Raw genomic sequence first — 114352 nt, forward strand, 5'->3', positions numbered from 1 at the left:
CTTTCGTGTGGCGTGCCTGAGTTTTTGATCTACCTTATTTTTCGGCCCATATCCTAAAATGATATGGCAAAACGGATATACGGAGTGGATTCTACACAAACATCAAGGTGGGCCCCACCTAGCTTCCTGTCACAAAAAGTTAGCATCCAGGGTCCCATGACAAATCCACTCCGTCCATCAGTTTCTAAGATGAGAGTTGTACCTCCAAAAATCAGCTACCACCCTAGAATTGTACTCGCCCCATCCTAGTTCTATGATTTTAAGACTCGGACGGGTCGACTCAAATTCTTTTCGGTTCAACTGAACGAGTTGCACACCGAGTGAGCCTGACTCGGGCGAGTCGATCCGAGTCGTCGACTGCCTACTCGGCTACTCCACTAAGGTGGCCACACTCGTAATTTAAGCAACCATGGCCATTATAAACAATTAACCAACTCAGGTATATCGAAGTTAGGTACAACCGCAGCACATTTAAGCACGACAAGTCAGTCAGACGTCATCATCTCGAATTCCGAAAAGGAAGCGGATTGCGTACTGAGTAAACTCTGTACGCCCCACTGTCATTTATGCATTATATCCACTCCGTCCATCTGTTTTACCACATAATTTTAGAGCTTTATAATAAAAAATGGATATATAAAAATCTCAATTGGACCACACTATCGGAAACAGTGTGAATTGAAGATCTACCGTTGAAAAATTCTTGGGGGCAACTGAAGTTTTAGATCTAGTTGATATTTGTTTTTTCCCTTCATCCATGTCTGCCTGATCTTAAGAACATGTTGGATGACAAAATAACATCACTGGGGGCCTTAGAAAGTTTTCGACGGTGGAAATCAATACTTTCACTTTTTTCCTGTGGTATGATCCACTTGAGCTTTGTATATGCATAAATTTTGGTTTGAATCACTAAAATGATCTGGAAAAACGAATGGACGGCGTGGATAAACTACATGCATCCTCGGAGGGCCCAACAGAGTTTACTCAGTACGATATGAGCGTACTGAGTGACTCAGTACGCAATCCAATTTCACTCCCGAAAAGGGCAGACACTGAATTGCAGGGGTCACGTGGCTCCAGCGAGGCAGGTAAAAAGGGCAGGGGAGGTATTTAATACTCATGCTGCTTGTGACGCTTGATATGCAGGCACTTTAAAATGGTAAACGTGGCATATATTAACGAAAATTAAACGATTAAATATTAGATCCTACAGTATTTCAATTACATTATGAAATTCATATTTTCTGAAGAGTTCTATCCACTGATTCCTTGACATGTTTATTTAGAACCGTTGAATAAATGCCCATAAATGTAACACTTAGATAATCGAATAATAGTAATTTTTGGTTAATAATACATCTAAACCGATCCACGTAACAATGGCGGTTTATTTTAATTTATTTTTATGTAATATTAGCAATTTTTTAGTGAATAATAATAATAATTGCCTGCGTATCATCAATCACAATATGCCCGAGTATAAAGTATTCATCAAACCAATACATTCGTCCCATACACTTCACAAGTACACTATCCTCTCTCGCGGAAAAAGGGGTGCACGTGTGTGATATCGCAACCTTTAATCAGGCGGTCCGCAATGCGTGGATTCCATTGGTAAAAAAAAAAAAGACTAATTCAGTTTACATATGGGCCCCAAGCACTCAAAAGATCTAACGGTTGGGAAATTGACCAACAGTCCATAATTTGAAATCCATTCATCTAACTCTTATGATCAGGTCGATCAACGTACAAAAATGGAAATCGCCAGACGAAAGGATCAGATTTCAAACACGGGTGCCTATTTTCCACGTGTGTAAGGTAAGTGCACTTTCGCGCTTCTCATTGCGAGTTTCTAGGGCGATGTTACTGACGAAGCTTTTAGTACACTTCAAAATGCGCAACTTTTTGCCGACTACGGATTAGGTCCGTCCGGGGTGACAGATTAGTGGATGAGTCGCTGACCGTGGGGCCCACTTAGATGTATGTTTTATATATCCACGCCGTTCATCCGTTTTTTCCGGATCATTTTAGGTCATGGATCAAAAAAGAAGATCCAAATCTCAGGTGGAGCACACCACAGGAAACAGTAGTAATTGACCGTTAAAATTGTTTCCTTTATTGTGGTCCACCTGAGATCTTGATGTGCTTCATTTTAAGAAAATTTCCTAAAATTATATGTAAAAACGGATGGACGGAGTGGATATACAACACATACATCGAAGTGAACCCCACGGTCAGGGACTCACCCAATAAGCCGTTACCCTGGACACCTAATTCGCTTTGCCTGACTTAGATCAAAGCCGCTCATCAACACAAGCCCCAGTGTGGATGCCTTGTCTCTAAAGACAGGCCAACATGATCATCAGCTGTCCCACGTGTGTCCAAAGGAAATGGACGGTTACGACAAACTGAAACCAGTCCAAAACATCATACACGTGTGGCCCACTATCTAAGTATTCCTTTGATTTTGGCGTGGAAAATCTACACGTTGAGTCTCCCCAGGTGATACTCTCGGATCATTCACACGTGTTCCAAGAGTGCCACGTGGGAGGAGCGAGTGCCAAAACGCCGCTCTGCTCAATATCCATACGATTTCTAATGCGCTGCCCGCATAAGCCACCGAGACTACGTACGTGTCGCACGGAACAATGATCCCTCGTGGGGCCGCACCATTGGCGGATATCTGCAATCTGATTGCGAATATAAAAAAATCTCAGATGCTCTGAAAGAGTGCGATGGATGGTACGCCGGACTTAGGAAGAACCTAGGAATTGTGTACGTGGCACTCATGTAATTCAAATTATACCGTCCAGATTAGGTGTCCCAATTTAGATTTATCAATAGACTAAGATTACGGTTACTGCATTATAAATTACACTTATTTGATTATCCGACTAACAGACGGTGGACATTCATTGGACGGTTTAAAAAAAATCCAATTGTCCTATTCCACCAGAAACCGTCCATGAATCTAAAAAGCAAGGATTGGTCAGCCAGACGCAGATTACGCACTGACCAAACCCTGTGGGGTCACATGTGATGTGTGTTTTATCCAAGCCGTCCATCGATTTTGTCACGACCATAGAATTGAAACATATTCAATGCTCAAGTGGATCGCAATGGAAGCTGGCCGTCGCTGAACAATAATCTGTCCAGGCATGGCTCTGTGGGGCCTACCGTATTGTATGAGTTTTATCTACACCATTTATTCAATTTTCTAAATCATTATAGGACACGAAGCAAAAAAAAAAAAAAAAAAGCAGATCAAATGGCTCAAGTGGACCACATAGTAGGGATTGAACTTCCACCATTAAAAATTTCTTGTGAGCAGCAGAAGGTTTTTTTATCAATCTGATATTTGTGTTTTCCTTTTATCCATGTCTTTGTAACCTTGTGAACAGGTTGGTACCGTGCAGTCCACTTGAGTGCTGGATATACCTAATTTTTAGACTCATACCTTAAAATGATCTGAAAAATTGAATATACAGGGTGGATAAAACCCATTATGAGGGGGCCATAGAGGTCCTGCCTAGACAGCCATACATAATGAAGATTACAGCACAAGAAACAGTGGGACGGTGCCTATGGTTGAAACTTTCCCGAGGCTCAAAGTAATATTTATTTGTTATCTAACATGTTTACAAGGATATGGATAGAGAAAAAACACAAATATGAGATTGATCTAAGACTCTTGTGGGCTCAAAAAGTTTTTAACTATATATGCTCGATTCTAATTATTTCCCATAGTGGGGGTTTACTTGAGGTTTGCATATGTTTCAATTTTGGGCTCATGCCCTAAAATGATATGAAAAGATAGATTTAAGACTTGGATGAAACATGAGCTTTCTGTATGTTTCAATTTGACCTCATGCCCTAAAATGTTATGAAAAAAACATATTGAAGACGCAGACGAGACACATACATCACGATAGCCCCTCACAAATTTACAAAGACTGTTCCCGGTTGACAATGGTTCCCACAGAATTTCACGCATGCAATTTTTGAGTGCCTGCGTATCAACATCATGCCATGTTATAGTATCAAATAACTCTCTTTTGTGAATAAACTAACATGCTTTTACAAGATCTTAAAGTGCCATTAGTTTAGTAATTATCTGCCAGCTAAGATCCGTATTCATTTCAAATATTCTTTTTAATGTGGATTAGAAACAGGGTTGTCGAACGGTCAGGATCGGACCAGCCAAGGTCAATCGCACATAATAGAACTAAAGCCCAAGCTTAAGTCCAAGCCTACTTGTAAATTAATATCAGCTCATTTTAGGGCATAAGTCCAAAATTGAAATTTATCTAAAGCTCAAGTAGACCACATCAGAGGAAATAGTGGGGTAATGATGTCCACCGTCGAAACCTTCCTAGGGCCACACAGACATGGATGAAAGCGAACGTAATATTTGATTGATCCAAAATTGCTGTGACCCCAATAAATTTTCAACTGTAGGGGTTCAATTCCCACTATTTCATGTAGTGGGTCCACATGAACTTGATCTCATACCCTAAAATGAGCTGATAAATTGGATGGCCGGTGTGGATCAGATGCATGCATCAATGTGGGCCTACAGAGCTTACTTATGACTGTGCATATATTAAAAAAAAAAAAAAACAAAAAAAAATCTCCGATACTCGGGCAGAGTGTGATAGATGGTACGCTGGACTTAGGAAGTACCTCAGAATTTCGTACGTGGCACACATGTGATTCAAATTCATAGTTTCACATTTTAGTTAGTTTAACTTGAGTGAGCGAATTCCAGGTATGCAATTTTTGAGTGCCTGCGTATCAACATCATGCGATGTCACAGTATCAAATAACTCTTCTCGGGAATAAAATAATGTGCGCTGAAAAGTTTGGTATCTTAAAGTGCGATTTGTTTAAGAATCATCTGCCACCTAAAATAAATATCCATTCCAAATATCTTTTATAACCTGGGTTAGAGGTAGGCCTGTCAAAGGGCCGGGTTCTAACTAGCCAAGGTCTGTCCGGCCTTTGGGTCTGGTTCCATAACTCAGTGGTAGACAATCTTTGTTTAGATAAATTTTGTTTCAACACTGAGATTATGAGATCAGGTGTATATATAGCGTGAGCGTGTGTAAAAAAAAAATAAAAAATCACTCCAGCCCACAACAAACTAAAATGGTAGCTAATCTAATCTAGGCCCAATCCATGTTAATTACTATTAATATTCTTCCATTTTCCTACTGATGTGGGCTACTAGACGGTGCACCATGGGTCTTTCAGTGATGTATGTATTTTATCTATCATGTTTATCCATTTTTTCTAAATCATTTTAGGGTATGATTCCAAAAATGTGGTAGATCCAAATCTCATATAGACCACATTAGAGGAAATAGTAGTGATTGAACGCCCGCCATTGAAAACTTTTTAAGGGCTATAAAGGTTTTGGATGAAGCTGATATTTGTGTTTTCCCTTCACCCAAGTTTATATGACCTAAGAAGTTTTTAATGGAACCATTTAATCACCACTGTTTTCTTGTAATATGGTCCGCTTGAGATTTGGATCTGCCTAATTTTTGAGCTCATGCACTAAAATGATAAGAAAAATTAAATGGAGAACATGGATAAAACACATACATTGGTGACATGGCTACTAGCAGCTTCAGTAGGCAATCCACATCCAAATTGGAATGGTCATCTACTAAAATATTAATTAATATTAATAAATTGTCTACTTTAAATTAGAGATTAAATATTTTAAACAATACATTGAAAATAAATGAATAAATAGAACTTTTAAAATATTCCCTTAGAAACCATAAATGGGTAGACTAGGTTGAACTAGGGTGAGGCAGCGGACCTTATATACGCAGCATGCTCAGCCCTATTAAATAAATGGGCTTGACTTTTAGGTCAAAAGGCCCGGCCCTCGGGCTACGTATGCCAGCCCAAATCTAGCCAGAAGCAGGCTAAGCCCACTAACGTGCATGTGGGACCTTATTCTTGGTGATCCACGTTGTCAAGAGATGCCCTAAAAATCTCCTAAATTGCAGGCCCTTAACTTTCTGTATATCTCCCGTCGTAGTTAGAGCTAGGCGCAGGATGACTCAACTCGTCCGACTCATTCAGACCTAACTCAACCTGAACCGAGTGGACTTTCGTGCAATCCAAACTCAAACCAAGTTGAGTTCGGGTTGCCCAATAATTTGACTTGACTCGGCCCCAAATCCAACTTGGTACTGACTCGGCCCGATCCGAAACCCGACTCATGTGTGTGTATAGACTCCAGATTTATGCCATATAACTTATGGAGAGGCTGCAATTCCAGCAAGTGCACCTAGGTTTTGAGTTGTGATTTTAGCCTGTGGATACCCTTTCCACCCAACTCAGTATATCTGATCGGGTCGGACTCAGTGCAGATCAGTCCAGGCCAAACTCAGACTTGGATCGGGTTCGGGTTTAAGCATGCTAGAGTGGGTACCAAGTCAGGTGGAGTTTGGGTCAGGTCAATTTCCAAACGGAATCGAGTCTAACTCGGTCCGACTCCACTCGATGCCCAGCTTTAACCGCAATGATTGAGAATAAAATAAAGCAACTGTCTACATTAAACACAAGGACCAAATATTGGATGGCTAGGATTATCTCATATAGAGATGTTTGTCCATCCCATCGTCAAAGCAAGTTTCATAAAAGAGAAAAGTTTAATACTCTGGCCGAGTGTAAATGATGATACACAAGCTCTGATATGGAGCATCATACCTTCATCATTCCTCAAGCATATGTACAAGGTTTGATACACGTAGTTAACTTAAATGCATGGACCACATGTAAGGATGGTTGATAATGACACCACAAAATACCCCATCTGATAGGTTATCCTAACCATTCAATTGGCATCTAGTGAAATGTGGGCCACTGGTTGCAATCATCCATCTTTTCATGGAAGCTAAGGGCGGCAATGGATCCTGTATATCCTGCCCAAACCGACGAGCCTGAACTGAATTTGGGTGGGCCTTGCACCTCATGTGCATGGCCCATTCAATTTTTGAATTGGACTTTAAATCAATTGATTTTGATTAATTAGGCCTGTCTAACTTCAAATGTACTGTATATTATGCAAATATCATTCTGATTCTGAGTTGGTAACCGTCCATCTTGAATGTAGACCGTTACCTTCCTTTCTTTAAAATATCTATTTCCTTGTGCATGTGTGGCCCACCTTATTAATAACATACAAGTGGGTAATAGAGACTAGGATAGACCGACCTCCGTAGTGTGTTGACATGGCAAAGTTCTGTGGGGCCCACCATGATTTATGTGTTATATCTACACCATCCATCCATTTTGAGAGATCATTTTAGGGTGTGAGGCCAAAAATGAGGCAGATCCAAAGCTCATGTGGCCCACCATTTTGAAAGATCATTTTAGAGTGTTCCACAATTTAGTTTGTTTAACCAGAGTTAGAGAATTCCACGTATGCAATTTTAAGAGCCTGTGTATCAACATCATGAGCTGTTGCAGTAGGACTAAAATTAACAAGCTTGACCCGGACCCTCATGTTAGTAACTGTCCTAACCCTACAACAATTGGGACTTTTACTGGCACTCGAAAGCCCGGCCCAAGCTTGGAATAGTCATCTACGATAATATTAATTACTAATAATAATCATTTCAAAAATATTAATTGCTAATTGAAATTGGAATAGTAGTCACGAAAATATTAATTAGTACTTATTAATAAATTATCTAATTTAAATTAATAATTAAATATTAAAAAAATACATTGAAAAAGGAGAGATGGAACTTGTGAATATATCCGATAGAAATCATAAAGGAGCTAGGCTAAGCTGGTCTCGTGTTGGGTTGGTGCAGTTACATGTGCAGGACCCCATTTTTGGTGATCCACATTGTCAATCCAGTGGGGCCATCATGGATGAGGGATGCTGCGAAAACTCCCAACCGTTCACGTCCAACATAAGCAGCAAATATTGGATGGTTAGGATTATCTAGTATAGAGATTTTCATCCATACCACAGTCACAACGGATTTCATAAAAAAGAAACGTTTGATATTCTGGGGGGAGTGTAATTAATGATATATGTTATGGGTGGAAATGGATTGGCCTGAGAAGAAGTCAGCTCAGACATATATGCACAACACAGAGAGGTTGGTCAACACCAATTATGACCAAGGAGCTCCTCAACTGTCAGAGAAGGACATTCTGTTGTACCTCATTGAACGATCCCGAGCTCCCCCGTAGTCCCATCAATTTTCGAGCCATTGCTTGGAACATCTCTTAGCAAAAGCCCCCGAAGTACTGCCCCACGTCGTATGACAAAATGAAGAGGATAGTCATCCTCGATGTCTCGTCCATATCCTATTAAGGAAATGAGCTCAGTCTCGGCCCTCTGACGTGGCTTTCAAGGACAGGTAGGCAGGTTGGTAATCTGCTCAATGACAAAAGAAACTCGATCACAACTCACTAGAGAATCCAGGTCGGTGAAAGCCCTTTTCGAAACGACCGTTCACCTCGGACTCCTACCATGCGTTTCTACTGGTTCTAACCTAGTGTCGACTATACCTACCCGGGATTCCAGCCGAGGATCTCAGAAAACGATTGCAACACAGATATGCTCGAGATCTCAGCTGAGGATCTCGGGATATACTCGTGACATGCCCGGGATACGAGTGCCTCTACAATACCACCCTACTAAACAAGAAAAGTACATTCTATTTCACCACCCTTTCTTACCTATAAATATGAGTATCTTTAATGGTGAAAGGTACACACAAATCACACTCCAAAATCTTATGTTCGACTAGGCCTAGCTTGCTTGAGTTTGGCATCGAAGGGTCCCCTGCTGCAGCCCAGATCTATATCAATGTCTTCTCTTGCAGGTATCAAGTGATCTAAGGAGGACGTTCATAAACTACATCAACAATACGAAAGCTCTAATCTTATCCATTGCATTATGATATGTATAGGGTTTGATACAACCAGCAAACTTACATGCACCTGCGAAGCTTACTTTTCTATGTCAAAATCATGCATGGCCCACATTAGGGGTGCACATGAACCGAGCTAGCTCGGTTAGCTCACTCAACTCGACTCGAAAAAGCTCGATTCGACTAGGTTCGAAGCTGAGTTCGAGCCGAGTCGAGCTGATTTTTTGAGTTCAAAAATGAGTTCGAGCTGAGTTCGAGCAGGCCCCTGCTCGACTCGACTCGAATCGAATCCAGCTCGAATCGAACTTGGATCGAACCAGTTCGGTGACTCGGTTACTTTGCCATTATTGTTGCTCACCAACTGTTTGATAAAATGACTCAACGAAAGGTGGCTGGTGGCAAGGAAGGTATGTACATATTGATAAGTTGGCATTCTACCTCCCAAACAAAAGGCTGAACCCCAGCAGCCAAAGCACTTCTTACATACTGATGGTTGTTGAGCCTCCTTTTCCAATGATTATGCCGCTATACACAATAAATGAGGGTGGATATTTAGTCTCTCCGGGAACATTGGGTCCTAGAAAATTGCTGGCCTGTCCTTACAATTGCGATGACAGGTTTCTCAAGATCACACTTAGAAAGCCCAAATCTGCATAATTGCAGACTTTGAAGAAGATTCAAACACTGACTATATGGGAGGGACGATTGAAGATGACACTAGCAAATAGAACAGATTCTGGACTTCAAGTATGGTGTTCCTTAGTTTACAAGGATTCTTAAGTTAGTAGGGTCTTAAGTTAGCAAATACCCTTTTTCTCTTTGTTTTTCTTGGCTTTTATGTTGCTTAGAAGGTGTTTGATAAAACATTTTATAGGTGTGTAAAACAGTAGGATTTTGAAGTTGAAGCTCAAGTGTTTGTGGAAATGCCTCAATGGCGAACTCGGCTCGATCTTGGCTTGAACTCGGCCGAGCTGCTGACCGAACCGAGCTGAGCTGGCCAGCCAGGTTCAAGGACTAAGCCGAGTCGAGTTCGAGCTGAGGTCAGCCAGTGGCCGAGCCAAGTCGAGCTGAGGCCAGCTCTACTCGGTTTGACCCGAGTACACCCCTAGCCCACATGGAGAATACGTGATAATGATAAAACAAGATGCCCCCATTAGGTAGGTTATCCCAACCGTTCAATTGGCATCTATCTTCACTGGAAGTGAGGCCCCATCAGATCGACAGATTCAGTTATAAGAGAGGTGGGCCCGGTTTCACTTAAGTTAATACAGTAGTACTTGTATTGATTAATGGTTCAACTTGCAGGACCTAAGTAGATGGTAGACCTTTGAGTGATCCAAACCATTCATTTGGCTGGATCCATGATTTTGAGAAACCCCACCAGTCAAACTAACAATCCGATCAATAGCCTATAAAATTGACTGCCATGATCATTCATATAAAAATTTGCCCGACTGACAATCTGTGCCATCTATTTGTTGGGATCCATCACGGATCAGTACTTATCGTTTGGAAGGATAGCTTGATCTACGGCTTGGAAAAGGTATAGTAATAGAAAGGCTAAGGGTGACAATGGACCAGGTAGCTCAGGAAATAAGTTGGGCTTGGGTCTTACATTCATGGCCCAATTAAATTTTGAATTGGGCTTGGGATAAAGAGACTTCACCATATTCAAACCCAACCTTCTATATCATACATGTAAAAATGAGTTATGACTAACATATACAATACAAATAGTAAATTATAGCCAGCATCACAGGAAGATTCATGAGTGGAATCATATAAATTCTTAACATTTGGTCATGTGTCCAATGAATAATTATAAAATTAATTTTAAGAACAACAACAAAAATAAATCATTTAGCTAGTTGGTAGAAACACTCTTGGTTAAGAGAGATATCAAGGAATTAACTCATGCTACTGTGACTCTCACGGGTGAGGCTAGAGGATCAATTTTTGTGGCAGTGATAATAATTTTTTTGCCAAATTCCATAGAAAACCCCGGAAGAGAACGAGAGGGTTCTGCGAACTTGAATCCGGTTAGTCTCTTATCCTTTTTCTTTATTTACGTTTTAGCTATTGGTGCATTTTCGCTGGTCTACGCATCAACAAAAACTACGGACTATGAATTTTCTGCGACGGATATAAACTGTAACTATATTAGTACGGTTTTAATTCGTAGCTAAAAGGCTGTTAACCACCCGACATTGATGCTTGTGTAAGGGGCTCTATGGGGCCCACCACAATATTGTGTTCTATCTAATCCGTCCATCTGTTTGACATATCATTTTAGGGCATGAAATCAAAAAATCAGGTAGATTGAAGGTTCAAGGAGACCACATGGTAGGAAAAAATGGAGATTAAATCACATGCGATTTCTATGGTGTGGTCCACTTGGACCTTCAATATATCTTATTTTTGGAATCATATCCTAAAATTAATTATCAAAATGAATGGACGGAATGGATAAACCACATACATCATGATGGCCCCACGGAACCCCTAATAGGACGGTCCTGGTGGGAACCCAATCCACGCCCGAAAGGGCGCGCCCTCAAAATAGAGCCGCGCCCAAAAAAGCCTTTTCCTCTCTCTCTCTCTCTCTCTTCGTCCCGATCTCCTTTCCCTCTCTCTCACACCTGCTCCATCTCTCTCATTCGCCTCCCTCTCTCTCTCCGATGCATCTCCGCCATCTCTTCTATCTCCCTCACGTCATCTTCTTGCTTGGACCTCCATTGCAGCAGCCATGAAGCTCCTACCTGAAGAAAACACACACCATTCGAAAGTCCCTTTTCATATTTATGGCATCTTTTAAAATCGAAGGAATCAGAGGCTCTTCGCCATAGGTTTTGATCTCTTCCTCTCTCTGTATCTCTTATTATCTCTTTCAGATTTCATGCACGCTAACTGTTCGATGAAATGGCTCAACAAGGAAGGTTTTGGTGGTGGAACTTTGTTTTTATTTATTTATAAACAAAGACTCCGAATATGCATATATTATATAAAAAGTATATACACAGCTACTAAGTCCTATCACAATGGCCGGACTGTGAAACAAAAGAGTATTTCATGGATTTAGTATGATGAGTTATGAGTCATGTCTCCCTATCATAAACATAATAACTACAACAACAACATGGTTAGTGTAGGACGTGATCTTTTTCGGTTAGATTAAGTAGACAGAAGAGCCAATGGCAGTGATCTTGCAACCCTTTTCCCTGCTAGACCAACCCCAATAAAAACAAGCACTACCGGGAAATGTTAGGACCGAGTGGAATGCAATTTTGAGTATAGATAGCAGTTTACCCATTGTAGCAAAAGAACCTTCATTTCTAAAGTTTGACAAATTTGTCATGGCTCGCAGAAGCCACCAACCCCGTCATGTTTGACACAGCCAAGGCAACAATCAGCCCCTCATGCACAGACAGCATCATGGTCTTGTTCTCAGCCATGTTCCAGAGTTATAGATACTGGTAACAACCAATGACCAGCAATGAATGATAAGTTGGGTGGAAAACGCAGGAGTGAAAAAAATGGTAAGCCCACCAATTTAAGTCCAATCTAAGTAGTAAGTACTTCTAGTGCTCCAATACCAATTCACAAATTTCTGAGAAATGGGTAGAGATCCCAAAACCACCTATGAACAGATATCAATCAGCTTGTTACTCTGGAGAAGAGAGAGCAGATACAAATGGAAGATGGGCTTCACATATTAAAACTGTGGTAAAAAAAGAAGGGAATCAAACAAGTTAAATTAAGGACCCTTTTTTTCAAAGCACCCTCATTCCCTTCACTTAGATGATATCAAAGGGGACAAAAACATTATATCTCAGCTAAGGCCAACAAATGAATTTGTACAGTATGGATGGACAACAATATGGTTTTGCCTTCAACAATTTGCCAAAAATGCAGGACTTCTCCTTTTTTCCCACATTATAACTTAAAGAGAACGCTGCATTCAAAGCTTCAGTTATCCTTTTGTAAGCATTACCAAATTTCTCCTTTTTCCCACATTACAACTTAAAGCATTACCACTTTCGCAAACAGATCATCACGATGTCAGTTCTATAGTATTAGGTACCAGTATGAGCAATAAAAGGACTCACAGTACTACAAGAACTTAGAATAACCATCCTGCCCTGGGAAGCCATTGCAATAAGGTCAACCATACCATGACTGAGTCTCCACTAACAGATGCTACATAATCGCCCGTGGGATCCCAACACACAGAATGGACAGGCTTTGTGTGTCCCTGTAATGAATGCCGACAAGCTTCGGTCTCAACATCCAGTATTGATACAACATTTTCGGCACCAGCCGCGAGGTATCTACCAAGACGGGGCTGGAATCTCATCTAGGTTGTCCCACCCTTGAAGACTCTAGCACAGCTACCATTATTAATACTCCAGTACCATATTTCACTATCCCCATCACAAGAGCAGATTGAGATCCTCTTTACTTGAACTTGCTCGGATTTTGTGATTACTGTTGATGCTGTTGTGATTTTGTTCATTTGATTCTGTGGTGATATTCTTCAGGCCTCACTGCAGGAAAATTGCTGTGTAGCTATATTTTCATATCAAATCCAAGGATTGTCAGTATTTTCTTTACTTTTAGTTGACTCTTTATTTCATTTGTTTGATGTAAATGTGAAAGGGCATTTCTAAGTCAATATCTCCAAGGCTATGTTCTACTAATTTTGGTTTTGCAGATTTTTTTTGGGTATTTAAAGCAGGAAACAATTACAAAATCCGTCACTCAGATTGTGCAAGAACAACATGGAAAGTGAGTGTCCTTTCTTCATTTTTTTGTGGCTATTCTCGGCAGCTGTCATTGCATGTTCTTCTATTTCATTCTGATTATTTTGTTAAAGAAGTTGCCTACATTGAATGGAAAATGTAATCCTCAGTGACTTTGTATCTCTTGTTTGGAACTCCCTTTTGCTACTTAAAAGTAAACAGATTCATCCATGGGCGTCAATGTACAATCTTCTATGCTGGTTTTTCTACCTATTTGTTCCCTTTAATGTTGACAAACCCTTTACTTTGGGTCAGGTTTGGGCACGAATTCTTGGTTCATTTAGTAAATGGGATCATAATACACCACCACACTCCTCAGCCGATGTCCATGGTGGCTCACCATGACAGAACTCACTCTAGCTTATGTCCTGGTAGCCCTTCCACCTTGTGGTGGCTCTCACTTTTCCAAAGCATTAATCATTATTAGTAGGGTGATTTGAGTGATCTCTTGTTTTGATAGTTGGCCTTGGGTGCTTGGCCTGAGTTCTTTTCTTTTATTTTGTTTGGTTTTCGTTGCTGAATTTGATTCATGGTGAATGGACTTGTAAACTAGAGAAACATGGATAGTATATTCTGGTAGACTGGTTGTGAGTTGCAGAAAATAGGTTTGCAGAGGCGAACTTTTCATCCCAGATATTGATAAGTACTTGCTATTTCCAATTTGGAGTAATACCTGTTATATTGAATGCTTACACAGATGCATTGAGGTTGGAAAGTTTTGAGCTTGTGCAACCCAGCTCCCTTGCAAGCCAACACAGGCCTGGATGGAAAACGTGTGACATCCAAGCTGTCCATCAGGTGGGTCCCCACTTCTCGATGCCATATCCCAAAAATCAGGCGAGTCCACTCCATGGAAGGATCACCAAAAGGGCCCCAGACCCTAGGAATTCTATGCAGCAAGACCTCATGTGTGTGTTCACTTGGCATATGTCAACTTTCTGCCTAGAAAGTAGAAACTGCAGAATGTAATCGGTAGAAAGCAATCAATATAAGTAAACTATCTAGTTGATGCCTGTCTTTACTGGAGATGCTTTTATTGAGTACTAGCTATGTTGTTCTTTTTCCATTCAAATGATATCTAGGCCTTAATGTGATGTTGCTTCTCGAACTGTTTGTGGAAGGATAGTTGGCTTAACAACAACAGCTTGATGGGTAACATACCCATCTCTTTGACAAATGTCATGGCACTGCAAGTTCTGTATCTGTCTGTTCCATGCGGAAATTTGGGTTCTCTTCTGTTTTTTATTTTGAATATGCCTTTGCTAGTTTCCCCTCCATGAACTGTTATGAATGGGGAATGCAGGGATCTATCCAACAACAAGCTAACAGGGGGAGTTCCAGATAATGGGACATTTTCACTATTCACTCCCATCAGGTATCTTGCTGCTTTATTCTATGAGACTAAGCTTTGCAAACACCTATAGGATTGCTGCTAACTGCAACTTTTATAAAAGAATAGATTGGAATCGAAGATGATGAGATCATGTTGTTGTTTTGAAGTTTTGAAAGTTCTGAAATCTGTGGAAATCATTTTTGGTGTGCATGGAGTGAAGTGTATATATATATATATATATATATATATATATATATATATATATATATATATATATATATATATATATATAGTAATAGTGAAGAGATGACACAAAAAATCCGCTTTTTACAAAATGTCTTGGTTGATTTGAGGTCTGATTTGTCAGTTCTGAGATATAATACTTGGACTTTAGGACTTCTTGCTTTTGCAGTCCGATGGGTTTCCTACGCTTCTTTTCTTCCTTGCAGGAAATAAGAACTTTGATCCGGTGAGTAGTTCCTTTACATGTGTTATTAAATGCCACACCTTCTCACTGACTGTGTCAAAATGTTTCTGCTCTTTACATGTTCTGAGTGCACTTTGTCTCAGCTGCAAAGACAGAGGACGGGCCAGGAGCAGTAGCAATGACGACATGAAGGATGAGTTGTGAGGGTTTTTTTCCCTAAGGTAATGTAAGATGTATCTGCCTTTTATTTAACAAATAGGAAGAGCTATTTTCGGCATATAGACGAGAATCAAGGGTATGAAAATAGAGAGGGGTCTGAAAGCGGAGGTGGTGGTGTTTACAATTTCATCCCCACTTAGCTACACTAGTATATCTTGTCCTGATTTTATTATTATTCAATTTCTATAGGCTGAGACTCAACAACATGGGGCTGAAGAGCTACAAAGCACTAAACAAATACGGGTTTGTGAGTGGTGCTCTATTTAATGTAGTTGTCCACATTCAGGGACTGTTGGTAGACACCTAAATTGAGTTCATCTCATATTCATCAATCTTTATCATGTATCAGAGATCACATTTCAGGATTAAAAAGAATCTTGATAACCAACCTTCATCATCTCTAATACATATTATGAGTAACTAAAATGAGATGAACTCATTTTTAAGTGTCTGGCAAACGGCCCTGTATATGATGCATGAAAATGTTTCTTTGTTATTGTTTCTATACATTTTTTTTTTTTTTTTTTCTGATTGTTGAATCTTAAATTTTGTTATATTGATGCATGTTTTTAACTTTTGTTTTTTTGATGTTTCCTTCATTTCAGTTTGCCTACTTGTGAAGATAATCTAGCTTTGCACTCCATCTATGCTGCTGGAAATTGCTGCTGCCCCTACTGTTTGATCAGATATGGTATCTCACTATCACAGCCAAATGGTCCAACTTTTTACTGCGAATAGTTTGTCATGCTTTCATTTCTTCTTGATGCAAAAGTACCAGATATCTGGGTCTCCAACTCGAGATCGTCCTGCCATGTTTTCTTTACTCATGCCCTAATGTCCACAAAGTGAATGATGGTATTGTTATGTTTTTGGGTCTGCTGGGCATTAACAGGTGGCAGGGTTGACGAACAACTCTTGTTTAGCAGAATCACACAAAGTGCGTCACTGTGTGAGGAAGCATCCTGTACTTGGCCAACATGTGCTTGATGTTGCAAAGGTATTAAAAATAGGACTTTGAAATGATGAATTTGCTGTGCCATGCTCCAGCCTTTTATTTTACTTGAGATTTATGGCCGTCAGCTATTGTAAACCCTGCAGAAGAGATTGGACAACATGTTATATGTTGGGCTTACTGAGTAACACAAGGAGTCCACGGCGATGTTTGCAAATGTGGTTGGTGTGCAGGTGCTTTCCTTGTTGGAAGCCTTGAATTCTCGTACCAATCAAGCAGTTAACAACAGAACAGGTAAAGTTGGTGAAAATTCATTCTGTTGTTTTCACTTTGAACCTTGAAAGTCCAAAAATATAATGGTGAGAACTTAGTCTGTGACGTACATACGTGCATGCATCCATGAATGCCAAATGACCTACTATTGTTCAAAAACTCACCGACTCCCACCCACTGTTTTTTCCTTTTATGAAATTGACCTTTTTTCCCCACTTCCTACACTTGTCTTACTCTAAACTCAAAACTTAGGAGACTGAGTTTCTGAGTCAAGTATGAGTTTCTGAATCTTGACATATACAATGTGAATCTGTGGAGCCAATTTTCGGTTCTGAATAGAAACTGGGATTGATGGTGTTATTAAATGGTTGACAACACACATGCACAGTTGTAATAATGACCAGATGTATGAACATGGCACCTTTGTTGATGATCCCGTATGTAATCAGATGGGCCATTCTGTGTAGATGGCCTGGCCTAAAAATTAAGTCAGTCAACTCATTAGGTGGGCCACACATGCATAGAATCAATTGATTGTTTACAAAAGTTGCCAATGGTCTGCATTCGATCGATGCCTCTGGCTCTGCCTGATGAATAAACCTGCCTGAATTTTGTGCCTGGTCATTTACACTGTGAGACCTTCCTGGTGCACAGCTTGGATGTCTCACACACTTATCATGTTGGCACGTGGGGTTCTTTGTAGTGCACATGGGTCCAGCAAATCACCTAATATATACAGTCATTCCTGGTTGCAAAACAAAATTCCCTAAACATCTCTGCTTCTTTCACAGAGCTGACCTCTTCTTTTCCAGAGTCTGAGCACGATAGTTCAAATCAGCTGCGGGTAAGCTGAGATGGATTCGGATTTTCTCAATTCAGGAACATATTTTGCAGTGCTTTGATATCTTGAATATTGCAATCACATTTCCCAATATGTTTTTCATGATAGGACAGCATCGATGGACAAAAGTTGAGAGAAACTCCTTCAGTCAAAAAAATTGAAATTGCTGATGAAAATGTAAGACCATTTTAATATTATTAGGAGTTCATTAAAACTTTTGATTTTTATAATCAGATTTTGAGAATAGCTTCTGGTCATTTATTTTGTGTCTTCCATAGAAGAAGGTTTTTTTTCCCCCCATTTTTCTTTTGCTGATCTGAAATCTTCTCACATGGTAGACAACAGTTGTAAAACTGATGGTAGCTTATGAAGCCTGTATTTCTAGTTTACGAAAATCTCAAGCGTCCCGATGGGTCTCTTCTTTGAAGAGAATTTCTCCTGCAAACTCTAGTAAGGAGGTAAGTATACAAAAGCTTCCCTAAAGAAGTTACTTGTTGATGTACACCCCTTTTTCATGTCTTTTGCTTTTATGGAGCCACCAATTACACCCGTGCTTGTGATGCACACACCCCTTTTATGGAGCCTGGTTTGTCTAATATCACAAGTGGAGGCCATCCCTTTAGTGGATTGTGTTTCTCCCGAGTCAAGAAAACCATTTCTATTGATATATGCCAGCTGCTATCCCAATTTTAGTATCGAATGCTGATATGTTGATCTCATCATAAGCTTGAGCTTTTGGTACTCTCTACATAGAAGCATTGCGGTGTATTCTTTGTTGTGCATGTTTCTTTTATTGTTGAATCTGGAATTTTTAGATGAGTTGATCTATCAGGGCATGCACTAGCAATGGTAAGCCATTAAATTTTTTTTTTTTTTTTAACAAAGAGGAATTAGCTACGGCTAATATTCGTAGCTTTATATCAAAAACCGTAGCCATTTACTTCGGCTAATAGCTACGGATATAGTCATATTTTTAGCACAAATATTATCCGTAGCTGTTTGTTGCTACAGAAGTATAGCTTTTTGAATCTGGTTCTGTACGTATGACGACAGCCTTGCTACGGACGATAACCATAGGTACCTACTTAGCTACAGTTTTTATCCGTAGTATTTTCCCCGTAGCTACGGTGTATATCAATCACGTAATCATTGCATTAATTTGTAGAGAAATCTCATGAAGAGATGATTTGGAGTTCAAATATGGGTTGCAGTTTTTCCTTGTAGAAATCAGTATGTTCTTACTGAAGGCCTTAGATCTGATATGTATGGATCATTTGATCATAAGGGGCAAATGATACCGGGACCCTAATTTTCATATTAATTTGACCATAGGTTTGGATTCCATCAATCAAATCTAACTATAAATATCGTTTTACACTTTAGATTTGAAGATGGTGATTGGATGAATCCGATCTAATTCCACCATTAATGTATATTTTGGAATTGATCTAACTTAATATCCAGAAAGTTTGAGGTGGATCTGACCGTTTGATGGATCATAGAGATGAAGAGGAAAAATCATGCATAACATGCTTAGATCTAACAGTTAAGAACATAGATAGTCTGGATCTAAGCGATCTATTAACTCATTCTCAATTTGAGATTTTGCGAGTCAACGTATGGTTCAAATCTGTCCAACATGATCAGAGAATCTTTCAAAATAAGAAATTGGGAAAATAAAAAAGTTATAAAAATTTCAGATCGTTTGGACTTAATGCAACAGCATCAGATCAATCAATCGATCAATTGATTGCGGCAAAAACAATCTAAAAACTTAAACAGGAAATTTCAATTTTGTTTGATCGATCGAGAGAATTGTTCAATCAATTGAAAGCAACACAAAGTGTCCAACAACCAAAGACTATAATTCGAATTTAGTCTGATCGATCGAATCTCAATTGATCTCGATTAACCAACAATCTACTAGAATGTTTTGTTCAATTAGAACTTCAATGTTTTAATTGATGTAAATTAGTAGTAATCTTTGATTATCTTAGAATACTTGAATGGTCAGAACACCATGGTTAATTAAGTGGGCCCCACATTAAAAAGAAACCACCCCAAAACTGTGTAGAGGACAAAAGCAAGATCAATGGTTCAATTCCTATATGAATTTCAAATTTGGGGAAACTAATTGCTAACCATGGGTGGGTTGATTGCATAGTCGTACACTAATAGAAATATAATTTGAATTATGATTATTTAAGTTATTGCAAACTGATTGAACTTGGGATAACATCTCATAATCTATATCACCAGATCTCAGGTGAGTAATCCCAATATGTTTCATCTCCATTGTGATTATGGTAGTTATGTGATTGTTATGCTAATTGTGATTTATTGTATTGAATTTTCATGCTTCCATGCCATGCATAGTGTACATGCGTTGTTTCCATAGGAGCTCTCCCTGAAAGACCCGTAGGTACTTACAATATTGGGTGACCTAGGGGACCATCCATGGATGCCCACAACATGTGGCTCATTATCTCTTCCCCTTGTAAACAGTGCATCAGAAGATGACCCCAAGCTACCATTCATCTTTCTCATGACCTTCCCTTGAAGGGCTGAGATAGCGGTGTCCGCACTTAAGGATTTATTTCTGGTACACAATGAGTCCCTGAATGACTCATATGATGGCAATAGAATATTCAACAATATACATGCCTGATCTTCATCTTTGATCACTTCCTCTATGTCCAACAATTTGCAAATCAGTTTATTAAAATTACTGATGTGGGCCTCCACATCTCCACCCTCTGCCAATCTGAAGGTAAACAACTGTTGCTTCAAGTGTAGGCAATTCTCAGTGGATTTTTTAGCATAAATATCCTCTAACTTCGCCCATAAACCAGCTACATTTTTCTCCCTCAACACATTGTAGAGAACCTCATCCGTGAGACACAAACAGATCAAGGATAAGGCCTCTTTATCAAGAGTATTCTAATCATCATCAGTCATAGTAGACTTTCTTTCCTCAAGACAACTATCCTCACCTTGCTTGGTTAAGAAACTAATCATCTTAATCTTCCATAACTCAAAGTTATTTTTCCCTAAGTACTTTTCAATATCATACCTAGTGCTTCTCATTGATGTTAATCCTATATATTCAAAGTTGAGTCCCAACGATTTCTCTGATACCACTTGTTAAGGATTGTTACGTGAAATCACACAAAGATGAATTTAGGATAACAATCTAAGAGCACCAAGCAAATATAAGAGAACATAAAGATTTAACGTGAAAAACCCTTTCAGGAAAAAAAACTACAGCACAAATCGACAGATCTTCACTATGAAATAAAAAATTACAAAGAGAGAAGGCTTACTCGATTCGAAAAACCTCGAATCTCACCCTTGCTACACCCCTTAGAAACCCTAGAACCCCTTCTAGAAACCCTTTGAAATACTTTAAGAAGCCTTAGAATGTTTTAGAATGACTCTAGGAACTCTTATTTATATATTAGGAAATCCTTCTTTCGCACCGACTTGGAATAGTCCGGAAACCGCTTCAAATTTACGCAATCCGCATATAATCTGCGTAACCTCTGACTAGTCAAACCAGATCTCGGGCTAGTCGAAGCTTCAACTAGTCGAACCAGAGCTTGGGCTAGTTGAAGGGAACTTCAACTAGTCGAACCTATCCTTCGACTGATCGAATTTTTTGGAAGTTCCAAAATACATTGTTGTTGAGTTTTCACTCAAACTTTCTCGAACTAGTTGAATTTCCTCAGATTTAAAACATTTGTTAACAATAGTTTCCTGCATCATAGTGCAGTTTGTTTGGATCTGCCCATGCCCTAAAATAAGATGGCAAAATGGATGGACTACATGGATAAAACACATACATCATGGTAGGGCAAATGAGCCCGTGCCCTAAAATAAGCTGGCAAAATGGATGGATTGCATGAATAAAACACATACATCATGATAAGGCCAATAAACTTTTGACATCAGCTAGTTAGCCGGTGTTTAGGTCACCAGCCAAACCGACCCCACACTAATTCATCTGTGGGTAAAAGTTGTGCAAGTGCACAGAAACTTGTTCGTGTCATCACCTAATCACCAACCAAATTGTATCCTTGTGATACACACCATGTGGGGTCCATCTCTGCAATACTTATTTACTCTCACATAGAAGTTATTCACGTGCACGGAAACTTGTTCACATCACCGTGGGGTCACCTAGTCAAACCACGTCCCCCCGTGATGGACGCGGATTAGATATTGACAAGGTCATTAACCAAATCGCTACTGAAGTGACGTCACCAAGCTATGTGGATCCCACCATGATGCGTGTATTGTATCCATACCGTCCATTAATTTGGAGATATCATTTTATGTCATGAAAAAAAGAATGAAATAGATCTAAAGTTCAAGTGGACCCCACCATAGAAAACAGTGGGTACAGTGACATCCACCGTTCAAAACTTCTTTGGGGCGACAAAAGTTTCCGATTAAGCTGATATTTTTGATTTTACTTCATTTATCTCTATATTAACTTATGAATAGGTTGGATCTGAAAAATACATCATGGTGGACTCTAAACATGTTTCAACAGTGAGTGTGACTGCTCCCACTATTTTCTGTGGTGGGTCTACTTTAACTTTAGATCTATCTACTATTTCTCATGCCATAAAACGATCTCTCCAAATGGTTGGACAGTATGGACACAACACATGCATCATGGTGGGGTCCATAGAGCTTGGTGGTGTCACTTCAGTAGCGATTTAGCTACTGACCTTGTCAGTATCTAATCCGCGTCCCCCCGTGATACACACCGTCTGGGGCCCATTTATGCACCACTTATTCACCCACGTGGAGAAGTTATTTGTTGCAAAAAATATTGATTTTATAAATATATATTTTAAAATAAAAGTAATATAATATATAAAAAAGTGTTCGAAAAATGCCTTTTGTGGGTTTTGGGAATAGTCCCACATTGGAAAAAGAGGAGGAATTTTTGTGGTTTATATGAGGAGTGTGGAGTATTATAATCCTTACCCTCATGGTCCAAAGGAGAATGGAACGCACTAGAACACCCGCGCGCGCGCTCGCACTCGAGCTCGGTGCAAGGGCGTGGGCATGTGAGGCAGTGTGACTTTAGAGGCGCTAGTGGCACACTTTACACCTAAATCGGATGACTGACTGAAGGGGAGACTAGAGGACTGAATGCGAGTCCTCCAGTATATATAGAGAGCTGAAAAAGATCTGTTACAGCATATCTGTAACAACTGTGCCATTAGTGCAGGGTCCAGTTGTAACTGCTGCATGGCTAGCCCAACAGCTAGAAAACAGCTAGCTGTTGTTTCACAACAGTCAGCATGTAGCAGCTTAATGGCCCATGCACAACAGTCAGAAAACGGCCATAAAACGACTAATTTTCTCCAACAATTAGAAAATAGTCATGGGATTTATTTCCCTGGACCATAACCCCCAGCCACCACAGCCTATATAAACAAGCCCTGGATGGGTTTTTAAACCATCTCACCACACTCCAGCAATACCAAGACGAATCAAAGCATCTCCTCTCATACAGACCAAAATATCAGCAGTATAGTAAGGTTAATCAGATCCATTGCTTGAAGAACAGACCAACGGTGTGGTCTAATACGGTTCAACTAAACCAGTGGCTGAAGAACTGACCAGTGCAGTGATCTAAATCACATATTCTCTTCTCTTTTCTCTTTTGGGATTTTTCTTTATTGTCTGCCAGATAGTGAGTAACAGAGTTTCATTTGGTGGGCCTTCGTGTTTGTTGAACACAGACCCACACCAGACTCATCATATCCTAGAAGTGGTTTGCCTGTAACCTATCAGCATACTCAGTTCATTTGAGTAGAGGCAAATAACGTTTTAAGGATAACATGACGTGCTTCAGCCTGTCTTTATTTCAGATTAATTTACATTTTTTGGATTCCATATTTTACAGAAAAAATATTATTCAGTAAATTTTCCAACAATCTTAAAGCGTTATTTATAATAGAAGCCGACAGTGTTTCATCCATTAAGTTGATGAATCAGGACTTAATACGTCTTGATCGGTTCGATGGAACCAATTTTACGAGATGACAAGACAAGCTGAAATTTCTTCTGGCGGCGTTGAAGATCTACTACATATTAGATCCAAATCTACAAGCATTACCTGGAGCATTCGACAAAGACACACTTGAACAAGTACCTGCCCGCACCAAACGAGTTGAAGACGAACTCTTGTGTTGAGGACACATACTGAACGCGCTCTCCGACCGCCTGTACGATCTGTCCTAACAGACGTCATCATCAAAGGAGATCTGGGCCGCTCTGGAGTTCAAATACAAGGCTGAAGAAGAAGATACCGACAAATTTCTCATCGTCAAGTATTTTGACTTCAACATGGTAGATAACAAACTGCTGCTGCCCCAAATCCAAGAACTGTAGCTAATAGTAAACAAAATCAAAGCCATCAAAATTGATCTTCCTGAATCATCCAAGTCGAGGCTATAATCGCTAAATTGCCACCAATGTGGAAATACTATAGAAAGAAGTTACTGCATAAAACTAAGGACTACACATTGGAACAAATCCAGAAACACCTCAGAATTAAGGAAGAGTCCTGTAACTGCGACAGAAAGAATGATAACGAGAATGTCTCGTCTAAGGTACATGCAGTAGAGAACACTAATAACAAGAATCCCAAGAAGGACGATTCCCTGAAACTCAATAAAGAAAAATTTAAGAAAAATGCCTAAAAGAAGAATGAAAAGTTCAAAGGCCCATGCCATGTCTGTAGGGAAACCGGGCACTATGCTCGATTATGCCGATATCGCATATCTAAAAAAGAGGCAAGTGCAGTAAAAGAAGGCGACATTGTGACTATGATCACTGAGGTGAATACCATCCAAGGCAAAGTTCCAGGTTGGTGGCATGATATTACCGCTACAGTACATGTATACTACGACAAATCAGCCTTCAAAATCTATGAGGAATTGACCGATGGTCAAGAAGTCCAAATGGGTAATGAAGTCCAATCGAAGGTCATCGGTAAAGGAACTGTCGAACTGATATTCACCTCTGGGAAGAAAGTGTATCTAACTAATGTACTGCACGTCCCATACATGAGGTGAAACTTAGTTTCTGGGGATCTTCTGGGTAAACTATGTATAAGGGTGGTGTACGAGCCAGGAAAACTGATTCTGTCCAAGAATGAGAATTTTGTCGGAAAGGGATATGCTTGTAACGGGATGGTTAAGTTTTATCTGAATGAAAGTAGCACTTCTGCGTATATGGTTAAATCCGTTGGACTGTGGCATGATAGACTAGCCCATATAGGGTATAGTACCTTAAAGTTCATGGCTAAGAATGGTTTAATCTCATACACAGATAATGAAACCGATAAATGTGAAGTATGCATACGATCCAAAATGACGAAGAAACATTTTCCAAGTATTGAAAGATCATCTCAAATATTGGATCTTGTGCACAGTGATATCTGTGAGTTAAACAACATTCTTACTCATGGAGGTAAACGGTACTTCATAACCTTTATAGATGATTGCTCTAGATATGTATATGTTTATCTGTTAAAGAACAAATATGAATCATTAAACATGTTTAAAATATATAAAGCAGAAGTAGAGAATCAACTATATAAGAAGATAAATTCTTCGTAGCGATAGAGGAGGAGAATACTTCTTCAATGAATTCGATAACTTCTATGAAGAATATGAACTAATACATCAATGTACTACACTATACACACCTCAACAAAGCGGAATAGCAGAAAGGAAGAATAGAACATTAGTAGAGATGTTCAACTCAATGCTGATAAGAGTAAAATTGCCACTAAGTCTATCGGGTGAGGCGTTGCTTGCGGCGTGTCATATTCTCAACAGAATTCTGGCTAAAAAATATAAAATATTTCCATATGAAACATGGAGAGATAGAAAACCTAACCTAGGATATCTTAAAGTGTGGGGATGTCTTGCATATTGCAGAACCCCTGATTCAAAAAGAACTAAGTTAGGACCACAAGCTATTAAGTGCGCCTTCGTAGGGTATGCACAAAATAGTAAAACTTATAGACTTCTAGATATAGAGTCTAATATTATACAATAATAGAATCAAGAGACGTTGAGTTCTTTGAGAACTCACTATACTTGCAGTCAAAGGATAATGAAATCCAAACTTCAAATGGAGAACCAATAGCACAGCTCCACAGATAGTGGAAACTCCTGTTGAACCTCGTAGGAGTCAAAGAACAAAAATAGAGAAGAGTTTAGGTGATAACTACATAAATTCACAACGCGTCATTTTCCATTTTGTAGAAGGAGATAGAAAAAATATTATAAGAAAAATGCCTATAGTAATGACTATAGAAGATGATCCTAAAACATATAAAGAGGTTGTATTCTCTAGAGACTCAGCTTTCTGGAAAGAAGCTATAAATGATGAAATGGAATCCATAATGTCAAATCAAACATGGGAACTATTTAACTTACCTCTAGGTTCTAGATCCATAGGTTGTAAGTGGGTATTTAGAAAGAAATATCACACTGATGGGACTATCCAAACCTTTAAAGCTCGACTAGTAGATAAGGGTTTTAGACAAAAAGAAGGGATAAATTATTTTGACACATACTCTCCTGTAGCTAGGATAACATCCATTAGGATATTATTTGCGCTAACTTCTATACATCATCTTCACATCCACCAAATGGATGTAAAGACCGCATTCCTAAATGGTGACCTCAATGTGGAGGTATACATAGAATAACTTGAAGGTTTCGTTCTACTAAGAAATGAAAACAAAGTATGCAGATTAGTCAAATCTTTGTATGGATTAAAACAAGCACCAAAACAATGGCATGAGAAGTTTGACTCCAAAATACTATCTCATGGTTTCATGCGTAATGTAGCTGACAAATGCATATATTCTAAAGTAAATGGTAGTTGTATCGTTATTATTTGTCTGTATGTTGATGACTTGTTAATAATAAGTAATAAAATGGAAGGTGTGACTGAAACAAAGAGGTTTCTATTTTCCGTATTCCAAATGAAGGATCGTGGACAAATTGATATCATCCTAGGTATCAAAGTTAAAAAGCATTGCGGGGGTTATACTTTGTGTCAATCTCATTATATTGAGAAGATACTACACAAGTTTAACTATCTAAATATAAAAGAAGTAAAGACCTCATTTGATCCAAGTATCAAGCTAAAAGAAAATAACGGAAGAACAGTTACACAATTGGAATATGTGAGTACTATAGAGAGTCTTATGTATGTCATGCAATGCATTAGACCTGATATCGTATATGCTGTGAGTAAACTTAGTAGGTTTACTGGTAACCCCAGTACTGAACATTGGAATGCAATAAGTAAAGTCCTTGGTTACTTAAAAGCAACCAAAGACTTAAGACTATTTTATTGAGAATTTTCTGCCGTATTGGAAGGAAATACCGATGCGAGCTAGATATCGAGTGCAGAGGACAACAAGTCTACTATAGGGTAGGTATTCACCCTAGGAGGTGCAGCTGTATCTTGGGGATCCAAGAAACAGACTTGCATAACGCACTCGACTATGGAGTCTGAATTCATAGCCCTGACTGCAACAGACAAATAAGCTGAGTGACTAAGGGATCTTCTATTAGAAATTTCTTTCTGTGTAAAGCCTATATCGGCTGTGTCACTACATTGTGATAGTGAAGCCATATTAGCTAGATCCTATAGCGGTACATATAATGGTAAGTCTAGACATATCAGTCTTCAACATGATTATGTCAGACAATTGATTCGAGATGGAATCATTACTATTTCCTATGTGAAATCAAGCAATAACCTGACAGTCCCTTTTATTAAACCTCTACCGAGAGAGGTAGTAAAAGCTACATCTAGAGGGATGGGGTTGAAACTTTTCAACCGAAGTTCCACTAGTGATGGTAACCCAATCTAAAGTTAAAAAATATTTAATTTTGAGTTTAATGAGTAAGAACAAATCACTGATATGTGGAAAGTTTTCAGCACTAAATTATAAAACCTCATCCATAATAGATAAGTACTGAGCGCTATGAAAGAGGGTTGAGTCTTAGAATTCTTAATGAATTGCAATCTAAAGGACAAGTATCTTATAGTAATGAAGATACTAGAAGGATTTCACCTATATAAACGTAGAGATGGTGTCGTCTCTCATGAAAGTTAGGAGTTTTCTCTCGGGATCATTTACGAATTAGGATAAACACATGACCATTAATTGTGCTGAACAAGATTGTGAGAACTCTAACAAATGCAACAAATATATATGTGATTTCTCTGACTCTGTTATCTAGGAATAACTGGTTCAATGCTACGGCTACTAGTCATTTCGATAGAGTTTTGAGATACTTACACTATGGGAAGATTAAAATCGAAAGATATCTTTCTTTATGCATATAAACTGATTATTCTGGCAGAAATGTTTTATCGAGAAAATATATTTTTAAAAAATCAAGTGGAGGATTGTTGCAAAAAATATTGATTTTATAAATATATATTTTAAAATAAAAATAATATAATATATAAAAAGTGTTTGAAAAATACATTTTATGGGTTCTAAGAATAGTCCCCCATTGGAAAAAGAGGAGGAATTTTTGTGGTTTATATGAAGAGTATGGAGTATTATAATACTTACCCTTATGGTTTAAAGGAGAATGAAATACGCACTGGAACACCCGCGTGCGCGGGTTCGGGCTCGGGCTTAGTCTCGGTCACAGGCTCGGTGCGAGGGCATGAGCATGTGAAGCAGTATGGCTGTAGAGGTACTAGTGGCGCACTTTGCACTACACTCCAGCAATACTAATACGAATCAAAGCATCTCCTTTCCTATAGACCAAAATATCAGTGGTATAGCAAGGTTAATCAGATCCATTGCTTGAAGAACAGACCAACGGTGTGGTCTAGAACGGTTCAACTGAACCAGTGGCTGAAGAACTGACCGGTGCAGTGGTCTAAATCACATATTCTCTTCTCTTTTCTCTTTTGAGATTTTTCTTTATTGTAATTCTACCGGATAGTGAGTAACAGAGTTCCATTTGGTGAGCCTTCGTGTTTGCTGAACGCAGACCCATATTAGGCTTGTCGTATCCTAAAAACAGTTTACTTGTAACCTATAAGCATACTCAATTCATTTGAGTAGGGGCAATTAACGCTTTACAGACAGCGTTTCAGACATGCTTCAGCCTGTCATTATTTTAGATTAATTTGCAATTTTCGGATTCCATATTTTACAGAAAAAATATTATTCCGTAAATTTTCCAACATTATTCATATCCGGAAACTTGTTCACATCATTACCGTGGAAAATGCTTTCACCTACTGAAAGTTACTCATCTTGCTGTATGTATGGGGTGACTGTGTTATTTGTATACCATCTCACAAGCACATTTAGTGAGCCCTGCCATGACTATCAGCTCGAACCACAAGCCAAGTCAGTTCCAATTGTCAGGTGGACTACAAGTTAAGGTTTTTTGTAGTGTATTATAGTTTTCTAAGGTGGTCCACCTGATGGTTGGACCAGTTAGTTTTATGGGTCATCTGGTCAAGTTGGTCGCGGTGCAACTATTGTTAGGGTTGGATCTCATAATTACTGCCTAGGCCTAACAATACCTGACTGCACACTGTGTTTAAAAAAATGATACAAGATGCATACAATAGATTCTTCTTTGGTGATTTAGGGCTATTTGGATCTACTTTCTTAATGGGTCTCGGAAAAGGGTTCTAAACTTGCTTTTTCAGTTGTGTTGGTAACCTGCATAGATGATTTTGGAAGATTTTCTCTATTCCTCAAATGGAGATTTTTATTTATTTATTTATTTATTTTTTTTTTCCAGTTTGGTGTTTTATTGCATCTATTTTGTTAAGCCGAAGGGGATCTTGCAAAGTCACACCCTGTAGGAGGGAAGCGGATTGGCTGGTGTATCTCACACCAGCTATATAGTTACAGTATTGACATTAGCAAGTTTTGTGGGTCTGATCATGAGGTAAATGTTATATCCAAACCGTCCATCCATTTGGCGAGATCGTCTGTAGGCTTCAGATGAAAAATAAGACATATCTAATTATCAAGTGGACCACACTGAAAAACTTAGTAGGAGATTGAACGTCTACCACTAAAACCCTTTTTGCGGTGCCAAAACTTTTGGATAATATGAAATTTACTTTTACTCTTCATTCAGGTCTTTTTGACCTTATGAATAGATTAGATGTAAAATAAATGCTATGGTGGGCCCATGTAACTTTGATCTCCTTTGAACCGTTGGTACAACTCGAGCTCGAGGAGCGTCAGTGCTCGTCTTCGCACGACACTTACCCACAGCAGCTATATAGCTGGTGTGTGGTACACCAGCCAATCCGCTTACCCTTGGGAGGGTGCATCCAAAGTGGCGCTTGGAATAGGAGCAGATTAGGTGAGACCGTAGATCCACCGAGATGGGCGGGACCCCCGTCTGGCAACTGTGCCGTTCGTGCATCGGTATCGAAAGCTCATTTTAAAGCATGATTAAAAAAATGAAGCAAATCTCAGGTGAACGATAATACAAGAAATGGTGGTAATTGACCAATAAAAACTTGTCGTGGGCCAAAAAAGTTTTGGATCAAGCTGATATTTGTGTGGTCTTTTTATCTAGATCTTTGTGACCTCATCAACAGGTTGAATGGAAAATAAACATTCCTGTGGGACAAATGAAGTTTTTAGTGGTGGGGATTCAATCACTACTGTTTCATGTGGTATGGTCTACATAAGATCCTAATCTACTTCCTTTTTGGGATAATGCTCTAAAATGATCTTTCAAATCGGTTGGATGGTGTGGATTTAAGGCGCATACATCATTATCAGCCCGACAGTCAGGGTCCCAGTACCCACATTGGTAGACCCTGGTCTCATCTAATCCTCTCCCCCTGGAACCGGGCGCGGATTGCGTCCTACCCCGGTAACCACGGTAATCCGGGCGGGCAGGGATCTGTGGGGCCCATCATGATATAAGTATTTTAATTTTCTCAGACTATTTTAAAATATAAACATAAAAATTAAGCAGGTCTACAGCTCCAGACCACACCAAAGGAAGCTGCAGTGATAATGACATCCACCGTTGAAAACTTTTTAAGGGCCGCCGTGGTGTTTTTCTTTTACCATCCACCTATTCATAAGGTCATGTGGACGTGGATGAAGTGAAAACACAAATATCAGCTTGATCCGAAACTTCTCTAGCTCCCAAGAAAATTTTAATGGTGGACGCTTGAGTCGCCACTTTGTGTTCCACATAAGACCTGTACGTGCCTCATTTTTTGTCTCACATCGTAAAATGATCCGAGAAAAATGATTAAGGAATGGATAAAACACTTACATCACGGTGGGCCCCACAGATCCTGCCAGGACGGATTACCAGCGGTAGGACGCAGTCCGGAAATCCAGTAGCTCCCTAAAAAAGGGAGACGTGACTCAAATGTCAGGGCAGACTTGTCTCTTACGGTAGAATCCGGCCAAAGCCCATCCAATCATGGGTCCAACTCCTTGAAATCCGCTGGAACCACCGAAAGAAATAAAATAATAAATAAATAAATAAAAGACTTTCTCACCAGCCTTGAGAAGTAGAATCGGGGCCCAATCCATCCCGTAATAATTAATTAAATAAAAGGCTTTCCCTTTAGAAGGAGGGAAGACCTTATTTCAAAAGTAGAATGGGGCCAAATCATCCAGTCCCACCCAAAACGCATTCCTTGGAATATCGTTGATGCGGATCGCCTTCAACCCAGGGCCACGAGAATCACATGTATGTGACTTTAAGCTCTATAAGGGCAGTTGTAACGTCTGTGTTACTCCTTTATCTATACCAATCCATGCTAGGAGGTAATGTTAAAAATCAAGAAGATTCAGCAACTAAAGTGAGCTATTGAGATTTGAATATGCCTTATTTTGGAAATGACGTCCAAAAAATGGACAAGCGCAATGGATAAAACACGAACATCAATTTCACCGGATCACCTTTGGAGATGAGCCCAATTACGAGTCAGATCCGAAACTCAAATGGGTCACACGATAGGAAATAGTCCTGACATGATCACACATAGATAGAAAACAAGAATGCTCTGTTAGATGTTTCCTCTGTACAAGTGCACATAGTCATAATCCAAATCGTTAAAATAATGTTAGAAACTGTGGATGGTCCATATGACTTATGATCCAAATGCAGCCTTAAAGCCTAAGACAGTAGTCTTCATACTTGAAAGATACAGACTTATGGTTGGCATCCCTTCCATTATTCCATAGGGGTGGTCACTTGAGTTGTGGAGCACTACTCCGATTTTTTATTTTTATTTTGGCCTCACAACCAAGACTCATGAATGGAGTGGATTTTATATATAGAACTAGTGGGCCCCACAGCTCTTAGGTGTTTTATGGATTGTGTAGAACCGGTGATGAGGGTCCCATGTAAACAAAAAGCTGTGGGGCCATGTAAAAACAGAGTTGTATGGAGCCCATTCCTACAATTGCAGTTACACGGAGCCCGTGTAAGCAAAAAGCTGTGGGGTCCACCGTGATGTGCATGTGATACTTTGGCCAGCTCACCCAAAAATTAATACGACAGATCCTATACTGAAGTAGGCCATGCCACAGGAAAAAAGTGATGATTGAACGTTTATCATTGAAAGCTTTGGTAGGGTCACTGAAGTTTTGTATCAATCTAATATTTGTGTTTTCTGTTCATCCTTACAGGTATAATTGAAACTGTATGAACAGTTTGGATGTCATATAAATATCATGGTGGGCCCGAGGAAGTGTCAATGGTGAGTGTTTCCATCTGCACTGTTTTGTGGCACATTAGAGTTTTGGATGCATTCAATCCCCACTGTTTCCTGTGGTGTGGCCTACTTCATTTTTAGGCCATGCCCTAAAATAAGCTGGCAAATTTGATGGACTGCCTAGATAAAACACATAAATTATGGTAGGGTCCATGGAGCTTTGACACCAGCTAGCTGGCTGGTGATCGGGCCACTAACCAAGCCGCATCTCCATGATACACACCATATGGGGGTCATCTCTGCAACCCTGTATGCAGATGTTATTCATGTGGACAAAGCTTGTTCACGTCATCGCCCGTGGAAAATGTTTTCACCTACTAAAAGTTTCTCATCTTACCTTGTGGGACCGACTGCGATTGGACTTTTTTTTTTTTTTTGTTAGGTGTATTATAGTTTTATAAGATGGCCTACCTGATGGTTGGATGAGCTGGATTGGATTTTTGGGTGATCTAGTCAAGTTGGTCTTGGCGCAACTATTGCAGGGGTTGGATCTCATAATCACTGTCTGGGCTTTACAATACTACTTGACTGCATCACTTCAAAGAAAAAAATGATACAGGAAAGCATAAAACAGATTCTTCTCTGGTGATTTAGGGCCCGTTTGGATGCACTTCCACAATAGGGGGTTTTGGAAAAGATGGTCCAAACCTGCTTTTTCCGATGAGTTGGCACTTGACAGCCTACTTCTTTGATGATTTTGAGGTCCATTTTCATACATTTCCACAAATTAGTTTTTTTTTTGCCAGTATGTTTTAAAGTGTCTATTTTGTCAAGCAGAAGAAGGGGATTTTGCAAAGTCACATCATCAATTGCTGTTTAGAACAAAACTGCTCTTAGGGCTCAAACACCCCTTGGGAGGGTGCATCCAAACAGGCCCTTGGAATCTAGTAGCTCCCTAAAAAGGTGGGGATGTGACTCAAAAGTAGTAGGATACTTGACTCTTAAAGTAGAATTTGGCCCAAAACCATCCAGTCTTGGGCCCAAAACTTTCAAAATCTGTTAGTACCCAACTAAAAGTGACAAAGACTTGACTCAAAAAGTAGAATTAAGGCTTAAACCTATCCAGTTCGGGTTCCACTAGGAATCTTGAAAACTAGAATCAGGGCCCAAACCCATCCATCGGAGCCATGGCCACTCCCAAAAATCTCACAGCACCCAATAATAAAATGGGCCACTTGAGTTTTTATCAGGCTGATTTTTGTACAATCACTTTATCCTTGTTAGTTACACTTGAGCAATGGGTCCGACGGATGATACACACCATGGTTGCACCACAGAAACCTATGGTTGGCATCCAAACCATTATTCCTTATGGGTGGCCAGCCTGAGTTGTGGATTTGGCTGATTTCTTTTGCCTCACAGCCTAGACTCAGGGATAGAACCTGATGGATGGAGTGATTTTACATATAGAAATGGTGGGACCAACTGCTCTTGGGTGTTTAATGCATTGTGTAGAACTGGTCCTGAGGATCCCATGTAACCAGAAGCTGTGGGACCATGTCAAGCCGGACTTGGAGGGATCCTATCTAAACCAAAGCTTTGTAGGACCCTGTAAAACTGGTATTGTAGAGAGTCCTTACCTAATTCATCTGTGGGTAGAAGTTGTGCAAGTGCAAGGAAACTTGTTTGCATCATCACCTGATCACCAGCCAAACCGTATCCCTGTGATACACACCATGTAGGGTCCATGTCTGCAATACTTATTCACTCTCACATAGTAGTTATTCACGTGCACGGAAACTTGTTCACATCACCATGGGATCACCCAGTCGAACCATGTCCCTCCGTCATACACACCGTTTGGGGCCCATTTCTGCAACACTTATTCACCCATGCGGAGAAGGACACGGATTTCCTGCGAAAGAAGTTCCTGCGCTGGGAACCTAGGTAGGGCCACTGTGATGATTTTGAGAAATCCTCTCCGTCCATCTGTTTTTTGAGTTCCTTTTAGGACATGAGGACAAAAACGAACCCTACCTAATTCCCTGTGATACACCCATCTTTGTCAATCCCACAGTTCCTCATTTCCATACCTCCTGCCCGCCCTCTCAACACCCCTCTAAAACACATTCCCGCTACCTTTCTCAATTATGGTGAACTCAATCCATTTCAAAACCCATCTCTGCCAGCAACCATCCGAAAACAAAAAACACAAAGAGACAAGAATGGGAAAGGATTTTTTATTTTTTATTTTTTATTTTTAAAAAAGCGATCTCTAACACTCCACATCTTTCGCGCATCTCAAATGGAAATGCCGATGTTGAAACTTTCTAGAGGCCCACCTCATGTGTATATGCCATCCAACCAAATATATAACTCTTGTGACCCATAGGAAGTTTTCAATGGTGGTTGTTAAATCACCACTGTTTGTGGTGTGGTCCATTTGAGATTTGAATATGCCTTATTTTTAAAATGACGTCCTAAAATGGGCAAGCCCAATGGATAAACGGACTGGATATAACACAAACATCAATTCGCATAGGATTCCACTTAATTCCTTGTTCCCCACATGATTTATTTATTTCATTTTTTACTGGTTTTGTTCTGAGGTGGTGGAGATTGAATGGTTACAATTGCTGCGGTTTGAGGCTTTTTAATGGTGCAATAGGGAAAGAAAAATTAAGACGGGAATGGTGAGGTTGAAGGTATTCACGCTAGTGTTAGGTTTCGATTTGAGGATTTTTTATTTTTATTTTTGGCTAGCAAGTACTTTGACTAGTTAACAAATATCAGTAGAAATCGAGATCAGTCACTGAAGGCATCACTAGCTTGCTGAAGCAAAATGACTTGTGTTCCAAATGACGTCTTAAAGTCTATTAAAGTAGTTTTCGTGGTCAAAATCACGCCTATGCCCCATCTAAAAAATTAATATTTTCCCACAAAATAGAGCCCAGTAGTTGAATAGACAGGACCAGTGACATGAATTGATTGTATAACAAGTTGGTGATAAACACAGGTGCGACCTTTAATTGGAAATAAAAGTGCATTAGTGCGCTAAGTAGCACCATGCACCATGCACTTTATTCTTTTTAATAGAATATTCATTGCTTTGTGTTGAGAAATTTGCGACTGTACGACCCATTTATGGCCCATTTAGGAAACTACGCCCACCTCATTTTCCTTTGCGAGAATACGCCCGAGCTGTACGGAAGGCTTGCCAAAGGTCGAAAATGCCCCTGCTTGTTCCTTCAAGCGGATATGTGGCGCTCGAAGAGAAGCGCTGACACTCCTCGAACTCCGAGTTGTACGAACGGTTCAAAAGATATCAGAGTTACATGGGCCCCACAGTTACGTATTTATTATATCCACAACGTTCATCCATAGTTCGAGATCATTTCGGAGCATTATCAAAAAAAAAAATCCTATCCAAAGATCAACTGGACCACACCACAAAGAGCAACGGAAAAATTGATTTTAACCGTTAAAAATTTTGTAGGGCCCACCATAACATTTATTTTCCATCCAATATATTCATAATGTCACAAAGACCTGGATGAAGAGGAAAAACAAATTTTGTAATGGTCCAAAACTTCTGGACCCTAAAAGGGTTTCAATGGTAGACGTTCAATCTTCCACTGCCTTTTACAGTGTGGTCCACTTGATAGCTAAATCTGTCTTATTTTTCTTCCCAAGCGTTAGTACGAGTTCGCCAAATAGATGGACGGTTTGGATATAACACATACCTCATAAAAGGACCCACAAAGGCGGTGGGGATTACAACAGGGAAAAAAAAGAGCTGGTATCTATGGCTACGGATTATAACCGTAGCGATAACCGCAACCAATGCTTTTTCAATATGTCCTCTACTATACATCGAAGGTCTTTCGATATATACTTCGATATATCGAATGTCTTTCGATTAATCGGAAAAGGTCCAAAACTGTCCAGCAACTTTGCATAAAAAATCCTGCAATTTTCGATTAATCGAAGTGTATTCGATATGTATCGAAGATATAGCTACAGATTATAGCTGTAGCCATAACTGTAGTCCGTAAAAGTCTATGCAAATTTTTTTATTTTTTTATTTTTTATTTTTTAGTTTTTATTTTTTACATGGAGAACTTTATTCTACCTACAATTTTCTCTAATACATATTTATATAAATATGTATATATAAGCATATAAAAAAAAATTCTCTCTTTTTTCATTTATTTCTCTATTCATTCAACAAGAATATCTTATAAACCAAAATTAGTTACTTGATGTACCCTATATGATTTTGGGGTAGGAGAAGATACTTTAGCCAACTAACCTAGTTATTTTCTAAGATTCCATCAGGTCGATGGTCGAAAATCCATTCAATTTTAGATTCACGTCATTTCCATGCATTTCCAATCTCATCCCAATTCCTCATTTCGGCTCCACTGATTCGTAGTGATTCGCAGTGCAATTCTTCACTTCCGACAATTCTGCATTTCCGCAATGCTAAACCATGATCATTCCCATGCTCACGGTCATCCCAAACATTCTGTGTTGATTCAGGACATTTCCATTGGTCAATTCCCTTCACTTCTGGGTCATATCGCTGATCATGAATTGATGCGATTTGACGCGAAATGCATGCAAATGACCATGAAGTGAAGAATTGACTGAAATGCCTCAAACGACCGTGAATCAACACGAAATTGTTTGGGATCACACGTGAAATGCATGGGAATGATCATGGTAAGAAGCTGAAATGCATGGAATTATCCGTGAAGTGAAGGGAATTGCAAATGCCTCGAAATGACTGAATCAACACGAATTGTTTGGGACGGTCAGTTGCATGGAATTATCATGGTTTGAAGTGATTTGACCGTAAAATGTATGCAAATGATCGTCAAGTGAAGGGAATTAACCGCGAAATGCCTCGAAACGACCGTGAATCAACACGGAATTGTTTGGGACGACCGTGAAATGCATGGGAATGATCATGGTTTGAAGCGATTTGACCGCGAAATGCATGCAACTGACCGTGCAGTGAAGGGAATTCATGAAATGCCTCAAACGACCGTGAATCAACACGGAATTGTTTGGGATCACACCGTGAAATGCATGGGAATAATCATGGTTTGAAGCGAATTGATCCGCGAAATGCATGCAATCGACCGTGAAGTGAAGGGAATTGCCGCGAAATGCCTCAAACGCCGTGAATCAACACGGAATTGTTCTGGATGACCGCTGAAATGCATGGGAATGATCATGGTTTGAGATAATTGACCGCGAAATGCATGCAAATGACCGTGGAAGTGAAGGGAATTGACCGGAAATGCCTCAAACGACCGTGAATCAACACGGAATTGTTTGGGATGACCGGAAATGCATGGGAATGATCATGGTTTGAGCGAAATGTGCATCACGTGAGTGAAGGAATGCAATGCCTCGAAAGACGTGAATCAACACGGAATTGTTTGAAACGAGATGCATGGGAATGATCATGGTTTGAAGTGATTTGACGAAATGCATGCAAATGACCGTGAAGTGAAGGGAATTGACCGCGAAATGCCTCGAAACGACGTGAATCAACACGGAATTGTTTGGGACGACCGTGAAATGCATGGGAATGATCATGGTTTGAAGATCGCGAATTGCATGCAAATGACCGTGGAGTGAAGGGAATTGACCATGAAATGCCTCGAAACGACCGTGAATCAACACGGAATTGTTTGGGATGACAGGAAATGCATGGGAATATCATGGTTTGAAGCGATGAAATGCAGGAAATGACCGTGAGTGAAGGGAATTGCCGAAATTGACCAAATGCGTGAATCAACACGGAATTGTTTGGAATGACCGAAATGCATGGGAATGATCATGGTTTGAAGGAATTGACCGCGAAATGCATGAAATGACCGTGAGTGAAGCGAATTGACATGAAATGCGTGGAAAGCGACTGTGAATCAACACGAATTGTTTGGGATGACGTCAAATGCATGAAAATGACCGTGAGTGAAGGGAATTGACCATGAAATGCCTCGAAACGACCGTGAATCAACACGAATTGTTTGGGATGACCGTGAATGCATGGGAATGATCATGGTTTGAAACGAATTGATCGCGAAATGCATGCAAATGACCGTGAAGTGAAGGGAATTGACCACGAAATGCCTCGAAACGACCGTGAATCAACACGGAATGTTTTGGACCACGAAATGCATGAGAATGATCATGGTTTGAAGCGAATTGATCGCGAAATGCATGCAAATGACCGTGAGTGAAGGGAATTGACGCGAAATGCCTCAAACGACCGTGAATCAACACGGAATTGTTTGGGATGACCGGAATGCATGGGAATGATCATGGTTTGAAGCGATGCGAAATGCATTTAAATGACTGTGTAGTGAAGGGAATTGACCGCGAAATGCCTCAAAACGACCGTGAATCAACACGGAATTGTTTGGGATGACCGTGAAATGCATGAGAATGATCATGGTTTGAAGCGAATTGATCGCGAAATGCATGCAAATGACCGTGAAGTGAAGGGAATTGACCGCGAAATGCCTCGAAACGACCGTGAATCAACACGGAATTGTTAGGGATGACATCGAAATGCATGGAAATGATCATGGTTTGAAGCGTTGACGAAATGCATGCAAATGACCGTGAAGTGAAGGGAATTGACGCGAAATGCCTCAAAACACCGTGAATCAACACGAATTGTTTGGGATGACCGAAATGCATGAGAATGATCATGGTTTGAAGCTTCGAAATGCATGCAATGCCGTGGAGTGAAGGAATGCAAATGCCTCAAACGCGAATAACAATTGTGGACACGAATGCATGGGAATGATCATGGTTTGAAGCGAATGAAATGCATCGAAATGACCGTGAGTGAAGGGAATTCGACCGAAATGATCGTGAATCAACACCGAATTGTTTGGAATGACCGCGAAATGCATGGGAATGATCATGGTTTGAAGCGAATTGACGAAATGCATGTAAATGACCGTGAGTGAAGCGAATTGCCGTGAAATGCCTGGAAACGAACGTGAATCAACACGAAATTGTTTGGGATGATCGCGAAATGCATGGAAATGATCATGGTTTGAAGCGAATGAGAAATGCATGCAATGACCGAAGTGAAGGAATGCGCGAAATGCCTCGACGTGAATCAACACGAATTGTTTGGGATGATCCGAAATGCATGGGAATGATCATGGTTTGAAGCGATTTGACCGCGAAATGCATGCAAATGACCGTGAAGTGAAGGGTATTGACCGCGAAATGCCTCGAAATGACCGTGAATCAACACGGAATTGTTTGGGATGACTGTGAAATGCATGGGAATGATCATGGTTTGAAGCGATTTGACCGCAAAATGCATGCAAATGACCATGCAACTTAAGAGACTAGAAGAAGCACACTATGAACACAACTTGGAAAACATGGAGTGTGTACCGACATGGGTGTGTACTAACAAGCTAACCTAAAAAAGTAAAACAAAAAAAATATATAAAAAAATAAAAACACATTAGAAAAAAAACAGAAAAATTACACTTCGATATATCGAAACTCTTCGATATAATCGAAACCTAATCGATTAATGGTAGAGTAAGTTGTCGATTATATCGAAATCTAGTCGATATAATATTAGTAAGTCATCCTTACAACCGACCGATATATCGACTATTATTCGATTGATCGAAAATAGTCACACACTGTCCAGCGACAAAATACTTTTTAAATTGTATTATCGATATAATCGAGTAGATGTCGATATATCGAAAATTGTCAGAAAATGTCCAGCGTCGAACTGCTTTTTTAGTGCAATTTTTCTATTTTTTTCTAATGTGTTTTTTTTTAATTTTTTTTATATTTTTTTTTGTTTTACTTTTTTAACTTAGCTTGTTAGTACACGCCCATGTCGGTACACACTCCATGTTTTCCAAGTTGTGTTCATAGTGTGCTTGTTCTAATCTCTTAAGTTGTATGGTCATTTGCATGCATTTTGTTGTCAAATCGCTTCAAACCATGATCATTCCCATGCATTTCACGGTCGTCCCAAACAATTCCGTGTTGATTCACGGTCGTTTTGAGGCATTTCGCACAATTCCCTTCACTCCACTGTCATTTACATGCATTTCGTGGTCAATTCGCTTCAAACCATGATCATTCTCATGCATTTCGCGATCATTCCAAACAATTTCGTGTTGATTCATGGTCATTTCGAGGCATTTCGTCAATTCCCTTCACTCCACGGTCATTTGCATGCATTTCGCGCAAATCGCTTCAAACCATGATCATTCCCATGCATTTCACGTCATCCCAAACAATTCCGTGTTGATTCACTTTCGTTTCGAGGCATTTCGCGTCAATTCGCTTCACTTCCTGGTCATTTACATGCATTTCGCAATTCGCTTCAAACCATGATCATTCCCATGCATTTCATCATTCCAAACAATTTCGTGTTGATTCACGGTCATTTCAAGGCATTTGCGGTCAATTCCCTTCACTCCACGTCATTTGCATGCATTTCGACAATTCGCTTCAAACCATGATCATTTCCATGCATTTCGCGTCATTCCAAACAATTCCGTGTTGATTCACTTTCATTTCGAGCATTTCGCGGCCAATTCCCTTCACTCCACTGGCCATTTGCATGCATTTTGCCAATTCGCTTCAAACCATGATCATTCCCATGCATTTCAGCGGTCATCCCAAACAATTCCGTGTTGATTCACTATCGTTTCGAGCATTTCGCGGCCAATACCCTTCACTTCACGGTCATTCGCATGCATTTCGCGGCAATTCGCTTCAAACCATGATCATTCTCATGCATTTTGCGGTCATCCCAAACAATTTCGTGTTGATTCACGGCCGTTTCGAGGCATTTCAGGTCAATTCCCTTCACTTCACAATCATTTTGCATGCATTTCGCGATCAATTCGCTTCAAACCATGATCATTCCCATGCGTTCACCGTCGTCCCAAACAATTCCGTGTTGATTCACTATCGTTTCGAGCATTTCGCGGGCAATTCCCTTCACTCCACGGTCATTTGCATGCATTTCAGCACAAATCGCTTCAAACCATGATCATTCTCATGCATTTCGCGTCATCCCAAACAATTCCGTGTTGATTCACGGCGTTTGAGGCATTTCGCGGTTAATTCGCTTCACTCACGGCCATTTACATGCATTTCGCATAATTCGCTTCAAACCATGATCATTCCCATGCATTTCGCTGTCATCCCAAACAATTCCGTGTTGATTCACGCGTTTGAGGCATTTCGCGGTCAATTCCCTTCACTCCACGGCCATTTGCATGCATTTCGCCAATTCGCTTCAAACCATGATCATTCCCATGCATTTCCTGTCATCCCAAACAATTCCGTGTTGATTCACTGTCGTTTGAGGCATTTCCGCAATTCGCTTCACTCCACTCCATTGCATGCATTTCGGCAATTCGCTTCAAACCATGATCATTCCCATGCATTTCCCTGTCATCCCAAACAATTCCGTGTTGATTCACGGTCGTTTCGAGGCATTTCGCGGTCAATACCCTTCACTTCACGGTCATTTGCATGCATTTCGCAGTCAATTCGCTTCAAACCATGATCATTCCCATGCATTTCGCGGTCATCCCAAACAATTCCGTGTTGATTCACGGTCGTTTCGAGGCATTTCGCGGTCAATACCCTTCACTTCACGGTCATTTGCATGCATTTCGCGATCAATTCGCTTCAAACCATGATCATTCCCATGCACTTCACGGTCGTCCCAAACAATTCCGTGTTGATTCACGGTCGTTTCGAGGCATTTCGCGGTCAATTCGCTTCACTCCACGGTCATTTACATGCATTTCGCGGTCAATTCGCTTCAAACCATGATCATTCCCATGCATTTCGCGGTCATTCCAAACAATTCCGTGTTGATTCACGGTCGTTTCGAGGCATTTCGCGGTCAATTCCCTTCACTCCACGGTCATTTGCATGCATTTCGCGCTCAATTCGCTTCAAACCATGATCATTCCCATGCACTTCACTGTCGTCCCAAACAATTCCGTGTTGATTCACGGTCGTTTCGAGGCATTTCGCAGTCAATTCGCTTCACTTCACGGTCATTTGCATGCATTTCGCGATCAATTCGCTTCAAACCATGATCATTCCCATGCATTTCACGGTCGTCCCAAACAATTCCGTGTTGATTCACGGTCATTTCGAGGCATTTCGCGGTTAATTCCCTTCACTTGACGATCATTTGCATGCATTTTACAGTCAAATCACTTCAAACCATGATCATTCCCAGCAAATCACGGTTGTCACAAACAATTCGTGTTGATTCACGGTCATTACAGTAAATTTCGGTCAATACCCTTCACTTCACTGTTTGGATGCATTTCGCGCTTAAATCGCTTCAAACCATGATCATTCCCATGCATTTCACGTCGTCCCAAACAATTTTGTGTTGATTCACGGTCGTTTGAGGCATTTCGCATCAATTCCCTTCACTTCACGGTCATTTGCATGCATTTCGCACTCAAATCGCATCAATTCATGATCAGCGGTCAGTTGCATGCAACTGACCGTGAAGTGAAGGGAATTGACCGCGAAATGCCTCGAAACGACCGTGAATCAACACGGAATTGTTTGGGATGACCGTGAAGTGCATGGGAATGATCATGGTTTGAAGCGATTTGAGCGCGAAATGCATGCAAATGATCGTGAAGTGAAGGGAATTGACCGCGAAATGCCTCGAAACGACCGTGAATCAACACGAAATAGTTTGGGATGACCGTGAAATGCATGGAATTGTCCGTGAAGTGGAGGGAATTGACGGTGAAATGCATGGAAATGACCACGAACTGATTGAAATTGACCGCAAAGTGAATGAAATGGATTTTCGACCATCGACCTGATGGAATCTTAGAAAATAACTAGGTTAGTTGGCTAAAGTATCTTCTCCTACCCCAAAATCATATAGGGTACATCAAGTAACTAATTTTGGTTTATAAGATATTCTTGTTGAATGAATAGAGAAATAAATGAAAAAAAGAGAGAATTTTTTTTATATGCTTATATATACATATTTATATAAATATGTATTAGAGAAAATTGTAGGTAGAATAAAGTTCTCCATCTAAAAATAAAAATAAAAATAAAAAATAAAAAAATAAAAAATTTGCATAGACTTTTACGGACTACGTTATGGCTACGGCTATAATCAGAGCTATATCTTCGATACATATCGAATACACTTCGATTAATCGAAAATTACAAGATTTTTTATGCAAAGTTAGACAGTTTTGGACCTTTTCCGATTAATCGAAAGACATTCGATATATCGAAGTATATATCGAAAGACCTTCGATGTATAGTAGAGGACATATTGAAAAAGCATTGGCTGCGGTTATCGCTACGGTTATAATCCGTAGCCAAAGATACCAGCTCTTTTTTTTCCTGTTGTAATCCCCACCGCCTTTGTGGGTCCTTTTATGAGGTATATGTTATATCCAAACCGTCCATCTATTTGGCGAACTCGCACTAACGCTTGGGAAGAAAAATAAGACAGATTTAGCTATCAAGTGGACCACACTGTAAAAGGCAGTGGAAGATTGAACGTCTACCATTGAAACCCTTTTAGGGGTCCCAGAAGTTTTGGACCATTACAAAATTTGTTTTTCCTCTTCATCCAGGTCTTTGTGACATTATGAATATATTGGATGGAAAATAAATGTTACGGTGGGCCCTACAAAATTTTTAACGGTTAAAATCAATTTTCCCGTTGCTCTTTGTGGTGTGGTCCAGTTGATCTTTGGATAGGATTTTTTTTTTTTGATAATGCTCCGAAATGATCTCGAACTATGGATGAACGTTGTGGATATAATAAATACGTAACTGTGGGGCCCATGTAACTCTGATATCTTTTGAACCGTTCGTACAACTCGGAGTTCGAGGAGTGTCAGCGCTTGTCTTCGAGCGCCACATATCCGCTTGAAGGAACAAGCAGGGGGCATTTTCGACCTTTGGCAAGCCTTCCGTACAGCTCGGGCGTATTCTCGCAAAGGAAAATGAGGTGGGCGTAGTTTCCTAAATGGGCCATAAATGGGTCGTACAGTCGCAAATTTCTCATAACTTTGTGTTATTATATTCACCATAAGTAGGTGATAGGAAGCATTGGTCGGTGCTCAATGGACCCCATCATATTGTCTATATTTTATTAAAGTAGTCCATTTATTTTGCTGAATCATTTTCAAACATAATCCCAAAAATGAGCTACATCCAAATATTAAGTAGACCACACGAAAGAAAACATTAATGGTGATTAAATGCCTATCATTAAAAACTTCCTAAGTCCTACATTAATGTTTATTTTCCATCAAACCTATTGAATAGGCCACATGGACCTGGATGAAGAGAAAACATACACAAAGACCAGATTTATCCAAAACATTTGTGGGCAAGAATTTTTTAATGGTGAGCGTTCAATTTTTGGGCTCATGACCTAAACTGATTTGGAAAAATCAATGGATAGAATAGATAAAAAATCGACGGATGACATGGATAAAATACATACATTATGGTGGATATAGAACTTTTACGGTAACACCTTAATAGTTGTTACATTGACCGTGGGACCCATCTTGATATATATTGTATATCCATGCGGCTTATCAGTTTTCCCAGCTTATTTTAGGACATGGTCCAAAAATTGAAGCATATCCAAATATTGAGTGGACCATATCACACGAAACGGTGGTCATCAAGAAGTTTTTAATGGTGGCATTCAATCCCCACTGTGTGGTCCACTAGAGAATAGTATATGCTTCATTTTCGGGATGATTATCTTAAAATGAGCTAGGAAACCTGATGAACAGCATGGATATACAACAAATACATCGAGGTGAGTGCCATGGTTAGGGTAACACTTGCTGACAAGTTAGCCTAGTAACACCTAGTTGGCTGGCTTTCAAAGGGAGGCAGATTTTTGTCAAAGGGGTGTTACCTGTCCATTCATTTTATGTGCTCATTTTAGTACATGCGACTAAGAATGAGGCGGATCCAAAACTCAGGTGGGCCACATAAGAGGAAACAATGAGGATTCAATGACCACCATTGAAACATTTGTATGGCCACAAAAGTTTTACATTCCATGCTAATATTTTTGTGTTTTCACTTCATCCTGTGTAAACAGTTTGTATGGCATACAAACATCAAGGTGGAGCCCCCCCGTAGGCATTTCTTTTCCTAATTTTTCCTTTCATGCTGCTCACTTGAGTTTTAGATCCGCTTCATTTTTGGTAGAATGTCGGAAAATGAGCTTACAAAATAGATGAATGGTGGTGGGTATCTCACAATCATCACAGTGGGCTCCACTTAGCATCTCAGACTTCTTGGGAAAGGCTTTGGGAGGAAATCCACATCCCTTTCAAAGCCTAAAACATGGCTGAGACTGTAAATGAGCTGGGCCTAAGTTGCCCTCAGCTCAGATTTTGAACTGTTTTGAGTCGGGCGGTTGGGCCGGCCCTATTCAAAATTTAGATTATGGTAGGCCTGAGCCCAACCCATTGATAGCACACCTAGGTACTATGTTGATTTGTGATGAGGGTCAAATATTACATATCAGACCCCAATTATTACCTGATTTTATGTATGTGATAATGCTTAACGGAGTATTTTAATTATATTTTTGTTGCAGGATGAAATCAGGAGCGTTGATGGAAAAAGAGTACTACAAGCATGGATTTGACACTCCGAAGTCACCAGAGCAAGAGACACACTCCAGAGAGCTAAGACTGAAGAATTTACATGCCAGGGATCCGAGGAAATCAAGCCGTTTACATTAAAAAGGCCCAAAAATGGTCCAGAATGCAAGATCACATGGTTTCCGCCATCCGATTGACTCGAAACTTCATACATGAGATGGGGGGCATAAATAAACCATACACATAAAATTTCAACCATTTCATATCTCGGGAAGTGGCCCAATGGCCAAATCAGCCATTTAATTCCTTAAGTGGGGCCCACCTGGTCTCTGGATATGCATAAAATTAATCTCAACCCATTATATGAGGAGACAAAACAGATGGTCAGATTAGATTTTGAAAGAAACATTGTAGGGGACCCCACCTTGTGTGACATGTGCATAGTGCACATGTGCACTGCCCGTGCACCGAATGAACCAAGTCGGTCAGCAACGCTGACCTGACTTCCTTCCTAAGACGGCAGTTGCCATTTCTGGCGCTGCGTAATGGACGGAAAGTCTATTTTTACGGACCTCTGTGGGCCCCATCCATGACACGTACGTCTAATCCAAACCATTCATCGTGTGGAAGGATTCGATAACTACAAAATCATGTTTACATTTTGTGCCCATACGTGCACACGTGTGAGATACAGAGGCCACAAGTGGACTGCCCTTTGACGTTCAAAATTGATTTTATTGTAATTTCTTCTATGGGTCGTGTCAATGGATGTTCAAAACCATCCATATCTGACCGAAATTTCGTCGTGCATCCAATGGACGGCTTGGATTTTCCTAAAAACGCTTATGTGGGGCCCACCGAGCATCACAGCGCTGGACGTGCGAAGGCTTACGCACGTCCACGAAAAGTGGACTTTCGGGCAGTTGTGGCCCACTATCTTTGATCAGATGGAAGATCTGATCCGTCCATCATATAGACCAGCCAAAAACGTCCCAGGAGACGTTGATTTTACAAATAAAGTACAAAGAACAAGGGACTTATGAAGGTACAAAAGTTTGCTGCGAAAAGGCTTTCGCTGCGCATACAACAACTTTCCAAATCCGATTTTCTCCACTCTGGCCACTCCAGCAGCTATAAAAAGGAAGGCAAAATGGGGGATCGAGAGTTTGGGGAGAGCCAGGGAGGAAAAAAGCTCGTTTTGGAAAAGGAGAAGAAAGAAGAGAAGAAAGCAACAGAGAGAGGAGGGAATTCAAGAGCGATTCTAGGGAGCCGGATCATCCAAGTTTTGGAGATTTTTCAGCTTGGAGAAGCAAGAGATAGAGAGGAAGAAAGAAGGGAGAGATTGGAAGGATGTTTTTCTTTTATCATCTATATTTTTCCTTCTTTCCAATTGATTCCATGAGTTGCTAATCTTTTAGCTAGGGCTGAGATGAAGCCCCTAATTTGAATGACTCTTGTATGTGTTGATTTCATCTGAATTTGATTGGTTTGTTTCTTTCTCTACTGTGCTTAACTGAAATTTCTGTACTTCTCCATTCTAAGAGCTCAACCAAAGTCTAGTTATGGATGTTGTTTGGAATATTATTCTAGGTGCTTGTGTCTGACCATAAACAGGTTCCTATAGAGGAAGAAACAGGAATCTACATCTCTCCATGCCTGACCATGGATGGAAAGAAATTATCCATATGCTTTAAGGAATTATACATTCTGTGTGCCCGACCAAGGACATAGAGTGCGCTTTATTTATTTTGATATCAATCTGAATTAGGGTGAATCAACAGGTAGAACAAGGTTTATGATAATTAGGGGTGGATTCGAAAGTCCTAGTCTTCTCCTTGATTGAATTTTTCTTATTGCTCTCGGTTATTTTTTCATTAATTTTTGTTTAGTTTACTCAATTACTAGCTCAAATATTTGTTGGATTAGTTAAGAAGAGTCTTTAATTTTGAATTGTGACAACCAGTCCTCGTGGGAACGATCTCGTAATACGTACCATATCTACATCTGATTCGTATACTTGCGAGTTTAAAATCATTTAAATCAGGTTGGTTTAAATAAAACAACAAGTTTTTGGCGCCGTTGCCGGGGACTGTTTCGGTCCAATTGGATTTAGGATTCTCTCTTATCATAATTCATAGTCTTAGGTTTTTACTAACTTTAGGTTAATTTTTTTTTTTTAGAAACTAACTTATTTCCTGTTTTGTAGGGTCCTGACATAAACTACTAATTTGTTAATCTCTTTCTAAATTCTCTACTTTTTTTTTTTTAATTTCTATTTTTAGAATCAGGGTTTTATTTTTTAGAAATTTTCTATTTTTAGATTTTGATTCTTCTTTTAAGTAACTTTCTATTTTCTAGTTTTAGAAATTTTTTCTTTTTTTAGAAACTAACTTAGCTTTTTATTTTTTAAGATTAGAAACTTTCTTTTTTAGAAATTAACCGTTGCTTAGGATTTTTTTTCTAGCATTATTTTTTTTTATTTTTATTTTTAATGTTTACAGGAATTGAGGAAGGAAGCTGCTAAATAAGATTGTCTTCAAAAGGAGGAGCTCTCAAATCTTCAGACATTCATCATCGCCTTTTCCGGGTTCTTCCTTCCAATTCTCGTTTACATAGCTTTCTCTCATTTTTTAGGAATTCATAACTTTTATTTTTAGTTTTATTCATCTTAGGTTGCATCTTAGTTTAGTTTTCTTTCTTATATTGATAACATAGTTTATGCTAGGACGTAGATCTCTGAACATAGAACTAGCACTTTTCGATCCTGAAATAGAAAGAACCTTTCGTAGAAGATTTAGAAACATCCTATTTGAAATGGCGGAAGAGAATGGAACTAAAGCTCTTAGAGATTATTCAGCTCCTGTCCAATTCAATGCGCCTTCATGTATAGTGTTGCTTGCCACCACGGTAGCACACTTTGAACTTAAACCTGGGGTCATACAATTATTGCCCTCCTTTTATGGTTCAGATAAGGAAGATTCATATCATCATGTGAAAGAATTCTTAGACATTTGCTCCACCTTTAAGTTCCAAAACTTTTTAGACGATTCGATCCGTTTGCGCCTTTTTCCTTTTTCTTTGAAGGATAAGGCGAAAGCATGGTTGAATTCTCTAGGAGTTGGGTCTATCACTACATGGGACCAACTGTCTAAGAAGTTCTTAAACAAGTTCTTCCCGGTTCACAAAACTAATGCTCTCCGTAGAGAAATTACGAATTTCACACAAAAAGAGGGTGAGCACTTTCATGAATGTTGGGAAAGATGGAAGGATTTACTTCTTAAATGTCCACACCATGGTTTTGAAAAGTGGCAACAGGTTCAATACTTTTATGACGGTCTGACACCCCAAAACCGTCGCATGATTGACGCCACCAGTGGAGGGTCATTCATGACCAAAAGTGATGTCGAAGCTTGGAATTTCTTTGAAACCTTGTGTGAAAACTCCCAGCAATGGGACTATTCAAATAGAGGCGAAAGAAACTCTCAACCACTGAAGAAAGGGGGTATATACGAGGTAGGAGTCACGCCAGATCTTTATGCCAAAATTGATAGCCTGACAAAGAAAGTGGATGCTTTAATGTTAAATAATGGACCTCCACAAACAACTCAAGTCGAGTCATGTGCCATATGTTCTAGTCTCGCCCATCCTACGCAGTCTTGTCTATCTAGTTCAGCATTTCCAGAATTTCTCTCTGAACAAGTACATGCTATGAACACCTTTCGGAGAACTGAGAATGATCCTTACTCAAACACCTACAATCCAGGATGGGCTAGACATCCAAATTTCTCTTGGGCAAAAGGACCACAACAAGGAGGACCATCTGGAAATCCTCCTATGCAACCTTACTCCCAAGTTGGCAGTCAACAACCTCAGCAGTTCTCACAGTATCAACAAGTACCTCCACAATCTAGGAAACCATCTCTTGAGGAATCTTTTTATGCAGAGTTCACTTCAATTTCAAAAAGACAACCAACATACTTTACTAGCTAACCAGCAGAGTTTACATACAAATGCGCAATCCATTGCTAAGCTGGAAGTACAGTTGGGTCAACTTGCTGCCACATTGAGTGAGAGAGAGAAGGGCAAGTTCCCTAGTCAACCTGTGGTAAATCCAAAAGGACAGTATGAGATTGGCTCTAATTCAAACCAAAAACAATATCATGAGCAAGCCAAATCAATCATTACCCTTAGGTCCGGTAAACAGATCGAAAACAAAGTAGAGATGCCTAGGGAAGAATCAAATTCCAAATCCGAAGATCAAAATGAAGCGGAGAGACATACTAATGCATCAAAAGTCCAAAAGCACTCTGACTCTCCACAAACTACTTATGTGCCATCTTGTGTGCCTAAAGCACATTTTCCTCAACGTCTGGCACCGGTTAAGAAAGGAAACAACTTTAATGAGATATTGGACATGTTTAAGCAAGTCCAAATCAACATTCTGTTGCTTGATGCTATCAAGCAAATCCCTACTTACGCTAAGTTTCTTAAAGATTTATGCACTCAAAAGCGTAAGCTGAATGTTCATAAGAAGGTCTTCCTTGCAGAGCAACTCAGCTCCATGATTCAAAACAACACTCCTCCTAAATTTAGGGATCCAGGAGCTCCTACCATTTCTTGTGTCATAGGAGAGCATAAGGTTCAGAAAGCGTTGCTTGATTTAGGGGCCAATGTTAATTTGTTACCATATTCGGTCTATGAGCAGCTAGGACTTGGTGAGCTGAAACCAACTAAAATAACATTACAACTAGCTGATAGATCTATCAAGGTGCCCCGTGGTATTATTGAAGATGTGCTAATCTAGGTTGATAAGTTTTATTTTCCAGTGGATTTCATCGTTCTAAATACTCAACCTGTCCAGAATCCTACAAGTCAAATCCCGATTATCTTAGGACGTCCATTCTTGGCCACATCCAATGCTATCAAAAATTGCAGGAATGGAGTTATGAAGTTGTCCTTTAGTAACATGAAGATCAAGCTCAACGTTTTCAATGCTGCACAACAACCAGCAGACTCGGAGGATATATGTGAAGTGGACATGATTGAGAGTCTAGTGCATGAATCTTTCCTTCAATCTTCCGAAGACACACTTGAGACTTGCTTAGCACATTTTGGCATGGATTTTGACATAGAGAATTCCATCCAAGAAGTCAATGCATTGCTCGATTCTACTCCTATAATGGAGACTGTCAAATGGAAAGCGAAAGTGGAACCACTTCCACCCTCTGAGTCTAAACGGGTCCCATCTATTGAGAAACCACCTGAACTTGACCTTAACCAATTGCCTGAAAACCTCAAGTATGCATTTTTAGGTCCGTCTGAGACCCTACCTGTCATCAGAATGTCTAACCTTGAGAAGGAACAGAAGAACAAGTTGCTTAAAGTGCTGAGAGAATATAAGGCGGCTATTGGGTGGACGATAGAGGACATGAAGGGAGTAAGCCCCACTTTGTGTATGCATCGTACTGATCTTGAAGAAAATGCAGAAACATTGCGTGAAATGCAAAGGGGGCTTAACCCTAACATAAAAAAGGATGTTCGAGCGAAGGTGCTTAGATTGTTAGACGTTGGTATCATTCCAACGGAGGTGCTTAGGTTGTTAGACGTGAAAGAAGTCATTCGAGCAGAGGTGCTTAAATTGTTGAATGTCTACCCCATTTCAAATAGCACAGTTCAAGTTGTTCCCAAAAAGTCTGGGATTGGTTAATCAAGATGTTGAGGAAATTTAGTTGGCGGACCCAGGTTATCAAGATTGATTAGTTCATGGTCCATTCTTGTCTGGCTGAAGACGTTAAACTTAGCGCTCCTGGGAGGCAACCCATCATTTCATTTCATTTTATTTTTCTAGTTAGTTAGTTCAATGTTTGTGGGTAACATTACTGCAAATCCTCACGAGACTACAACTCGTCCACTAGGGGCAACCTAGGGGTTTGAAGGCTTGTTGCATACGCTAAATGCAATCAAGAGCACCTGCGAAAGTGGTATAGGTAGGATCTTCTTTTTGTGATGTTATTTTTGTTATTTTGTTTTTGTTGATTTCTCTCTTGTGCTGACCCGCTCTTACGCTGATATCTTTCCATCACTCCTCTTTTATTTTCGTTGTGCCATGTGCATTGCATGTTTATTTCTTTTATATTGAGGACAATGTAAATTTTAGGTTGGGGGTGGGCGATTAGGTTGCCTCATCAGTATTTTCTTGGTCTTGAGCACAAATTGTGAAAAATTTTAAATTTTTCTGAAATTTCTTGTGCATTTGAAGTGATTGTGAAGGATAAGGGTGATTTTAACATTGCAAGGTACAAAATGTCGATAATTTATAACTCTTGGATTCAGCCATCCGTTAGATTTCACAGTTAAGTTTGAATTGTTAACCCATGATTAAAACTTTTAAACTTTGATTGAGTCATGATCTCACATATCACATCTCGGTTGCACATTAAGGTTCTGTTTCAACATTGAATGATTAACTTGGTAATCACTAAGCATGAAAGGAACCAGCCTGAAATTTTTAGATTTGGTCTATAACTAAGAATTGAAAGAAAGCGTAAGTCATATAATCTTCACCATAGGTTTGCTCCCTATAGATGAAGATTCGATTCCCCATAATTGACATGAGAAAAGGGTTAGGTGTACAATCTTTACCATAGGTTTGCTCCCTATAGGTGAGGATTTGATTCCCTTCCTTGGCGTTACTGTTCATGAAAAAATCAAAGGCTGATAGAATGAAAAGTTAATCTGTACGGCAAGTGTTGGTTTCAATTGTCATGCATTCTGTTGTTAATTACTAATGATATCATGAAATTGACAATTGGATCTCTTAATGATAGTAAGCCGAGATTACACTATACACTCATGGAACTCAATGTTTAGAATATTCTAATTAATGGATTAATATTTTGAAATTGATTATGAAGTTTATCGTGAGCTTGATTCCAGAAAGAAAAAAATTTTGTGCACCATTCATGAATCTTAGAATTCTCGCGCCTCGATGATTTGTTCACAAGTCACTCAGGTTTACAGAAATTGTTGTGTATTTCTAAAATTATTTTTCGCATGTTTTGCTCGGGACTAGCAAAATGCTGGTTGGGGGTTGTGATGAGGGTCAAATATTACATATCAGACCCCAATTATTACCTAATTTTACGTATGTGATAATGCTTAACGGAGTATTTTAATTATATTTTTGTTGCATGATGAAATCATGAGCGTTGATGGAAAAAGAGTACTACAAGCATGAATTTGACACTCCGAAGTCACCAGAGCAAGAGACGCACTCCAGAGAATTAAGACTGAAGAATTTACATGCCAGGGATCCGAGGAAATCAAGCCGTTTACATTAAAAAGGCCCAAAAATGGTCCAGAATGCAAGATCACATGGTTTTCGCCATCCGATTGACTCGAAACTTCATACATGAGATGGAGGGCATAAATAAACCGTACACATAAAATTTCAACCATTTCATATCTCGGGAAGTGGCCCAATGGCCAAATCAGCCCTTTAATTCCTTAAGTGGGGCCCACCTGGTCTGTGGATATGCATCAAATTTAGTCTCAACCCATTATATGAGGAGAAAAAACAGATGGTCGGATTAGATTTTGAAAGAAACATTGTAGTGGACCCCACCTTGTGTGACATGTGCATAGTGCACATGTACACTGCCCGTGCACCGAATGAACCAAGTCGGTCAGCAGCGCTGACCCGACTTCCTTCCTAAGACAGCAGTTGCCGTTTCTGGCGCTACGTAATGGACAGAAAGTACATTTTTACGGACCTCTATGGGCCCCATCCATGGCACGTACGTCTAATCCAAACCATTCATCGTGTGGAAGGATTCGATAACTACAAAACCATGTTTACATTTTGTGCCCATACGTGCACACGTGTGAGATACAGAGGCCATAAGTGGACTGTCATGTGACGTTCAAAATTGATTTTATTGTAATTTCTTCTATGGGTCGTGTCAATGGATGTTCAAAACCATCCATATCTGACCGAAATTTTGTCGTGCATCCAATGGACGGCTTGGATTTCTCCGAAAATGCTTATGTGGGGTCCACCGAGCATCACAGCGCTGGACGTACGAAGGCTTACGCACGTTCGCGAAAAGTGGATTCCGGGCGGTTGTGGCCCACCATCTTTGATCAGATGGAAGATCTGATCCGTCCATTATATAGACCAGCCAAAAACGTCCCCGGAGACGTTGATTTTACGAATAAAGTACAAAGAACAAGGGATTTATGAAGGTACAGAAGTTTGCTGCGAAAAGGCTTTCGCTGCGCATACAACAGCTTTCCAAATTCGATTTTCTCCACTCCAGCCACTCCAGCAGCTATAAAAAGGAAGGCAAAACGGGGGATCGAGAGTTTGGGGAGAGCCAGGGAGGAAAAAAGCTCGTTTTGGAAAAGGAGAAGAAAGAAGAGAAGAAAGCAACAGAGAGAGAGGAGGGAATTCAAGAGCAATTCCAGGGAGCCGGATCATCCAAGTTTTGGAGATTTTTCAGCTTGGAGAAGCAAGAGATAGAGAGGAAGAAAGAAGGGAGAGATTGGAAGGATGTTTTTCTTTTATCATCTATATTTTTCCTTATTTCCAGTTGATTCCATAAATTGCTAATCTTTTAGCTAGGGTTGAGATGAAGCCCCTAATTTGAATGACTTTTGTATGTGTTGATTTCATCTGAATTTGATTGGTTTGTTTATTTCTCTACTGTGCTTAACTGAAATTTCTGTACTTCTCCATTCTAAGAGCTTAACCAAAGTCTAGTTATGGATGTTGTTTGGAATATTATTCTAGGTGCTTGTGTCTGACCATGAACAGGTTCCTATAGAGGAAGAAACAAGAATCTACATCTCTTCATGCCTGACCATGGATGAAAAGATATGATCCATATGCTTTAAGGAATTATACATTCTGTTTGCCCGACCAAGGACATAGAGTGCGCTTTATTTATTTTAATATCAATCTGAATTAGGGTGAATCAACAGGTAGAACAAGGTTTATGATAATTAGGGGTGGATTCGAAAGTCCTAGTCTTCTCCTTGATTGAATTTTTCTTATTGCTCTCGGTTATTTTTTCATTGATTTTTGTTTAGTTTACTCAATTACTAGCTCAAATATTTGTTGGATTAGTTAAGAAGAGTCTTTAATTTTGAATTGTGACAACCAGTCCTCATGGGAACGATCTCGTAATACGTACCATATCTACATCTGATTCGTATACTTGCGAGTTTAAAATCATTTAAATCAGGTTGGTTTAAATAAAACAACAATTTAGCAAAGTCATGCAACGACTATAGGTTGCCATAGATCGGATGATGGAGGCATTAGGGCTGCTCCGTGTTTGTGGCAGTGATCCGCCCCTGGTAGGAGTTGAAATTCGTAATCGCATCGATTGTAGGGTGATGCTGGTAGTGAACTGTATGATCACACCTGAGGAGGTGAGATTTAGCGACGGTGAGATCAACGACATAATCCTTCAATATCCCGAGAGGGCGGCGATCAGGTAGAACAGACGGATTGAGAATTCAGGATGAAAGTCAATCTTCCTATCATCAATGGTCAATTTTACATTGAGGATTTCCTCATTTGGCTTTTTGAAGTTGAGCGAATTTTCGACTATATGGGTTTTTTTAAAGAAAATAAGATTAAACTTGTGGCTTACAAGTTGAAGAGCGGAGCTTCAGGTTGGTGAGAGCAACTTCAACTTGAGTAGATGAGACAAATGAAAGCACCAATCTATACGTGGCCACGAATAAATCAATTGTTTCACGCATAGTTCCTCCCTCACGATTATGATAAGGAATTGCTCTAATAATTCCAAAATTGTTGGATGGATAGCCGATTGGTGAGGGATTATTCAAAGAAGTCCTATTGTTTGTCGCTGAGAGGCGACCTGGTTGAGAATGAGTCGTGATAGGCCGTTGGATTCGTCATTGTTGTACATGTGGCCCCTGTGGAAGTGGAAAACCAATCCAATACTTATAAAGTGGACAAGCAACATCTCATAAATGAACGAGATTTCATCAAACACTTTGAGGAGACGGGAGTGATGGTAGCACTTGTATAAAAGAAAGCGGATGTGGAGTCTGTGACCATTCCAGAAGATGCAAAACCCATGTTGCAGGAGTTCAAGGCGATTGTCCTCTCCAAACTTTCCAACGAATTATCCCTTATACAGGAAATTGGTATTTTTTAGGTTGAGTTTTTCTTCAACAATACGATGAATCAATCTACCAAGCAGGTCCAATTTGAGGTTATGTATGACCAAGTTCCTAAACATGCACTTAACTTGTTTCCATTGCCTAAACTACCTGGAATAAGTGTTGGGGTGAAGAATATAGCAGTTCAACTAGCAACTATTCATGTTGATGTCTAGGAGATATTATAAAAGCCTATTGCAGAGTACAAGGAAGATGTTAATAAACATCAGCATCCGAAGTTGAATATCCATTGTGAACCAAGTCCATTGAAGAACTCGAGAAAGTTGAACACGTATCATGAACCAAACTCAAGGATAAGTTTTTTTTTTTTTTTTTTTTTCAAGTGGAGTAGTCTGATATAGAACAAGGATCAAACACATTCCTAACGCAGAGTTCGATCGGTCAACCTTTGTGGTTGACAAGTCAAAATTCCGCCAAAAAATTTAGATTACTTGCTAACTGATTTCTGTCAATTTAGACATGTTGAAATACTGTTTGACAGGTCCAAATACTATTCCAGATTACTTGTTGGCTGATTTTCGCTAGTATAGATAGGTCGAAATACTATTTGACGAATCAAAATACTATTTGACAGGTCGAAATACTTTCGACAGGTTGACAGATGAGGTCGACAAGTCAAAAATCACAGAAATTTTGGTTTAAATCTCTGGACAGTTTTTAGTTGTTTCGACCTATCGACTAGACAGCTTGACGACAAGTCAATTGACAGTGGAAATTTACATATTTTTCGAAGTTTATTTCCTTATTTGAGTAGAATTATTTGATTACATTTTAACTATTTGTTTAGGGTTATTTAGAGGGTGTTAAACTCATTTTTTTTTTTTAATATCATTCATTTAATCAATAAACTTCTTAAAAATTTTCTTATTTTCTCTCATGGATTTGAGAAACTTCTTATGGATTCAAGAATGCCTTGTGGATTCAAGATATTTATCGATTGAGGAAGACTGATTGACCTCATCACGTCCTTCCCTCTGTCATGTTGGATACCTTAACATAACTTATACGCTTAAGCAAAAAATGATTGCTTTTCTATTAGAGTGGAGTGTAATTGAAGGTGTTCGCAATAATCCTCAACAGAAGCCCATAGTTAAAGGGAAGACCTCCACTATTGTGATCCAACTGTACCCTCCTCCATAACTTCTCTCTTTCCTCCCTCTGTATCTTCATCCCCTCTTCATTTTGTTTCTTTTTTTCTTTTTTCTTTTTCTTCTTCATTTTGTTTCTTTTCTTTTTTTCTTTTTTTTTTTTTTTGTTGTGGTTTTCTTCAAAGAAAGTGGATGATTGAATGATTACAATTGCAGTTTTTGGGGGTTTTTTAATGGTGGAAGAGGGGAAAGAAATTTTAAGATTGAAATGGTGAGATTGAAGAAGAAACTTCTCTTTTTTATGCTAGGGTTAGGTTTTGATTGAGATTTTTTTTTTTTGGCAGGCAAGTTTGTTTATGAAATATACTTATCTATTAAATTAGTAGAAACCAAATGAGCTACTCGAGGCATAATTAGCTGAAGCAAAACTATTAAAAAAAAGTAGTTTTCATAATCAAAATCATGAAAAAAAAAAAAACACTATTTGTTTTAGCCCCAGTCAAAACAATGTAAATTCTCCTAAAACCTCTAAAGTACACACAACATGGGCCACCTGAGTTTTTTATCAGGCTGATTTTTGTACATTCACTTTATCCTTGTTAGTTACACTTGAGCAAGGGGTCTGACGGAAGATACACACCATGGTTGCTCCACACAAACCTATGGTTGTCATCCAAACCATTATTCCTTGTGGGTGGCCAGCCTGAGTTGTGGATTTGGTTGATTTCTTTTGCCTCACAGCCTAGACTCAGGTATAGAACCTGATGGATGGAATGAATTTTACATATAGAACTGGTGGGACCCACTGCTCTTGGGTATTTAATGCATTGTGTAGAACTGGTCTCGAGGATCCCACGTAACCAGAAGCTGTGGGACCATGTAAAGCCGGACTTGGAGGGATCCCATCTAAACCAAAGCTTTGTAGGACCATATAAAACTGGTATTGTAGAGAGTCCCTACCTAATTCATCTGTGGGCAGAAGTTGTGCAAGTGCACGGAAACTTGTTCTGATCACCAGCCAAACCGTATCCCTGTGATACACACCATGTGGGGTCCATGTCTGCTGTACTTATTCACTCTCACATAGAAGTTCTTCACGTGCACGGAAATTTGTTCACATCACCGTGGGGGTTACCTAGTCAAACCACACCCCCCGTGATGAACGCGGATTAGATACTGACAAGGTCAGTAGCCAAATCACTATTGAAGTGATGTCACCAAGCTATGTGGACCCCACCATGATGTGTGTATTGTATCCATACCATCCATTAATTTGAAGAGATCGTTTTATGTCATGAAGTTATTCACGTGCACCGAAACTTATTCACATCCCCATGGGGTCTCCCAGTCAAACCACGTCCCCTCATGATACACACCGTTTGGGGCCATTTTTGTAACACTTATTCACCTAGGCGGAGAAGGACGCGGATTTCCTACTAAAGAAGTTCCAATGCTGGAACCCAGGTGGGGCCACCGTGAGGATTTTGAGAAATCCTCTCCGTCCATCTATTTTTTGAGTTCCTTTTAAGACATGAGGATAAAAATGAACTGTACCTAATTCTCAAGTGGGCCGAAAATGTGAGAATTGAATTTCGACAGTTGAAATATTCTCGGGCCACAGAAGTCTTGAATCATTCTAATATAAATTTTTTTTTCAGTTCATCCCACTATGAATGACATTATTAACGGTATAGATGGCATGTAAACCTCATTGTCGAACCCAGGGAGGTTTCAACGGTATGAATTTCCCTAATCACCTTTTACAGCCCACTTGAGTCGTGGATCCTGCTCAATTTTACTCTCATGGCTTAAAATGAGCCCACAAAACCGATGGACAGAGTGGATTCCATAAAAACATCACGGTGGGCCCCACCTTGGTTCCCAGCGCATGAACTTCACGCGAAAGGGCTTTCCAGTAAATCCGCGGGATTGCGTCCTACCCCTGCCTCGACGGAGGCAGGGCTCTGTGGGGCCCACAGTGATGTAAGTGTTTTATCCACGCCGTTAATCCCTTTTATCAGACTATTTTATTATGCAATTCTAAAAATGAGGTAGGTCCACAGCTCCAGTGGACCACACCAAAGGAAGCTGCAGTGATAATGACAACCACCGTTGAAACCTTTCTAAGGGCCACTGTGATATTTTTTAGCCATCTAACCTAATAATAAGGTCATGTAGACGTGGATGAAGTGAAAACACAAATATAAGCTTGATACGAAACTTCTCCATCTCCCAGGAAGTTTTTAACGGTGGAAGTTGAATCCCCTCTTTGTGGTCCACTTAAGCCCTGCACCTGTCTAATTATTTGTCTCGTACATTAAAATGATCTGAGAAAAATGATGAACGCACATGGATAAACACTTACATCATAGTAGGCCCCACAAAGCCCTGCCCAGACGGATTACGGTCCAGGCCGGGTAGGACGCAATCCGCGCTCCCTTGGAATCTAGTAGCTCCGTAAAAAGGGGGGACGTGACAAAAAGTCAGGGCAGACTTGACTCTTATGGTAGAATCCGGGCCCAAATCCATCCAGTCATGGGTCCAACTCCTTGAAATCTGCTGGCACCAAAAAAAAAAAATTGACTTTCCCTGTAAAAGAAGGGAAGACCTGACTTGAAAAGTAGAATCAGGTCCCACTATATATTCTGAATCTTGATGCTCTTTGCAAAATAATAGATCAAGTCCAAAACCATCCAGTCCCACCCAAATCACAATCCTTAGAATATCATTGATGCGAATCGCCGCTAATCCAGGGTTACGAGAATCACATGTATGTAACTTAAGTTCTACGACGGCAGTTGCAACGTCTGTGTTACTCCATTCTCTGTGCCAGCCCATGCTAGAGGTAATGTTAAAAATCCAAAAGATTCAGCGACTAAAGTGAGCTATTGAGATTTGAATATGCCTTATTTTTTAAATGAAGTCCAAAAAATGGACAGGCGCAATGGATAAAACACAAACATCAATTTCACCAGATCAGCGGAGATGAGCCCAATTACGAATCAGATCCGAAACTCAAATGGGTCACACAATAGGAAATAGTCCTGACATGATCACACAGATCAGAAAACAAGAATGCTCTGTTAGATGTTAATCCTCTATGCAAGTGCACATAGTCATAATCCAAATCGTTAAAATAATGTTAGAAACTGTGGATGGTCCATATGACTTATGATCCAAATGCAGCCTTAAAGCCTAAAACAGTAGTCTTCATAATTGAAATCACAAAAGAACATTATTTCATTTTAGCCCCAATTGAAGCAATGTTAAGCTCCTACTAAAACTTGAAAGTACATAGAGCATGAACCACTTGAGCTTTTTTTATCAGGCTGTCTCTGTACGTTCACTTTATATGCCTGTTGGTTACACTTGGATAATGGCTTTGACGAAAGATACAGACTTATGTTTGGCATCCCTTCCATTATTCCATAGGGATGGCCACTTGAGTTGTGGATCACTACTCTGATTTTTTATTTTGGCCTCACAACCAAGACTCATGGATGGAGCCTCATGAATGGAGTGGATTTTATATATAGAACTGGTGGGCCCCACAGCTTTTAGGTGTTTTATGGATTGTGTAGAACTAGTGTTGAGTGTCCCATGTAAACGAAAAGCTGTGGGCCATGTAAAAACAGAGTTGTAGGGAGCACATTCCTACAATTGCAGTTACGTGGAGCCTTGTAAGCAAAAAGCTATGGGGTCCACCGTGATGTGCATGTGATACTTTTGCCAGCTCACCCAAAAATGTGACAGACCCTAGACTGAAGTGGGCCATGCCACAGGAAAAAGTGATGATTGAACGCTTATCATTGAAACCTTCCCTAGGGTCACTGAAGTTTTGTATCAGTCTAATATTTGTGTTTTCTGTTCATCCTTACTGGTATAATTGAAACTGTATGAACAGTTTGGATGTCATATAAATATCATGGTGGGCCTGAGGAAGTGTCAATGGTGAGTGTTTCCATCCCCACTGTTTTGTGGCGCATTAGAGTTTAGCATGCATTCAATCCCCACTGTTTCCTGTGGTGTGGCCCACTTCATTTTTAGGCTCATGCCCTAAAATAAGCTGGCAAAATTGATGGACTGCCTGGATAAAACACATAAATTATGGTAGGGTCCATGGAGCTTTGACACCAGCTAGCTGGCTGGTGATCGGGTCACTAACCAAGCCGCATCTCCATGATACTCACCATATGGGGGCCATCTCTGCAACACTGTATGCAGACACTGTATGCAGAAGTTATTCACGTGGATGAAGCTTGTTCACATCACCACCCATGGAAAACATTTTCACCTATTGAAAGTTTCTCATCTTACCGTGTGGGACTGACAGCGATTGGATTTTTTTTTTTTTTATGGGTGTATTATAGTTTTAGAAGATGGCCTACCTGATGCTTGGATGAGCTGGATTGGATTTTTGGGTGATCTGGTCAAGTTGGTCGTGGTGCAACTATTGCAGGGGTTGGATCTCTAATCATTCTGGGCTTTACAATACTTGACTGCATCACTTCAAAAAATAAAAATAAAAATGATACAGGAATACATAAAACAGATTCTTCTCTGGCGATTTAGGGCCCGTTTGGATGCACTTCCATGATAAGGGGTTTTGGAAAAGGTGGTCCAAACCTCCTATTTCCGATGCGTTGGCACTTGGCAGCCTACTTCTTTGATGATTTTGAGGTCCATTTTCATACATTTCCCCAAATTAGTTTTTTTTTTTTTTTTTGCCAGTATGTTTTATAGTGTCTATTTTGTCAAGCAGAAGAAGGGGATTTTGCAGAGTCACATAATCAATTGCTGTTTAGAACAAAACTGCTCTTACGGCTCAAACACCCCTTGGGAGGGTGCATCCAAACAAGCCCTTGGAATCTAGTAGCTCCCTAAAAAGGTGGGGACGTGACTCAAAAGTAGGAGGATTCTTTACTGTTAAAGTTGAAACTGGGCCTGAAGCTTTCAAAATCTGTCAGCACCCAACTGAAAGAGATAAAGACTTCACTGGAAAAGTAGAATTAAGGCCTAAACCTATCCAGTCCAGGTTCCACTAGGAATCTTGAAAAGTAAAACCAGGGCCCAAGCCTATCCATCAGAGCCATGGCCACTCCCAGAAATCTCACAGCACCCAATTAAAAAAATAATAATAATAATAACAGAAAACAAAACAAAAGAACGAAAGAGACTATTTTACACGCAGAAGACAAGTCCAAAACCATCCGGTCCCTCCCTAATCTCGCGGCTCGCTTCTAACCTAGGATCACCAGAATCACATGTGACTTTAAGCTCTATGAGGGCAGCTGTGACGTCAGTTTTACTCCATTCCTTGTGCCAGCCCATGCTCGGAGGTGATGTTAAAATTGATGAAGATTCAGAGCCACAGCACGGTAGGAATAGAAATGCCCACCTGGAAACTTTCCAATGACCCGCCTTATGTTTATATGCCATCTAAAACCATTAATATGTTGATTCCTATGCAGATGAAGGGAAACACTAATACCAGACTGATCTGAAACTTCTGTGGCCCACAAGAAGTTTTCGATGGTGGTTGTTCAATCACCACTGCTTCTTTTTTGAAATGACGTCCTAAAATGATCAAATGTAATAGATAAATGAAGTAGATAAAACACAGACATCACAGCAGGCCTCATAAAGCTTAGGATAAGAGTAGATTCCTGTGATTAGACTAATTATAGGCAATTTGCATTTGAAACCACTTTCCTGTGCCCCAATATACAGGGAGCGGCAGAAGCTCTGTCCATCAATTTCACTGGGATCGCGTTAGGACATGATCCCAATCATGATGAGGCAGATCCAAAACTCAAGTGGGCCACATAGTAGGAAATCTGATGGACGGAATGGATGTCACACATAGATTGTGGCAGAACACATATAACTACCACCTACTGGAACATCTTCTATGAAGGGGCACAGCCAATTCACATCCACTCAACTCCCAAGTTCAGAGCAGCCAAGAACTACAAGGAATTGAATACCACCGTTGCAAACTAGGCTGGTATTCATATTTTCCATTCATGCATGCAAGGTATCAATGATCGGAGCTTCCATCTTCCACTCTTTCTTGTGATGTGGCCCACTTGCATTTTGGATTTTTAAAAAGGATGGACAGAGTGAATATAAGAAAAACATCACAGGTTCACCCATTCCGTTAAGGTAGGTCGCTTCCCCAGTGTAGCGCTGGCATTCCCCACTCTGTTTTACTGATAGAAACCATATATCAGCGTTAGGAAGATATGTGACATCAGCACTGATGTGAAAATAGAAAATCAGAAAACCAGAATGCTCTGTTAGACATTAATTCTCTGTGCAAGTGCACAGTTGTCATCCAAACCGTTAAAATAATTTATACAACAAGTCAATATCTTTTTTCTTTTTTCTTTTCAGTCGCAAAAATAAGATGGGCAGCGCAATCGAAGCCATCTGTATCAACCTTTGCCTATAAATACCCATATCCAACGTAAGTTTGTAACAGACCATAAGAAACAACAGCCATGGCCATACATAAATCTCTCTCCCTCGCTTTTATCCTCTTTTTCCTACCCTTTCTTTCCTCTTCCCTTGCAACAATATCATCTGCAACAGCAGGACTGCCAGAAACAGAGGCTCTCCTGAAATGGAAAGCCAGCCTCTCACCAGCACAAGCTCTCCACTCATGGTCACTTCCTGCTACTAATGCCAGCACCAACACCGTATCTCCATGCAAATGGACTGGGATCTCATGCAACAGCCTTGGAAGTGTAACAGAGATAAGCCTACCGAGTGCAGGCTTGCAAGGTAAGCTCGACAACTTGAGCTTCCCCTCATTTCCAAACCTTGTTCATCTCAATCTCAGTGGCAACACTCTCACTGGTACCATCCCAGCTCATATTGGTGCTCTATATAAACTCACATCACTTAATCTGTCTGCAAATAGTATAAGTGGATCAATACCCCTAGATATAGGGAATCTTGTGAATTTGAATGAGCTAGACTTGTCCATTAACCACCTAGTTGCTTCTATCCCTACCACTTTAGGGAACTTGTCAAAGCTTTACATCTTGTACCTGCACCAAAATCGAATCTCTGGCTCCATTCCTCCACAAATTGGGAATCTAAAAGATCTGGTTCAGTTGTCATTGTTCCAGAACAATCTGACCGGTCCAATTCCTCCTTCTTTGGGTAATTTGAGAAACCTTACACTGTTGTTCCTCTACAGCAATCAAATTTCTGGTTCAATTCCTCCACAATTTGGGAATTTAATGAATCTCAGTAATCTTGATCTGTCCGTTAACATTCTAACAGGTTCTATCCCTTCCACTTTAGGGAACTTGTCAAAGCTTTCCATCTTGTACCTGAACCAAAATCGAATCTCTGGCTCCATTCCTCCACAAATTGGGAATCTAAAAGATCTGGTTCAGTTGTCATTGTTCCAGAACGATCTGATAGGTCCAATTCCTCCTTCTCTGGGTAATTTGACCATGCTCACAATTTTGTATTTGTCTATGAATCAGTTTTCAGGCACAATTCCTGGAGAATTAGGGAATCTCAAGAATTTGGTTGAGCTGACGTTGCAACGAAACAATATGACTGGTCCAATTCCTCCTACTTTGGGTAATTTGAGAAACCTTACACGGTTGTTACTCTACAGCAATCAAATTTCCGGTTCAATTCCTCCACAATTTGGGAATTTAATGAATCTCGATAAACTTGATCTGGCCGATAACATTCTAACAGGTTCTATCCCTTCCACTTTAGGGAACTTGACAAAGCTGACACTCCTCTCCCTCTTTCAAAATCAAATTTCTAGTTCTATTCCTCCAGAACTTGGGAATTTAATTAGTCTCGATAAGTTAGCATTGAACCGTAACAATCTGACTGGTCCCATCCCTCCTGCTTTGGGTAATTTGAGAAACCTTACACTGTTGTTCCTCTTCAGCAATCAAATTTCTGGTTCAATTCCTCCACAATTTGGGAATTTAATGAATCTCGATAATCTTGATCTGTCCAATAACATTCTAACAGGTTCTATCCCTTCCACTTTAGGAAAGTTAACCAAGCTTACTGGATTGTCCCTTATTGACTGTCAATTATCTGGCTCTTTGCCTCAAGAAATGACAAACATGACAAATCTTTTTAAACTCTACTTGGATGGCAACAGCCTCTCTGGCTATTTACCTCAGTTATGCCAGGGCAGATCTCTTCACGTCTTCAATGCTGTTGGCAACCATTTCACTGGTGAGATCCCAAAAAGCATCAGAAATTGCACTAGCTTAACAAGAGTGCGACTTAATGGAAACCGACTTGCTGCAAATGTATCAGAAGCCTTTGGTGTATACCCGCATCTCATATTCATGGACGTCAGTGACAACATGTTGTTTGGTGAACTCTCACCAAATTGGGGAGAATGCCGAAATTTGACAAAGCTACAATTATCCGGGAACATGATCACCGGTAGAATTCCTCCTGAGATAGGGCACTTGAAGCAGCTAAGTGTGCTTGGTCTTTCTTCAAACCAGCTGGTAGGCGAGATTCCAAAGGAATTTGGGAGGCTGACTTCTTTGTTCAACTTAACTTTAAATGAAAACCAGCTTTCTGGTCAGATACCTCAAGAGATTGGAAAACTATCCAATTTGGAGGTTCTTGACTTGTCAATGAATTACCTAAGTGGTCCAATACCACCTCAATTAGGTGATTGCTTCAAACTACAATATCTGAAATTGAGCGAAAATGTTTTAAATGGAAGCGTTCCTCTTCAGATCGGTAACCTAGTATACCTACAGGGTTTACTAGATCTAAGTCATAACTCCCTCAATGGACAGATATCACCACAACTCACGAAATTGATTCGGCTGGAAAAGTTAAACCTCTCCCACAACATGTTGTCAGGCTCTATTCCACCTTCTTTTGAAGGGATGTTCAGCTTGCAATCCATTGATTTTTCATTCAATGCTTTGGAAGGTCCTCTTCCCAACAGTAAAAGCTTTCAGAAGGCTCCTGCAGAGGCATTCATAAATAATAAAGGCTTATGTGGTGAAGTGCAAGGTTTGCAACCTTGCAATGCCTCTTCAATCAGTCATGGTGATGCAATGAAAGGTTACAAAGTTGTGATTCTCATTATTCTTCCCGTCTCAGAGGCCTTGTTTCTTTTATTTGTAATCATTGGCATTTCTTGCATTTATTACCAAAGAAGAAGAAATATAAAGAAAGAGGTTCTTAAGAGGAACAGCAAAAATCCATTTTCAATATGGAATTATGATGGGATTGATGTGTTCGAAGACATTATGGAGGCGACAGAGGGTTTTGACGACAAATACTGCATTGGAATTGGAGGGTATGGAAAAGTTTACAAAGCAAATCTACCAGTGGGTCAGGTAGTAGCTGTGAAGAAACTTCACCCACTCGAAGGAGGGGATCAATCTGATCAAAGAAGTTTTAGAAATGAGATACAAGCATTAACCGAAATCCGCCATCGCAACATAGTGAAGCTTTATGGCTTTTGCTGCCATGCTCAATGCTCATTTCTCGTCTATGAGTACATAGAAAGGGGAAGCTTGGCAAGTATCCTAAGCAATGATGAAGGAGCTGCACAATTAGACTGGACTCTAAGGCTGAAGATTATTAAAGGTGTGGCCCATGCTTTATCTTACATGCACCATGATTGCACCCTGCCAATTGTCCATCGAGACCTATCAAGCAACAATGTTCTACTGAATTCAAAACTTGAGGCTAGTGTTTCTGATTTTGGCACGGCACGATTGCTGATACCTGATTCGTCCAATTGGACTATGCTTGCAGGCACTTATGGATACATCGCTCCTGGTTAGTCACTAATATATTCTCAACACTGAATAGTTTTATCATAAATTAGCCTTTATTTTTCTCAATATTTTCTATTTTTTGTTGAAATTATTTACTATAAAATTTGTGCATTTGTTACCAAAACTATTGTCAAATGGGGCAATATTCTAAGGCAATTGGAATATGAGAAAGTTCATATTTGAAAATCTTAAGAAACTTTCACCACATTTTATTAGCTATTAAATTTCTGGCATTAACCATTTTTAACTGTACATTTGTTGGCCACCAATTGGTTGGATAGAATCCTTCCATAAGTGTTATTTCTGGGATCTTCTCTATCCATAACATGAGTCATGTTTCCAGATGGTCTGGATTGATTTGCATGCATACCAAGTTTAGATGGATGAGCAACGGGTAGTTAATAAATAAATGATTGAAAAAGCTAATGCCTTTTACCCCATGCTAGTAAATCTGAGAATGATAATACATGGGAAATGGAAATCGGATTGCGTACTGAGTAAGTATGCTTTTATCGTACTGAGTAAACTTAGTTAAGCCCATTGTGAATATATGTGGTTTATCCACACCATCCATCCGTTTTACTGGCTAAATTTAGGGGTTAAGCACAAAATTGAAGTATATCCAAAGCTCAAGTGGATCATACCATAGGAAACAATGTGGAATAATGATTTCCACTGTTGAAACCATCCTAGGGTCCACACTGATTTTTATTTGTCATCCAACCTATTCATAATATCACAAAGACATGGATGAAGAGAAAACACAAACATCATCTTGATAATATAAAAAAACTTCTGTGGCCTCCAAGAAATTTTCAATGGTAGAGGTTCAATCACACTTTTTACTGTGGTGTGGCCCAGTTGATATTTTGATATGCTTATATTTTGGGCTCAAGCCCTAAAATTATCTTTTAAAATGGATGAACGGAGTAGATAGATTAAATAAATAATAGTGGACCCCACAGAGTTTACTCAGTGCGTTACCCAGTTTAGTTTGATATATGGATAAGATTTTATCTATTGGTGATTAGCAAAGAATAAAGAATATGATTGAACAATCTTCTATCATGTAGAGCTTGCCTATACAATGAGGGTGACTGAGAAATGTGACGTCTATAGCTTCGGTGTTGTGGCACTTGAAGTGATGATTGGAAGGCATCCGGGGCAACTCATCTCCTCCTTGTCATCACCAAATAGAGATGATACACTGCTAAAGGATATGTTGGACCAACGTCTCTCCAATCCGACGGCGGAGGTTGTACACGAAGTCATATTTGCAGTGTCCATGGCCCTTGCATGCATTCGGCTGGATCCTGACTCTCGGCCAACCATGCAACATGTGGCTCAGGAGCTATCTGTTGGTGGGCCTTCTTTCTCTCTAGAGTCATTTCATGCACTTACATTTTGTCAACTGATGGATCTCAAGGTATAATTGGGTGTATGAAAATCAGTGAGGTTGTGGGCATGTAGTGGCAAGAACATTATTGCTGTGTGGCTATTGTATGAAAATAATCAACCACAGAGTTCAGTGTGTGGAATTGATGTTTATATAGAAAATATATTTCTAGAATTTGTGATAAAAACCAAAATGTAATAAAAGTAGGATGAAAGAATACAGATGTTTTTTGGTTTGATGGTTATCTTCTAACCCAAGGTTTTTATGCCCAAGAAGTTAACTCCTAGGGATTGTAATCCTTTTCTGAGATCTTTAATATGGATGGTTGAGATTGTTTTCAAAAAATAGGTCCATTCAACCATTTGATATTTCAGTGGATTGCTTTTATATATATATATATATATATATATATATATATATGTTCTCTTGCAAACCATATCCCACAGGCTACCTTGGTGCGGTCCAATTCCGAGTGCAAAGAGGAAATCAGATTGCATTATGAGTAAACTTTGTTGGGCCCACTATGAATGGATATGGTCTATCCACGCCGTCCATCTGTGTCCATCTGTTTTTCAAGCGCATTTTAATGGTCGAGACCAAAATTGAATCATTTCCAATGCTCAAGTGGACCATAGAATAGGAAACATTGGGAATAATAATTTCCACCAATGAAACCTTTCTAGGGTCTACAGTGATGTTTATTAGGCATCCAACCTGTTCATAAGATCACACAGACATGGATTGAAGGAAAACACAAATATCAGATTGATCCAAAACTTGTCGACCCCAAGAAAATTTTCAATGGTTGACATTCAATTCACACTGTTTCTTGTGGTGTGGCCCACTTGAGATTTGGATATACTTCATGTTTGGGCTTAAGCCTTAAAATTATTTGTTAAAATGGATGTAAAGAGTGGATGGAATACATAAATCATGGCGGCCCCACAGAGTTTACTCAGTACGCAATCTGCTTCCTCGCAAGAGACCAAGGCACGGATTGGCTATTGACAGGTTGAGAAGTGACGTCTCCAAATTTTGTGGCCCCCACTGTGATATATGTTTTGTATCCACACCACCATCGATATGGAGAGATCATTTCAGGGTAATATGCAAAGAATGAGTCACATCCAAACCTTCAGTGGTCCCCACCACAAAAAGCAGTGGGGAGAGTGATGCCACCATTAAGGAGGGATTAGATACTGACAAAAGATAAAGGGTATGCGGATTAGATAGTACTGGCAGGTTGAGTCGGGAGACTGGCAACTGAAGTGACATCACTAAGTTCTATGGACCCCATTATAATGTATGTGTTATATGTACAACGTCCATCCATTTGGAGATATTATTTTAAGCCATGAGCTAGATAATGAGGCAGATCCAAAGCTTTAGTGGACCCCACCACAGAAAACTGCGGGAAGATTGATGCCAACTGTTGAAACCTTGTTAGGGCCCACCATAATGTTTTTTTGAAATCCAACCTATTCAAAAGTTAACAAAGACATTAAAGAGAAGGGAAAATACAAATATAAGCTTGATCGAAAACTTTCGTGGCCTTTAGAAGTTTTAACGGTCGCATCGCTCTCCCCACTGAGGTTCACTGGAGCTTTGGATGTGACTCATTCTTTGGATATTACCCTAAAATGATCTCTCCAGATGGATGGATGGCATGGATACAAAACATATATCATGGTGTGGGGCCACAAAATTTGGTGACATCACTTCTCAACCTGTCAATAGTCAATCTGCACCCAGGTCTCTTGCGGGGAAGCACTAGGTAAACACTGTGGGGCCTGTCATGATTTATGTATTCCATCCACTCCTTACATCCATTTTAACAAATAATTTTCAAGCATAAGCCCAAAAATGAAGTATATCCAAAGCTAAACGGGGCCACACCACATGAAACAATGTGAATTGAATGTCAACCATTGAAAATTTTCTTTGGGTCCACAAGTTTTGGATCAATGTGATATTTGTGTTTCCCTTTCATCCATATCTGTGTGATCTTATGAACAGGTCCGATGACAAATAAATATTATTGTAGACCCTAGAAAGGTTTCAACGGTGGAAATTATTATTCCCAATGTTTCCTGTTCTATGGTCCACTTGAGCATTGGAAATGATTCAATTTTGGTCTCAACCATTAAAATGCACTTGAAAAACAGAGTTTACTGAGTATGCAATCCGATTTCCCCTCTTGGGAATTGGACTCCACTAAAGTAGCGTGCAGGATAGTTACCAGGAGACAATTGCTCTCTCTCTCTCTATGGGAAACACTGTGAATTTGATGGGTCCCCTTTAAATGATGAGACATCCCAAAAATCAGCCATATAAGGAACTCAGGTGGGCCATACCATCTAAAATAATGTGAAGACTTGCTTAAAACATATGAAAGCACTTGGTGGGGCCCACCTAAAATTTGGATGCGTCTGAAGCTTGGTCTGACCCCTCGTACAAGTGGGACACACATAATGGATGGGCTGGATTCCACACCTCGGTGGGCCCAACAAATGATTATGAACGTTTTAATGGGAGGATAACCCCTCTCAACTTTTGTATGTGGTGTGGCCCACAAAAGTCATGGATTGACTTGATTTTTAAGCACGAGTCCCACCATGGAATTTTGTATCTGAGTGATGAGGTAGATGTTCTGCACGCATCACGGTGGGGCCCACACAGCTTGACCTCATGGGAAGTTCACATGAGCTCGACCACAGCCATTTCATCCCATCCCATCCATGGCCTAGAAAAGGGATGGATAGAGAAAAATCAGTACTATTTTTGCATTGTAGTCTATGAAATGTTTTGGAGTTAATAAACGGTTTAGATTAATTGATTGGACTGTCCAAGTTAACATATGCAAGAACATTATACTTTAGTGCTTTGAGAGCACCAAAGCATTTCTGTTTACTATGGATTTTATGTATAAGCCTCTCCCTCGGTTTTGTTTTTTTGTTTTTTTTTTTTATCTTCATGGTATCAGGATCTAATCAACACCAAAACCTATCTGACAAATCCAATCAGCACCAAAACCCATCTTTGTCAATCCCACAATTCCTCATTTCCATACCTCCTGCCCGCCCTTTCAACACCCCTCTAAAATACATTCCTGCGACCTTTCTCAGTTATGGTGAGCTCAATCCGTTTCAAAACCCATCTCTGCCAGCAACCATCCAAAAACAAAAAACACAAATAGACAAGAATGGAAAAGGAAAAAAAAAAAAAAAACGACCTCTAACACTCCACATCTTTGGGGCATCTCAAATGGAAATGCCGACGTTGAAAATTTCTAGAGGCCCACCTCATGTTTATATGCCATCCAATACCCAATATATTACTCTTGTGGCCCACAAGAAGTTTTCAATGGTGGTTGTTAAATCACCACTGTTTCTGAGCCATGCTAAAGCCACCAAGGCCTTCATATGCTAAGCTAGTCTCACAACTCCAAAGTCTTGATCAGCGACGCAGTTGGTTCTCTAATCATACAAATGTCCCAAACTCGTTCACTCCTCAAATGGCATTTTATGGGCAACAACAACAACGCTTTCAGTAATCCTCCTCAGGATATCATAGCAACAAACAAAAATTCATATCAACTGGAAGAGGATTTCAGGCATAACACCCAAAAGAATGAAACCATGCTTATTCTGTTAGCCCCACTTCGGGCTCTCAACAAAGACGTCCTCCACCACCTGGAGAACGCCGTATGACCCCTGCAGAACGAGAGCTTTACTGTGAAGAAAAATGCCAGTACTGTTGCACGATGGGACATATCACAAAAATATGTTGGTGGGTGCCCAAAAAACCAACTCAACATGATGACATACCACAAGCTCTTGCAGCTCTCACCTTGGATAACACCATCACTGAAACAGAGTGGACCTCAGATACAGGAACCTCTAACCACATGACAGGTAAGCCAGGTATGTTAACCAATATTTGCAACTACTTTGGTGCAAATTCAGTTTTTATTGGTGATGGATCTTCTCTACCAATTCTTGGTATTGGAGATTGACGCAAGGGAGGACGTGAGGTCGAGCACCGTCTTCCTCAAGAGGATAACTATTCCGAATCCACGGAACTTCTCTGGACTCCTCACAGAGACTTCTCGAATCCACGAGGAAGGAAAGTAGAAAATAGAAATAAATTCTAATAAATTCGAAATTGATTGATGAATGATTAAAAACGAGTTCACAGCCCTTTAAATAAGGGTATCAAGCAATGGGAAAGAAATCATAATCAAACTACAACTCAAACTCCTAGAATCCGCGACTTACTATAAATAGTAAACTTACTATTTATAGACAGTCGTGATGTCTACTAGTGCGCAAGGTTTTCGGCCAAAAATAGTAAGTGTCCTATTTGGCTTCACCAAACCGTTCCCCTAATTATTCTAAGCTCTTTTCACGTTGGGCGCAACTCTTAAAGCCCAACGGATGAAGAGTTATAATCAAACTAAAACTTACTATTTATAGTAAAAACGAAATTAAAATAGGGAAACGACCGTCAATCAAGGGGTTTTTCGCAATTCCGGGCTGCGCAACCCGACGTAGTGGGTTGGTTGGCTAAAGTAGCTCGTTCTACCCCAAAATCATATATTTTACGTCAGCTAACTCATTCCGGATTGCGAGATACGCCCGATCTAAGGTCCAATGGTCCGGATCACTTCTGTCGTCGACCGGGCCTTTTCTGATCCATCTTGGCCATGAAACTGTCTGCGACCCGCTCTACATCAGAGATTCTAGCATTAAGCAAAAAAATAATACCTTACCTCTTCACGATGTCCTACTAGTTCCTGACTTAAAACAAAATTTGCTCTCTGTAAGTTAGCTAACAACTCAGTTTCCTGTAAATTGTGAATTCTCTAATATTGACTTTTATGTTAAAGATCGACAAACCGGACAACCGGTGGTCACAGGGAGGCGCAAGGGTGATCTCTATGTTCTTCCCACTTCGCAAGAGCTCTATTTTTCTCATCGATTCAAATCCGGTTCAACTGATGTTTGGCATCAACGCTTAGGACATCCTCAGTTTTCTGCTTTACAGTTATTAAAGAATAAAGGATTGATTGATGTTATAGGCACTGTAAAACCTGAACACATTTGTGATAGTTGTCAATTAGGAAAGCTTAGTAGATTACCGTTTTCCTGTTCTGAACATTCTAGTTCTAGTATTTTTTAAAAAATTCATTGTAACTTGTGGGGACCTGCTCATATTTTATTAATTGAAAAATTCAGATATTATGCATGTTTGGTAGATGACTTTTCTAAGTATACTTGGATCATTCCCTTACAACATAAATCTGATTTTGCAAATGCTTATTTAGTCTTTGAACAATATGTTATCAGACAATTTAATAAACAAATCAAGATTTTTTACTCTGATGGAGGAGGAGAATTCATAAACTCCAAGCTATCATCTCATTTTCTTTCCATAGGTACCATTCATCAAGTATCATGCCCATATACTCCAAAGTAAACAGGTATGGTTGAAACACGACATAGGATAATACGGGAACTAGGTATGACTATGTTATTTCATAGTGGTGCCCCTTTATTTTTATGGGTCGAAGCTTTCACTATCGCTGTCTACCTTATTAATAGATTGCCTTCGTCTGCTCTTAATTTTGAAACTCTATACTTTACACTGCATGACACTCATCTTAATTATTCTTCACTTCGTGTCTTTGGGTCTAAATGTTTTCCTTACACCTGGGATACACGGCAATACAAGTTTGATCCAAAAATCGTACTTTGCATCTTTGTAGGCTATAGTGATAAACATAAAGAATACAAGCGTTTTCATCCCTCTAGCAAAAAAAAATTAATCTCCCGCCATGTGGTTTTTGATGAGTTATTTTTTTCTTATAAATGTACTTAGAATCAAAGCATTATTCCTCCTACATCACATGTCATTGGCATCTTTGATTCATGGTTACCTCCTACTGACTCCAATCCTGTTGTAATGACTCAATTGCCAAGCCTTACACCACCGTGTTTGAGTCCTTTACCGGCAATGTCAATATCCCCTTCAAATTCAAAAACTTCTGCACTTTCTCTCTCCCCAACTTAAAATACAAGTCGACATGGGACCCAACAGCTCAATTTTGAACCTAAGTCCGAGATGCAGTTGGCACCCCTTGAGCACGAGTCACTCTAACTCGAGTCTGAGATGCATGAGCAACCCACACATTCTTCACAGCCTGAGTCTGAGCCCTCTCAAATAGTCTCACAGCCCCAAATTGAAATAATTCAACCTTCACAAGCATAAGCACTCCTCTCACATTCCATGGTCACTCGCTCACATAGAAGAATTGTTAAACCCAATCCAAAATATGCCTTGACTTCCTCCACATCCTCAGCCAATATCCCTCGTGAACCTCATAATATTCGATCTGCCTTAGCTCACCCTGGCTGGAAGGCTACAATTAATGGATGAGGAAGTTGAGGCTCTTCATAAAAATCAGACTTGGCAACTTGTTCCTCGCACTTCCGATATGCATGTTGTTAGCTGTGGGTGCTCAAGCCAAACTCAAACCAGATGGCTCACTAGATCGTCTCAAAGCTTGAGTTGTAGCAAAGGGGTATCATCAAGTTGACGGGTTGGACTACACCGAGACCTTTTCTCCAGTAATCAAACCTGCAACTATCTACATGGTCATCACTATAGCACTTGTTCAGAAATGGTCCATACGTCAACTTGACGTAAAAAAAAAAATGCTTTTCCTGCATAGTTTAATTTCGAAAGATATGTACATGAAACAACCTCCAGGAATGGTTGACCCTCAATATCCAACACATATTTGCAAGCTTCAAAAGGCTCTCTATGGTCTCAAATAAGCACCTCGCGCTTATGATCGGTTTAGTGTTTTTCTTCTTAAATATGGTTTCTTTTGCAGTCTAGCAAACCCATCCTTATTTATTTTTCATTCTGATTTTGGTATACTAATTCTCCTTCTTTATGTAGATGATATACTTCTCACAGGATCTTCTACTGCTCTTGTTACAACCTTCATTTAGTTTCTGAGTTCCGAATTTGCGATGAAGGACTTGGGATTAGTTAATCACTTTCTTGGGATCCAGATCTCTCAAACACCTGCTGGCCTCCACCTGTCCCAACCACACTATGCTCTTACCATCCTTGAACGAGCCAGCATGGTCGACTGTAAGCCTATGAGCACACCACTTGAAGCAAAGACCAAGACATCATCTAATGACATCTTATTGGATGATCCAAGTTACTTTCGAGGACTTGTCGGTGCTTTACAGTATCTAACACTCACACGTCCAGATCTTTCATACAGTGTTAACTATGTATCTCAATTCATGCATGCTCCTACTATCGTGCATTTAAAAATGGTTCGTCGTATCTTAAGATACGTCAAAGGGATTATTGACATAGGCTTACACTTTACTTTCAATACTACACTTGATCTATGTGCTTTTTCAGATGCAGATTGGGCGGGCTATCCCACCACAAGGCGCTCCACCACTGGATATTACACGTTTCTTGGAGGAAATCTCATCTCCTGGTGTGCAAAGAAACAACATACCATCTCTCGATCCAGCACCGAAGCGGAGTATTGTGCCATGGCCAACACTGCAGCCGAACTCACTTGGATGACATTTATTCTAAAAGATCTTCACATTCCACTTGTCTCTCCTCCGATCCTCTACCGCGACAACCATAATACTCTTCATATGACAGTTAATCCAGTGTTTCATGCTCGTAGTAAACATATTGAGTTGGATTCTCATTTTGTGCGCAAACGAGTTACACTTGGCTTTCTCAGCACTCAACACATCTCCACTAATGATCAAGTAGCAAACCTCTTCACTAAACCAATGTCCAAGGGACGTCTCAGTTACTTTCAAACCAAACTCTGCCTCCAACCTCGACACCGTTTGAGGGAGAGTATTAGCACAACTCAAACCCTGCAAGACAAGGAGACATTGGAGGATCGACAAGATAAGGAAGGTGGTGTTTGAAATTTGAAATCAAACAAGATGTAGCGCCCAGATTTCATGAAATCCTTAGATTGATTTCATGCAATCCCCAGATTTCATGCAATTTGCTACTCTATTTTTTTTTTTTTTAATACCAGTTCACTGTATTAGTTAAAATCGATCACCATTGCTTGAATACAATCACCATTGCCAAGTGTTCACATTTTTCAAACATGTCCATTATTTTTCAATTTTTTCTGGACCTACCTAATATAGTTGCAGGGTCATATTCACTGAGCAGCATTTGTGCATTTGCTGAGAATCAAGAGGGCGTTATGGTCCATTTTGTAGATAGAATCCCACGTGCGATATGGAGGACTAGCGAAAAATCCAAACCATCCATCACGTGGGCCACACTATTCTGATCTTCTGGGCCAAACATCAGCCTATTTCACTCCTCAGGTGGGGCATAGAGTACAAACGAACGGATGGCTTAAAAAATTCTAGCCGTCCATTTGGTATTTGCACTGTGGCTGCCTGATTGAAATGGTAAACAGGATGGCCCACCTGATGGAATGCTCGGATCTTTCACATTTGCAACATTGGCATGTGCCCTTGTGCATGTATAACCCAGCCCGTGAAAGGGCCCACCCAAGTTAATATGGCATCAGTAGGGAAGATCCAATCCGTCCATAAGGTGAGCCCACCGTAGATTTCCTTGGACTTAAAAATTAATCAAAAAGTACCCTCATCGGATGGCCCACAACGTACAAAACAAGCAGATGGCATTTTCTGCCGTTCATTATTTCATTCATTGTGGATTACCGGACTAGGCCTAATTTTTGCATCAGGGATCTCAAAGTGAGGCCCACCTGATGGACGTCATGGATCTTGCAAACTCATGCTATAAAATAACTTTACCAAATATCCGCAACCCTAATACAATGATCCAGCTGTGAAATTGTTCATTAGGTTCTGGCTTTAGATTTGTGGGGCCAATAGTCCAGTGATCCAAACCGTTCATATGATGGGACTTGCCCATGGACTAAATTTTTAATTGGAAAATCACATCCGTAGAATATTTAGCTTTTTAATGTTTTATCAGTTCTTTAACTTCTTTGTGGGCCACCAATTCAAAGGTTTGGGATTTTTCTATCTCGGATATTTTTCGTGCACCATCCGCGGTGGTGTCCGTAATATCAACGGTTTGGATCTGTAAAAAAATGGGTCCATAAGGCTAAAGGAAGAGATTAGAAATTTAAAATAACCTTTTGTTTGTAAAATAAAACCAGGAAGCTTGGTAATGCAGATAACTGAGCCAGCAGGAAGCTTTATGTCATCCCTAGCCTCTCCTAAAACCCTGCACATTCCATGCCACGTAATCATCATACCATGTATGTATGCATGCATGCATGTGTATGTATGCATGCATGTACATATGTATCTAGGTATGTATATTTGCATGCATGTATCCATACATATGCATGTTGTAAGTATCATGCATCTGCATATGTATTTTGTATGTATATATGTATGCATGCATATATCTGTGCATGTATGCAATTAGGAGAATGATCCCATGATATGTACGTAGAATCTAAACCGTGCATCTGGTGCAACTCTTCATTTTCACGTTACATTTAAAGAATCATCCTGATACAAAATTCAGATGGGCCACACCAAAGGGAGAGAAGTATGATCACATTTAAAACATATATCTTCACGTGTTGTGGCCCACCTGACTTTTTGAATGGCCTATTTTTCGTGCATCCCTTCAACCTTGCATTTAAACACCCGGCCGGATCCAACATTCCATGTGGAAGTTTCTATAGTGGGTCCCCCATCGTTCAGTGGTCCACCTGAGTCAAGGGATCGGGCTGGATTGTTCATCAGACGGACCACGCTTGTGTGATGAAATGGACGGTTTGTACGATGAAGTATCTATATTTAACATACACACGTGACCCACCTAATCAACGGTCTGCCTTGATTTTCAGGCCATGCAGCATAAAAAGTAGTAACAACCTATTGAACAGTCCTGATCTTACAGATGCCACGGTGGCTCGTATGCTGATGGTAAGATTCTGATTGCGACTGTCACGTCTGGCCATACACCCCTTCTGGGAAGCGGATTTCCTGCCAAAGCCTTTCACAGGAAGTTCCTGCGCTGTGAACCCATGTGGGGCCGACCGTGGTGTTTGTGAGAAATCCACCCTGTCCATCCGTTTTGTGAGCTCATCAGACACACCATAGAGAACAGTTGTGATGTGGACGGTCACCATTGCGACCTTCCAGATTGTATGGAGCCAAACTAGGTTTTGTATATGCCTTCCAATCCATTTAGAAGATATGTCCCATCAGGATGTGTGGACACCCCAAAAATTAGGCCACTCCAAGACCCCACATTTGGTCAGGTTGGGACTGACAGTGGGGCCCACATTGATATATGTGTTGTATATCCATACCATCCAACCGGTTGATAAGGTCAAAAACATCTGGATGAAGGGAGCTAATAAATATCAGCTTCATCCAGGAGAAGTTTTTAATGGTCAATCACCACCATTTCCTGTAGCATGGTCCACCTGAGATTTTGTTGTACTTCATTTTTTGGAGCCACGTCTTAAAATCAGCAGGAAAAATAGATGGACAGTATAGATATACAACACATACATTAAGGTGGGCCCCACAGTTACATCCTAGTAAAGCCAGTCCAGTCTTACTTGACTGAATCCACGCCCCTCCAAAACTTAGGTGGGCCACACCATGTGATTTTAGCGACGGATGTTGAATGTTATGCACACATCTTAGTGGGACCCACATACCATGTTGTTGATTAAGCTTATCGTACAAACAGTGCAGAGGAATGGCTTCTTTTAATCTCTGGAGATGATTTATCCGATTAAAAAGGAGGTTTGCATGCAACTAGTTGGACCTTTTGTTACTTTCCAATTAGCTTATAATTCCCAAATTGGTATGTTTGTGTGATATCTAACCCGTGCAAAAGCTTAGCCCATGAACCCACTTATCAGGTAAGCTTTAATGAGTGGTCTAACTCAATATACAAGTATCGCCGACCTAATGAGTGGATTGGAATGATTTTCATGGCTGGTGATCTTCATGGCAAAGAAGGGCCCCAAAATTTGGACGCCCATGGCCTCAAGATCGCTAGTGAGCCGACTCTGTAGGGCCCACCATGATGCGTGTATTTTGAGCATGCTGGTCCTTAGTTTTGTTATATCATTCTAGAGCATGTGCTGAAAAATGAGGCAGATCAAACGGTCATGTGAACCATACCATAGGAAACAATGGGGATAATAACATCCACTGTTGAAACCTTCCTAGGGCCCGCCATGATGTTTATTTGCCATTCAACATGTTAAAAGGTCACGAATACCTGGATGAGAGGAAAACACATATATCAGCTTCATCCAAAACTTCTTTTTCCGTTACAAAATTTTCTAGCGGTGTTTCCTGTGGTGTGGTCCATTTGAGCTTATAAAAGAATAGAGACCATCCAGTAACCTCCAAATTCATGTGGTGGTTCCTGATATGAACCGGCCTGATTATGGGGCATGGGACCTGCTGGGTGCCATACAAATACCATGGTGGCCCCACCTTGGAAGGATCTCAGATTATTAGAGTGGGGGACATGGTTCTATTTTGGAGACTGTTTATCTAATGTATCTAAAAATCGGATCCTAGGACCCGATTTTAAATCAAACGGGTACTTAATTATGATCAGATTCAGTCCATGACTTGAACTAAGAGCTATATGAGGGGAAGATTGCATGGGATCCACCACATCCAACAGATGCCGACCATTTTCACCATGGATCCTAGAAATCATTCCAATTCAAGACTTTAGTGGGCCACACCATAAGAAACGGTGTAGATCATCCCTATAATCTTTGAATTCACATGGCGTTACCCACGTGAGTTTTAGAATGAATTGAATTTTGGAGCGTCCCTTCGTCCCAGTGGGAAGACTTAGATGAATAGATGGGATGGTATATTTACATCGCAGTGGACCCCACACGCAATTTGGATGATTTATTTTTGGTCCCTGTATCAGCCATTCCGTAGTGAGGCCCACCCAATGTTTTAAATCGGTCAAAATTTTGGGCGCCGGTCCAACAAAGGTGGTACATCTGATGAACGGCATGGATCTCATTCAGATGAAGCTGCTCCATCCACATCAGCGAAATTGCTCTCCCTGTGTAATTAAGTTCCCAACTCTGAACCCGATACGACCCGGACCCGATTCCCTTAGTCGGGTCCAAATATGGGTGCACCATGGACTCCGAAGATTGAACGTTTGATGGATTTGTACCCGCTGGCTACTGGGCCTCCTAGTGGGTCTGTGTAATAAAATGACCGGCATGAAGAACCCAAGAATCAAATCACCCATCTGCTAGGCCCCACTGTAAAAAAAGAAGAAGAAAAGGTACTATGCGCTTGACCTCATGATAAGCTCCTGTGAGGTCGAACTGTGTGGGCCCCACTGTGATGTGTGTTGACCATCAACACCGTGCATTTGATGGGTTCCCTCTAAATTATGGGATATCCCAAAAATCAGCCGTATACGGAACTCAAGTGGGCCATACCATCTAAAATCATGTGAAGACACCGTTAAAATATATAAAAGCACTTGGTGGGGCCCACCTTAGTTTTGAATGCTGCTGAAACTTGGTCCGAACCCTCATCCAAGTGGGACACACATAATGGATGGGCTGGATTTGCAAACCACATCTCGGTGGGCCCAAAAAATGATTATGAATGTTCTAATGGTGCACGAACCCTCCCCACTTCTGTATGTGGTGTGGCCCACACAAGTCACGGATTGACTTGATTTTTGAGACCTAGGCCCACGATGGAATGGTGCATCTTACTAATGGGGTAGATATTTGAAACACATCACGGTGGGGCCCACATAGTTTGACCTCATGGGACGGACTAGTGAGGTTGAACGCATAGTACCTTTTCCCATATATATATATATATCCTAAGACGGGGTCCACTAACAGATTGACTTGATTTTTGAGACCTAGGCCCACGATGGAATGGTGCATCTTACTAATGGGGTAGATATTTGAAACACATCACGGTGGGGCCCACATAGTTTGACCTCATGGGACGGACTAGTGAGGTGCATCATATGAAGATCAAGTCATGCCTTGCGCAAAAATTAATGGCTTCTCAAGATATGATTTATCTTATTTTTAATTTATCCTATCTTCATTATTGATGTATAGGCAATTCGTTAATCCGCAAATTAAGTATAACAGTTGTATTCTTTATTTTAAATATTATTTAATTAATTTATTAACTATTGAGTTGAGGCAATCGAATCTTCGAGTATACCTGACCTAATTGGATACTGTCGTGTCGAATTTTTTAGTTTTTAAATTATGAAAAAACCCTAATAATCCCAAGCACAACACTTATAAAATACATTAGTTTATCTTGCAAACACTTATATAGAAACACTTGTAAAATACCTTAGATTATCTTGCAAACACTTACATAGAAACTACTGCTTGTTTTTTTCAGCGAAAGATCAAATGACATTCCACTCAAGTCCAAAGCTCAAATGTCACACATATGTTACATGTTGATGCAGTTTTTTGGTTGACCCTTCTTAGACCCTTGAGTACTTACACAAAGAACAAAAGATGGAAAACCCTAGCTAATGTAGGGGACCCTCTGATGCCCAAGTCAAGAATCCGAGTCTTATAAGAGTGGTCTAAGAGTAGAGACAGTATATGAGTGTATACCTTTCACCATTAGATGTGCTTCTATTTATAGTTATGAAGAGGTAGTAGCGTAGAGGAAACTTTCCTATTTAGTAGGTGCCTGTTGTAGATGGATTAGGATCCATATCCTATGGGGAGTCTCCCGAGATCCTCATCAGAGGATCTCGGGACCTCAAGCTTATTGTGGATTAGCTTCCGCAATCCTTGGAGAAGACAACGGGTCGTTCCCTGGGATAAGGTTAGAACGCGAACGCGGATAAGGTCGGATGAGATTCTCCCCGGCCGCCGACCTATCCTTTCAATTAGGAAGAACATCATTACAGAAGGTTTTTGTGATGTCTAATTTTTGTAGCCTTTAACTTCTTCATGAGTCCTGATGGTCTCTTCAGGTCGTTTCTCGGAGCGTCCATTCTAGGTCATGCCGACCATTAGGCCAACCATAGTTGTGCTGACCATTAGGTCGACCTTGGTCGAGCCGGCCATTAGGCATCGGGGCATGCTGGGTCCCGACCTAACTTTCCTACATGGGTCGGTCCATTTTTCCCATAACATTACACATTGCATGTGCACTCGTACTCGTGCATGAGGATGCACAAAAATTACCAAACTCTAGATAAAAAAATTGTAGACCGTTGTAAATTCTTGAGCCCAAATGTTAAACTATGGGTACAGGCCCCATGGACTCAAGCAATTTGTCATATGTTTAGCTTGGCCTAGCCCATGGTTTGAACCTCTAGCCACCAAGGTCCTTGGTTGAAGCACAACATGCCAAAAATAATAGTTCCGGATATGGTTGTAAATGGGTCAGTAGACCTAATGGAGTACCCATTCTCAACCCAGCCTAGATCTGACCTGTTTGTAAAATGATATGGATTTGGGTCAAAGAACAAACTTAGTTGCTAAACGGGTCTAGATCTAGTTTCCTTTATATTAGGCTCCACTCAATCCGACCTTAACCCATCTAGTAGTACATTGGCGGGTTTGGTATATTTTGCAAGGGACACATCCAAACTGGGACCTATCCAAACTCATATTTAAACTTGGTAATACCTTGACAATTAACATGGAAAAATGAGAAATCCATCTCATGTTCAACTGAAAATACGAGATACCACGGAATCCAAATCAATGTGCAGAAAATGGTGGGCTTAGTAATTTTTTAGTTAGCTTGTTAGTACACCCACTGTTAGTGTTAGCTACCCCCAATAGGGAATTGATAGAATACCTCAGTGTTGAAACGATCGAGGTATCTTTCACTCAATCTGCCACTTGAGCTATGGATCAGGGTGTAGTGGGCTTAGTAATTTAGGATGTACGCGAATCTCCCTTAAGTGGGTTTGGTTCAAGGTCTAGATATTCCTTAACTAGGCCCATTAAACCTAGCACATTTATAAATAAATCTATGTGGATCTCTTTCTACCGGACCTATTATGCCCGACACATTTATAAATAGATTTATGTGGATCTCTTTTTACCATTCCCAAACCCATTTATAAATAGATCCAATGGAGTTGACTTAGACCTGACTCAAACCTGCCCATTTAATAAAAGTGTTTGGACCGCGACTTATTTAGTAAATGAGCAAGTTTGGTTTTGACTAAACTAGCTTCAAACCCAAACATTTATGGCCTTAATTCCAACCAACTTGTCTCAGTTAGGCACCTTACTCTAAATATATTAAAACATAAGGGGTATATGTGTTATAGGTAGAGGTGTACACTAGCTCAGTTAGCTCGTCAACTCGACCTAGTTCAAAGCTGAGTTTGAGCTGGCCCCAACTCGACTTGACTTGGATTGAACCCAACTCAAATCGAACTAGTTCGGTTACTCAGTTAATTTGATAATGATGTTGCTCACCAAGTGTTTGATGAAATGACTCAAAGAAATGTGGCTGGTGGTAAGGAAGGTATGTAAATGAAACTAACACCTATTTTTTTCTTGATTTTTATTTTGCTTAGAATGTGTTTGATAAAATACCTGTAAAACCATTGTTGTTGTCTCAAATACATTGAGATTTTGAAAGTGCAATTCAGGTGTTTGTGAAAATGCTTTTGGCTTGAACTCGGCTCAAGCTGGCCCGAGCTACTGACCAAACCCAGCTGAGCTGGCCAATCAAGCTTGAGGACCAAGTTGAGCCGAGTTTGAGCTGAGGTCAGCTAATGGCCGAGCTGAGTCGAACTGAGGCCAGCTTGACTCGATGCACACCCCTGGTTATAGGCGCAAGGATTGTCTTCAAGAGCGAAATACAAATTACAGGTGCTGGATTATTAAAAACATGTGCCCACTTTCAGAATTGACAAGCCCTCGTTCAAAGTCGTGTGCAAATGTTACACGCGTGTGACAATAGCCTTCCCACCTCTGTATCTTAGATAGACAGTTCATTCGAGCCACTTTCCCCCTCTGTTTTGCTCATGTACGTCAATCACCCTTCACCACCTCTGGTGGGCCCACATGGCTTTATGGTGATCAGATCTAGATCATGCTTCTAAGGGCTGGATCTACCCATACAATATCATGTCGTAACGGGACATTTCTATCCTCCTTGGCTATTTTGCATGTAATCCAAGGCATACAAGCGAGATGATCCCTAGCCATCCAACTGGTGGCTATCAAATGGGCGGTTAAAAATGAAACGATCAGTTGTCCAAATTCAACAAGCGAAATGTAAATATGTAACGGTTAAGATCTTCTAATTAGTACTAGTTCTGTGCCCCCGGCCACAGGTAGTTCCCGTGGTCGGAAGCTACGTGGGGCCCACAGAGATGGCCATGACAAGATGCGGATTGCTTGCGAAGCTTGCTGCAGGAACTTCCCGTGACCGGAAAGCTAGGAGGGGCCTATCGTGATGTTCGTTATAAATCCACACGGTCCATTCATTTTGCAACATCTTGTTAGGTCGTTAGTCCAAAAATGACACATATCCAAAACTCAAGTGGGCCGCACGATAGGAAAAACCGAACATTGAACTTCCACCGTTGAAACATTCGTGGGGCCACAGCAGTTTTAGATCAGGTTAATACTTTTATGTTTTCAATTCACAGGAATGACCTTATTAACAGTATAGATGGCATATAAACATCATCGCGGGCCCATGGCGGTTTCAACGCTCAGCATTCTCTACCCACTGTTTTCTGTCGTGTGGCCAGATTGAGTTTTGGATTCCTCACAAACATCAAGGTGGGCTCCTCCTGGCTTCCTGTCACAAAAAGTTATCAATCAATCCGGGTCCCATGACAAATCCACTCCGTCCATCAGTTTCCAAGATGAGAGTAGTACCACCAAAAATCAGCTACCACCCTAGATTTGTACTCGCCCCATCCTAGTTCTATGATTTTAAGACTCGGACGGGTCGACTCAAATTCTTTCCGGTTCAACTGAACGAGTTGCATACCCAGTGAGCCTGACTCGGGCGAGTCGTCGACTGCCTACTCCACTAAGGTGGCCACTGGCCAGTGGCCACACTCGTAATTTATGCAAACATGCAGGGCCACTATATACAATTAACCAACTAGAAATTTCCAACTGTACGACCAGTATATGGCCCACAACCTTTTTAAGCCCACTTGCTTTTTACCTTCCAAGAATAATCCCCAGCTGTACGGCCCCATTTCTCAGGTCGAAAATGCCCCTGCTTTCCTTCCTGAGGCGGATCGCCTGGTGCTCGAAGACGAGCGCTTACGCTCCTCGAACTCCGAGTTGTACGAACGGTTCAAAAGATATCAAAGTTACATGGGACCCACAGTTATGTATTTATTATATCCACAACGTTCATCCATATTTCGAGATCATTTCGGAGCATTATAAAAAAAAGAAAAATCATACCCAAAGATCAACTGGACCACACCACAACGAGCAGCGGGAAAATTGATTTTCACCGTTAAAAATTTTGTAGGGCCCACCATAACATATATTTTCCATCCAATCTATTCATAAGGTCACAAAGACCTGGATGAAGAGGAAAAACAAATTTCATAATGATCCAAAACTTCTGTGACCCATGAAAGGATTTCAATGGTAGACGTTCAATCCTCCACTGCCTTTTACGGTGTGGTCCACTTGATAGCTAGATCTGACTTATTTTTCGTCTCAAGCCTTAATACGAGTTCGCCAAATAGATGGACGGTTTGGATATAACACATACATCATAATGGGACCCATAAATAGCGATAGATTACAATGGGAAGAAAAAAAACCAGCTTGACCCAAACCCGGCCGACCCGACTCGCTGTCCCATTGACCCGGTCCACCCCAACTTGCTATTACTAGGCGAACTTTTTCTCTCCTCCATTTTTCTCCAATACATATTCATATAAATATGTATATATAAGCATATAAAAAAAAAACTCTCTTTTTTTATTCATTTAATAAACATAACTCTTAAACCAGAATGAGTTACTTGACGTACCATATAGGATTTGGGGGTAGGAGATGCTACTTTAGCTAACCAACCTACTTATTTTCCAAGATTCCATCAGGTCGATGGTCGAAAATTCATTTCATTCACTTCGTGGCCAATTTCAATCAGTTCATGGTCAATTTCATTCATTTCATTTCACGTTCAATTCCATGCATTTCACGGTCAATTCCCTTCACTTTCACGGTCAATTCGCTTCACTTCACGATCAATTCCATTCATTTCACGGTCAATTCGCTTCACTTCATGGTCAATTCCATGCATTTCACGGTCAATTCCCTTCACTTCACGGTCATTTCCATGCATTTCACGGTCATTCCTGGCGATTCCGTGTTGATTCACGGTCATTTCCATGCATTTCACGGTCAATTCCCTTCACTTCACGGTCATTTCCATGCATTTCACGGTCAATTCGCTTCACTTCACAGTCATTTCCATGCATTTCACGGTCATTCCCGGCGATTCCGTGTTGATTCACGGTCATTTTCATGCATTTCACGGTTAATTCCCTTCACTTCATGGTCATTTCCACGCATTTCACGGTCAATTTGCTTCAATTCATAGTCATTTCCATGCATTTCACGGTCATTCCCGGCGATTCCATGTTGATTCTCGATCATTTCCACGCATTTCACGGTCAATTCCCTTCACTTCACAGTCATTTCCACGCATTTCATGGTCAATTCACTTTACTTCACAGTCATTTTTATGCATTTCACGGTCTTTCTGGCGATTGTGTTGATTCACGGCCATTTCCATGCATTTCACGATCAATTCCCTTCACTTCATGGTCATTTCCCGCATTTCATGGTCAAGTCGCTTCACTTCATGGTCATTTCCATGCATTTCACATGATCATTTTCATCGATTCCGTTTTGATTCACGGTCATTTTCACACATTTCACGGTCAATTCCCTTCACTTTACGGTCATTTTCACGCATTTCAGCGGTCAATTCGTTTCACTTCACGGTCATTTCAGGTGATTTCGTTTACTTCACGGTCATTTCCACATATTTCATAGTCGATTCCCTTCACTTCAGGTCATTTCCACGCATTTCGTATCAATTCGCTTCACTTCAGGTCATTTCCATGCATTTCAAGGTCATTTTCGGCAATTTCGTTTCACTTTCTGATCATTTCCATGCATTTCACGGTCGATTCCCTTCACTTCACGGTCGATTCGCTTCACTTCACGGTCATTTCCATGCATTTCACGGTCATTCCGGCGAATTTAGTATTGATTCACGGTCATTTCCACGCATTTCACATCGATTCCCTTCACTTCACGGTCATTTCCATGAATTTCACGGTCAATTCGCTTCACGGTCATTTCCATGCATTTCATGGTCATTCTTGCAATTCCATGTTGATTCATGGTCATTTCACACATTTCACGGTCAATTCCCTTCACTTCATGGTCATTTCCACGCGCAGGAATGACCATGAAATGCATGGAAATGACCATGAAGTGAAGGAATTGACCATATGAAATATGTGGAAATGATCGTGAATCAACACTGAATCGCGAGAATGACGATGAAATGCATGGAAATGACCATGAAGTGAAGCGAATTGATCGTGAAATGTGTAGAAATGACCATGAAGTGAAGGTGCCGTGAAATGCATGGAAATGACCATGAATCAAGACGCCAGAATTGACGTGAAATGCATGAAAATGACCGTTAAGTGAAGCGAATTAGTGAAGTGAAGTGAATTGACCGTGAAATGCATGAAAATGACCGTGAAGTGAAGGGAATTGACTGTGAAATGCATGGAAATGACCGTGAAGTGAAGCGAATTGACCGTGAAATGCGTGGAAATGACCGTGAAGTGAAGGGAATTGACCATGAAATGCATGGAAATGACCGTGAATCAACACGGAATCACGGGAATGACCGTGAAATGCATGGAAATGACCGTGAAGTGAAGCGAATTGACTGTGAAATGCATGGAAATGACCGTGAAATGCATGGAAATGACCATGAAATGAAGTGAATTGAACGTGAAATGCGTGGAAATGACCATGAAGTGAAGGGAATTGACCATGAAATGCATCGAAATGGTGGCCGTGAAATGCGTGGAAATGACCGTGACCGTGAAATGCGTGGAAATGACTGAAGTGAAGTGAATTGATCGTGAAGTGAAGCGAATTGACCGTGAAAGTGAAGGGAGTTGACTGTGAAATGCATGGAATTGAACGTGAAATGAAATGAATGAAATTGACTACGAACTGAATGAAATTGGCCACGAAGTGAATGAAATGAATTTTTGACCATTGACTTGATGGAATCTTGGAAAATAAGTAGGTTGGTTAGATAAAGTAGCATCTCCTACCCCCAATTCTATATGGTACGTCAAGTAACTCATTCTGGTTTAAGAGATATGTTTATTAAATGAATAAAAAAAGAGAAAAAAAAATTTATATGCTTATATATACATATTCAGGGAGCATGGGCAGACAGTGGGGTGTGCTGGCCCAACAGACAGAGACAGAAAATATATATATATATATATATATATATATATATATATATATATATATATATATATTAGATATATTTATATATATATATATATAAGTACAAACAAAGAAGACGATGTCGGGGTCGACCGGGTCGGTGGGACAATGACTCGAGGTCGACCAGGTCCAATCGACCCCAACTTGCTGTCCACCCTAGTAACCATGGTTAGCTATTTATGGTTAGATGAACTAACCATGGTTAAAACTCATGCCGCATGTCATCTGCATACGCCCTTGTCATCCACGAGTCTGTACTGAGCCCGGGCTTAGGTAATAGGTGTGACCCCATCTCATCCGTAGCATGTGAGTGGCCATCCTGACCGTTCATCTGGTGGTCCCCTATCATGGGTGTTCCACAACCTAAAGAGTCATTTGATCGATTCGTTTGGATTGCAGTTCCGATGATTGGACGGCTATAGTTTTGCGATCGGTAAGGTGACGCGGATTGCGTACTACCCCCGCCCGTCCCTAGCTTCGAACGAGCAGGTCTGTGGGCGAGCCCACAGTGATGTATCTGTAAATCAAAGCCCCTTTATCCCTTTTCTCATATTATTTTAAGGCATCAAAACAAAAATGAGGCGAGATCCAATGATCAAATGGACCACACCATAGATGACTCTTGCATTTAATGCAATCGACATTTAATTCTTTGTGCATTTTAATGCAACCAAGCTTATTATTTGGTGTAGTTCGCTTGATCGTTGGATCTCGCCTCATTTTTATTTTGATACCTTAAAATAATCTAATAAAAGGAATAGGGTTTGGATGTACAGAATCACGTCGCAGTAAACCGCCAAGGAGTGCACTCGTTGAACGCGAGGATGACTCTTGCATTTAATGCAACGACATTTAATGCTTTGCTCATTTTAATGCAACCAAACTTATTATTTGGTGTGGTTCACTTGAGCGTTGGATCTGCATCATTTTTGTGATCATGCCTTAAAATAATATGAGAAAAGGGATTGATGGCTTGGATTTATAGATACATCACGGTGGGCTGCCCACATAACTGCCCCTAGCCCCAAACGGGCAGATTTGTGGCCGGGCCCACCGTGATGTATCCAAGCCGTCTATCCCTTTTCTTATATTATTTGAAGGCATAAAAACAAAAATGAAGCAGATCGAATGGTCAAATGGACTACACCACAGATGACTTTTTGCATTTAATGCAATTGACATTTAATGCTTCATGCATTTTAATGCAACCAAGCTTATATTTGGTGTGGTCCACTTGAGCGATGGATCTGCCTCACTTTTGTGCTCATGCGTTAAAATAATCTGAGAAAAGGGATTGACGGCTTGGATGTATAGATACATCATGGTGAGCCTACATAGAACCGACAAGACCAGCACCTACCTGCGACGCATTAGTATGCAATCCGCATCCGTAGGCATGGTTTATACACCATCGTTTGACGTTGTAGTTTAGTCATCATCCAGTGGGGCCCACCATGTTGGAACACTCTGTCGTTAATCCCTTTTCTCAGATTACTTTAAGGCATGAGCACAAAAAATGAGGTAGATCCAACGTTCAAGTGGACCACACCAAATAATAAGCTTGGTTGCATTAATATGCACAAAGCATTAAATGTCACTTGCATTAAATACAAGAGTCATCTGGTGTGGTCCATTTGACCGTTGGATCTACTTCAATTTTGTTTGGCTGTCGTCAGATGGCAGTGGGCCCCACCATCAAAACAGATGGACGGCATTTGCCAAAACACATACATCATGTAGGGCCTACAGGATGCGGATTGGCTAGTCCCCCCACCAGTAGCTCCTGGGCTGGTGCTCATAGCTGGCGCCTTACCATTGGTGCATCAAAGTGGGTCCCATCACGCCTATCGAGGTAAGTGAAATGACATTTATAGACAGCGTTAGATCCTGTTTCACCCGAGTACTTGCTCGAGACCAGAAAAAACATCTGAATTCTCTCCCGCCTCTCCCTCTCTCAAGTCCAACAAAAACCCAATTTCTCTCCCGCTCTCCCTCTCTCCCTCTCTTAAATCCAACAGAAACCGCTATGTCTCTGTTGCATCTCATGGTGTGCTAACCCTAACGCATGAATCGGAGCTCGAATCCAAAGCCTCTCTCAAGCACACCATAGGAGCCCTCCATTGTCTGTGAGAAACCCAAACACTCCACATCAGGTCTGTCTGATTCTCTCTCTCTCTCTCTCTCTCTCTCTCTCTCTCTCAATCTTGCAACAGCCTAGGGATTTGGAGATTTCTCATTTTCGAATATGGATTTGGTCATGTTTCAGCTTCGTATGTCGATTTTTAGGATTTAGGGAATTTTCAACTTTGGAGGTAGATTTTAGAATTTGGGGATTTTCCAACCTGAATGTGAAAATTGATTTGGGGAATTTAGCATATTCTTTGGGATGCCTAATCTAGACTTGGTACGGAGCAAGGAGTCTACAAGCACTGGGGATGCATGGTTCGACTTCACATTCATATTCGACGAATAATGGAGGGCTCAGCCGAACATAGATTACAATCTGTTTAGAGACCAAATTCATTGTTAGACTTGAATATGTTTGAAAACTAGCCCACCCTTTTGGCGACGAAAAGCCAACTTTTCAAAGTTTTCTTATTGGTGCAGTTCTGTGAGCAGAAGATCTATTGAGAATGTCTTGAAAGGTGAAAATTCAAGTGCATCAGACTCCCGAAATAGCTACCAAGTCCTGCAAGTTTTTGATAGAATTTTAGAAAGACGATGAAACTAAAATTGGACTAATGCATCCCTAACCTACAATTGGGTTTATCCATTGATTCTTTGGAAATAATCACCATCAGTACTGTCTTCATCATAATCATAGCCTTTTCCCAGCGGGTCGAAGTTGCTGTGAAAATTTATAATGTGCGTACAAATATAGAAGTAGAAAAATTGGGGAAACGTAGGGAGAACTCTAAAGCTTGTTGTATCCTATAACCAAGTGTCACATTGTAACACTAACAAATTGAGGTTCGGAATATTTCATTTTACCCTCCGTCATTGTTGATTTGTGTTAACATGATTTGAAAACTAGTTTTCCCTTGTCGAGACAGACAGTGTATGCATGTCAGTTGAGCTGCTAGTGAATCTCCCTTCCAGTGGGGCAACCTGGGTTTGACTCCCACTGATGTACTAGTTTCAGTGCTGCCTGAACTGATCATCAAATCCAGGTTGAATGAAAGGAAAAAAAAAAAAAAAACTGCCTAGAGAGATTAGGTTGGGTTTGATATGGTATTGATGGTAATTACACAAGCCTATAAGAAGCCCGGTAGGCTTCTTAGCAGCAGATGCTTTCGATGATAACTAGTTCAGGTATATAGACTTGCAGCTAGGCTGTCAACAGGGATGCAGATTGCGTGCGGAGTTACTCAATGAGCCCACCGTTATGCCTTCTTGACTTATCATGAAGTATGTAACATACAAGGGTGACTCTTTGTGCATGCATGTACACCCCGCAGATTTTTTAAAAGGCTTTTGCAAGCTTGAAATTTTAAACGCTCAAAGAGGACTGCTGTGATAAGAGCATCTGATGATTCTTGGCCGAGAGTCCTAGCGTCACATACAATCCATATTGCATCTATTGCCTACAACACCTTGGAGAACTCATGCAGCTTGATTGGGATATGTTTCATGTAAGGTACCATAATCCTGTTTCCTGATAGCTTAATCTTTCAACATTTGCTGAGTTTTTGGGAAATCATGATTGGTGATTTGGTGATTGATGTCATTCCTCATAGCGTTCACCCGATGGCTGAATACCTTGGAGCAGCTCATAAGGTCGGAGGAAATTTTGCATAAAGCTATGGTAACTCTTTTACAGCTCATGATTAGTTTTCTATAATGTGGAAATTTTGCATAAAGCTATGGTAACTTTATTTGCAATGTTTTCAGTTTATGATGTAGCAAGACGAGACACATTTACAAATCTTGCGGATATAAGGGCTAAGGAAATCGATCTCTACTCAACTAATCAAGATTGCATCAAGATGCTTGTTGGAAACAAAGTTGATAAGGTAATTCCTGCAAAGGTTTACAACAACCATACCTCCATTCTCAGAGGACTTTTCAACGCAGGGTGGCCTCAGAACTTCTATGTTGTAAATGTGGTTTAAGTGCACTTCCAATCACAGCCTTATTCTTTTGAATTATATATCATAAAGATTTCCACAGTTTAAATACAAGATATGCATCTTGATGTTTAATTTTGCAGGAAAGTGGAAGGGTTGTCACGAAGAAAGAGGGAATTGATTTTGCTTGGGAGTATGGATGTCTTTTCCTTGAATGTAGTGCAAAAACTCGAATTAATGTACAGCAGTGTTTTGAAGAGCTTGTTTTAAAGGTGCACGCTCTGTCAACATTTATTTTTATTTTATTTCAGGATGATCATGTGGACATGGAAAAAGTTGTCCTTGGCATTTGTGATGGAAGAGTGGTCTGACGGATCGATTTCCGTCAGAAAAACCGCATAAAACAGATAGCCCACTTGTTTCAACTCATAGTAGAAACCGAGTAGAAATGAGTGGAGTCAGTTATTTCAGGCCGTTCAGCAGGAAATAGAGAGCCTAGTACTTGGCTTGTCATTACTGCAGCATATATATCAGTTTTTATTTATTCAATCAATCAATCATGTTCTTCTTTCTTGCAGCGAATTTTGGGTTAGACTGATTTTTAAGATCCAGGTGAAAATATGGTGACACATCTAATGGATGAGTGGACTGGATGAAAATTCTCCACCATGCAGCTATATGCTTAACTATGTTTGTTACTTCCTTAAATTCTCGTATGTATGTGTGGAAGCTGCTTTAGTGCTGGATTCTTTTTTTTTTTCTTCTTGTTTGATATACATGATGGAAATATATTGGTAGGATTATCCAATCAGTCCTACCAAAAAAAAAAAAAAAAAGTGTGATTTTGCATTGTGGGAATGAAAAGTTGGTGGTCCACATTAGTTGATTTGTATGTCCAGAGGTTTCTAAAAGATAGCATGGCATAGGGAGCTTCCCTACCCCTCTTGCATAAAAGATCCATCATCATAGTATGTAGAATGTACATGCCTGCTTGCATAATGCTACCACCAGTATGATTTTCTTGAACTGTAAACTCCCGGATGCAGGAAATTGTCTACTTCAAAGGGAGAATTTTCACCTTCGCTCCCTGTCCAAGGCTCCTGTTGGCAAAAAGAAATTTGATTTGTTTTGTATACTTCCTTATCCAATCATTTTCATGATGGGTTTCATTTTTTAAATTCCAGCACTTTTCGGAAGTATCTTTTCATGCAGTGTGATTTTTTTTTCTTCTTGTTTGATAGATGATGAAATTAGGGGTGCACATTCAATTGGTTTTTTTACAGGAATTGTAATTAGATTCTTCTCAGCATGTTCACGCTGCTTCCTCCAACGCTACTCTGAATCAACCAACAATCGGAGTTGTAGCTATAATAGCTGAAGGTTGTAAAGAAGCCTCCACCTACTCTAATGGAGAACACATAATCAAAAGTGAAAAATAAGCAAGAGGAGCCCAAAGCCAGTGAGATGAAAGCGGCTGGGGTTGGACTAAAAGTTAGTTGGAAATTTGGTCAAAATGCTATTCTATAGGCCAATCTTTCTACATAAGAGAGTAGTAATGGTATGGTCTTTCTGATGATTTAATAGGCCAGAACATTGGTTTGCTATGTTCCACTGTGGATGGACTCTGACATGCTCTAAAAATCTACTTAGCCGGATAATCTTAAAGTTTTTATTCAGGAGAATCTCGACCACAAGGTTTCACATGTAAACTCCTAGAAGCCAAATCCTATTTTTTTAGTATCTAAAACTTCCCTGCCATTATTTCAAATCATAGGTGATGGACCACAATTTGTGGGCTTGATGTTTGTAATCTAGATGTAAAACACCTCTGTTTGAATGGTCTAGATGTTGCACAAGTTGATATCGGTTTGTGTACTGCAAATTGCCTCTTCAATCTCTCCTCATGCCAGTCAACCTAGCATTTCTCATTGATATTTTTAGAAATTGACCTTTTTTTGGAGATTTCTTTGTTTGGATTTTTTTTTTTCAATTTAAGGAATTGCAGTGAGTTGTGAAAAACCATGGTGGATCTATTCTTATTGGATGCTTGTTGTGGTCTTTTGGATATGCATGTATTGAATTTTTGTAACAAAAACATGATCTTTGCACTAACAATAACATGCTTTATAACTTGGCTATGGAACAAACTTTTTAGGAACAAAATTATTAGAACTAAGGCCCCGTTTGTTAAATCTAAAGTCTAAAGACCGAATTTGAAATGAAGCTAAATCTGAAATCTAAAGCTGAATCTAAAATTAAGTAAAAAACTTGTTTGATAATTATGGCTAAAATCTAATAATTAAGTCTTGAATTTGAAACAAATGGTTTGTTAACAAACATCTTAAATGTCTGAAATATGTTAATTTGACACATTTGCCCCTATCTCTTGTTTGGAAATGTTTTCCCTTATAAATAAATTATTTTTTATTAAATGAAAATAAAATCATTAGCAAAAAAACTTCAAATAAAGTCCATCTTATATTTATATGCTATCCAAACTGTTTATAAGGTCATTATAAATTGGATGAAGTGAAAACATATTGATCCAAAACTCCCGTAGCCTATTTAAGTTTGGGTTTCAATCCGCATACTTTTTCAAGCTTTAATATGAGCTTATGTGACCCCAAAAATCATATTGATCCAAAGCTTCTGTGACACCAAAAATCATATGCAGATTATTTTTCATCTCAAGCTTTAATACGAGCTCCCCAAATGGATGGATGGTTTGGATATAACACATACCTCATGATGGGACCCATAGAACCTGCTCACATAATTGATGTGAGGTACACCACCCAATCCGCATCCTCGTACGCGGATTAGCTACCGATAGGTTGAATAACTAGATTTTGCTCTCAAGTGATCGTCATCAAGTTCCATGGACCCACTATGATGTATGTGGGCCCACTATGATGTATGTGCCTTATCTGCACCGTCCATCTATTTGGAGATTTAATTTTAGAGCATGAGTTAAAGGATGAGGCAGATCCAAATATGTAATTGACCCCACCACAAAAAATAGTGGCGAGATTGATGCCTATAGTTGAAACCTTCCTACGGCTCACCGTGATTTTTATTTGAAATCCAACATGTTCACGAGTTAACATAGACATGAAAGAAGGGAAAAAAACAAATATCAGCTTGATCAAAAACTTTTGTAGCCTATTTAAGTTTTTAATGGTGGGCGTCACTCTCCCCACGGTTTTCTGTGGTGAGGTACACTGGAGCTTTGGATTTGACTCATTCTTTAGATCTTTACCTAAAATTATATTTCCAAATAAATGGACGACATGGATACAAAACATACATCATAATGGGCCCCACATAACTTGGCTTGAGTAGTGAGTCACAAAGGACGTGGATTTCTTGTGAGAGCCTTTTGCAGGAAGTTCCTGCATTGTGAACTTAGGCGGGGCCTGCTGTGATGTTTTTCAGGAATCCACTCCGTCCATCCGTTTTGTGAGCTAATATTAGAAGATTAGACCAAAACCGATGTGGATCCAAGACTCAAGTGGGTCATACTAAAGGAAAATGTATTTAGGGAAATTCCTACTGTTAAAACTTCCCTGGGTTCGATAGTAATGTTTACATGCCATCTATACCATCAAAAACATCATTCCTATTGGGAAGAACTGAAAACACAAATATTACAATGATTCAAAACTTTTGTAGCCCCCGCGAATATTTCAAATGTGGACGTTCCCACTTCAGAATTGTATAGATTCTTTTTGGCTTTATTTTCTAAAATGAACTCACAAAATGTATGGACGGTGAGGATTTATCACAAACATCCTAGTAGCCCCACCTGCGTTCCCACTGTCGGGAACTTCTTGCGAAAGTCTTTTACAGGAAATCCGCAAACAGGGTGGCTACTTCCCTGCCACCCGCCAATGGCTGATGGTCAGTGTTATGTGGGCTCCACCATAATGTATGTGTTTCATCCATGCCGTCCATCTATGTTTCTAGATCATTTTATGGTATGAGACAAAAAATGAGGTATATCACAATCTCAAGTGGACCACATTACAAGAAAACAATGTTGAATTAATGTTGACCATTAAAAACTTTTTAGGGGCCATAAAAGTTTTGGATCAAGTTGATCTTTGTTGTTTCCATTCATCTAGGTCTATATGACCCAATCAACAGATTGGATGTTAAATAAACAGTACATGGGGCCTTAGGAAAATTTTAATGATGGATATCCAATCGCTATTGTTTTCCTATGGTATGGTCCATCGGAGATTTATATTCCTCTCTTTTTTATATCGAGCCCTAAAATGATCTTTAAAAATGGATGAACGGAATGGATGAAACATATACATCATGGTGGGGGCATAAAGAAGTTTCATGGGTTAAAAGGATTTTGTATTGCGTAAACAATTTAAAGAGAAAAATTGCCGTACTAACTTAAAAAGGATAATTTTGAAAGCAAAATTTTTTGTTTAGCGAAAAATTCACTGGCCGCATTCCGCGTTCTCCGTTAAGCCAGACTCTTATCACAGAATGAATTTAGTGAAAAACCACTTAGTGCTTTCCTTCTCTGTAACAAAAACATGATCTTTGCACTAACAATAACATGCTTTATAACTTGGCTATGGAACAAACTTTTTGGGAACAAAATTATTGGAACTTAGTGTTCTATGTTTTGGGAACAAAAACTATTTGGCTCAACATTATAAATCCTACTCGGCCAGAAAAATCGAAACAAGGGAGCTTTACAAATCATTTTCCACCAGAAAGATTCGAAAAGAGAATCTCACTTCAGTGGTGAGATGACATGGCAAGATTTGATTGATAGGGTCGCATGCTTATAGATACCCAACAGTGTAAGGTCCACCGATCAAATCTTTCCACATCATCTCACCACCCAATTTAGGTATTACCTCAGAAAATATCTAATCCGTGACTACGTGTATGAGACCATAGATGATGAAATTAGTTGAATGCCACACAACATGGATACCATTTGATATTGAATTTGGACCATCAATAAAATTTTCATAACTGCTCATTTATTTTGTCCTTGTGTGGCCCAACATGTCTTTTTTGAAAATTTGTTTGTGGGAACGCTGTTTGGAGCATTAATTCAGTTTTGAGTTTGTTGTTTATTTCATGCAGGAACCTGCATCAGAGATACATGACAAGATTTTATTTATGTTTAATAATATTTCAGCTTCAAATATGGATGTGAAAGCAAAAGAATTTACTGATGTCCTGAAAGAGCAGTACTATCCATGGTTTGCTCAGTATATAGTGATGAAAAGGTGAGAAAAATCTTATGAATAACCTTTTAGTTTCATCAGCTGATTTTTACTTTACTGGGACATTATATTTGACAGAGCAAGCATTGAGCCAAAATTTCATGAGCTGTACTTGAAGTTCTTGGAGAAAGTTAATTCAAGAATGCTGAATAAGGAGATTGTCAAAGCTACTTATGAGAATTGCAAGGTGCCTTAGCAAAACTTTTTTGTTACCCCTGGTTGTCATTGTCACCATACACTTTTTCCAATCTCCCATAGACACAGACGAATGAGATCCAGCCAGAGCTTCTACAAGGGATTTTCAAGTGCTTGGAATGCAGTTTTGTCATCAGGAACGTCGAACAACAATTCAAATACACTGAGGTGCTTTCGACTCTTTTAAAAAAACCAACCATCCACTCTTTTTTTCAACTTCCACAAAAAAAGTGTGGCTGTAAGCACGCCAATGACTGCTAAATATTTTTGAGGAAGACAGTTGCACAATAACTGAATAAAAATTTCTGCAACTAGCCATAAGGAGGTGGTGGTAGTGGTAGTGGTGGTGGTGTTGGGCCAATTCAACCCCTTCTTGTAAAAGTTGATCATATCAGATAAATGTGACAACACATTGCTCAATGTAATATTTTGGTAACATAGCCGATCATGCTTCTGGTTGTTTCGGTTCTCGTGTTTAAGCAGCCGCCTTGGCTTTAGACTTCTTTCCTTTCATCTCTGGCGCTGGGCTGTTCTGGAAGGGAAGGAAGGCAGTACCCATGAAGGGTTGTAAAGGTGCCGAAATCTCAATGCCATCTTCCTTTTGGTAATTTTCAAGAATACAGCAAATGGTCCTTTCTGTTGCTGTGAGGGTAGAGTTCAACAAATGACTGCCAGTTTTTTCTTTCTTTTGTGGAATATTGTGGAGTCCACCTGCTTTCATTAATTACTAGGAAAATAATTTTGTAATTGTAATTGTAATTGATTGAATGAAGGATTGGAGTTGAATGAATGAATGATTATGCAGGTGGTAATTGTTGGGTTTCTCTCGGACAATGGAGGGCTCCTATGGTGTGCTTGAGAGAGGCTTTGGATTCGAGCTCCGATTCATAGGCTTCGGTCCCAAGTGGTGTAGATGGATCAAAGAATGTATAGGGTCGGCGCACTTCTCGGTTTTTCTCAATGGGGCCCCAAATGGTTTTTTCGGCTGCTCCAGAGGCCCCCTCTCTCTCCCCTTCTTTTCCTCATTGTTGTGGAAACATTCTCTAAAATGCTTACTGCTGGTCAGGTTGCTGGTATCATTTCAGGTTGCCACATTAGAGGGATGGCTTCGCCAATAACCCACATTCAATTTGTTGAAGATATTCTGCTCTCCTGCAAAGTTGATCAGGACAAGAACAACAACCTCCGCACGATCATCCGGAGTTTCGAGGCAGTCTCGGGCCTCAAAGTCAGCTAGGGGCAAGCTTTTTAAATTTATGGAATCAATGTCTCAGATCTGGAACTAAGCTCCTTTGCCTTAATCTTAGGATGCTCTACTGCCTCCTTCCCGACACTATTCGTGGGCCTTCCCCTTGCCATTGGCTCTCCTCCGATTTCGACGTGGGACAAGGTGGTTGAGAAATTCCAAAAGACTCTGGCCAGATGGAAGTGCAGACTTCTGTCTATGGGGGGTAGACTCACATCTATAAAAGCTGCTTTGTCTAACATCCCTATATACTTCATGTCCCTATTTCTTTGCCCGTCTGCTGTTTTGTGTCGGATCGACAAGCTGAGGAGGGATTTCTTGTGGAGCGGCAACGAAAACCAGAAGAAATTTCACCTCCTCGATTGGCAAGAGGTTTGCCGACATTTTCGCGACGGTGGTGCTAGCGTTAAAAACCTGAAGGTGACGAACAAGGCCCTCCTTGGCAAATGGATGTGGAGACTCGGATCGGAACCTCAAGCTCTGTGGAATATGATCGTCAAAGGGAAATGTGGGTCATCCTCGGGAGGTTGGTGGACAAGGGACTCTTCCGCTTACAGGGCGTCTCGCATCTGGAAAGGAATCATGCGCTGCAAGAATCCGGTGATTGAGAACGTCATATACCAATTGGGAAATGGGTCGTCTATTCGGTTTTGGGAGGACCTATGGCTTGGGGATAGTAAGTTAAAGGATAGCTTCCCTGCCATTTACCGTCTTTCAGTTAACAAATCCAGCACGGTCGACAATTTCTTCACCACTTCGGAATCGGGTGTGGTCTGGGATATCACCTGCTGTAGAAATCTTCACGACTGGGAGGTCCCTCTTCTAGCTGATCTTTATCTCTGCTTATCCACGGTTACTCCTTCCCAATCCGAGCCTGATAAAATCCTCTGGTCCAAAGACTAACTCAAAATAGTAGAAATGACCTTTAGTCGTCCACTGAGCCGTCCAAACGCACAATCCCCACTTTAATGTAATGGATTGGTCATCAAATTTACTATCAGGTCTCACGTAATCAGCACTCTGATCCTTACCGTAGACAATCTCATGAAAAAGGGTATGCACCTCACCAATATTTGTCTCTGTTGCATGGTCAGTGCTGAATCAGTCGACCACCTGCTTGTTCACTGCCCCTTGGTCTCTCAGATTCGCCAGGACTTCCTAGCTCGGTTCGGCATTGTCGGTTGCGTGCCTGAAATTGCTTCCTCTTTTCTAGCTTATTGGCATGGATTCAAGCTGGGTAAAATCTCCTCAAAGGATTGGAAGAATGGCTATTATTGCTATCTAGTGGGCAGTCTGGAAGGAGAGGAACGAAAGGTGTTTCAACAATGTGCAAGCTTCAGCGGTTGTTATGGGATCGAGAGCGAAGAACCTGTTGATCGAATGGGGCTCTTCTGTTCCTCTCCTTAAGGATTTCAATTTTCTTTTGCTCGGCTTGTAATTTTGGCAACAATCAGCCCCTCATGCGCAGACAGCATCATGGTCTTGTTCTCAGCCATGTTCCAGAGTTATAGATACTGGTAACAACCAATGACCAGCAATGAATGATAAGTTGCGTGGAAATCGCAGGAGTGAAAAAATGGTAAGCCCACCAGTCTAAGTCCAATCTAAATAGTAAGTACTTCTAGTGCTCCAATACCAATTCACAAATTTCTGAGAAATGGGTAGAGATCCCAAAACCACCTATGAACAGATATCAATCAGCTTGTTACTCTGGAGAAGAGAGAGCAGGTACAAATGGAAGATGGGCTTCACATATTAAAACTGTGGTAAAAAAAGCAGGGAATCGAACAAGTTAAATTAAGGACCCTTTTTTAAAAAGCACCCTCATTCCCTTCACTTAGATGATATCAAAGGGGACAAAAACATTATATCTCAGCTAAGGCCAACAAATGAATTTGTACAGTATGGATGGACAACAATATGGTTTTTTTGCCTTCAACAATTTGCCAAAAATGCAGGACTTCTCCCTTTTTCCCACATTATAACTTAAAGAGAACCCTGCATTCAAAGCTTCATTTATCCTTTTGTAAGCATTACCAAATTTCTCCTTTTTCCCACATTACAACTTAAAGCATTACCACTTTCACAAACAGATCATCACGATGTTAGTTCTATAGTATAAGGTACCAGTATAAGCAATAAAAGGACTCACAGTACTACAAGAACTTAGAATAACCATCCCGCCCTGGGAAGCCATTGCAATAAGGTCAACCATACCCTGACTGAGTCTTCCCTAACAGATGCTACATAATCGCCTGTGGGATCCCAACACACAGAATGGACAGACTTTGTGTGTCCCTGTAATGAATGCGTACAAGCTTCGGTCTCAACATCCAGTATTGATACAACATTTTCAGCACCAGCCACGAGGTACCTACCAAGACGGGGCTGGAATCTCATCTAGGTTGTCCCACCCTAGAAGACTCTAGCACAGCTACCATCATTAATACTCCAGTACCATATTTCACTATCCCCATCACAAGAGCAGATGAGATCCTCTTTACTTGAACTTGCTCGGATTTTGTGATTACTGTTGATGCTGTTGTGATTTTGTTCATTTGATTCTGTGGTGATATTCTTCAGGCCTCACTGCAGGAAAATTGCTGTGTAGCTATATTTTCATATCAAATCCAAGGATTGTCAGTATTTTCTTTACTTTTAGTTGACCCTTTATTTCATTTGTTTGATGTAAATGTGAAAGGCCATTTCTAAGTCAATATCTCCAAGGCTATGTTCTACTAATTTTAGTTTTGCAGATTTTTTTGGGTATTTAAAGCAGGAAACAATTACAAAATCCGTCACTCAGATTGTGCAAGAACAACATGGAAAGTGAGTGTCCTTTCTTCATTTTTTTGTGGCTATTCTCGGCAGCTGTCATTGCATGTTCTTCTATTTCATTCTGATTATTTTGTTAAAGAAGTTGCCTACATTGAATGGAAAATGTAATCCTCAGTGACTTTGTATCTCTTGTTTGGAACTCCCTTTTGCTACTTAAAAGTAAACAGATTCATCCATGGGCGTCAATGTACAATCTTCTATGCTGGTTTTTCTACCTATTTGTTCCCTTTAATGTTGACAAACCCTTTACTTTGGGTCAGGTTTGGGCACGAATTCTTGGTTCATTTAGTAAATGGGATCATAATACACCACCACACTCCTCAGCCGATGTCCATGGTGGCTCACCATGACAGAACTCACTCTAGCTTATGTCCAGGTAGCCCTTCCACCTTGTGGTGGCTCTCACTTTTCCAAAGCATTAATTATTATTAGTAGGGTGATTTGAGTGATCTCTTGTTTTGATAGTTGGCCTTGGGTGCTTGGCCTGAGTTCTGTTCTTTTATTTTGTTTGGTTTTCGTTGCTGAATTTGATTTGTGGTGAATGGACTTGTAAACTAGAGGAATATGGATAGTATATTCTGGTAGACTGGTTGTGAGTTGCAGAAAATAGGTTTGCAGAGGCGAACTTTTCATCCCAGATATTGATAAGTACTTGCTATTACCAATTTGGAGTAATACCTGTTATATTGAATGCTTACACAGATGCATTGAGGTTGGAAAGTTTCGAGCTTGTGCAACCCAGCTCCCTTGCAAGCCAACACAGGCCTGGATGGAAAATGTGCGACATCCAAGCTGTCCATCAGGTGGGTCCCCACTTCTCGATGCCATATCCCAAAAATCAGGTGACTCCACTACATGGAAGGATCACCAAAAGGGCCCCAGACCCTAGGAATTCTATGCAGCAAGACCTCATGTGTGTGTTCACTTGGCATATGTCAACTTTCTACCTTGAAAGTAGAAACTGCAGAATATAATCGGTAGAAGGGAATCAATATAAGTAAACTTTCTAGTTGATGCCCTTCTTTACTGGAGATGCTTTTATTGAGTATTAGCTATGTTGTTCTTTTTCCATTCAAATGATATCTAGGCCTTAATGTGATGTTGCTTCTCGAACTGTTTGTGGAAGGATAGTCGGCTTAACAACAACAGTTTGACGGGTAACATACCCATGTCTTTGACAAATGTCACCGCACTGCAAGTTCTGTGAGTATCTGTCTGTTCCATGCGGAAATTTGGGTTCTCTTCTGTTTTTTTTATTGAATATGTCTTTGCTAGTTTCCCCTCTATGAACTGTTATGAATGGGGAATGCAGGGATCTATCCAACAACAAGCTAACAGGGGGAGTTCCAGATAATGGGACATTTTCACTATTCACTCCCATCAGGTATCTTGCTGCTTTATTCTATGAGCCTAAGCTTTGCAAACACCTATAGGATTGCTGCTAACTGCAACTTTTATAAAAGAATAGATTGGAATCGAAGATGATGAGATCATGTTGTTGTTTTGAAGTTTTGAAAGTTCTGAAATCTGAGGAAATCATTGTTGGTGTGCATGGAGTGAATATACACACACACACACACACACACACACACACAGAGAGAGAGAGAGAGAGAGAGAGAGAGAGAGAGAGAGAGAGAGAGAGAGAGAGAGAGAGAGAGAGAGAGAGAGAGCAAAATGTTGTGGTTGATTTGAGGTCTGATTTGTCAGTTCTGAGATATAATACTTGGACTTACGGTCTTCTTGCTTTTGCAGTCCGATGGGTTTCCCACGCTTCTTTTCTTCCCAGCAGGAAATAAGAACTTTGATCCGGTGAGTAGAAGTTCCTTTACATGTGTTATTAAATGCCACACCTTCTCACCGACTGTGTCAAAATGTTTCTGCTCTTTACATGTTCTGAGTGCACTTTGAATTGCAGCTTTAATAATGCCTTCACTTCTCTTATTGCTTCTGGCGAGCATGTTCTTGTTGCTGCTGCTTTCATTGCGTTGTCATTGGCAAGTAGGCATTATTAACTTGATCTTTATGGTTTTTCCAGATTACTGTTGATACAGATCGAACAGTGGTGGCATTCTACAAATTCTTCAAGAAGCATGCATCGATCCCTTTCAAGCTCCAGAGACCAGTCTCAGCTGCAAAGACAGAGGACAAGAGCCAGAAGAGCAGTAGCAATGACGACATGAAGGATGAGTTGTGAGGGTTTTTTTCCCTAAGGTAATGTAAGATGTATCTGTCTTTTATTTATCAAATAGGAAGAGCTATTTTCGGCATATAGACGAGAATCAAGGGTATGAAAATAGAGAGGGGTCTGAAAGCATAGGTGGTGGTGTTTACAATTTCATCCCCACTTAGCTACACTAGTATATCTTGTCCTGATTTTATTAGTGTTCAATTTCTATAGGCTGAGACTCAACAACATGGGGCTGAAGAGCTACAAAGCATTAAACAAATACGGGTTTGTGAGTGGTGCTCTATTTAATGTAGAAGTTGTCCACATTCAGGGACTGTTTGGTAGACACCTAAATTGAGTTCATCTCATATTCATCAATCTTTACAATGTATTAGAGATCACATTTCAGGATTAAAAAGAATCTTGATAAGCAACCTTCATCATCTCTAATACATATTATGGGTAACTAAAATGAGATGAACTCATTTTAAGTGTCTAGCAAACAGCCCTGTATATAATGCATGAAAATGTTTCCTTGTTATTGTTTCTATACATTTTTTTTCTGATTGTTGAATCTTAAAATTTGTTATATTGAAGCATGTTTTTAACTTTCGTTTTTTTGATGTTTCCTTCATTTCAGTTTGCCTACTTGTGAAGATAATCTAGTTCTGCACTCCATCTATGCTGCTGAAAATTGCTGCTGCCCCTACTGTTTGATCAGATTTGGTATCTCACTATGACAGCCAAATGGTCCAACTTTTTTTCGCGAATAATTTGTGATGCTTTCATTTCTTCTTGATGCAAAAGTACCAGATATCTGGGTCTCCAACTCGAGATCGTCCTGCCATGTTTTCATTACTCATGCCCTAATGTCCACAAAGTGAATGATGGTATTGTTATGTTTTTGGGTCTGCTGGGCATTAACAGGTGGCAGGGTTGACGAACAACTCTTGTTTAGCAGAATCACACAAAGTGCGTCACTGTGTGAGGAAGCATCCTCTACTTGGCCAACGTATGCTTGATGTTGCAAAGGTATTAAAAATGGGACTTTGAAATGATGAATATGCTGTGCCATGCTCCAGCCTTTTATTTTACTTAAGATTTATGGCCGTCAGCTATTGTAAATCCTGCAGAAGAGACTGGACAACATGTTATATGTTGGGCTTACTGAGGAACACAAGAAGTCTGTGGCGATGTTTGCAAATGTGGTTGGTGTGCAGGTGCTTTCCTTGTTGGAAGCCTTGAATTCTCGTACCAATCAAGCAGTTAACAACAGAACAGGTAAAGTTGGTGCAAATTCATTCTGTTGTTTTCACCTTGAACCTTGAAAGTGCAAAAATATAATAGTGAGAACTTACTCTGTGATGTACATACGTGCATGCATCCATGAATGCCAAATGACCTACCAGTGTTCAAAAACTCAATGACTCCCACCCACTGTTTTTTCCTTTTATGAAATTGACCTTTTTTCCCCACTTCCTACACTTGTCTTACTCTAAACTCAAAACTTAGGGGACCGAGTTTCTGAGTCAAGTATGAGTTTCTGAATCTTGACACATACAATGTGAATCTGTGGAGCCAATTTTCGGTTCTGGATAGAAACTGGGATTGATGATGTTATTAAATGGTTGATAACACACATGCACAGTTGTAATAATGACCAGATGTATGAACATGGCACCTTTGTTGATGAACCGGTATGTTATCAGATGGGCCATGCTGTGTAGACGGCCTGGCCCAAAAATTAAGTCAGTCAACTCATTAGGTGGGCCACACATGCATAGAATCAGTTGATTGTTTACAAAAGTTGCCAGGTCTGCATTCGATCAATACCTCTGGCTCTGCCTGATGAATAAACCTACCTGTGCCTGGTCATTTACACTGTGAGACCTTCCTGGTGCACAACTTGGATGTCTCGCACACTTATCAAGTTGGCACGTGGGGTTCTTTGTAGTGCACATGGGTCCAGCAAATCACTTAATATATACAGTCATTTTTGGCTGCAAAACAAAATTCCCTAAACATCTGCTTCTTTCACAGAGCTGACCTCTTCTTTTCCAGAGTCTGAGCACGATAGTTCAAATCAGTTGCAGGTGAGCTGAGATGGATTCGGATTTTCTCAATTCAGTGAACATATTTTGCAGTGCTTTGATATCCTAAATATTGTAATCACATTTACCAATATGTTTTTCATGATAGGATAGCATCGATGGACAAAAGTTGAGAGAAACTCCTTCAATCAAAAAAATTGAAACTGCTGATGAAAATGTAAGACCATTTTAATATTATTAGGACTTCATTAAAACTTTTGATTTTTATAATCATATTTTGAGAATAGCTTCTGGTCATTTATTTTGTGTCTTCCATAGAAGAAGGTCCCCCCCACCCCTCCTCTTTTCTTTTGCTGATCTGAAATCTTCTCACATGGTAGACAACAGTTGTAAAACTGATGGAAGCTTATGAAGCCTGTATTTCTAGTTTACAAAAATCTCAAGCATCACAACGGGTCTCTTCTTTGAAGAGAATTTCTCCTGCAAACTTTAGTAAGGAGGTAAGTATACAAAAGCTTCCCTAAAGAAGTTACTTGTTGATGTACACCCCTTTTTCATGTCTTTTGCTTTTATGGAGCCACCATTTACACCCGTGCCTGGGATGCGCACACCCCTTTTATGGATCCTGGTTTGTCTAATATCACAAGTGGAGGCCATCCCTTTAGGGCCCGTTTGGCCACCTGCATTAAGTGGGAGTAGCTGGGATTGCATTCGTCGGCCTGACATATCCACCGTACAGTCATGTTTGGAGACGATTTTTCAACCCGAGATAATGAACTTTGGGTCTCCCGCCGATACCGTGTGTAAAGGGGAAGGATTTGGTCATATCCTCAGGTCGAGGATCGTGTAATCCCTCCATTCCATAACCCTAAAACCGATCACATACATATAAAGAAAACTATAGAGATGGAAAATACAGCTTACTTTTGGGGGTATTCTTGGAAGAGAAGGATTTGCGATGGAAATCTTCATCTGAGGAAAAGAAGAAGCCCATGACAGAGAAATCGATTTCTCAGAAAACGATTTTTGAGGGAAGGACGAAGACGAGCCGAGCAGAGAATACGAAGAAGAAATGCAAGCCATGTTTGATTTTCCACCCACCAAAATGTGATAGATAAACCCCCTTTTATTCCTTTCCGTGTTAGAGATTTTTTGGCGAGTGTGTTAGAACTGAGAGTACATTAACATATAGCGAAGAACTATGATACTCTGGCCAGAGTGCTGGTTGATGATTGGGGTCTCACACGTCAGTCAAAAGCTATAGGACCACTACTGGAATGAAACAATCAAAGTGTATGTAGGAAATTCACCTTTCCTCTGTTCCCTCCGGATGTGCATGTCCAAAAACAGCAGTTTGCACCGTAATCGCCGTTTGGAGGGTCTGGATGGTTAATTAATACTGTTGTAATTCATATTTCCATGATCCAGACCATTGATATCATGGGTCTTGCCCAAAAAAAAAAACTCCTAAATTGGAAGATCCAATCCGTCCATTCTTTGGAACCTTTTAAATTGGAGATGAAATGTTGCTTTATTTCTCAACTGTCCATTGACAGGCCCACCAAACAAGTTTTGGAATCATTGTCGATCCACCGTGCAGTGGTGTAGATCAATGAACAGTGACCCCAAACCCGAAGCAAACATGAGGAAAGTTGTGTCTCCGTTCATTCGGTAGATAAGACAGCGATGCGGGAAGATACTATGGCAGAGTGGGATGGACGATACGCAGGTACTTGGAACTTGGAAATTGCACACATGACTTTTGCAATCCTATCTTTCCCAAACATGATTTTGCTTCATCCCGTGAGATAAAAGTTACTCCCATATCTTCCAAACATGTCGTTAAAAAGCATGGGATAACCTAATCCAGAGACAATACCTTACACATGCATTTAATGCTACCTTTTCAATTCCATCTAGTTTAATCCCACCTAATGCAGGTGGCCAAACGGGCCCTAAAAGTAATTACTTATCTATTTTATAAGGATTTGATTTGTAAAATCCATTGATCTATCATTTACTAAGGGCGCAATAGATGTTTTGAATTCCTTGCGATCAATACTTTAATGCTTTATGTGGGAACCAATTCAATTGAAGTTCCAATCTATTTTGGTATATGAATTATGACTTAACTGTTCTATTATCCAGCTGAATAGGATAAAACTAGCTCCCTAAAAAAGGGGGACGTGACTCAAAAGTCGCAGACTTGACTCTCACAGTAGAATATAGGCCCAAACCCATCCAGTCATGGGTGAAATCTGCTGGCACCCAAAAAAAAAAAAAGACTTTCCCTTTAAAAGGAGGGAAGAACTGACTTGAAAAGTAGAATCAGGTCACACTATTCTGAATCTTGATGCTCCTTGCAAAAGAATAGATTTGACTCTAAAGGTAGAAGTCAAGTCCAAAACCACCCAGTCCCACCCAAATCACACTCCTTGGAATATCGTTGATGCGAATCGCGTCTAACCCAGGGTTACGAGAATCACATGTATGTGACTTCAAGCTCTATGAGGGCAGTTGTAACGTCTGTGTTACTCCATTTTCTGTGCCAGCCCATGCTAGGGCAGTAGTCTTCATACTGAAAGATACAGACTTATGGTAAAAAGAAAAAGGAAAAGAAAAAGACTTTCCCTTTAGGAGGGAAGACCTGCCTTGAAAAGTAGAATCGGGCCCAAATCCATCCAGTTCAGGTCCCACTATTCTGAATCTTGATGCTCCTTGCAAAAGAATAGATTTGACTCTAAAGGTAGAAGTCAAGTCCAAAACCACCCAGTCCCACCCAAATCACACTCCTTGGAATATCGTTGATGCGAATCGCGTCTAACCCAGGGTTACGGGAATCACATGTATGTGACTTCAAGCTCTATGAGGGCAGTTGTAACGTCTGTGTTACTCCACTCATTTCTCTGTGCCAGCCCATGCTAGGAGGTAATATTAAAAATCCAGAAGATTCAGCAAGTGAGCTATTGAGATTTGAATATGCCTTATTTTAAGAAAAAGACTTTCCCTTTAGGAGGGAAGACCTGACTTGAAAAGTAGAATCAGGTCACACTTTTCTGAATCTTGATGCCCCCTTGCAAAAGAATAAATTTGACTCTAAAGGTAGAAGTGAAGTCCAAAACCACCCAGTCCCACGCAAATCACACTCCTTGGAATATCCTTGATGCAAATCGCATCTAACCCAGGGTTACGAGGAGAATCACATGTATGTGACTTTTTAAGCTCTATGAGGACAGTTGTAACGTCTGTGTTACTCCATTATCTGTGCCAGCCCATGCTAGGGCAGTAGTCTTCATACTGAAAGATACAGACTTATGGTTGGCATCCCTTCCATTATAAAGAAAAGAAAAGACTTTCCCTTTAAAAGGAGGGAAGACCTGACTTGAAAAGTAGAATCGAGCCCAAATCCATCCAGTACGGGTCCCACTGTTCTGAATCTTGATGCTCCTTGCAAAAGAATAGATTTGACTCTAAAGGTAGTAGTCAAGTCCAAAACCACCCAGTCCCATGCAAATCACACTCCTTGGACGAATCGCGTCTAACCCAGGGTTACGAGTATCACATGTATGTGACTTTAAGCTCTATGAGGGCAGTTGTAACGTCTGTCTTCCACTCTCTATGCCAGCCCATGCTAGGAGGTATTGTTAAAAATCCAGAAGATTCAGCAACTAAAGTGAGCAATTGAGATTTGAATATGCCTTATTTTTTAAATGACGTCCAAAAAAATGGACAAGCGCAGTGGATAAAACACAAACATCAATTTCACCGGATCACCTTTGGAGATGAGCCCAATTACGAGTTAGATCAGAAACTCAAATGGGTCACGCAATAGGAAATAGTCCTGACATGGCACATAGATCAGAAAAGGAGAATACTCGGTTAGATGTTAATCCTCTGTGCAAGTGCACATAGTCATAATCCAAATCGTTAAAATAATGTTGGAAACTGTGGATGGTCCATATGAGTTATGATCGAAATGCAGCCTTAGAGCCTAAGACAGTAGTCTTCATACTTGAAATCACAAAAGAATATTATTTAATTTTAGCCCCGGAGCAATGTTAAGCTTCTACTAAAACTTGAAAGTAAATAAAGCATGGACCACCTGAGTTTTTTTTATCAGGCTATCTCCGTACATTCACTTTATATGCCTGTTGGTTACACTTGGATAATGGCTTTGACGAAAGATACAGACTTATAGTTGGCGTCCCTTCCATTATTCCATAGGGGTGGCCACTTGAGTTGTGGATCACTACTCTGATTTTTTATTTTTATTTTTGGCCTTACAACCAAGACTCATGGATGGAACCTCATGAATGGAGTGGATTTTATATATAGAACTGGTGGGCCTCACAGCTCTTAGGTGTTTTATGGATTTTGTAGAACCGGTGCTGAGGGTCCCATGTAAAAGAAAAGCTGTGGGGCCATGTAAAAACAGAGTTGTAGGGAGCCCATTCCTACAATTGCAGTTACATAGAGCCTGTGTAAGCAAAAATCTGTGGGTTCCACTGTGTTGTGCGTGTGATACTTTGGCCAGTTCACGCAAAAATGTGACAGACCGTAGACTGAAGTGGGCCATGCCACAGGAAAAAGTGATGATTGAACGATTAGCATTGAAACCTTCCCTAGGGTCACTGAAGTTTTGTATCAGTCTAATATTTGTGTTTTCTGTTCATCCTTATGGGTATAATTGAAACTGTATGAACAGTTTGGATGTCATATAAATATCATGGTGGGCCCAAGGAAGTGTCAATGGTGAGTTTTTCCATCCCCACTGTTTTGTGGCCCATTAGAGTTTTGGATGCATTCAATCCCCACTGTTTCCTGTGGTGTGGCCCACTTCAGGTTTGGATCTGCTTCATTTTTAGGCTCATGCCTTAAAATAAGCTGGCAAAATTGATGGACTGCCTAGATAAAAACACATAAATTATGGTAGGGTCCATGGAGCTTTGACACCAGCTAGCTGACTAGTGATTGGGTCACTAACCAAGCCGCATCTCCATGATACACACCATATGGGGGCCATCTCTGCAACACTGTATGCAGAAGTTATTCACGTGGACCAAAGCTTGTTCACATCATCGCCCATGGAAAACGTTTTCACCTACTAAAAGTTTCTCATCTTACCGTGTGGGACCAACTGTGATTGGATGTGTTTTTTTTTTTTTTTTTTTTGGTGTATTACAGTTTTATAAGATGGCCTACCAGATGGTTGGATGAGCTGGATTGAATTTTTGGGTGATCTGGTCAAGTTGGTCGTGGTGCAACTATTGCAGGGGTTGGATCTCATAATCACTATCTAGGCTTAACACTAATATCATACTGATCCGAAACTTCTGTGGCCCACAAGAAGTTTTGATGGTGGTTATTCAATCACCACTGCTTCTTGTGGTGTGGCCCATTTGAGATTTGAAATGCCTTATTTTTGAACTGACATCCTAAAATGATCAAATGTAGATATAACACAGACATCACAGCGGGCCTCATAAAGCTTAGGATAAGAGTACATTCCTGTAATTGGACTAATTACAGGCAATTTGCATTTGAAACCACTTTCCTGTGCCCCAACACACAGGGAACTCCCTATGCAGAACCTTTGTCCATCAATTTCACTGGGATCATGTTAGGACATGATCCCAATCATGATGAGGCAGATCCAAAACTCAAGTGGGCCACATAGTAGGAAATCTGATGGACGGAATGGATGTCACACATAGATTGTGGCAGAACACATATAACTACCACCTACTGGAACATCTTCTATGAAGGGGCACAGCCAATTCACATCCTATAAGGAATTGAATACCACCATTGAAAACTAGGCTGGTATTCATATTTTCCATTCATGCATGTAAGGTATCAATGATCGGAGCTTCCATCTTCCACTATTTCTTGTGAAGTGGCCCACTTGCATTTTGGATCTTAAAAAAGGATGGACATAGTGAATATAAGAAAAACATCACAGGTTCACCCAGTCAGTTAAGGTAGGTCGCTTCCCCACTCTGTTTTACTGATAGAAACCATATATCAGCGTTAGGAACATATGTGACATTAATTCTCTGTGCAACTGCACAGTCGTCATCCAAACCGTTAAAATAATGTATACAACAAGTCAATACTTTCTTCTTCTTCTTCTTTTTCAGTCGTAAAAGTAAGATGGGCAGCGCAATCGAAGCCATCTGTATCAACCTTTTCCTATAAATACCAATATCCATCGTCAGTTTGTAACAGACCATAAGCAACAACAGCCATGGCCATATATAAATCTCTCTCCCTAGCTTTTCTCCTCTTTTTCCTACCCTTTCTTTCTTCTTCCCTTGCAACAATATCATCTGCAACAGCAGGACTGCCAGAAGCAGAGGCTCTCCTGAAATGGAAAGCCAGCCTCTCACCAGCACAAGCTCTCCACTCATGGTCACTTCCTGCTACTAATGCCAGCACCAACACCCTATCTCCATGCAAATGGACTGGGATCTCATGCAACAGCCTTGGAAGTGTAACAGAGATAAGCCTACCAAGTGCAGGCTTGCAAGGTAAGCTCGACAACTTGAGCTTCCCCTCATTTCCAAACCTCATTCATCTCAATCTCAGTGGCAATACTCTCACTGGTACCATCCCAGCTCATATTGGCGCCCTTCATGAACTCAAATCGCTCAATCTGTCTGCAAATAGTATAAGTGGATCAATACCCCTAGATATAGGGAATCTTGTGAATTTGAATGAGCTAGACTTGTCCATTAACCATTTAGATGGTTCCATCCCTTCCACTTTAGGGAACTTGTCAAAGCTTTCCATCTTGAACCTACACCAAAATCGAATCTCTGGCTCCATTCCTCCACAAATTGGGAATCTAAATGAGCTGGTTCAGTTGTCATTGTTCCAGAACAATCTGACGGGTCCAATTCCTCCTGCTTTGGATAATTTGAGAAACCTTACACTGTTGTTCCTCTACAGCAATCAAATTTCTGGTTCAATTCCTCCACAATTTGGGAATTTAATGAATCTCAATCAACTTGATCTGTCCGATAACATTCTAACAGGTTCTATCCCTTCCACTTTAGGGAACTTGACAAAGCTGACAGCCCTCCAGCTCTTTCAAAATCAAATTTCTGGTTCAATTCCTCCACAATTTGGGAATTTAATGAATCTCAACATTATCTTTGCGCAGTAACAATCTAAGTGGTCCGATCCCTCCTGC

General features: G+C 40.2%; 3 protein-coding genes and 1 non-coding gene across 20 annotated transcripts; 3 read left to right on the plus strand and 1 right to left on the minus strand.

Moving 5' to 3' along the window:
- Positions 1–15556: 15556 nt before the first annotated feature.
- LOC131257911 (protein-tyrosine sulfotransferase-like) lies at positions 15557–106138 on the plus strand. Of its 17 annotated transcripts, none has more exons than XR_009177704.1 (10): positions 101550–102930; positions 103200–103315; positions 103642–103742; positions 104071–104142; positions 104252–104323; positions 104692–104748; positions 104975–105150; positions 105338–105391; positions 105747–105832; positions 106034–106087. XR_009177704.1 is itself a non-coding variant. In XM_058258846.1 (7 exons), exons 2-7 carry the CDS (start codon positions 15899–15901, stop codon positions 68393–68395), a joined length of 384 nt encoding a protein of 127 aa, XP_058114829.1. In that variant the 5' UTR covers positions 15557–15695; positions 15883–15898; the 3' UTR covers positions 68396–68861. The 17 variants fall into 17 exon arrangements, 6 of the variants coding, with proteins under 6 accessions (XP_058114829.1, XP_058114828.1, XP_058114831.1 ...); XR_009177706.1 differs by having other exon boundaries at positions 105338–105395; positions 106034–106056; XR_009177705.1 differs by lacking the exon at positions 106034–106087 and having other exon boundaries at positions 105338–105395; positions 105747–105978.
- On the minus strand, positions 49382–49488 carry LOC131217726 (small nucleolar RNA R71). Its single transcript, XR_009157317.1, has one exon. It is a non-coding gene; the product is annotated as a small nucleolar RNA R71 (small nucleolar RNA).
- On the plus strand, positions 63868–67334 carry LOC131257907 (probable leucine-rich repeat receptor-like protein kinase At1g35710). Its single transcript, XM_058258842.1, has one exon. The coding sequence runs from the start codon at positions 63999–64001 to the stop codon at positions 67308–67310; it is 3312 nt and encodes a 1103-aa protein (XP_058114825.1). The 5' UTR covers positions 63868–63998; the 3' UTR covers positions 67311–67334.
- LOC131257910 (uncharacterized) lies at positions 91087–99569 on the plus strand. Its single transcript, XM_058258844.1, has 5 exons — positions 91087–91184; positions 93224–93429; positions 93543–93671; positions 98518–98663; positions 98739–99569. The coding sequence occupies exons 2-5, from the start codon at positions 93319–93321 to the stop codon at positions 98854–98856; spliced, it is 504 nt and encodes a 167-aa protein (XP_058114827.1). The 5' UTR covers positions 91087–91184; positions 93224–93318; the 3' UTR covers positions 98857–99569.
- Positions 106139–114352: the final 8214 nt, after the last annotated feature.

Source organism: Magnolia sinica, chromosome 10, assembly GCF_029962835.1.
Source record: "Magnolia sinica isolate HGM2019 chromosome 10, MsV1, whole genome shotgun sequence".
Taxonomy (NCBI): domain Eukaryota; kingdom Viridiplantae; phylum Streptophyta; class Magnoliopsida; order Magnoliales; family Magnoliaceae; genus Magnolia; species Magnolia sinica.

Excerpts from the sequence above, each read along its gene's own strand:
- LOC131257911 (XM_058258845.1), top strand. The coding sequence starts at position 15,899 with ATGGGGCTGAAGAGCTACAAAGCACTAAACAAATACGG. Across the intron at positions 15,937-16,298 it reads AAAGCACTAAACAAATACGG|TTTGCCTACTTGTGAAGATA; the intron begins GTTTGTGAGTGG and ends CCTTCATTTCAG. Across the intron at positions 16,385-17,709 it reads CTACTGTTTGATCAGATATG|AGCTGACCTCTTCTTTTCCA; the intron begins GTATCTCACTAT and ends CTTCTTTCACAG.
- LOC131257907 (XM_058258842.1), top strand. The coding sequence starts at position 63,999 with ATGGCCATACATAAATCTCTCTCCCTCGCTTTTATCCTCTTTTTCCTA.
- LOC131257910 (XM_058258844.1), top strand. The coding sequence starts at position 93,319 with ATGCTTGTTGGAAACAAAGTTGATAAGGTAATTCCTGCAAAGGTTTAC. Across the intron at positions 93,430-93,542 it reads GGCCTCAGAACTTCTATGTT|GAAAGTGGAAGGGTTGTCAC; the intron begins GTAAATGTGGTT and ends TTAATTTTGCAG. Across the intron at positions 93,672-98,517 it reads TTGAAGAGCTTGTTTTAAAG|GAACCTGCATCAGAGATACA; the intron begins GTGCACGCTCTG and ends TATTTCATGCAG.